The sequence below is a fragment of the Pyrgilauda ruficollis genome, unplaced genomic scaffold (assembly GCF_017590135.1).
Source record: "Pyrgilauda ruficollis isolate IOZ18807 unplaced genomic scaffold, ASM1759013v1 scaffold42, whole genome shotgun sequence".
Lineage (NCBI taxonomy): Eukaryota > Metazoa > Chordata > Aves > Passeriformes > Passeridae > Pyrgilauda > Pyrgilauda ruficollis.
The window spans coordinates 1,817,492-1,961,331 of record NW_024525712.1 but is presented as its reverse complement, the minus strand read 5'-3'; the positions used below and the strand labels follow the sequence as shown (position 1 = coordinate 1,961,331).

At 42.4% G+C, this 143,840-nt stretch overlaps 2 protein-coding genes across 3 annotated transcripts; both read left to right on the top strand.

Annotated features, from left to right (window-relative positions):
* Positions 1 to 38,450: 38,450 nt before the first annotated feature.
* Positions 38,451 to 84,479, top strand: TAF1B (TATA-box binding protein associated factor, RNA polymerase I subunit B). 2 transcript variants are annotated; one of them, XM_041477927.1, is made up of 15 exons: positions 38,451 to 38,513; positions 39,319 to 39,417; positions 39,892 to 39,979; positions 41,739 to 41,836; positions 42,141 to 42,236; positions 42,841 to 42,973; positions 46,384 to 46,540; positions 52,715 to 52,814; positions 72,535 to 72,682; positions 74,752 to 74,929; positions 75,229 to 75,275; positions 78,026 to 78,116; positions 78,562 to 78,632; positions 80,546 to 80,771; positions 83,811 to 84,479. In XM_041477927.1, exons 1-15 carry the CDS (start codon positions 38,496 to 38,498, stop codon positions 84,001 to 84,003), a joined length of 1,743 nt encoding a protein of 580 aa, XP_041333861.1. In that variant the 5' UTR covers positions 38,451 to 38,495; the 3' UTR covers positions 84,004 to 84,479. The 2 variants fall into 2 exon arrangements, with proteins under 2 accessions (XP_041333861.1, XP_041333862.1); XM_041477928.1 differs by lacking the exons at positions 46,384 to 46,540; positions 52,715 to 52,814; positions 72,535 to 72,682.
* A 7,546-nt stretch (positions 84,480 to 92,025) lies between these two features.
* On the top strand, positions 92,026 to 130,261 carry GRHL1 (grainyhead like transcription factor 1). The gene is made up of 16 exons (XM_041477902.1): positions 92,026 to 92,045; positions 95,494 to 95,680; positions 98,711 to 98,781; positions 100,276 to 100,666; positions 101,432 to 101,508; positions 102,317 to 102,473; positions 102,926 to 103,037; positions 103,992 to 104,086; positions 116,325 to 116,483; positions 121,962 to 122,013; positions 124,255 to 124,394; positions 125,282 to 125,319; positions 125,419 to 125,507; positions 127,279 to 127,364; positions 128,930 to 128,994; positions 130,147 to 130,261. The coding sequence occupies exons 1-16, from the start codon at positions 92,026 to 92,028 to the stop codon at positions 130,259 to 130,261; spliced, it is 1,854 nt and encodes a 617-aa protein (XP_041333836.1).
* Positions 130,262 to 143,840: the final 13,579 nt, after the last annotated feature.

The following is a 143,840-nucleotide window of genomic DNA, read 5'->3' as shown; positions in this document are numbered from 1 at the left end:
AAACAGTAAATAAAAGCACAGCTGGTGGGAGGAATAAAATGGCATTTCAGAATGAATGTGCATCCCTCACTGAAGTCACCCCTGCAGCGGATCTTAGCACATGAGCGGACCAAGGCTCCAGGAACTGCTGCTTGGTCTCCCACACCACCAGGAGAGGCCCACAGGAAGATACCAGCAGGGAGATGGTTGGTGGGATGGTCTCTCTCCTCTTCCCTACAGTCCAAGGCTAGGAAAACACACAATTGATTATTCAAGCTAGAGTTTTCCCTCTACCCAAAGAGGATAACTTCACATGGTGGAACTCATTAAAGGTGAATACAATGACACAGTTCATAAAGTGGAGGAGTCTTGCTTGGTGGACAGCACATATACAGGTGATATTTGGTATGTGGTGGAACAATATCTCTTTTCAAGAGGACGCTCTAGTTTTTCCCCAACCTGTCCAAACCTGAAGAGATCCTGCCTTGTCTTTGGTCTTGGCTGGGTTGAGACTAAAGAAGAGATTTTGCCAGGTCCAGACCTGTAAGACACACCTGCCCTGCAGTGTATGGAGACTCACATTTATGGATCCTCTTATTAATGTCTGTAAGGCATTGTGGCAGCTTCAGGTGTTATGGTGCCCTCATGGCACTCACACAAGGTGACAGCTCTTGCAGTTTGCAGAGGCACAGACATGGACAGGAGTGAGGAAGGAGGGCACCTCTGTGTTGGCACTGCCTGGCTGGCCATGGGCTCATGTCAGGCTGGTGAAGGGACAGAGCCAGGGGCTGCTCCTGCCAGTGCAGGACAGGGTGGAGGACAACCTGGGCACCCAAGCGGAGCAGTGGGAGCAGATCCTGAGCTCCCCCCGTGCTCCTCAGGGGTGCAGGAAGGCAGTGAGGGAGCTGTTCACTGCCCATTCCCAGGCAATGAAGCACTGGCATCCATCAGCAGTGACAATGCCAACACTAATCCAAAGCTGCCCCCATTCCACATTAATATCGTGTTGCACTCTACTGCCATTAGCACCACTGCATGAGTAACCTCAGCTCCTCCTCCCAACCCACAGGCCTGAACAGCAGGACCAAAGGTAAAGGATTATTAGCTACCATAATGGGACCAAAAGAAGTTCTTCATCCATACTGGAACATGGGATGCTGATCATTTATCTACACTAACCCATCAGTAGCAGGGCTTTAAGAAGCTGAAAATGGCTTTAAATTATAATTATATTTTGAGAACTACAACCACAAAATTTATTGTGCTCATGAGGATTTAATTAATATTCTTCCATATATTGACTAATATAATGTATTTTGCAGAGAGAATTGATAATGTTGTACTGGAGAAGTGGTTGCTTAATAGAAAAATGCAGATTTATATAGATTCTCGATTTAACAAATTTAAACTTCTTCGTAAATTTTTTTACCAGTTCCTTGTATATGCAAAGTTATGCTCTTCTTTTCTGTTGTTGAAGATAGTGAATCTCTGTAAAGCTGCTAATGTTTGTTTTTCTCCTTCAGTTACATTGTGGTGGAAGAGGATTTTTACGGTAGCAAGGCCCTCTGTTTTGACCATTTTCCTCAAAGTTTTTATGTAGCCATTGCGAATCTGCTGTGGGGTCCAGATGAACTCTCCTGCTCACTTCCAAGGCTTCCTTGCAAACCTCCCAGCCACACACTGACATCCATGCATCCTCCTCTGCTCTTCTCCTCTGCCAGGTAACAGGGTCACAGCGTGGAGTGATTGACAAAAAGCTCCTTGTTCTGGCCCAGTAACAAGTGTATACTAGTTTAGAGCATGTTTCCACATGGCTATGCTGAAGTCTTCTAAAAACTGCACGTGCAGGCAGGTCATCCTATGAATCCTGTGCAAACTGTTTGCACCATGGATGGTTGGCTGAATTCAAATGTGCAAGGCATATACATTGAGAAATGTTATATTCAAATGGAGAAAACTTTCTAGAAATATTATTATTCACCCCCTGCTATCAGATCATAGCAATCCAACAAGACCTGACTGCGTTGAATTATTATTCATGTATCATAGAATATGTATTTTTTAAGTAGCATTGTAAATTAATGTTAGCAAAACGTAATTTGTAATTTAAATGTAAATCAAAACTGACTAAGAATATAATTAAGCTTTGAATGCCTAGGTAGTATGTGCAGACTATTTTGTGGCAGGTTTTTTACTACCATTTTAAAGCATATTATTTGCCCTGAATACCTCAATGCATATTATCTGTATATGTGTGCTATAAAAGTGTAAATAATAATAAGACATTAGGTTACACACTGTTGAATTCTAGATTGATATATTTCTGTGAAACTGAAAACTGCTTCATGCAGAGTTTTAAGGGATTCTTGACTGGTGCATGGAGGCTCACTCAGGCAGGGAATGTTAGGAAGAAACAGTCCACTCATAACTGGTGCTTCTGCTGCTTGAATTTAATATTTTAATAGAAGTAAAAACCACAATGTCTTCTATTTTATCAAACAACACATTTGATGTAGCTCTAACTAGTACATATATTTATATTAATATTTGCTTCAGTGCAAGGCAATCACAAGAGCATAGAGAATATATCTATCAGTCTATCCTCTTACTGAAATCACTGTGTGGTTGCATACACATTTTGGTACTGGCCAAGCTGGTGTGCAGAGCTGGCCCACTCGCCTGGCCCACTACCCCCTCAGCACAGGTATTTCCCCACTGATGCAAACACCTCTGGGCCATGCTGTAATGTTGGACCACAGGTGTTAGTGAAATTATCTCAGCTGAAAAAAGACACAAACCCATGTAACTACACTAGCAGAGACAACTACCTGTGAGGTTGAAATGTAATTCAGATTTTAAAGTAATTAAAATATTTTCTTACAGACACAGGGGCTTTGTAGCAATAAGTAATTGCCAAGACCATCTGCTTGACAAATTCAGGGCATTATCTTTAAAATAAAGTTGAAAGTCTGATCAAAATGAAATAAAAAGTTGAAAAAGGGCAGGACATCTCTAAATTCTTTCAAACAGATGAGACTGCTTAAAAATGCCTTTCTTGATCTCTGCACCTGGGGCAGCTATCAAATTTCTGCCATTCTCTTCCAGAAGGCAATGGGACCTCTTTGTTTCCTGTTGGCACAAGCACCAGTAATTGGCATTCCTGAGGGTGTCCAGTATGGAATCTCAGCTGTGCTTCCCCACACCGCCTTGGCATTGCTGTGGAAGGGTCTGGATCCCCAAGAGGCAGTGCTTGCTCCTGAATATCAAAAACATTGATGTCTTCTTGTTTTTCAGTGGCAGCTGTGCAGATTTTGAAAGGAGAAGAGCACAAAGAGAAGGCGCACAGGAAGAGCAGGCAAAGGCTTTGAGGACCAAGTGTAGACTGCATGTGGCAGGTTGATCCCAGCTGGATGCCAGGTGCCCACCAAAGCGGCTCTGTCACTGCCCTCCTCAGCTGAGCAGGAGAGCAAAAAGAAAACAAAAGTCTCATGAGTCAAGGGCAGGGAGAAATCACTTGCTAGTGACCGTCATGGGCAAAAGAGACTCCACTTGGGGAAATTAGTTCAGTTTACTATCAATCAAATCAGAGTACAGTAACAAGAAATGAAAGCAGGTCCTAAAAAAACTTCCCCTCTGCCTCCCCTTCTTTCTGGGCTCAGCTTTCCTCCCTAACTCCCTCCCATCCTCCCCCCAGTGCTGCAGGGGGATGGGGAATGGGGGCTACAGTTAGTTCATCACTCCTTGTCTCTGCCACTCCTTGTTCCTCAGGGGGAGGACTCCTCACTCTTCCCCTGCTCCAGCGTGGGGCCCAACCCTCTTTGACAGGCAGAAGTGAAATTATTACTGACAGCTAAAATTAAGATTTTAATAATTACCTGAGCTCTTCTTTGCTTAGACCCAGCAGGAGAACATCCTACGATGTGCAGCATGTCAACCACTTATACTGAAGTAAATGAAAGCTGAGGCTTTGCAGCACTGGAAAGATGTTCAGTAACTTTCAGCATTAGGCTCAAGAGTATTTTTTTAGTATGAAGAGTTCAGCAGGAATTTCACCTTGTATGAGATGAGGACAGACAAATAGTATTCAGAGTGTAAATGATGTTTAAGACTGCCGAAATGGTAGTGGGGGCGAAGACAGAAAGGGAACAAAATATTATAGAAGATTAAGAGGTGAATTAACATGATGGCTTCTCTCTTCCCACACATAGGTAGTGATTTCACACCCTTTCAGAGTTTGTATTTGGCTGCTCACAGAGCCTTTCAGCGTTGCTTTGATTGGTCTGTTCAGTAGAGAAGTGGTCCAACCTTTGCAGGTGGACAAGCCCCAAGTATGGCTCTTGTGTTCTGTAAGGGCTCTCCAGCCACAATTTTGACTGTCTGATCCTTCATGTAAAGAAATCAGGTCCTGTTCCAAGGGAAATGCCATCTGCTTTGAAAGTTACCAAACAATTCTTTTGTTAGGAAATTCTGATGCTGCAGGGGTGACCAAAGTTTGGGTGAGGATGTAGAGCCAAGGGATGCTGGAGAGATGGTCTCCCATGTTGACTACCATTCTTCTTGCTTAAGATGTCTCTAGACCAAGACTCATCTGCCACTTCATGGCACCTGCTTGTCTTGTCAGATATGCTGGCTGAACAGCCACCTAAGGTCATCTGCTTCTGTGAGCTGACCTGGTCATTTGGGGTTATGAGCCTCAAAATTTAGTTTCTGCAGTTGCTTCAAGAAAACCTTGCTTGGACTGATGTGGGGTTTCCTAAAGACGTTCCCTAAACTCTGTGATTTTGCAGAATTAGTGTCTTGTGGAAAGGTGGATTAGTTGCAGAGAGAGAGAGAGTGTGTGTGTGTGTATGTGTGTGTCTGTGTGTGTGTGTGTCTACTCCACGATGCTGCTTAAAACAGCCAAGCAAGTCACCCATCACCTTCCCTAGCTGATCTAGAAACCTCCATGGACAGACTCCTCCCTGAGAGATGCCTGTCCCAGCTCTGTGCTACCCTCCTGGAAAAAGAGCTTTCCTCCTGTCTAGTCCAAACCTCTCCAACAGTCTGTCTAACAAGGGGGCAGCTGCCATGGCTCCAGGAAGGTTTAATGCCACTGGCCTCTCTGAGATGGATGTCTGCTGCCTGGTGTGCAATCTGCTTCAGCCATCATTGAGAAAGAGGAGTTCTTAGAATTGCAGAATGGGTTGGGTTTGAAGGGGCCTTAAAGATCATCCACTTTCAATCCCCTTGCCATAGACAGGGACACCTTCCACATGATCAGGTTGCTCAGAGCCCCATCTTGTCTGGCCTTGAACACTTCCAGGGATGAGGCATCCACAGCTTCTCTGGGGAACCTGTTGCAGTGCCTCACCATCCTCACAGGGAAGAATTTCTTCCTAATATGTAACCTAAATCTACCCTCTTTCAGTTTAAAAGCATTTCCCCCGGTCCTATCACTTCAAGCCCTGGAAAACAGTCCCTCTACAGTTTTCTGTAGCCCTCCTTTAGGTAATGGAATATCACTCTGGAGCCTTCTCTTCCCCTGGCTGGACAGCCCCAGCTCTTTGGCCTGTCTCCATATGAGACGTTCTCTGGCCCTCAGAAAATCCTTCTGGCCTCCTCTGGCCTCCCTCCAACAGGTCAATGTCCCTCTTACGCTGGGGATCCCAGAGCTGGATGCAGTATGCCAGGCGGAGTCTTACAAGAGTGGAGGAGAGGAGGAGAATCACCTCCCTTGAGCTGTGGGTTGAGCTTCCTGCAAGATACCCACCTGTGGCCCCTCATCACCTCCTCAGGTACAAGGTGTCCTCTTCAAATCTGCAGGTTATAAGTTGCTTTCCCACAGGTTTCAACTCGCTGCAGCACATCTTGTAATTTCTAAGAGGTTGTGGCTTTGTGATCTTCCCTGCTCAGAAAAAACTGGTGATTAGTTACATTTCTCCAGATAACTTAGAGTGTAGGTGGATGCTCATCCAAATAGCAGAGGGTATTGAAGAAAGGGTAGCACACTACAAGCCTGATTTTTATTTTCAGTGAAAATTTTAAAGAAACCTACATAGTACAGAGTGTCTAAATCTAGAAGTCACGTACTTGAATGCATAAAGTGTTATTGTTTATATGCAGGAATGTTTATATGCAAATTTTAAATAATTCATCACCATAACAATCTCATCAGCTTATCTTAAACCCTTAATTTAGGCCTACATGCATTCAAATAGTTTGTTTTCCTGCTGAAACTATCCTCCACACTTTGCTACTCTACCAGCCTCTACCAGCCCTGACTTTTGAGCTCTCAGCTTCCTGCAGGGAGTGGAAATGCTATTGCTGCTTTTCTGTAGCTTCAAGACACACTGACTGAGAGGCACTGCCCACACCCCTGACTCTGTCAGGGACCCCAGGCACATCCAGCTCATTGGCTGAGATCAGGAAAAAGCTGGCAAGCTTTCAGCTACAAACAAAAGCAAGAGAAAGGAGAGGAGAGAGGAGAGAACACCAGAGCACTTAGAATGCTTTTCCAACTAAAACCTCTTCTTCTTTCCCTTGGCTTGTGCTTGGTTGTTTTGTTTCCCCTTTTAAGTGTCACTGACTTGAGGAAGATGAGGGAGAGGCAGAAAGAACAAATTTTTTTTCACTTCAGTGAAAACGTGTGACGAGAACTTTGCATCTCCATTCAACACAATCACCATGGTGCAGGTCCTTCCACAGCAAAAAAGTGTAGGGGGGTACTGCAAAGGTTTCCTCATACAGCAGACAGTGTCAGAACAAAACACACCCTCAGTGTCCCTCCTGAAACTCTTCTGGAGAAAAATCCAGCCCTGGAAGGGAGAGAGGCAGCATGCTGCAAGGCAGTCTATTATATCTGTGCTTTATCACAGCCATTTATTTATTTGGAGACAACAGAAAGGATTAATCTTAACAAAACAGCTACAAAGAAGGAAGAGGGGGGGAAGTTGGGATAAGTAAAATGACACTCAGCAACGCCCACGTATCTTTTCCTCTCTGATTCTTAGGGCGTTAGACAGTGGATGCACTGAACTAGTTTGTAACTGAATGGTGTCTTGAGGGTGAAAGTGCTCTTGTGCACTGGCCCCTTCTCACAGAACATGGGCTACAGGCTGGAGATCCTGGGCATCCTCATATGTGGCACCTGTGGCTTGCAGTGCACGTAAACTGGAGTATTTCAATTTTGTTAACTGGTTGCACCTGCGAATTTTTCTGGTGAATACCAGGGAGTATTTTTCTCCCTGGCAAGGCAGCCTGTCTGACCCATCCAGTCTTTACAAGTTTGGGCACCACCTGGAACAGAAAAACAAGGAGAAGGAAAAAAAGGCTGAATGGACAGGAAAAGCTATTAGCACACAGAGTTTTGACACAGAAAAACATCTTCATTCAAGCACAGCATCTTCCCCCTCTTTATTACTGTGTCGTCTTTCACAGCCTTATTTCTAATGAAGTCATGGTTTCTGCTTTTTAGCTGGTATGGGTTAGCAGATCCTCAGTGTGGGCAGATGCCCAGCAAAATCCAGCCTTGAACCTATTGCTTTGTTGAAATGTGTTCCAGTCAGACACACCAGGGTTGAGAAGGTGGAACAGGGTAACTCTGTTATCTGTGAGAGCTTCCCCATTTGGGGCCACTCTTCTGGCAAGGGGAAACAGTCCAGAGGGAAAACCAGCCACTGTACTGCTTTATCAGTCATCTCTATCTTAGTTTTTAAATGCTAAAAGTGTTATTGATGCAGCAGAAGAACACAAACTGAGCTGTTCCACAAGTGAAAGAGAGAAAGAGAGAGGAGGAATTGCAACTAATTAAGAAATGCAATTTATCCAAGTGATGCACATAACAATCCCATGGAAGGAATGCTCTCAGTGAGGTATGAGTGAAGGCAGAGATGCCTCTGCTCTCTGAAGGACTCTGGCCCTATTGCTCTTAGTCTGCAGTGGGAGAGGATTCTTGTGGAGCATCTAGGGATGAGCTCAGTAAGAGTGGGCTGACATCAGACTGGATGCTGTACAAACAAGATCAAAGACATCACAATGTGGGGGATAGAAAATTTTCAAGTTTTGTCTCTACTAGAATGACATTAGATACAAAATTTATAATAACTTGAGACAATTTGCATTTACTCCATTTATAACAGTAATAAGTAAATTGTTAACAAATATTTATAATATTATTGTATGGCTCATAATCATAAATAATAATTCAAAAATACTGAAAACAATATTTCACAATGATCACCAATCAGTTAACCTCTTTCATACACCATGTGAAGGAAGACTGAGGTATTCCATGGAAAACAATGCACATTTTGGGAAACATTTTTTGATCTGTTCTGCTTCATCTCTAAGTGGTGTTAGAAAAATAGTGATAGGTGAAATTATTGAGGGGGAAAAGAATTTCTGCATCCAGAAAGAGACTGTAGTGCTTAGGCTCAGTTTGCCTAACAGACTGAAGCCACCAAACCCATTTTCTGAAAATTTTATCCACAGTGGTGGTACTTTGTAAGCAAATCCATTTGGTTAATGATAACTACACTTTTTTTGTTTTTGTTTTTTTTTTTTGGGGGGGGGTTTGTTTGTTTGTTTTTTGTATTTTTGTTTTGTTTTTTTAATCCCAAAGGTGCTGTGAGGCTAAGTATATTGAAATTCCAAACCCTGCACTGAGTCCTGAGCACCTCTGGGATATATCTCTATTTCATCCAGAGATTGGCACCTATGTGGGCACACAGACAGCTGGATTAAGGAACTAATACAGCTGGAAGTTAAAACTAACAGATTTTGGCTGAAAGTTACTACTGTTTTAGTAGCTGTGGACACAGTAGTTATAAAGCCATAAAGCTAACGGAAATATTTAATTCTTAATTATACCTTTTCTTAGAAGTTTGCAAATGGATATCTGATAACTTCACAGCAAATCATTAGGGCCCTGAGAAAGGTATTTAAATGGAACATTTTGAATTGAGATGGGCAAAGAGCTGTGCTTAGAAGTACACATTGCTCAGGCTCCCTGAGGATGTTCCTGGTTTCTTTTTCCTCTCCAATTGCACAATATTAAATAGTCCCTAATCCTGCTGTGCATACAGTGTGCAATAATATACCTCCCTAACAAGCAGCATTTACAGCGCTTGACATCTTCAAAGGTCTCTACAAACCTTAGCTAATTAATCTGTTTCAACACCCCTGTGGGCTAAGCGTAATTATCCTGAAGAAGCTGAAACAGAGAGGTTGAGTGACTTTCTGCAGGCCACAGAAAAAAGTGAGGGGCAGAGGAGGGCTGGGAGCGCTGCTGCTGGCACACTCTGACCCCATGCCTCTCCTCCTCATGCCCTTACATGCCACAGACACTCAAACATGTGTAAGGCTGACAAAAAAATAAGCAAAATGTATATTGTTAAGGTTTCTATATGGCATTGATTCGGAACGACCTGCCACTAATGATAGTTTTGTCTCCTGGAAGCAAGCTGACCCTAAAGTCACATAAAGTCACTCACTGCAGAAAGTCACATCCCCCTGCTCGATGCCACCATTAACAGTGCCCATGGGAGGCAGGAGATTATGCCTCAGAGTTAAAACCACACTAAAAATCCAGCATCCTGCTTTGGGTTTGGTGCATGAGTTTGCAGTATTACATAAAGTTTGAGTCTATTTCCACAGCTTGCCAGGGGAAGTTTCGCAGCATCTCTCTTTCTGGAAGCATGTCCATGCCTCCACAGATATGTATCTGTTGTGTTTATGAGAAGCTGGTGTTTGATGATTTTAGCCCAAATTTTTTTAATAATGTAGATATAAAAATTCAAGATCATATTCTGTAGCACGTGCCTTTTTGTTTTGATGAATTTCTTATTTTAGAAGAATAAGTATAAGACTTACTACCCGTATGTTTTTAACAGAATGTTTGGAATTTTCCAATCTGAATTATTTTATCCACATTTTCTCTTCATATTTATCTTCAAATAAATGCTTCAAAGAACTATTTTGCACTGAGATTTTTTCACAACCATGAAAGTCTTTAGAGGGGCATTTCTGAACTGCCTGAAGCAACCCTCCCTTTGTAGAAGGCAGATCTGCCCTGGTGACCTCAGCAATGCAGATGAGATCCACATGTCACAGCTCAAGCATGTTTTTAAGCCCGTGCTTATACATCATCCAGTACCCTGATTTTCAAGGGTGCTTCATGCTTTGCCATCAGAAAGTCAAGGGTGCTCAGCTCCTGCAGCAAATAAGCACAAAACTATACAACAAAAGTGTAATTAGTGGATGAGTCATTAATTCTCATTATTCTGCAGCAGAATCAGAGCTGTTCCATTGGGGGGAGCAGGTAGCTCTAACTGACTGTTAGCAATGTAAAACACATCCATCACAGTCACTTCACTCCCTCGGGGGAGCACCAAGGAAAGAAAGACAAGGATGCTGGAGCAGATAAGCCCTGTGAGACCCTCATTCTGCAAAGCACTGAAAACGGGCACGTGGTCATGCTGACCTCAGCAGGCAGGGAAAAAAGCATGGCCCTAGACACTCAGCACCCCCAAAAATGCCAATTTATTAAGATAACCAGGCCTAAGGGGGAAAAATCCCAAATTCCTTTAATTCCCAAATTCCTTATACATGTATAATCCCCCGCTGCCTTTTGGTTGTGACTGTGGTCCCCCACCAGGCCCAGAGTGTGATTATCCTGAGGGATTTTATGGAGCTGGTCCTCAGCCACCTTGGGAGAGGTCAGGGCTAGCCCAAGAATGGAACTCTGTGCCAACACCAGAACTTTTGCATATGGTTTCATAATCAGCTCTTTATTAATTCATTCTACAAGATGCCTAGTTTAAAATAAAATGATTTTTTACTTTCCAGCCCAGCACATTGAATATCAGAGGGACAAAAGGTGGTTTTCTGCTAATGCCTGGTACTAAGAGCTGATCCAGCCAACATGCTGGCTCTAGGCATCTTCAAAGGCTTCAAAGATTTTTAGAAAATATTGTATCAAAATCACTCCTGTTGGTTAGGATACACACTGACTGTGGGAAGTCAAATTAATCCCTGGGTTTACTTTGGCCCTGTCAGTGGATTAATTCCCGGAATTACTTTAAACTATTGCCTTTGCTTTCATTTTCTATTTGTAAAAAAAGATCAATGGGGGGGAAAATGATGCACAGATAAAGCAGACACAGAAGCAGAACTAAGAATAACCCAGTGAACTGCTCTCACTGGACAGTATAAATATTCCTTTCAGGTTAAAAATATTTCTTTGAGGATGCAGAGCCCTTAAACACCAGAATAGATTTCGGACAATGACACTTCCTCACAACCAAGGGAGTAACATGTTTTTGCCAGTAAAGGATATGTTCTGCTTTGCAAAGGAAACTCCTGTTGGCTAGTTTCACCATGGAAACTCCAGGTCTGACTATAAAAAGACCACTTTATCTCCTGATAAATATCCTTATGCTGGGAATAGCAAAAAACTAAGAGCAACTGCTGTGAACCCCAAGCACAGGGGTGGCAGCTGATGTGGAGCAACCATGGGGACATCCTGGATCAGGCTGGTCTGCCTGCAAACCAGCACTGAGCCCCCAGGCATCTCAAAGTCAGGATTAACCCCAGCCTTAGTGTCCCTCTGCCCAAATCCCTCGTCCCAAAAGCGACTGATGCGTTTCCCTTCCACTTTTGGGACAAACATGAATTGGCCAGATGTGGAAAAAAGGCCCAGAGTTTTCAGCTTCAAAGGCACCTCTGACCAAGAGGTTTCTCACGTTGCTCCCTTGGTCAGTGATTGTCTGAGGCTGCTTTGTGTGGGCTGGTGGCAGAGCAGTTGTGGGGGGGATGAGCTGTGTGCTGGAGGAGCTCTGATTCCCTTGGATCCATCTGCAGAGACTTTGAGGTTGCTGTTTGCTTCTGGCACAGCTGCCTGCTTTGATACATCTTTAACAGAGACATGTTCAATTCCCCCAAGGAGCAAATATAGAATTATATAACATAAATACTATAATATTGATTATAATATAATAATACCAATAATATATGCATACATAACATAAATGATCAAATACACTTGATGATGGTAGTTGAAGAGGACCAGTGTGGTCACCAGAATACTTACAGTGAATCCTTTTACAGATGTAATGGCATCCAGGTTTAATTATGAGCTCTGCCCTGCTGTCTCTGTCACACTGAGCACTATTGAGGCACTGTGGGTGACAGACTGATGGCTGATGGCTGAACACAGCTAAAATGAGTACAGGTTAGGGAAAGGCTGGTGCAAATAATCAGAAAGCAGACAAACTTGTGATATGAGTAACCAAAAATAATTTACTGTTTTTCCTGTATAATCACAACCACCACAGCGACTTACAGCAACCAAAGGCAGTTTTACACAGGTTTTATCTTTCTTCTCTGCTAGTATTTACATTGTAAATAACCATGATTTCACTTGCTATTGCACTAGATGCTGCCACAATGTCTTTGAATGACCTGAACATGCCAGGATGACCAGCACTACTTGGACTCCACCACCCCTCAGTGAAAGAAGAGGCAGCATTTAGGAAGAAGGAGGTCTGTAGCCCACAGTACCCTGCACTACTAAGCAGACAGATATATTGTACCTCTTCTTCTCATATTTCAGCAAATCCAGAAGAAAAGATGCATTTTTTTTCTCTAAATTAAAAATCCCAAACAATCCCAAACCCAAGAAAAAAATTATTTGCAAGTGTTCATGAGTGTTGAAAATTATTTTGGAAAGTGCTTTAGGCTAATTTTGTAAACCACAACAGAGCTATAGCGGTTAGAAACACACTTTCATCTCATTTATTTCTCTCCATCTTTAAATGCTAGGTTTGTTAGGATAAGTTTCTCTTCCAAATCTGCTCAGCATGACATACAGTTTCTTGGTTATGAAGTGTCTGGCCACACAAGCACAGACACAGACATGCTCAATGAACTTAGGAGCTTTCTGTCCCATATTAACATTGTGCCAAATTTGGCTTCACTTTTCCACCAAGCTTTTCCCTTCCAGTGGCGCAAAAATCAACAGGGCTGATTTTCCCTTCACCTGGGACTGAATTCTTTCTTTGTGCCTGTAGCAAGATGGGTGAATTCAAGTCAAAATGAGGAGGGATGTGCTGCAGTGAGCTGTATCCAGCACAGAGGCTGCCGGGCAGATGGAATGATACACCTGTGCTTGACTGGGCTGATGATCACATGGGTCATCAGCATCTTTGAAAGCAGTGAAACCCCACTTCACACGGCTGTGGGTCTAATTCAGCAACCCCCTGTGCTGCGACCACCTCCAATGTCCCCGGTGAGTCCTCCTCTGCCACACAAGTACAAGCAGGGACTTGTACACCTTTGAGGTCTCAATCATTGTGCTTTTTTGTGACAGAAAGTGGCCAACAGGTTTAGAAACCTTTTCCCTCCTCCCCTGATCATCCTCCCGGCTCAGAGAATTGCTGGGAATTTCTGTTGGCTCCTCCTGCAGCAGTGTGCCTGCCCCGGGCTGCCTCTGTGCGCTGCGCTGCAGGGATGAGCACCTCCAGAGGGAGCATTCGCCCCATCTTAAAACACCATCCGCACACGGGCAGCTGGTGGAAAACACGTGAAATGCTCTCACCAGAGCTTGTAAGTGCCAGGGCCCTGGTTGACTTCTGCATGTCACAGCGTGTAGAATTGGGGGTGAGAAATTGCTCTTTCCATGACGCCAGAAGGTAAGGCAGCCCAGGAGGGGCTGTAGACGCCTGGGTGCATTTACAGGTGGGTGACAGGAGTCCCCTCCCTGCTCACCAGTGGCAGATTTCTCACTGTGTAACACATGAGTGGAGTTTTGAGCAGCAGCCGAGTCCTGAGGCAGAGTGTGAAACACCTGATACTTGGTTCTGTTGAGTGGGTGCTGAAGCACTTACAGACTTGAGAAGATTTGCAGGTCCAAGAGGCAAAGCAATCCCTCCACAGGAGGCACAGAGCTGCTCCACATAATTTCTTGGCACTTTGGGGTGACCTGCAGCTGGATTGCAGACAACCAGAACCCTGAGAGGTACCAGCAGGAGGGCAGAGCAGTCCTGCCACGTGTGAAAGCAGCTCCTCCTCAGCTGGCAGAAGCTTGTTTGTACGTGGTGCTCACTTAGTCCCTCATACCACTGACACACTGTTATGTTTACAATGGTGCCTTACAGAGCTGTAAAACATGAACTTCAGCTTCTCACTTCAGATTGATTTATGTTCCAGGCATTTTGTACTTTAAGGCAAGCACATCAGGAAATTGTGATTCATGATTTTACTGTCTGGTCTCCGGTTGATATCATATCTGATTTTTGTACCTTTATATATAGGGGGAAAAAGGAAGACAAGACTGAGATTGAGGTCTTCTGCAGCAGGTGAGCTGGAATTCTGCAATTGTCTTTGTAGCAAATTTCTTCTTTCAGCAAATTAAATTAAACCAGTACAAGGGCAGGAGCATTCACTTCTAAAAGAGGAGAAAGTTCAATGTGATGCAGTAAATCATCCTTTGCTTTTCAATAATTGAGATCATATGTCCAGAAGAACAAAAAACACCAAAACTTTTATTGGTTTTCCCAAATTCATAAAGAAATTGTGCTATGTTTTTAAATGTGACAGGGAAAATATAAGATTTTTGGACTGGTTTTTTTTCAAAAAAAGAGGAAAGCCTTAATAAAACCTGAAGACCCACAATTTTGGTGATACACAACTAGTTCTACATCACTGAACTCCTTGATTAAACAAGACAGAAGATTCAAATAAAGTCTTTTCCCATGTGGCATTTCCCTCTGCTCAACATTCACTCTTCAGAGATATCTACAAAATGTGAGACCATGCTAACTGTCAAACAGGTATGAAACAAAAGTGTAAAACCTTCTGGAAGTACATAGGCTAAAACTGAGTCATTGCAACACCCTCTAGTCTTATCCAACGTTGTCCCTTCCCTGTTGCCATCACTTTTTGGGTAAGGCAAGAAGTTACCCTGTGGTGGTTTCTCTGTCTGCTTGCTGAAGAACAGAATGTTTCTGAATAGAAAGGCTTGCTGAGATGAAGGCCTGGGAATGGCAGATCTCTGGCTGCCTTTATTTGCAAAGTAGCTAAAAGCAATGAACAAAGTAGCCAGATTCTGATGATCCTTCTCCAACCCAGTAAGAATTTTCAGGCTGGATCCTGCAGCCCCCATCCAGGGTCCAAAACAGAGAAATCCAAACACAAGATTTCACCAATAGTTTTATTCTGGGGCAAGAAGTTGATTCCCTGCAAACTGAGGGGGATGGTGGCTGCTAAAGGTCTCATTTTGGACAGAAATTTTGGGGGAATGAGAGGCAGAGGAGCTGGGCAGGGAGTGCTCAGTGGCACCTTGATTCCTGGTAGGAAGAGAGAGCATGGAGGAGGGTGATGGGGGATACAAAGCCCAGGGGCCCCAGGGTGAGGAGGGGGAGAAGGGAGCGACCAAAGCCAAAGATGTCTCCAGGCACAGAGGAAAGAGGCAGGGCTGGGGTCTGCACAGTGAGCTCCAGCTCCCACAAGGGCAAAGGAGGAGTGGGACCTCACGGGGCATCCTTGTCACTCAAAGCTTCTGCTGCAAAGGAGCTGGGGGCAGTGGGGGCATCTGGCTTGCTTGCTTGCTTTCCTCTGGGACCCATCTCTTCCCCTGTGAAAGACAGAACCACAAGGTGGTTTACTGGGCTTAGGAATCCTCTCTTTGTCAGTCCACATTTGCTAAGAGACTTGCACATGAGAGCTGGGCACCTGCACAGGGCAGCATCACATCTCTCATAAGGGCTCTGTGAAACTTCTCGGGAGAAATGCATTAAAACATCCCTGGGGTATTGCCACAGAACTAATAGCACCCCCCCCTTCTTTTCCCCATCATCTGCCCATCCACAAACCTTCCCTGATATTATTAAAAGAAGATAGGTCCTCCTTACAGTTTCAGATTAGGTTTTATAATTTAATTGGAAGTAATATCCTTCTACTAATAGAATCTGTTATAGCAGCCTTGTTCAAAAATATCAACCCCAAAAATGTGCTGTAGGAATTTCTATAAAAGTTCTGAGGTTTCTTCAATTACTTTTTAAAGAAATCCTGAAGTTCTCGTGGAGTGGGCACTTCCAGACAATTATGGAAAAATAATCACAATCTTGTAATTGAAAGTCAAAAAGCTCAGAGATGCTCATGAAACCCTCAGTTCTGCCTCTACAAATGGTGTGATTTCAGAGAACTTGGGAAGAAGCAAGTAAGATAGTCCTTATAGCAGAGTAGGAGCAGGAAATATTTAACTTTGGAAATTTATCAATTAACTTCCATTTTTACAAAAACTGGCCCTGATCATGTTGATAGTCTTTTTTAATGCCATACTAATGTATCAGATAATATTGATTTCCCTGCAGATTTGACCACATGTCCACTACACAGACATGTAAGTAAATTATAACCTACTTTCCCATCAACTCTGCTTCTACTTAGATTACTTCCTTCTCACCCATGCTGCACACAATAATTTTCAAAACAAAGTGAATAAACTAGCATAAGCATTTAAGTGCATTTCCACTGATTCCCATACTTAAATTAAACATGCAAATGCAAACATTAGAAGGAATGACTTATTCATGTTCTTAGGCAAAGCATACATATTAAATTAATGTATGTGTATCAAAGAAGACACTAAGTGCTGACTCTTGGAAAGCCTGTGTAAGAAACTGTACTACAGACTGTTCATTTAATATTTTTTATTGCTTAATATGAAACTTAGAAAGACTGACTGTATTGATTCTATCTTAAATATTTGTCAATATTTTCTCATTTAGACCAACCTACTCATTTCCAAATACATATTTAATGAAGCATTATTGTAGTCTAAACCATTTTAAGAGTATATTTCACATTAACATCTATACAAGGGAACAACTTTGCTCTAGTATGTCAGATGGGAAGTTATCAGTAATACAAAGCAGCTAGGTAGGATTGCATGTACAAAGCCTCACCAATACAAAAACCCATATTTTTAAGAATGACAGAGGTTGGTTAATTTTTACTTTTTCTTTGAATCTTGTTTTTATTTGTTGCTCTGGGGAAAATTCCATGTACGTGCATTTTCAGATCTCTTAATGCCATAAGAGAAAACTGGGAGGGGAAATCATCCAGTGATGTTTTTTGTGAAGTTACTTCTTTTGTCTGCCAAAGAGGTGAAGGCTTAAGTGATCTGCAGTTTAAGTCTCAGAGTTCCTAGTTCCTAGCAAGAAAAGGTGAAAGCTTTTCAAGCTTATAAAACCAACAAACAGCTCAAGGACAGAGCAGGAAAGGATGGTTTTGGCACATTAAATTATTGGAAAGCTTTCACAGGAGGAAAATTGTCTTCAGTGAACTGAACTGCCTTTGTACATGGAGAATTAAAGTGCCAAGGTTAAGGCTGGAACAGACTCAAGTTATCTCACCCAGGTTAATAGGTAGGAAACACAAAATGGAATAAGTGAAGAAGAAGGAAAAAACCAACATAGCTAAGATAGGAATCTGCAGAGCAAGGAGAAAACACAATGCTGTATTCACAAGATGGGTGGCCAGGTAAGCAAAAGGCAGTGGATCAACTTCACTTGCAAGGAAATTGAGAGAGGTTGGGGTGCAAGAGCTGATTGCCTGGACACTGTGCAATGAGCCCATGCAGCGAGGTGCAGGACAGAAACCAGGAATTTACAACACAGTGGGAAGTTCCTTCTGGCTGGACTACAGTATTGAGAGCAAGGCAGAACTCAGGTAGGGGTGACAGAAAAGCACTGTACATTACTGATGTGGTAGTGTGTGCAGAAGGAAAAGCATGATATAATAAAATTAATCAAGGTCAATTGGCTTCTTGAAAAGCACTATAAATCGTCATGCGACTACAGCAGTAGCAAAAATCCACTAAACCCTCTAGACAAAATGTGACTGTGGTTATGGGACAGTGGAATGGTATTAGACAGTCAACAGAACTGTGGGAGATCTCCTGCTCCTGCAGATATATCAAAGCAGAATTATATCAATAATAAAACTGAGGCTACAGGTGATGACAGCTCCATTCTTCCCGATTCTGGGCTGCTGGCAGACATTTTTAAAAACATATTTCTTGAGTCAGTGCAAGTTCAAACAGAGCAAGGATGTTATCAAAGAGGTGGCTGTAGAAAATAGCCCAGATGAAGCAGATCACAGCCCTTTCTGAACGGAAAGACAAAAAACCTGCACTTTTCTGCCTTCTTGTGCTTGGCTTCTTTTAGTCTCAGAGGAGTGATGGAACACTGAGACTTGGCTGCAAAGGAGATCCTTGAAGTCAAAGATATATGACTGTGTCTGCCTTTTGGGAAGGAGAAAAAACTCATGAAGAACTCCAGACCCAACTGGTGACAATCCAGCCAGAAAGGGATATGAGGAGCAGGCAAAGAGCCTACAAGAAATGGAAAAAAACAGGGCTGACTAACATGGAAAATTGTATCTTACAGCTCAGAAAGTGAGGGGGGAAAGAGAGAGCTGTCAAAAGCAGGGGTGTGTTACACCTTGCAAAGGAAATTAAAAACACGTTGTAAATATCCTTAGTCATATAAACAAATAAAGCGTAAAAAGAGAAATTTGAGGCAGTTAAGCAGTAAAAATTGGGGGTTGGACTAAAAGATAACCTAAATATGGGCCAAAAAATGAAATGAAAAAAAACTTTGCTTCAGTTTTCAATCAGCACAGTGACATGTCAAGATGGTGTGACTCAGGTGAATGAGAGAGCATCTGGAGCAGAAAAAAATCCAAGGGCTTAATATTTTTGCACTAAGAAATCCCACCTCTATCCAAAACCCTGGCACAACCAACATAGGAGCCTGCCCAAACTAGTAAATCGATATGTTACCTCAGGAACAGATGTTGGGAGAAAAACAAGAGTATCTTCTATATTTTAGAAAGCATGAAAAATTTTGATCTAGCTAGACACCAACTGTTATTTTCATTTCAACAGCTGGCAGAGATAGACAAAAGAATATAGTTTAGCACAGCTTAATCCAAGGTAGGTCTCTAACCTGCTCTATCTGTAATAAGCTTAATGGATTCTTAGCAGAGAAAATTCCCAGTGTTTTTCTCATCCTAAGTAAAGTATTTCATACGGTGTCGCCTTAGAAACAACTAAATGAGGAATATATCAAAGGTAGGTGAAGAAATGGCTAATATAGAAATAGGAGCTAAAAGACTATTGGGATAGAAGACAACTATTTAGGGTGCTACTAAAAAACTGATCTTGGAATCAACCTTTTTGTTTATTACTGAGCTCAGCAAAAACATGGCAATGCTAATGACAGTTGTCACTGACAAAGAGAGAAGAATCAAAATACAGCTCAGAAAAACCTGAAGGGCTTTCAGGGTTAAAAGAATAAGTAAATGATGGAGTTTCAAGGACAGAGCCATGCACAAATTTTTTTTTTTTTTTTTTTTTTTTGTGATTCTGCTGTAAGCTTGAAATTAATCTATTGCTGGACAAGAAACTTTAATGGATTAGCTGACCACTGGTGCCTTTAAGCCAGGTAACTATGGTGAGGAAAAATGTAAACTTGGCGTTTGCGACCTTAGATTTCCCTAATAGCCAGTGACAAGAAATGAGACACTGCGACTTCCTATTATAAAATGAGAATGAACTGTGTAAGGAACTTACCTTAAACTTAGACTACAAAGTTTGAGTGTCTAAAGTTAGATTAGATGAACATCCCTGAGAAATATTTGGCATGAAAGTCCTGCTTCATGCAGTATTTCATCCTGTGTGGTATTTTTGACTTTTTCTTGAAGCGATTCATTGGAGGTAAGCAAGGCTGTAAAAGCCAGACCCCTAAAGTTTCAATTATTTTTTAAAGGATTGAGTGTCTCAACCCTGTCTTTGAAACACTTCTGCTGTCTGCCTTTTGAAACCAGTGGTGGGGGTGGTGGTGAGCTCAGCCCCAGCAAAGTGCTGCTGTGGGTGGGGACCCTCCTACAGTAACTTCCCCTGGGTGAGAGTGATGGATTCCTGCCATGAACAGCAGCTGAAAGCTCAGCAGAGACATGGAGCCACACCACCAAGGTTTGGGGTCATGCTTTTCTGCAGTTGGTGACCCCTATTGATGGCTGGATTGCAGAGATGAAGGTGCTGGACTTAGCTGAAGTCCAAGGAGGTGGGTCGGACACAAGCATAACTGGTCTCCATTTATTTTGTATCCTCTTTTTTCTAGAGAAAACTGAGGCAAAGAGGACACAAAATGGAGGTGATGCCAGCCTTCCTTATCCGATGCAATGGGCCCACTGGGTGTTGGGAGGTCATTTTGGGTTGCAGGAAAAACTGGGGTACATCATGCTCCTCTGCCATTAGCAAAGATTCTGGAGCTACAAGAGGAAAGGTCTGGGCACTACTGCAAAACAAAAAAAATTTGTTTCCAGGAGAAGGTTTATGGATGAGGAGGAAACAACCAGCATCCTCCAGTGGAAAGCAAGCATATGGGACGGCAAGTCAGCCACAGATACTAGACTGAGAAGATAGAAAAGCTGTTTGGCATATACCACAGAGACTTGGGAATAAAGTCACCCTGCACCAAATTCCCCTGGCACAGTGCAAATCCCTCCTGCAGATTGTTTTGGGAGAGCCTGGCTCTCCACTGCGGTGCTGCGGCTGCTCTTGGAGCACCTGCCCTCGTGATTAGGTGCTAAATTCTGCCTTGAGATCTCTCATCAGCCCAACTGCGACCAACGGGGGCAATTAAATGCCGGAGGAAAAGATAAGGATCACTAATCAACTTGCAAATCGTCTAATCAAACCACGCTGTTCACATCCCACTGTTCCAGTGGATTTATAACTATAATTATCCTATTTTAATTTTTTTCCCAATCAATTTTACATGAGTATTTATTTTTGTGCACTAAACATATTGTCCTCCATAGACTCAAGGAGTTTTTTATAGTCATGTTTCTTCAACAGCCACCTTGCGTGGCAACTCTTAACCTTGATGCATATATAGACAGAGACAAAAAACATTTCTAGGGTATGGCTCCTTGCTAAACTGAAGCATTTTTTGGTGTGTGTATATATATATATATATGTCTTTTATATTAATTATAATTAATATATATATATTTACTTTTACTTACCCATGTATTTACTTTTCATAAGGGATTTGGGGGAAAATATGAATATTAGTAGATAATTTAGCTGCACTATAAGATATGACAGATTCAAAGATATATTATAAAAGATTGCATGAATTTTTTTAGAATGCCTTGATTTTCAGAACAACTATAACCCTCACATACTCAGTGGTTTGGTTAAATGCTGTGCAGGTCTTCCCTTTTCACATCAGCTAGACCTAATATATTACATATTGCAAGAACAGTGTTAATGAGGAGACCATTGGCATATACTTAGGTCACCTAATATTTTATATTTTAAGGTTTTTAAAAGAACTTTTGGAAAAGCACTTTGTTTTTAATGTGGAACATCTCCAACAACATTGCAGCAGTTATGTGAGGTCTCTCTTAGACCTCTGAAAAATCTCTTTTGACCTGAAGATGCTGAAAAAAATCAAGAACCCTTTCCTTTTTTGTGTTCCCCAGGGCAGAGCCTTTTCTAGTCTCAGAGATGCCATTTCAGGTGGATGCTGTCAGGTGGGATAGTAAAAAATAGAGCTCCTTCCTTGTCACTTCCACTCTCCAGCTGTGAGAGCATCTTGGATTTGCAGAGAAAGTGAGGCAGGTATAGGCTTGGGCCTATATGTCTGCTGACTGACTCTTACAGCAGCGTGGTTTAATGACTTTTGATAGGATCTTGCAGATTACATGAGCTGTTGAATCCTGGCATGAGTTTTTTAGGTAAACACTGAAATTCTTGGCAAGAAATTAAGCAGATTCAGTCAAAAATGGGATGGAAGCCAGTGAGTTTGTGAATTATCCTTGTAGAAAAATGTAGTCCTGTCCATTGTACTGAGCCAATGTGCTAAGGACAAAAATAGAACGAGAATTATTTCTATACTTATAGCTTGTCCAAAATAATATTAATGACAGAACATTTATCAGGCTTGCATTGTGTGTAAAGGCATGGAAAATTTTAGTTGTTCTAAGCATATAGGTTTGGAGCAAAGGAAGGGAACTACTTTCCACAGCTATAAATGAGTCTTCACCTTTATGGAGCACTATTCAACCTGCTCTGACAATTCCCCCCATGAAAACCCTTGTATTGACCTAAGAGCTTCAACACCCAGCTAAGGCTTTCTTCATTGCAATAAGCAAAGCAAGGGTCATCACTACAAATATCTGACACTCAGGAAATTACAGAGCTTTAGTAAAAAGAAAATAAATCCCATTTTTTAAATCAAGAAGCTTTTGTGATCGTTTGTGTTTCCATATGTGACGATACTGTACACTGAGCCAAAAACATCTTTACATCCTCAATCTTAAAGCTGAAGAGGTAGCTGTAACACATCAAGCACAGCTCCGTGTTGCTACTGGAATAAAAGCTTCACCAAGCTGCCAAAAATAAAAATAAAATTAACCCCCACTCTAAAATATATTTCTGTATTCCAAACGGTAGTTAGAGATGACAAATAGCTGGCAAAGGCAGCAATTCATTCAATCAATAGATAAACTACACAAATTCCAGCAGAAGCCTGGAGAATGCCATTATGGAAAAATAAAGTACAGTCACTGAGGCACCTCCTGCAGTCAATCATACCACACTTTTAAGGCAATTCTGCTCTTCATAAGTTCAGGGAAAGTTGACTACAAATAAAAAAAATATGTGGAAGACATACAAAACAGCAGCCTCTGCAATCCAGATTTTAGGACTTGACCGAGGGTTAACCCAGATCAGAGCTTATGGAACAGAGTTTCATGGCTGGGCTCCTCTGCTGCAGCTTTACAAGCAGTAAATTCAGAAACACAAAATAAATGTGGAGACTGTGCAGCCCATAGCCCCCTATCTGACTCGCAGCCAGCAGAGATCCTGCTCCATGGGATTTACCATGTCTGGATTCAGCTGCCAGAGGAAGCTGAATATGTATGGAAGATGGGAGCAGGTAAACCTCCCCAGGGACCCTGGGAACCCCCAGGACTGGCTGCCAGGGTGCTGGGCACACTTGTGCTGGCAGCTAAATCACACCAAGCTCCCAGATGGATAATGGGATTTTTAAATCTTCTCAAACAGTAACAGTATGTAGCCCTGGACAGATTTAAAAGAAATATTTGTTTCTCTCTCTGCTTAGAAAGGAGTCTTCCAAGCTACCTAGTTTGGCAAAGTTTTTTTTCCCTAGGAGAATGATCATAGTCCTTCCTTCATGTTTGCCTCAAGAAAACTATGTGTAAACTGGAAACCATCAAAAATCCTTACACTTCCAAACTCACAAAGCAAATCAGTGTAATAAGTGGAAATCTCAGACTGATAAAAACACTGGGAAGCCAAATATATTAAAGAAGTGGCTGCTTACAGTCCAGCATTGAAACTGCAGATACATGCCCACAGTATTTAAAATGTGTGACAAATTATCTACGGTCAGTCACTGCAGTACAATCCAGATAAACCAATGATGTGACATTGGGACAGTGGCATGAAAGCAATATTGGAATTCAACTAAAGAAAAAATTCAAAATGACAGTAGAGGATTGCATTTCCATTGATACTTCATTCATCAGTGACTGGGATAGCTACCTGCACCCCAGCAGGCAGCTATTTATATGCCAGAAAGCTATTTTTATGCCAGAAAGCTGAACCCTTAGAAACACATGATTTGAAACCCCTGTTCCTACAGAAAGGTCTTTGTTAAGGACAAGCTATGAGATTTTCCAGAATGGGCATGTAAAGCTATACATACACCTCAAGAGAATTCTAAAATGTTTGGTCAAGTGCAAGTAACAAATTATCTGAGTACAACGAGACAAACAGGGTGTTCTGAAGACAGTGGCTTTGCATCAGGTAGGAATTCAACCCAGTTTTGTTATTTAGAAATATGGCAAATAGTTGATTACTCTAACCATTTGCTTAGGGGCTCAATTAATAAATATTTCTGCAGCTGTTTCTACTGAATGTGGTTTATCGGTAGAATGTCAGTGGGTATGAATGATTTAATTTAAAATCATTATATATTTAATGGTGTGTTCGAGGATAAATTAACCTGTATCATGCAATATATGTTACTAATGTGATTTGTTGATTTTTTACTAGGAGGCATCCAGATACATACATTTACTGGAAATGCAAGAATTTGTTTACTTGATTTAACTGTCTCAGAATAAAAAGCAGAATTATTATGAAAAGGCTTTGAAGAACACATCAGTACTTTGTGATCTATTAGGTGTACAATTTGATGTGAAAAAGTATATTTTTAAAAAGAATATGCCAAAAGCATCTTTATTTGCATTGCTTGGATGTAACACAGGGTCATTTTCTATTGAAGAGTGTGCTGGGAGGCCTCAGCTTGCATCTCTCTTGCCAGGTGCAGCTTCCATCTCCAGAAGAGGTTCACTTAGCGAATAACCCCTATGCCATAGCCCCCACAATGTCCTGGGATCTCTCTAAGGAGGTGATTCTAGCAGAAAGAAGGACATTGCCTTTGCCATTCCCATTGGCTAAGATGCAGGAAAGGATTTTGGCAAGACCTGGAAAGGAACCGGACTGTGTTTCAAGCAGTCTGGTTCCCTTGCCATCCTTACTACTTGAACCAACCAAAGGCAGCTGCGAAGGGAAGAATTGAAGCTCTCCTCCTGATTGAAATCTTGCATATTTTCTCCAAATGCTGCTTCTGCTCATCAGCCTATATTCCCCTGCTGAATGCTGTATTCTTACCTTAATGAGACAGCATGATTTTTTTCTACCTAATTCATTGTCTCACCATAATACCAAGGTGCTTGTCTGCAGACTGGATCCATGTGAGATGACACAGCTCCAACCAGCAGTAAATGCAGGAGCTGTTGCATGCACATGGCTTAGTCATTCTATCAGTATTTCAGAAGTATGTGTATTTCTCCACAGTGCTAAAATGCAAAGGTTCCAGCATTGCTAATAATCCTAGGGCTGCACCTTTTTTCCCAGCATGGAGAGTAATTTATGCATCTTATATTGCTTGTGGGAGTGAAACTAGAAGCAGGTGCCCACATACAGATACTTCCTCACTGCTTCTCATTCTCTGAATTATTTTTTATTTTTCTTATTTTTTATAAGGCAAGGTCTCTGATATCTACTAAGCTTTTGCTTCAAGAGTATCACAGCACTCCCACAGCTGCTATTTATCAAGGACACAGAAAACACTGGTTGTATTTACAGCTCTGATGGCCACCAGCCAGCCTTGCAGCTCCACTCCATGGCTGGGCACAACCGCACAAGTTCTGCAAACCAGGGCTACATTTGAAAGCCTGAAAACTCCTTTGCACTATTTGTATTTGTTTCACCATATTTATTGTTTCTAACTTGGCAACCAACCATGTAAATGTGTAGAAGTGTCAACTTTATTGGCAGGCAATCTGTGTTAAACAAGGCAACATAATGATACCAGCCTCGCTGCAATGCAGCAGCCAGACCTGACTTCTGTCACAGCATAGAGAGCTCCCCAGCTGCTTTATTCTTGAGAAACATTGAGAGGTGCTTTAAAAGTGTACAGTGTGTATCCATATTGATGCTTTATAAACTGTAATATGAGAAAAAGAACTACCAGTGTAGGGGATGGGAAAGGGGAACAGGATTTCCTTGGGACAGGTTTGACAGCAGCTACTGCAGCAAGGGAAGGTGCATCAGCAATACCCTGTGCTGTAGCAAACCTCCACAGAATCTTCTAAGGGTGCTTAGAAAAGGAAATGGGAACTGATATGAAAATCTTTTCCACTTTTTCAGACAGGGAACTGCAAACTGTAGTGGTTTTTTGAACTATCATAGGCCCTACACCATACACATGAATGCACACAATTATGGGGGTATGGGTATAGTGTTTCAGTGGCTCCTATCACTTTGGGAGTAAGGCAGATTTGTTTATCCCACTGCTCACGTCAGTGACCCAAATCAGTGGGCATGTAACCCAAATACGATCCAAATTATTGAAATTAGGAGCTTTATTACAGATGTTCCTAATAAGCTGAAATTAGAGGACTGGAATGTACTTCCTGAGTGGGTGCTATGGGCACCAAAGCCTACACTGCAGAAGCCCGAGTACAAGTGAATTTGGATAAAGCTATATCACAGAATAATAGAATGTCCTGAGCTGGAAGGCACCCCCAAGGGTCATTGAAGTCCAACTCCTGGTCCTGCACAGGACAACCCAAGAGTCTCACCACACGCCCAAGTGCATTGTCCAAATAGTTCTTGAGCTCTGCTGGGCTTGGTGCTGTGACCACTTCCTTGGGGAGCCTGTTCCAGTGCCCAACCACCCTGTAGGTGAAGAACCTTTTCCTGATATCCAACCTAAGCCTCCCCTGACACAACTTCATGCTGCTAATCATGTGAGATCCTAAATACACCTGACACCTCAACACAGCTGGACAGATGTCTCCTGCCTCAGCAGCCTCCATGCCAGAGCACCCACCAGGTCTTCCCCATCACTGGCATACTGGTGGCTGTCACCGTTGCTTCTCAGCCACCAATTGCTTTTCCATTCAGCAGTACCTGAGATTAGATAAGAGATAAGAGTAAGAAGGAAACTGCAAAGGGCTGCCAGCTGTTCTCAGAGGGTCCTGTAGTGAAAATCCTCAGTTAAGATATTGCCTCCTTCAGGTACTTCACTCTGTGTGTCTGGGGTTAAAAGGCTACTGATAAAACAGACTAGGACACAAAAGGAGTTAACACTCCTGAGAAGGGCAGGGAAGGTGAATGGAAAAGAAGACCCAGCTTGTCATATACATTCTGTAAACAACAATTTCCTGTCTGATCGTTGTGAACAGTGACCACATCTCCAATGAACCTCATGCTCTCCTGATGATAAGCATCCCAGACAGAAAGAACGTGACATACCCTGCGGTTCAGTGACAATCAAATTGTGATTGTGATTCATAAATTGAGAGTTTCAAAAAGAAGTAACAAACATGATTTTTTTCTGTAGCTTTCTGCCTCAGAAAAAGACTGAAAAACATATTCTGTCTTTTCTGGTTCTAGTGGGAATGTTCCTCATGATACTATTCTGAGCTAGGCCCAGAGAATGTTTAAACTATGTGTAAACCCATCCTCAAGGCCTGCTTCTTAATACAAGACATCACCTGAATGTGATGTTTGAGTGGAGAGCTGTGACAATTGCAGCTACATATTAAATACTGAGATATAGAAACAGTTGATTTTACTCCTTTTCACTCTCCTCACATATTACTTTACCTTCCTTAATGATGAAATCTTTGGAGCCAGGAGTGCATAGCAGCATTTATGTGGAAAGCACTGGGCAAACCCAGGGAGAAGCAATGTAGTGGCTGTGCCAGCCTGGCAGACCCCAGCAGCATCTCCCCAGACACCGGGGAGTGCTCTGCTTTAGCTGGTCAGCACCTGCGTGGGACACCCAGACCATTGATATCAGGGGGTGCTGTGAAGACCTGGATCATATTTTCCACCTTGTTTTTTTTTCCATAGCCAGAATGTGTATAAATTTTTGCTGTTCTTTCTCTTGGCGGTTACACTCTGCCCAAGGAGTGATGGAGACATAAAGATGGAGAGTCCAAACATGAGTGCAGGTCTCTGATCTGTGTGCCAGGTTGAAAGCTCTCTGCTACCCAGCAGAGAGCACTTTTTCCTTCACAAGGATAATTCTGGGCTAGACTGTTTTGTTTCCCTGTGTGCTACAGAGCCACTCCGCCATGTATGTTCTCCTGTGTGGGTGGAGATAATCTCTGTGCCATTGCCAGCACATTCCTAACTCTTTTGAAGCTAAGGGTCACAAACAAGTACTTTCTGTCATTGTCAGCCCATGCTTCAAAGTCATTTCAGATTTGCTTTGTGAATGGATTATTTTAACATACTTTACTATATAATTTTGTTGAAAGGACCTTCCTGCAAGCTTAGAAATAACAAAGCAAGCTAGTAAACCATGTGTTGTTTTTTCTCATGGGTTTGAGAATGAATAAGTGTGGAAAGTGGGCAGATTTTCACTTCAGATGTTATTTCTGCACCAGTTTCATGTATTCACCTTGCATATGCAGATCTTTTGTTTGACAGGGAAAAGGTTGCACTGGGCTGCAGTAGAGACTAAAATATAGACAATTTCTCACTACCTTGGCAAAGTCTGAGGTATCTCAAAGACCATCACCCAGAAATTTCAAAGCTCATGTTCCAGGCCCTAAGTATCAGGGAACAATCTCAAATTTTTTTTGGAGAAGATTATGTCAATTTTGAAGAAGTTTCCAAGACCTTCTTGGGTGTAGATAAGGGAAAACTGTGGTAGCCCCTCATTTGGAATGTAGCTGCTGATACAGAAGTTCTCATCCTATGTCTATTTTCCTTTTCCATTCCCCTTTCATTTCCTTACCCCAGCACTGCCCAACACACCCATCCAGCCCCATGTGTGCTCCTTGGCCTGATCAGGGAGACCACAAAACTCCAGAGAGGGGGGAAGAGAACACAGGCTCCCTTATTCCACCCTGCCAGGTCTGTGTTTGCACAGAAAGACAAGGAAGACAGTTAAAGGCAGCCTGAAACAGATGGGCTCTTCCAACTGAGCTCCTGTACCTGGGAGGTTTACCAAGCTGTGGCTCAGTGGGACTGACAGCCAGTGCAGCCTCCAGTATCCAGGCCAGCAGCACCACACAGGATGAGCCATTGCCTAATACTGAATGTTTTCACAGGAAAGTGAAAAATATTGAAATGTGTATGAGCTAGGGAAAAACATTTTGACAATTTGACATGTTTACAATTTTGAGCCAGACAACTATTTCACTGTGGATTAAAAAAAAAATTCCACAAAAGCTTTTCTTACCTTTTTTTGTCACCATTTCCGTTGTCCAGCAGAAGAAAATTTATGAAAAAGAGAAAAAACATTTCCCTCTCACATCCCCCAATTTATGTTTTTAAACCTTTAGGTATCTACTTTGGCCTCATCTCTCCTTTCCCCATTTTCCTGCCTCTTGAGACAGAAATGCTGATCAGATGGGGTTTCCCTTCCAGACTGAGCCTTGTAGGACTTCTCCCATTTCAAAGATCAGCTCTAGTCCCAGCTAAATGCTATAAGCTACAGGGAAAAAAAAACCAACCAGCTAACAAATGTTGGCGAGACCACAAAATACAGATTGTGTCTGTAGGAGGAATATATTCCCATGCTGGGGAAATACTGAATTTTCACAACACTGAAGCAGATAATCTGGAGGAGGATGGAATTTTTTTCCCTAGCACTCCCTTATACAAATAAACACCGCTGAGAAAACAAACTTGTTTAGGTGAGAGAGGGTTGAATTAAACAGCGGTATCCATTTGTGGTCACCTAAAGCTGCTTCTATGCAGATTGCTTATCTGTGTTTACTGCTCTAAATTGCCTAAATGGTGTGAGCAATTCTGGGTATGGGTGGATGTTGTTTATGCAGTTGTTTAGGTTTGTTTGCCCTTGTCTTATGGATAAGGGATAGACGAAAATAAGATTCCTGGTCTGACTTTGAGATCTCCTTTTTCTTCCTTTCGGATAATTGTGAAGGATACTTAGAGTACATTAGAATTTTGAAATCAGTAAAATTATCCCTTCCTCATCTTGTGTATACTCTTGAATTAGCATGTAGTGCCTTATGTGTGTGGCTAAAAAGTAGAAATAAAATAAAGATGGTGAAGGCACCAGTAATTTGGGCACGTGGCCTTTTTACCACACATTATATTCATGTGAGAAAGAAAATATCTCTTTAGCTACCATTAAAAAAAAATCCCTGAGTAAAATCAAGACCCAAATCCCTACTCCATGAGGCCACATGATTCCCCACGATACCTTCAGACTGTGAGCAGACCACTAAGCAAAGGTGACTTTATTACACAGAAATGTGCTGGATTTTCCTCTGGGCAAGGATGGGATTCCCAGAGCACTCCATATGTTTGGGGATTTGCATCCCACCTTCCTGTTTTCAAAGTATCTTCTGAGTAAAACTCATTTAAATAGGTGCTGTAGGTAGGCAGCAGGGATAGGGAAAGAGAATTACTATTTTTTAAAAGCTATATAGCCAAAGTAAAATGTTTTCTGTGTGTGGACTGAACCAAGAAGGGGAGGCTGTAAGGGAATTATTACTTAAAAGTTCTTCACCTACCAGGAGCAGAAAAGCAGGTATAAATAAATAAAAAATAAATAAGTAAACAAATAACAAAGACATGGCAGGGAGCAAAATCCCTGATGCAATAGTAAGCTATGGCTCCAGAATAACGTGCTCCCGGGTTATGGCTGATCTGATTAAGACAACTCGTGGTGTGCAGATCTACAGATCCATCTCCAAGTGGTGACAGTGATACCTCTGTTTCCCAAGGGTGAGCAAAGGCTAAATACAATCTTCTGTGATAATTGCTGCTGTATGCACTCACACACCTAACCTAGGTCAGTGTCCAAGCAGACATGAGCAAAACTCCACTGAAATGGGTGAGAAAATTTCCACTGTCTTTTAACAAGTTTTGTGTGGGTCTTGAAGCTTATACTTTAATGAAGAGCCAAACAGCTTTATGATTAAAAACAGAAAAACAACCACTGCAGGAATACAATCAGTACTTTTAATGGCATTAAAAGGCCACCAGATGGACAACTTTCAATCACAATTAAAGTACTGTTCTCAAGTAGAAACAACACTGTTCAAAATAATAAGTTTTAAGATGAAACATAAAAAGCTGAAAATAACATGACTCATCCCTAGCTTTCTTCTTATTGCACAAAAGCTCTTAAAATTTGGCTTCAGCACTTTTCTCCTAATTATAATGCATGATCCCTTTGTCACTGTGAAATGCACCCGCTTAAGCTAAAAATTTCCTAGAACTGTACTGATAAAACAGAGCTGAAACACAATTTGCAGTACTCTAACAGATCTCAGAGAGTCTCAGGTGCATCCTGACTTTCTGCACTTTTGATGTCCCCATCATATAATTAATAATTAAAACAAAGATGTGCAGAAATAGGTTTAGATTAGAAATTACGAAGAAATTCTTTCCTGTGAGGGTGTTGAGACACTGGAACAGGTTGCCCAGAGAACCTGTGGATGTTGCATGACTAAAAGTGTTCATGGCCAGGTTGGATGGGGCTCTGAGCAAACTGACTTGGTGAAAGGTGTCCCTGCCCATAGCAGGGGGCTGGAACTGGATGGCCTTTAAAGTCTGTTCCAACCCAAACCATTCCGTGATTCTGTAATGATTCTATGATTCATCACTGAAGGGACAAAGCTTTCCTCTGTGACCTTTCTGTGTACCTACAGAAAAAAGTTGTTTTAAGTCTATTATGTAGTGGTGAGATAAAAAAAAAAAAAAAGAACCATCACAGCTCTGTCCCTCAGTCATTAAGGTCTATTTAGTAACACCAGCATGACAAATACCCCAATGCACTGGTGAGCTCAAAACAGCACTGAGCTTGCTGAGACACAATATGTTCTAGGTCCCATAGCATGCTGTAACTTACAGACTTAATCAAGTTTTGATTAGGGATGGTGACCTTTTCTTTCTTCAGAAAGAAAGGGGTAGAAAAATAGATGGTGAGAAATAGAGGGCAAAAACCACTGGGGAAATAAGATTGTAAATCAAAGCAAAGCTATGCCTCAACTTTAGTATATTTTCATTTTTATTAATAGCACCCACTACTATGTTTTATAGCCTACACTTTAAAAATAGTTCACAAATTGCAGGGGGTCCTATAAATTTAATTGCAATTTTTTAAATATTGTAGTTAGAACAGAAAATTTATTTTTCTAAACTCTGCTCTTAAACTCCATGAACCTGCATATGTATTTACAATAAAAACGATCATAAAAGCTGTGTATTGTGGGTGGGGAATAGAAATTGAGAAACAATATTCTATTCTTTATTTTAAGGGTGTATTAAATACTATTCTTGGTTTAATTTTCTTCACAGAAAATTCACTTTGCCCATGCCTAGTTTAGAAGAGCATTTATCAAACATCCTTTGTACCCTTGAACGTGCATGTCGGTTTTGAAGAGTACAGCACCCTGGCTAGGGTGATCCTACTGGTTCTTCTGGATTCTCCTGAATGCTGTGATGTTCCCTTCTTGACAGAGACAACTTGAAAAGTGCAGGCTTGAGACGAAAGCTTGGGAACATTCTGAAAATAGGGATTGCATTCTACTTATTTCTATTTCTTCTAGATTTGGCTCCCCTTCACCTCTACTTATTATAATGTGGATTAATTTATCATAGTTTTTTTTGAACAAACATTGAAAACCTGCTCCCAGTGCTCCATGCATCCATGTACCATGGCCTCTTGGAAGCATGATGGAATGAAGTATGACAGGAAAAGTTGCAGACTTTTTTTGAGATTTCCATAGTTTTGAAACCAAAAGTTGTTGACTCCTTGCCATAGCCTTGTGGTGTCTTTTTATGAATTTTCTCCTACTACCACATGTCATCTTATAAGTGGTTACATTTAAATTACTGGGGAAAAAATTAATCCAGTCTGAAGCAACCATTAATGATACCCATAGATATCTCCTGTTTACCAAAACAACATTTGAACAAAGGGGAAAACTGAACTCTATTAAGCATAAGGGATATGTTAGCTTTGTCTGTTAAGACTTGGTCTAAAAAGAATGACCTCTCAGGTTGCTTTCACATTCTACTTGCTTTGTACCGTGCTTTGGGATATTAGTGACTGTCTGGCTAAAAGAGATTTTGAAAGCAGTATCCGTTCTGAAATTTAACTTAACTTCAAGCTCTACTAGTATGTAACTAATTTTAAAAGCTTCTGGAACCTAAAATTCACTCAGCAAAAAATGGGTAAAGCATGTAGGACAGTTGTATCATGATTCAATAACCAGAATGATTATCAGTAGACTACCAACCATTTGCCTCAGCACCGGCTTCTCTAGCACCTGGAGAATGACTTGAGCATTAGAGTCCTGTTTTGTTTTGGTTTTGGGTGGGTTTTTTTTGTTTTTGTTTGGTTGGTTGGTTTTGGCTTTGTTTTGTTTTGAGTTTCTTCAGATACTTAAGGTCTACTACTCAGAGAGACTTTGAAAAATTTGTCCTTACATAAAATACATTTTTAAGTTATCATCTAATTAATGTGCTGAGGATAAAGTTGGTACTTCATAAAGGTCTTGGAAAAGACCAAGAACATTTGAAAAAAAAGCAAATACCTTTTTCTTGGGCAAGATTATGTGCTGGTATCCACATATCAGTACTGACAAGCAGCTCAGAGTCTGTCATGAGGAGTGATGGGAAAGAAATGCTAAATGAAACATTTCATAGTCCCTGCAGCAGACTGAGAGACTGAGAAGTAAAGACAACTCTACTTCTGTGAAGAAGTAAGCCTCACATAAGTTATCCCATTTTTGCTGCTTCTCTAGTTATGGAGTATTTGAACTCTGGCAATCCTAATTCTCTATGTTAATAAATGACTGCAAAGGAAAATAAACCTGTGACAGAAATCTACACATAATTATTCCAAAAGTTATCAGCATTTTTGAGGGTTTAATTAATTATATGGTGAAAAATACCCTGTGAGCAACATCCCCCACACACCAAGGCTGTGTAGGTCATAGTGAGTACCTTACTTTGCTTCCCTGATTCTGCTGCTTTCTGCATTTTTCTGACAGTTTTACACTCCTACCTGCCACTGCCCACAAATACATTTCTTTGCCACTCAGTCTTAGTCAGCAGAGGAGTTCTGTGATGCACTGTGCACTAAATATGCACAGACATGTGCATGGTGCATGTTTCCCAGACTGACAATCTCCAGGATCACACTGGATCTGAATTTCTAACACTGAGCAGCTGTTCCCAGCCATATAATTTGGAACCCCTTTGTGAATCCCAGCTCCACAAGGTGGCTCTCGATTGCTTTAAAAATACCACTGCTTTTGTGGATTAAATGTATCCCAGGATGATCTTAAGAACAATCATCATGGCTCTATGGATGCACAATGCCACAGTGGAAGCCAAGATCCCCCTTAGTATGTGGCATGTTTTTTCTTTCAGTAAAGCTGAAAAGTAGACAAAGTCTGACACTTCTGAAGTATTACAATTTGAAGGAAGGTTTCATATCAATTGCTCAATAAAATCTGAAAAACAAGAAAATAAAGGTATTATAGATGCCTTTGTGAAATGGGACATTCAAATGCTCACTGCCTGCTGTGTTCCTGTGTGGCTTCTCTCCTACAAGTGTCCTTCCCCCACTCCATACCTCCATAGGATCAGGTTAACATGGTCACCAGGTACTCAGGGGTACAGTCTCTGAGCATGGACAGCAGGATGGCAGTGTGCTGCTCCTCAGGAAAGACACCTTGTCTTTGAAGGCCAGGACACACTATGAGGTATTTACTTGACTCCAGCCAGGACTTCAGCGTCCCCAGGCTCCCAAATCCCTCTGTGGCTGGCCACGTGCTAGCATGGCCTCCCAGAGGTTTGCCTTCTAGAGCATCTCACCTGAATGAGAGGTCCTGCCCTGAGGTGTGTGTCTCCAAAGCCCCTGGCTGGGTGACCACGCAGCTGATCACCAGCTGTCTGTGGCAGGGAGAGCCACAGCTGAAGCTGGGGTGGGTCTGCGGCACCACTGTGAGGTGGGCTGGGCTGCAGCACATGTGCAAAGCACAGGCTGATGGTGTGAACCCCAAACTTAGCGCCCAAGACTGGATCAGTTTGCCCTCCCTCTTGGGTGCAATATTGCTGCTTTTGGTAATCAAGAATTCAAATTCCTGTTGCTTACATCCTAGGAAAATGTTAAGAAAACCTGAGTAAACTTTAGGAAAAAAGATTATTTGCTTTCTGGTGATTTGTATGTTTGAGATCATATTTTCAGGTTTTCCACAACGGGGATAGAAATTTATTTAAGTAATAACATTTGAAAGCTGAAGCAGCATAACAAACACTATTGCAAGGCAATGCTGGGTGTGTCTGAGCTATAACGTTAAATTCATTCTTCTTGTCGCTTCCTTCAAAGCCGTGCTGAGCTCAGCCCCTCCCTGGTTATCCTTCCCTGCCGAGCTTGCTGTAACCCCCACGCCTTGCTGCTGTTCCCACCTTTGTCCTTGCACAACTTGCTGCACCTCCACTGCTGGCCCAGCTTCTCCCCCTGAGCCCTTCTACAGCGCGGTCTCTAAAGATCAGTTAGAGTGATCTGCTTCTCATTCTCCTGATTTCTCTCCTGTTTTTTTTCTGCCTTTAAACATGTTCTTCCATGGAGAGATGGTGCAAAGATGAAATTTTGCGTGTTAATAACTGCGTGCATTTTCTGTAAACTTGAATCTGGTAGATCTGCCCTGTGTTCATGTGCACAATCTCTGGAGCAGCTGAGGCTGCTGTTCTGCTCTCTTTGTAGTAGGTGTCTGACAATGGGTAAAGACTCTGAGGAGAATCTCTGCTACAGAAGTTTGTATCCTGGAGCCAGCACAATTTCATGAACAATAACCCAAAGGACAGGCCAAGGGACATGTCTTTCAGTTCAATATGTATTTTTTACATTTTCACATGCAGAAAGTCTGCAGTCAAGAACCAGAAATGTGATAGCAGCAATGGAACTCAGTTCATTAAAAATTCAAATCAATGGAAACAACAGGACGTGTTATTTATCTAAGCCTTGAATCAATCTGACTACTATGCATAATGATCTTAATTAGAAAAGTGAGCCGAAGCAGGAAGACAGTCTGTCTCCTGGCTTTGAAATTATCATACCCCTATCAGTATGCTTGGGTAACTTGTAATTAGGGACAAAGGTTACACATAATTTTATATGCTGAAAAACCGGTTTTATACATGTCATTTCAAAAAATATTTAAGAAATAGTTATAAGACTTGGTAACCCTGTTATACTTAGATTTTTTTCTACCAGATTAGTAGTCTGCACTAATTAATTGATGGACTTCAGAAATATCAATAGAAACTTTGCATTTATAGGGAGCCTGGACACTAATAAATAACTAGCACTATCAGCATCAGTCTTTGTAGAAGTTCCTTTCCAAAATTTGGTACATTTTCACATCTGTTTCACCTGCATGGAAAATGCAGCTTAGTGAAGCAGTGTGGGCTGTCCAGCAGTAGAGAGTAAGGGCTTTCCTGTTCAAAAACTGCCATGTTGCACCAGTATGGCTACAATTATACCTACACAGCTCCTTGTGCAGTCCCCCACATCTTTCTTCTTTTCTTGCTTATCTTCAACTACTGCTGTTAAATAAGAAGTGATCAGGTTTTGACAAACTGGCAGTCCTGTGATTACATTTCCTTTAATATTTTATGGACCAGCTGTAAATAGAAAACAGAAGACCTAAATCTGAGGTCCTGCCTCATCAAAGCAGTCAGTTCCACAATCTATTTAAACAAATTCTTCAACTTGGTTAAATCCACTGGGCAGGCCCACTGCCTGCTCACAGTGTCGAGTCACACACAAGCACTGCTCTCAGCAGGAGCAATGCCTTATCATCTGCATTGGAACACACCTCTTCCTCTCTTATCACAGGTACTGATGTGATTTTTTTTTTCAAGGTAGTATTTAATCTTAGAAATACATCAGAAAAAGATCAAACCCTCCCTGTCACACAAAATGGCCTTGCTTTCCCAGAACAGTATTTCCACAAACAAAAAATATGGAAATTAAAAACACAAGTAGGATCTGTTTCATCAAAGTATTAGCTACATTTCTGTGAGGTTGACAATCACCTTTTTAACATGGCAGGAATTACATGCGTAATTCTCTTTAATGGGTGTTACAAATGTTCAGCCCACACTGAAAAAAGATCACAGTTGGTATGAGTAATAACTTTTTTCTTAAACATAAACAGTTCCCCTCTAGCTCTCTACATATCCTCCAACATCAATGTAACCACAGCTGTCAAGGCAGCCTCACCTCTTTCTATGTATATTTTAACTTTAATTTTTTCCCATGCTTTTGCTTAGTGGACCTTTTTTTTTTTTTTTTTTTTTTTTTAAAGGCCTAAACCTGTTCTCCAATTTTGTGGGCAAATTCACTGCAATAACAGATCTTGGTGTTTAGACATCTTTAAACATTATTATTAGCATGCAAGAAATTAGAGACCTACATCAAGATCTGGAGGTTTGGGTGTTGTTTTTTAATTGAAAGTGGATTTCAGGTTGTAATTTCCCTCATTCAAGGATCTCCAAACACTTTTACATAGTTAAATGAGTTTTTGTGGCCTTCTTTACAGGCAGCAGCAGCCCCCTTCTCACAGCTTTGGCACAGCCTTGGTGGTTGCCAGCTGGGGCCAGCGAGGCGATGCGAGGATGAGGATGCAGGAGCTCTGTGGAGAGGATGGCGACGGGCTGAGGCTCAGAGGGCACACATAGTCCTAGTCTGAAGCTGCACATGTAGTCATAGTCCTAAGATGTGCCAGGGGAGGTTTAGCTTGGACATCAGGAAGAATTTATTCACAGAAGTGGTGATTAGGCTTTGGAACGGGCCCAGGGATGTGGCAGTGTCACCATCCTTGGCGGTCTCTGAGAAGGACTGGACAAACACTGAGTGCCATGGTCTAGGTGACATGGTGGTGGAATTGATGATCTCAGGAGGTCCTCTCCAACCCAACTGATTCCGTGATGGAAAGTACCCTCCAGTCCTTGGGACACCCCACACCCTCTTGAAGCTGCCGTGTCCCCTCTGTGGCTGAAGTACAGAAGCCACAGAACGATGGAATATTAAAGGGTGGGAAGGGATCCCCCGATCACCGAGCCCAGCCCCCCTGCCATGGGCAGAGACACCCCCACCAGACCAGGCTGCCCAGCGCCCCTCTGATGCCTTAAGTTCTAGCTTTCCGTTTTCCAGATTCTGTACTTCACTAGTGTGTAACTCTGAACTTCATATAAAGTGTTAGCAAGTTCTCCTCACAGCTTAGTCAGACAAAACAATCCTTTTCCAGCATGAGAACCCATTGCAGCTTCGGGCCCGAAAGTTTAAACACGAGAGAATTGAGGAGAGCAAACTGGGAGGATGGGACTGCATAACCTGAAGCTGTAACTGGACAATTAACCCCAATATGTAAATGGACCAAAACATATAAAAGTGGGATAACTTGTGACTTGGAGTCCATCTTGGGTGGAGCCATGGCCGAGCTCTTGTACTGCCCAGGGTGTATCCTTTGAAGGCCTTTTTAATAAATCCCTACTTTATTCCTTTAACACAGTCGAGCCTCTGTTCAGGGAGCCTCTCAAGGCATCAATCCAAGCCGGCCTTGAACACTTCCAAAGGTACGGCATCTACAACCTCCCTGAACAACCTGCTGCAGGGTCTCATCACCCTCGCGGGAAGGAATTTCTTCCACCTATCTAATGTCTAACACCTGGATCAGTGTCCCCTCAGTGAAGCACGCAATGACCCCTCAGAGTGCCCATGCTCCCGGCTGCCCCGCTGTGCCCCCGAGGCCCGCGGCGGCCCGGAACGCAATCGCCGGGGCCGCGGTTTCCAGGCGGGCCGCGGTGCCGCCCGGCGCGGTTGCCATGGTGCGTTCCCGGCGCGGCCGCCATGGACGAGGAGGACACGGTGGGGCCTGCGGGGCTGCCTGGGCCGGGGGCGTTTCCCCGCCGGGCGGGCAGCGGGCTGCGGGCTGCGGGGAGATAGGGGAAGGAGTCGACGGGCGCTGCCTGCCCCGGCCCGGTCCTGCCCTGCCCACACCGGGGCCCGGCAGCGGCGGGCGAGGCCGTGCCCGGCCCTCGGTCCCGGCCGGGGATGTGCCGCCGGCCGCCCCTCGGCGGCGGGCGAGGCCGTGCCCGGCCCCTCGGCGTTGGCCGGCCCTCGGTCCCGGCCGGGGATGTGCCGCCGGCCGCCCCTCAGCCGGGCCTGGCGGAGCTGCCTCTCCCCAGCACGCACGTGGGCGTTTCTGGAAACCATTCGGTTTTAATCTGTCGGTTTCCCTCTTTTCTCTCCCTCTCCGGTTTCTCCGGGAAGCACCGGCTCCTGGGGGCTCTCTCTCACCGCGTGTGTTTCGTTGCAGTTCTAGAAATTTATTTTTCTTTTCGCCTCCTACTCGAGTTTGTGTCTCCTTTTTAATTTCTGACGGGTGGCTTTATTTAAAGCCCTGCCACGTGCGTGCGAGGCGTGGATCACCATTCCTGTCGTTGTGACGCTCACACGCGGAGCTGGCGCTTTACAGCTGCAATTACGTGCTCAGAGCTACCTGCGGCTGATGGCAAGTGCGATCATCACTTGTTACCAGCCAGAGCTAACACAAAGGGTGTAAATCCTCTCCTCTGTAAATAATCTCAGAAGCTGTGCAGTAGCTTAGCAATAATGCCATTTGTTTTACTTAAGCAATTGTGAAAATCTTCTGGCTTTTCTTTTTTTTCAGAGAGATTTTAATGAGCGCTGTGCTCAGTGTTCAGAAGTGAACTGGGGTCTCACTGATGGAGGCAGATTTTATTGTAGATCTTGCCACAACGTTACTGAGGTAAAAAGATGAGTTACTGCCTTGGAAAAGGTTTATTCTGATGGTTTCTTGACTTTATATAAGACAAGTACCGATTTTTCTTGTTGGCATTGAGGGCATTTCCTTTTTCATGCTTTAGCTGACACTATTTAAAACTAATGTTCCTTGAAATCACAACATTTAGAATGAGCCATCTTGGCCTGCTGTGTTCCTGTAGCAGTGGTGTCAGTATGCTCTCTAGGTGCCTTAGAAGCATTTTCTGGGTGTTGCTGCCTTTTGTGGAGTCCAAATCTAGGCAAACCCTGATGCATGTCACCTGTGTGTCCATGATAGTAATTGTCTATTTTTGAAATTTCTGAATGAAAAGTTCAGACTGTCTCATCTCCTGTTAGTTTAGGAATTTGAGTGAATTCCTCCATTATGTTTTATGATGGGACAATCTGTGCAAGTTAGACCTGACTCTTTTTTTTGCTAAGTTGTATTCCTCTTTTGCAGAGAACTAGAGAAGTTATAAACACTGATTTTATTACTAATTCAAGAGTCCAAACAATCTCCAAAGGTTTAAAAAAGCAGGAGAAAACCGGTATGTATGAATTTCTGTCTGTATTTTGCAAAAGGGTGGCTGTTCAGCTGCTGTTCACCTAGGCCATTATGTCTTTGGTGGAGAACAAAAGCACACAGGCAAGAAAGACTGTAGGAGTGGGAACAAAATGCACCTCCCTGATGCTGTCACAGCCTTCACAGATCACATGTGGTGGCTTCCTGAGCCACAGATGACCTCTGGTGTGCCCAGAGGTGGGAGTTTTTTCATTGAACTGGAGCTATGTGCTGCTGCTGCTGCTTTGACTTCTGGAGCAAATACTCACTGAAGCTACTGGAGGCACACATGCAGTTGTGGTGATCCTTTGTTCCTTCCCTGTGATGGCTATCACAAACCAGAGAGGTTGTTTTTCTTGGCAGGTGAGATGTGATGGAAGTCCAGCTCTAGGTGTCAGTCTGGTCTGTGTTACAGGCACTTGGCCCTGCAGCTTACACACAAACTGCACAGAAGAGGTTTCATGCAGGCCCAGTAGCTGAACCAGTGCTGCATCTTTCATCCAGAGTCACTTTTTTACTTTTAATTTCATGAATATTCAGAAGAACAGTGGTCATTATGTAGGAGGATCTGGGCCATAAGGATGTAGTGGTAAAGCTGCTGCTAGGGATGTGTGTATGCTGTGTTGGCTGGATACATCTCTTATTGTTGTGGCCACTTTCAGAAAACAAAACTGCATTAAAATGCCAAATAAAGCAAGGGGTTATGTTTCTGTCTGATAAGCTCGTCTACCTTTGCTCTGCTGCAGAGGCAGTGGATTGTTACATTCCTTCGAAAAAAGCAATTGTGTGAAAGTGAAGGGAGGTGTGAAAAGGACCCTTCCACTTTTCCTTATCCTGTATTGCTTCTAAAGTCTGGACCACTCATGCTTTTCGTTTATCCTGTTGAGAAGATCATTAACCAACTCCAGGCTTCTTAAGAAAGAAATCCTTGTCTTCACAATGCAGTCATGTTACACTGTATTCCATGGATGTTTAGGAGTAAGCTGTGTCTATTAGCTCACTGTTATCAGTTAAGAGCAGCATCATTAAATCAGGGCAGAAGCTTTGGGCAGATAACGTCAAAGATGGTGAGATGCAAGAAGCGTTTCGGAACAAAAGCAGTGAAGAACAGGTGTGGAAGGAATGAAAAGGGAGTTGAGAAATGCAGAGACAATTTCTAAAACCAAATGCCTGTAGAAAAGGTTAGTAGTGAATCTAGAGAGGTAAGGATGAAAAGTAATTGTAATGCAGCATGAAGAAATAGTGAGTGGATTGAAGCAGGCCCACTCCCTGTGAAATTCATGTTGTGCTAGGATTTGTTAGAAGTTGGGATATTCTTTTATTTAAACATGTATGATTCTGTGGGAGAGAATGGTAAAGCACCAAAGTGGTATTGGTTGTTTTTTGCCTGACTCGCTACTGTAATGTTCCAGTTTTCTGTGTCGGGTGGGAAAGGAATGTTCATATTTCATTTTTAATGGCAGGTTCTTGGTTATTTTTAAACTGGTAATTTTTGCTCCACTCAATTACAAATGCCACACTAGACATTATAATGAATTATATTATTCTTGGGAAATGTGTGAAGTTCTTGCTCAGTAACTTCTTGTTTAAGGCTGTGAATAAATGGAAGTTAATGGAGTGTTCAGTGTAGCTGGTTTATGCACTAGGGTCTGAAATTATTAAATAGAAATATGAGGATAAGTGTGCATAAGGTTAAAGAAACCCAAAATAGTACAAACAAATGTAGCCCCTTTTTTCCCCCTTAGATGGAGGCTGTGAATGGTATATTTGTGAAGGCTTTCAGCTTGTACTCAAGAAACAAGTGGAAGCTCTAGAAGCATTAGGAGTATGTCCACAAATGAAGGTATGTAGATGTCAGTGTGAATTGTACACTCTGTGTGTGTGTGTGTGTGTTACAAAAAATGGCTTTTTAAAAGATTTTAATTTTTTAAGTGAATCACACAAGTCCCTGTTTAAAATCATTGAGCATATGAAATAAAAATTTGTTTCTCTGGTAATTTTAAAACATATTTGATAAATCACAGTTAATAAAATTAGAGATGGAATATTATTCAGATTCCTGTGTTAGAAATAACGCTCTGTTCTCTCAGCAATTAATGATCTTGTAAACATTGTACCATTTGCCATCCATTTTTTTTTTTTATCAGGATGAAATTCTGTGCAATTTTTGGAGGTGTTACCTTCAGAAGAGCAAACAGGCATATTGCAAGAGACCAGCTGGGGAAACTGTCAGAGCATTATCAGTAAGTGAAAGCTCAAATTCTGTGAGATGTTTGGTATCTTTTTAAAAGCAACAACAGAAGTCTTCTTTGTTTAGGCGACATATCTTGCTGGTAATAATGTCACCTCAGTATGAAGGAGATCATATAGACAGGCTTGCACATGTCCATTTTATTGGGTTTTGGAGTTTTTTTGGAGTCTGTTTCAAGAGATTAATATTTCTGTGACTATTTGAAACTGCTTATTTAAAAGTTTTGCTTTGTCTTGACATAGATAATCAGTAAATACAAATGGCAGTGCAAAATGTATCATCAGCTACCATCCTTTCCTGCCTGTTCTCTTGAAGTTACTCATTTGATCACGCTTTGATTCTGTGTTGCCAACTTTCTGGTCATTGTAGCAGATAGAAATGTAGTCACTAGAAGTTTTTTTATGCTGAGAAATCCTTGAAAAATACTTACTTTTTTTTTTTTTTCCCCACTTACTGGTGATTGGTGGAGTAAAATGTGAACAGTTTGGGTTTTAACTTCTGCTGTTAATTTTGCATCTGTCATGCTTTATGTGGTTTATTACGATCAAAACTGTAACTAAGAGTAGCTAATACAAACATTTATTTACAAACCCCAGGTATGTGAGAGCAGTACTGATGTGGACAGTGATCCGGAGAGACCCAGCCTTCTGCACTTGCTGTCTCTCTCTGAAAGTGAGGGGGATCTGCAGACTGACTGCAGTTTTGCCTCATCAGTGAGCAAGGTCTCAGGTAGGAGCAGTGAGCTGAACTATCTGAAAACCAGTTTTTCTGTAGTTTTAAAATAGAAATAGATTTAAAGTGGATTTGTTTACAATGAATTGGAGAAACTGGTTGGAAGTTGTAAAGTTTTCAGTCTTGTTTGACACTGTACTACTTTATATTCTGCCAGAAATAGAAGACTTCCTCCTCCAACCCCCACCCAAGGAGATAAAAGTTGAACAGGACCTGGAAATACAGTGGGAAATGCAGGAGGAAGTTCTGGTTTATAGCAAGTTTGCTCCATGCCTCCTGTTTGGAGTGGGAAAAAATTGCTGTTGTATCTGCCAAGCTAGATGTTCACAAACACAGCAGCTTTGAACCATATTTAACCAATTTTTTTGAGCTGTATTTAACCAATAGCAGAGCTGTCTGTCATGACTTTGATGTTAAAAAAAATGAGTTTGTTCTTTAAGGGGATGTATTTTTTTTTCTATCCCATACATATATTTAGCTTTTTATTTTTTTCTTTACATTATTTTGGTACTTCTGTATCTTTTGTTTCCACAGTCTTTTTACTGCTTTCCCAGTGACTCCTATGAAAAATCATATTTTAGCATTCCATCAGTTTCGCTTTTCTGTTCAGAATAGCAGCAGGAGAATACCTACGGACTGCTGAACTTGTTCATTAAAATGTCATAGGGAATTGGAGTGTTAGGTTCTGCTGGGCAAGTGTAATGCCAGACAATGCTGCAATGCCTGATACTGGAAATGCATTGCCAGGCACATTTGAAAGCTTTTGCTTGTGTTTTAAACTTATGATTGTTTTCTTTCTTGCTTGCTTTATTCTTTGCTTGCTTTTCTCTTCTTTATCTGTCTCTGTGTTTCTTATTCATTTAGTATCCTTACGGCATGTTTCTGTTCTCCTGTGATATTGCCTCTCTCCCCTCAGATGAATGCAATCTTGTTTTTTCAAGCTTTTCTCTTTATATTGTAAAGTCTAGAAGTGGTAATAGAGTGAGAAATTTGATCAGCAGCAATTAGAAAACTCCAGACAGGGGAGGGAGGGGAAAAGGTATAAAAATGGTGATGCAAATTTTTTAAAATATTATACTAGAACCTTTCATCTTTATATATTAAAATGGCAACATTTTGAGGTAAAGAGTCACTGTATGTTTGTGCATGTAGAATCTTGGGTGTTATACAAATATAATACAGAAAGGAAAGAATTGAGTGAAGAATTTCTAGTGAAAGTAGTCCCTTGAATTTTCTTCCCCTTTTTAATGTCTAGGGTAACTCCTTTCTTCCTCAGTACTTGTGCCTTTTATAGGTCTGCTGCTTAAAGTTTTAGAACAGTAAGGTAGTCCTAAGTAGGCCATAATTTATTGTCTTGGTTAGTTGTTTCAGAGATTGAATTCAGCTTCCAGTAGTCATCAGTTTCACTAAAATCACTTGAAATAAGTTAAGAGTTCAGTGATACTTGAAGGTTTTTTCAGTGAAATCAGATGAACATAGAAATAGTTTTGCCTATTGAAATTTAACATAAGTAAGTGTGTTCTAGTCTATTGTAAACTCTTGTGAAGATTCATAAATATTTTCTTTGGGGTCGTTTCTGCTGAGCTGTTATTGCTACGGACTAGAAACCTGAAACACCCCTCTTTCCTAAGAGGCTTGTCCAGACAGCATTTGGTTTTTTGTTGGGTTTTTTTTGTTATTTTTGTGTAGGGTTAATAGCAATTTCCACTGAGTATAGCACTGAGATATTGCTAGAGAAGCCTATAAAACTCTTAAATTATTAGCTGCGTGTAACTGTGTGCTGTCATGCCATGCATAAGCTGGAAGAAATAAAAGGAAATTGTGTGCCATCATTAAGGCCACAAATATAATGAGGATTATTTTAAATAAATTGAGTTGAATGTGAAATTAACAACGAAGCTTCAGTCACGAAGCTGCCTTTAAGCACAAGTATCCATGTGAAAGGTGAAGCAGTTGACTCCAGGGATTAAAGCGATGCTCCCGTGTTGCTGCCGTTGCTGCCTGCCGCAGCTGTGTGTGCTGGGATGCTGTGCTTTGCACCAGGCGTTCGGGCCGGCTCGGAGAGCCTGTGCCGGGGGCCGTGCCGGGGGCCGTGCCGGGGGCCGTGCCGGGGGCCGTGCCGGGGGCCGTGCCGGGGGCTGTGCCGGGGGCCGTGCCGTGCCGGGCCGTGCCGTGCTGTGCCGTGCCGTGCCGGGCCGTGCTGTGCCGTGCCGTGCCGTGCCGGGCCGGGCCGTGCCGTGCCGGGCCGTGCCCGCAGCGCCGGCTCCGGGGCCGGTAGGTGGCGGCGCAGCCCGGCTTGGAGCGCGCTGTGCCGCTGTCCCGGTCCTGCGGGCGCTGTGTCCCGCTGGCCCCGCCGCCGCGCAGGTGTGCCTGTCGCCCGCCCGCGGAGCTGCCCGGCTCTCGGAAGGTCCGGCTTGTTTCCTGCGGGCTCTTTGCCCTGGCCCTGCAGCTCCCAGCTGGGAGCTGTGGATCCGGCTCTCGCAATTCCTGTGTGAACAGTTTGTGGGGAAGTGAAGTGAGGAAAATCTCTGCAGAGTCAATGCTGGCATTTTGTGCCAGTGGGCTTTAAATACATTTTCCTTCATCCTGGCTGGGTCATGATGTAAGGAAGAGAGGCTTACAGATTTTTTTTTTTTTAATATTTTTTTATCCTCTTTTCCTGTACTCACAGGTTTCCTGCTGGAAAGGTTTCAAACTGATAAATCACTCTTACTAAACAAAATTTTCTCTTTTCTCTGTTTCTCTTAGTTTTTAGTGATTCTGAGTAAAGAAGTAGAGAGGTTTGGGTGTTAATTTAATTGGGTTTGTTTTTTCCCACCCTCTTCACCATTTCCTACATTCTTGTTCTGAAGTTATTTCTTGGACATTGGATTTATATACATTTTTTTAAAAAATACCTTTGTTTCTATAATTAGAGATTACAGGACAGATGGATTCAGGGCAGACTTTTAACATCAGTAACATTTCTGCAATGTAAATTACTTTTTCATTAAAGTCCTGTCTATGTTGAAGTTTAAAACTATGTTTTAATCCCAAACGCAGAGGCATTGATTTAAGTACATCAAATTTTCCCTTGTTTCCTCACAGTTCCTTTATCTCTCAAATGGAAAACAGTATTTCTGGCTCATAAATACTATTAGTTATATGTTATATAGGAATTAATGTCCTAGTCAAGTGGAATAGCATTTTGTGAAAAAGGTTCTCCTCTCATATTGTGGTAGATTAATAAATTTGAGTTAAACTGTTTCATAGAAAAGCACACAAGCAAAAAATTCAAGGCAATGATTTCAAATGTTACTAGTTGCTGAACAACTCTTGGATGTTCCTTTATCTTGTTTTTTGTACACATGGTTCATGTGTCTATCATATAAATTGCTTTTTTTCTTTTCTTTTAACAAAAACCCAAGAAAGCACCTCTGTGTACTCTGGATCAGTAGATGGCAGCTTGTATTTAATGAAGAACCAAAAGGAGAAACTGAGGATGACGATGCCAATGACACTTTCATTTTGTTACATGGCATTACTCTGGGTGAGAGAACCAATTACATTGTCCGAGCTCTTAAGGTATGAATAGTCTCTAGTGAAGAATTGTTACTTTTTTAAGTAATAATAATTTTTTCAACAATGGGTCTGTACTTTTGCCCTCGTATGAATTTGCTCAGTAATAGTGAGAAGTTCTTTATATTTAGTTGGCTTGTCTTTCCTTTGTCATAACCATTTGTGCAGCTGCTGTTGGAGGACATTCTCTGTTGATTGCAATGAATTTCAAAGACCTGTAAGAAAGAAGGTTTTGAAGTTAGAGAAGTTTTTATCCTTCTCCTTCAAAAATTCTTAAGCTTGCTGGAGGTGTGTATGGCTACACTTCTGTGATATTTGCTGTTGTCAGCATGTCAGAATTAAATGAGTAAACATTCTCCAGGACTTACATCAGTGTCATCATGCAAACAATACCAGCAGTATACAGTGATCTGAAATGCAGCAAAGTAACTTCATGCAGTGGAGTTGAAATTAATATAAGAAGATCGTTTTGTCTTCATATCTTTGTATCTGTAATTATCAGAGTTCAGAATAATACCTTTTAATATGGTAGAAATAAATTGTTCTAATAATAGGGTTTGATGTTAAATGGAGACTGTCAGGCTACTGCTGACAATGCAGCTCCCTTCTCTCCCCTACAACAAGGCCAAGAACACTTTCCTTATGGACTTTACTTCAGGAATGAAAAATAATTCATCAACTCTTTTGTTTGCAATAAATATTTTAAATTAGCCTGAAATAAGTTCAGAATTCCTAGATTTTCCTTGGAAAACCTTTCGTTTTCTGATACCCTTCCTTAACAACTGTTTAAATACTGGGTATTTCTAAACAGTTGATGAAAAAATATTACCTGGCCAAAATATAAGGAATAGAAATACTCAAGTAAATACATTGGCAAACCAAATTGAAAGCTCAGACAAAATAAGGGAAAAACTGATTTAAAATTCAGTGCTTTAATTTTTATTTTTCAAATATGTAACCTGTGAGTTAAAAGGCAAGGCAGTGGGTACATTGTCCCCCAGCTGTGCTGCTTACAACTGGTGTAGCTGCTGAAAGTGTGATGAATGCAAGGGGCTTTTTCCCCCAGAGTGTGATGTTCCATGGTAGCTTCTCTCCTCTGGTGTGCCTCTGCACTTTTCTAGCTTTGTACAAGCTTTCCAAGAAGGATGGATATTCAAGGATCTTTTTTGCAAGTACTTTCCAAAAGGGGAGTTTTTTGTCTTGAAGTACAGTAGTTACTACTAGATAGTCAATTGCTATGCAAAACAATTTAACAGTTTGATTTTACTTTAGGGGTGGCTGTTGCCTTCATTGATCAGAGTTGCACAATCCACTGCATATTTGCATAACTGGATGTGCTATTGCATAAAAGGTGCTTGTAAAATTTTTGTTAAAATGCTATAATATTCAGAATTCAAACTAATACCCTGCAATACAAAAAGTATTTATGAAGTAGATTAAGAAATAGTAGAACTCAAAAGTAGTGCTCAATAACAAGATTTTTACTGGCTACATTCTTCCTTAGGAAATTCTGTACGAGTCAGAACTACTATAACATACTCTGTAGTTTTGTGAGTGATTAGCAAATAAATAATGTAAAACCTGTCTGATAGTGTTTGTATATGGCAAAAATCCAGTTAATAAGTTACAATTTCTGGGACAGAGCAACTGGTTCACACTAAAGAATTATTAGTTACCCCATTCTCTTTGGAGAGAAAAATTAGTAATTAAATATATGTTCTTTGGTTATTGTATCTTGGAAACTGTCTCTGGAAGCATTGTTGGCTCATACCAGGCAAAGACATCTTCACATGTTTCTGTCTTAGTACAATGGTGTGGTTGGAAGAAAACCCAACCAAACAACAACTGTTGAAGTCAGCTGTCAAGAGGAAAGATAGATAGTTTTGTTTGCATATGAATGGTAAGTTATTGTATTTGGCACTCTAAAAATTGGAGACTGCAGAAAAGATCCTGGAAAAAGAACCTGGAGACTATCCTTTGGACTAATATCTTTAAGAGATGAGCACATTTGAATGGATTTAGAGAAAACATGAAAGCAGTAAAAAGGTTGGAAAAAGATTTAAAAAATCAAGTAGCAAATATAGCACAGAAAGGCATAATCTAAGACTAATAATTGGAAATTGAAGTAAGATTATTTGAATGAGAAGATATAATGTAATTGGATACAATTTAGGTGTGTAAGGCTGTGTAAATCACAATGATTCAGTAACTTTAAATGCACTGAACATATGAACTGGATTAAGTACAGAAAATGAAGTTTAAAAGAATGTTATTTGTATTGCAAAGTTTTACCATGATATGATAGTTATATAAGACTGTAATTACGTTATCATGCTTCCCTCCCTACCCTTAAGGTCTTGTCCTTTCAACAAGTTTGATGAAGAAGTAGAAAGAATTTTAAATGGCATGAACTACCATAAAATACTTGTTTTCTGACTTCTGAATATTTAAGTTTAAAAAATCAGACAATGTTCACATTTTTGCATGCATTAAGATACAAAATAACGACAGACTGAAGATGAAAACTATGCAGAGAAAGCATTAAGTATTCAGCATTACCTTTTAAGTCTTTGTAGGCAAATTGTTTTATTTAAACCAGCTGAATTAGAGTTCTGTTTAAAGTTCTGCCTTGTTTTTTCCTCAGTTTGGTTTTCTCTGTACCCTGAAGTCAGCTGACTACCACTCCTCCCTTGTGATACATGCTTAGGCACTACGGTCGGGCAATCTGCCAGCTTTTAAAGGATTTACAACACCAAAAATATACTCCTCCTTGCTACTTGACACACTTAGCAGAAAAACACTACAATTACCTCCTCTGACAGGAACATTTTGATTTAAAAATAACACTTTCAACAGCATTCTACTCATGTCTATGCTACACATTAAATCCTTTTCCATTGCGAATAGTCTTCAAGTATTCCATATGATGTATATTATTCATCTAAATAATAAAATAGTTGGGTTTTGGAAAAAGTTTCAAGGTGCTAGATTTTTGAGATTCTGAGAAATAATGCCTTTCAAATGAGGTTATACCTAGTTGTGCTGGCAAGACTAAACTTATAATCAGTTTGTGGCATTACTGTGGCTTTAACAAATGCATCACTTCCTTCTAGCATGCTGAGGACCTAGGATTTTTTTCATACTTGGGCCTTATTAATGTATGTTGCTGCTGTAATTAAAAGAACATGGACTGTGTACTGCATCTGCCAGTCAAGTTTTCAGGCACCTCCCTGATGGAACATAGTCCCTCAGGTGTTTTGGCCATCTGTCTGTTAAATGAAAGGTTTGGAGGAACAGCAGACAAAAGAAACTGTTCTGAAGTGCTATTCCAAATGTGGACTTCTGGATTAAGTGTTAAAACTTGCATCATCAGCACATTCTATTCACAACAGGGTATTTGTGCTGTACTTTTAGAGTGTAAAAACAACTTTTATCCTGAGAGGAAAGAGCATTCTTTTTTTTCTGCAGACAATCATTTTAAGCTAGAAAAGACGTTATTTTTAAACAGTTGCAGTGCTTTGACTTGGTACAACCAAATTAGTGAAAACTTTTTCTTTTTTTTTAATCTTGTGGTGGACACTGCTTGTCTCTTGCAGTGTAAGGATGTAGTTCCAGTATCAGTTTAAGCTGCTCCAAGTTTTTGTTGCTGTGGTCTTGCATAAACATTCCTATTTTTCTCTTGCCATGGATACTAGCATTCATGCAGGTTATGGTTTATTAGGTGAAAGAAGTAGATCTATAGAAGATAAATATTGTAAAAGAAAGGTTCGCTGGACATTTTAGTGCAGGTTGGTGTGCTTCACTGCTGTCCCTTTCTGCCTCGTGCTGGCAGCAATGTTCCTGCAGTCATCTGAGTCTGTTGGAGTGAAACCCTGAAGAGACTAATTCCCAATCTGATCCTCTGGGAAGTCACACAAGTGCTTTTGTCAGCAGGGAGGAGTGTGCAGCAGGGGACTGAAGGAGGCTGGGATTTCCCATTTCAGAGGCTCAGGCTGTGAGGGTGGTTTGGCTACATCACCACTACACCACACCCAAAACAAGGTCCTGATTCTGTCCTCTTCCAGCTGCTGCTCTGCTGGCTCAGGCGTTTGCTGCTCTCAGTGTCTTGGTTCCAGGCCTTCATATCTGACAGCTAATGGTGTGATTATGCCTCAACATGTGTCAGCCAAAGCTTATCATCAGCTGAGCCAGTAATGCATTACTGTTGCTGAAAGGGGAAGGTCTTGCTTCCTTTTTTTCTATACTCCTGCCTGTGTGATGCACCCCCTTCCCTCTGGTGACTGTTTCACTTTTAGGGCCATCTGTGAGCCTCTTCACGGTTTGTTAGATGATGAAAGAAGCCTTGCTGGCAATAGGGTAACAGGTGGTTTTCTGCTGCTGTTGTGATTTACATTTGGGGAAGAGATGAGCAACAGCAGCTCATGGCTGGTTCACAAGGAGAGAGGTCCTGCTAGCTGTGTTGAGCTTTTAGTTTGGCTCAATCAACTTTGTGAAACCATACCTGAAGCTTATGTTCCTCAGTGTAGCGGATGGCTGAAAGGAGCTAAGGAACAGATGTGCCAGCTGCTCAGCAGGTCAGGCAGGGTGGTGACAACCAGCAGTGGGGGCTGCTTTGGAGAACAGCCTCACAGGAGCCCAGTGCACATCTCCACTCAGGGTGGGGAAATGCTGTTTCTGCTGGTTGAGGAAAGCTACTGAAATTTCCTTAGCAAAATGATCATTACACAATTTGGTTAGAAAGGACTGTGCACCACCTGTTACTTCTTCACTTAAAAGGCTAATAAGCAGAGCTTTGGAACAAAGGCTGTTGGGCAATATGATTTTTCATATTGCTGTTATTTTTCAGGAACCATTATAAATTATTCTGAGAGTTTCAGTCATGAAATGCACTTTTTATTTTATCCTGGGTTTGACTCATTTTTTTCAATTAAACTGAACATTCAGGTAAGACTGCTTAAAAAAAGTAGACTGTAACTGTAAACTTTGCAATAACTAGCTTTTAAACAGAATTTTGGTCAACTTCAGTAGATACACACTACATTGACAAGGCACAGAACAGGGAGATAGCAGGTAGGCTTGTGAATTGCTGTAGGCTCAGAAGGAACATTAAATATTTGTAGACCAAGAAGTTACTAATCTATGTAGCAAGATCAGAGAGGTCCTGTGCAGATAACACTCATGAGCAGGGGAGAAAGTTGTTTTCAGTCCTGATATCAGAGTCTTCTCTGTTTGTAATGTTGATTTATTCAGGTTTAATGTACTCTTTTAACAAAATTGGTTTGGAGAAGAGGATACGGAAAGGTGTTTCTAGCTTAGTCCTATGGGAGACTACCAGCGTGCCTTAGTGTGGAATGGGTGTGTTGCCCTGTGAGGATGTGTGCTTGTTCAGTGCTTGCTTGTCCTATTGTGAGTGTCTGTTAAGATGATGGATAAGAGGAGAGGTTTGGTGTAGTGATGGCTTTTTATTGGTATCTGTTGTTAAGTCTCATCTTTTACATATATATGTGTGTGTGTGTATTCAAGAAAAATATCAAATAATACTGTCAACCACTTACCAAAAGCAATTTTTAACAACAAAGATGCATTATTTGTGTGCAAATAAGAATTAAACTATTTTTATTTATTAGTATACAAAACAATTTCTATTCATCCTTCAGTAATACTGTTTTTGAAAAGTATCATAATAGAAATGTAAGTAATGTGGCTTCAGTTCTATGTGTCCACTCATCATTCTGTGATTTTCTTCTCTGTCACGTTACCTGATTCATACTCCTCCAGCATAAAGTCTGTGTTTTAAAAAGAAAATTTACTTAAAGCTTTAGAATTTAAAAAAAAACATTCATGCCATTCAAAGAAGGCTTAAAGCAGTTCAAGAAATGCAGTACTTGAAGAATGTGCCAAACAAACTCCATGTAAGCTTGCTGATTGTATGCTTACTGCCATAATGTTATCATTTGTCAATCACATCTGAGCTTGAACTTAAAAGCTTGTTAAATGATTGAACTGGTTTTTGTTCTGTGGAGCATTTCCAGTATGTAACTTCAGGTTGAATTGCTTAGGTAGCATAATACTGATGTTATTTCAAATCAGAAGTTGATTAATATATTAATTTTATAATAAACGTATGAATTTGTTATCTTATATATTATTTTGATTTGGTCTTTATTTTTTTAAATGCAGGTTTGTTGTTGAAGGGCATATTCCATATATGAATGTTTTCCAGTATTTTCCGGAGAAAATGAAGTTGTGTGGACTTGATCTTAAGATCTTTTGTGTAGAGGTAATTTTTTTCTTAGAGAAAAAGTTAAAAAAAACCCCAACCAAAACCTAGTTATTTAGTGGTATTTTAATTATTTTGGTCAGTGTACTAATAAATTGATTAAATCTATTGTTATGTAATACGGTTCATGTTTCACAGTATTGGAGCCTGGCAGAAACTAGTGCACTCTGTGGCTTGGAGTGTTTTAATCTTTAACCAGTGTTATTAAACTGATTACCTAAGTTAGAATGAAATCAATAAATGCTTGTGGAGAAAAGGGTACTCAGAACTTCTCTCAAAACACTCAGAAATAGGGTTTAGCTTCAAGTGTAAGGGCCATATTTTATCCCTTTTGGTGCTTATTTGAAATATCTCTTGAATTTTTTTGTAATTCTGTATTCTTTTAATACAATAATTCATATTTTTAATAAAATATGGTTTAGATGCTATCCCTTGTTCTGTTCCTTGCTGTACTGATTGAAGTATATCAAACCTAAAGTCTACATAAGGGAATACAGCTCTTCTAGGAAATTAATAGTAATGGACAGTCTTGAGTGAAATTTAATTTCCCTTATTTAAGAGTCTTATGTATTGTGGTAACAATTGCCAATGACGTTTCTGTTGCAGATAAAAATGTATTACAAATTTTTGAAGTGTGCAAATAAAATCTTAGCTTTAAGAGCAGAAAGCAGCAATTCTGCCAAGCCCTCACTGATGATGTTGCAAGTAACATTACCATTCTCCAATACGTGGCTTATATTCAGCAGGTCATGAGTTGTTCAGGAGTTGTGCTTTCAAGAAGTTTTAACATTTATATTATTTTTGGTTTTATGTTACTGCTTTCCTGTCTGGATAAATGAGAATTATGACCTCAACTTCAAAAAGCAGAAGATAAATTTAATACAAAACCTCTTGATTTCTTTATCTTAGATATTTCCTTAACAGAAAAGATGTTAGGTTGAAATGTGAGTATAAACTTGGTTTTAAGTCTTTGTCCTTCTTTGCCTCCATCTTCTGGATGAGTTTTTGTTTTATGAATTGCAACTCTAAAGCTTGTGCCATACCTGAAAGTGGAAGAACTGGTTTACCGAGAGGAGATGAGTTTCCTTCGGAGGATCCTACTGTTTCCTTTTAGGATAGGGCTGCTCTCTTCACTTCCAAAGCATAAGTAGATACTCTCACTAACCAAGTAATCTCTTAACTGTGTTTTCACTGAGATATATTGGTACAGTTCTGTAAGCTTACTGTGCCATTTGTTTTCCAGCCACTCCATTATTATTGTGGCTTCCTCTTTTTAGAAATATCTGCTCCTTACTCCACCTTCAGTGTTACTTTAGTAAGGCATCCTCAGTTGTATTTAGTTTTAATGATTTTTACTACATCATGAGGCTGATAATTGCAAAATCCTTACTAGCTCTTTCCTACACCTCATGTTTCTTGCTGGAGCACTGAGATTACCAATGTCTTACTGTGCCTAGTTTTGGCATCTGAGTTTTGAGAAATTCAAGAGATGAGGTTATTGTCCTAGAGCAGGAAATGAGATTGTGTAATACTCCATTCTGAAAATACAGCTTACATTCTTTTCTGCTTTGCTCTGGATAGAATATTTTGTAGACAATCATCTTAAAAACCTTTATGATATTATGGCTGTTATAACCAGGCATGTAAGTTGCTATAATGCCATTATTTGTTGCACTTAAAGTCTGGTGAATATAAGCTGCAAACATGTTCCAAAATATTGATAACTGACAGGGCTATTCCATATGTCTCCTTTTTAATTTGGAATAGATTTTTAGTGCATTTAGTTGTGTCCAATGCAGCCCAAACTTGAATCAAGAAGTAATTTTGTTACAGTAACTTGAAGGATGTGATGTCATACTAAATATCGCTTTATCAGTTAAGTACAGATGAAGCCTAACTTGATGAGGCTCAACTTGTATGTAAATATTCTAAGTGTCTTAAAGACTTTTTAGTAACAATTTCCCACATACCCAACATATACTGAATTTGTACAAGGTTGGAATTGTTACAGGTGTTAGGAACATAAATGCAACATTATTATGAGGTGAGTCATCTACTTTCTGTGTAGTGGCATGTATACATGCACCAAGGGTTTTTTATGACTTGTCACTTAGTAGTAGTTTTCCATGTGCAAGGAATGTGACTAGTTTCAGGCTTCCCATCTGTGATAAATTTCTGTGTTGTGTAATTTAGGAATGGAGTCTGTGTCACTTAGTTTTTCCCTGTGTTGCACACTATTTAGCAGTTAGAGGTTATTGCAGTAGCTGCTGCACAAGGAGAGATGAGAGCTGGAGGTTTATCACTGAGGAGGGAAGGCTGGGGATGATGTCAGTAATGTGTACAAATGTCTGTCAGGGAGGAGTGAGGATGGCATTGGTCTTTCTTCTTGGTGTGTGCAGTAGAAGGACAGCAGACAACTGAAATACAGGGCACAAACTGAAAAACAGGAAATTCCATTTGAATATTAAACTTTTTCACTGTTTAAGGGTGATTGAGTGCTGGAACAGGCAACCCTGGGACACTGTGGAGTCCCTATCTTCAGAGGTGCACAAAACTTGATAGGACACAGTCCTGAGCAGCTTGTTGTAGTTGATCCTGCCTCAGCAGGGTGTTGGACTCCATGTATGCTCTCCGGAGGTCCCTTCCCACCTCAAGTATGCCTTGTATTTGTTTCACCTTTTCAGTATAGGTGGCAGATAGGCCCTTCATATTTTGGTAGTGGAACAGCTAACAGGGAGGGCATAATTCTTCCTTCTGCTAAGACTGAACTTTATTTAAAATACCTGCCACAAAGGTATGGTTGTATCTGAACACTTCTGTCCAGAGGTCTGGGAGTTCTGGTCATGACTGTCTCATAAAGAGAAGAGGAGCCTCCAGATCTCTGTATTATCTTTAATCATGATGTATAACTGTTAGACTGGTGTCAGGGCCTAGCTGGAGGTAAGTACTACTCAAAAGCGTTTTCAGAAGGATAAAAGTACTTTATAGAAGATCTTTAAGAAAAACAAGTTGTTTATCTTCCATATGTATTTCTTTCCATTGCTCCGAGTCAGTTTTCTAAGCTTTTACTTAATTAATCATCTTATTTATCCCTTCCTCTATTAAATCATGTGTATATTAGAAATTAGCTCTTAGAAAATAGGTTTTACCTGAAGTTACAGTGAGAGGGTTAACAGGGTGAACAGCAGCAGCAAGATGCTCCTGTTTTGTTCAGAAATTCTAACTTTCCAGTACAAGGAAGGAAGAGCAAAATTTCCTTTTTCTAAAACAAGTATTCTTATTCCATTTGATTAAAATATTTTTGTATGTATGAAGAAAGAATAAGATATATAAGTTTTTGGTTTTGTTCTGTGCAGGAGGTCAAGTGGTTTTTTTCTTGTATTTGCAGATTGTTTAACTACAGTAGTTCTCTGCTCATCCTAAGGCTTGTGCCAGTAGCCAAGACATCTTTGAAAAGTGCATCTTTTCTCCTTTAGGTGGAAGTCACCTTTGTTCCCTTTTTAATGCATATATGATATCTAGGATTTTAGGATATCTATTTCTTTTAAAACCCATTAGTGTAGGAGTTAAAATGTATTTGTAAATTATCAGTAGTATATATAAAGTTCACTGGATAATTTGTTTTCAGCTTGTATTATTTTATTGATATAATCTGTCTTCCAGCTGCACAAAAATTCCCTCTTTTATTTCTGCATGAAGTAGGGATATATCTTTAAAATACACATCCTCCACTTTGCTTTTAGGGATTTATCTCTATTCTTATACAAAATTGATTAAACCATCCCTTTTGCCTTGAACTATCAACAGCTTGTCTTTGCCTTAGGTTGGTCTTGCCATGCGTTTTTGACTTGGGACTGTATACCCAATTATCTTTCAAGTATTTTTTTCTTGGGCTTAACAGTTGATTGTGCTTTGCTGCCTCAAATTTACCTTTAGCTTTCATTACTTTTATAAAACACACTATTTTTCTATGTATTTTACCTTTAACGCGTTGTAAGTGGATTTTTTTTTTTAATGTCCAAAAGTCCAGTGTCCAATGCTTCGTTTTGATTCTCACGTTCTTCATGCACACACAAATTTAAATATATGTGTATATATAGGTAAGCAGGTCACTCCCATGGATGTTGGGCAACGTGATTTACTGAAGTACTGAAGATAACAACCGTGTCACTTTGGAGTATGTGCTCTGTGCAACAGGATAGGTGTAGTCTCATAAGCATCTTTCAGATCCTGTTGTGCTAAAGAGCTTTGGAAATTATTGTCTCTGAATGCACAAGTATCTGCACTTGGCAAGGAGCATGATGTGTGACCTCAGACAAGTTCCCTTCTCTCAATCTCTTCTCCAAATTTAAAAAAATCTTTAGGAAGAAACGAGTTAAGAATCTCTTTTTTTTCCCCCAGGGATGGGGGTGCCTGGAGAAAGTTTATTTTGGTGGGTTAGTTGATTTCTGTTCAGACCTGTCTACCAACTTGTCCCTGAAGACAGAAGGAATGGGTATTTCCTGAATTGTCCTTGCTACTTCTTCTTCTGCCCTGGGGTGTGGTCATGGAATGGCTTCTCTCTGTAAGCCTTTCTCCATTCCCCCTCCCCCTTCCCTTTCTCTTAGGTGGAAGTAGCTGCACAATTCTAAATCCATATGTTTTACAAGGCCACTGAATGTTTTAGTGTTGATGGTATCGTTGAAACACCTTGCTGCCTAGGTATCTTAAAAATATTTTCTTTTTTGTTCTGTAATTAAACTCCATCCTCTCTTTTTTCGTGGTTTTTGTTTGGTTTGTTTTTTATCATCCAGAGTATTGCTGCCTATAACAAGGAATGTACTTATTTAAAAAGATTTGACCTTGCCAGCATGATAAAATTGCCATCTATACTGCTTTTTAATTGTCTTAGTATAGCTTTTTTTTGTTTCTTTTTTACACATCCAACTTCCAAGTTACATTAACAGAAGCACTGTTTAGTTTGAATTCTGCTCTAGTTTGCCTATTTCTGTCCCTGGATGTCTTGATTCTTAAATTTCTCCTAGTGTTACTCCTCAGAAATTTTCCGTGATACAGAAACACTTTCCAAACTTCCAGCTGAGAATGATGTTAGCATTCTTCTTTACCTTTGCCTGTGGAAAATTCTTGAATGCATCCTGCTAAAGCAGCAGAAATATACTCTGCTGGTAGTAAATCACTGTGGTGGGCAAGAGAGGTGAATCGTGAAACTCAAAATCACATGTCATGATTTTTCCCTTTTATCCAGCCTAACTGGAAAGCTTGTTCTTACCTTCTTGCTGATACCTCGTTTCTTTCAGGTTTAATGGTTTATCATTCTACATCAAAATTCTGTTTCTTTCTGTGTTGGGTTAGGCCAGTAGCTCTGGGCAGCTCAGTTGTGTTCAGTTAAATAAGGACTTTTAATTAATGCTCCATTATGAACTGATGGTGGCTTTGGTGGAAAATTGAACAGTTTGAAAACAATTGTTTGCTGCTCTATAACTCATCCAAGGCTTTCCTTTCCCTAATGGTGACCTGTGATAGGTGTTGAAGTAGATGCTATAATGTATTTATAAAGTAGACTGGAAATTTTCAGCTCTTTTGAGAATATGCCAGTTGAGCCTAAAGTGTTTTATTCTGTATGATGCTTTGGCTTTATTTTATTTGTGTTGGAGGAGTACATACCTTGCTCTTATGCATTTACACACACACACCTTCCCTAGCTTGGATTATTAAATTTCTTTCTTTTTTTATTTAGGAATGAAAGGTTTCCCTGAAAAATTGAGAGATGATCATTCTTCTCTATTCCGCCTGGGAACTTCCCAACTCTTTTGTTTCTTCTTTTACAGTATTCTATAGTTTGTATTTTCTTTTTCTTCTTCTCTTCAATTGTTTTAAATGTTGCTTGGTTTTATTCTTGGCAGCACTTTGGTATCTATATTTCTCTAGCACTAATCCTTCTGTCACCCATCTTTCTGTGTCAGCTTCAATCTCACGTCTGTTGATGATATGAGAGATCTGATTTCTGAGATGAATTTGCCAGGCTGCCCCTTTGCTAGCAAATCAAGCATGCTTCTGTTTTGCTGCTTTGTTCTTCATGATGCTCTTTCCTGCAGAGCAGCTCTTGAGTTTTGGTTAAAGTATGAGTTACGTTCTTCCAGTGAGACTTAATGGTAATTTTTATTTGGTTCCCCTTTAACTTTACTGTGAAAAAGGTTTTTCAGATCAGCTTCTTATGGGAGCTGGATCTTCAGTCCACTCTCTCCTCTTCTCTCCTGACCTTACAAAGGTTACTTGACTGACAGGATATTTTTAGCTTCTGTTTTTCCCATTGCCATAGTATTAATTTGTTCAGGATCCATGCCAAGCTAATCATTCCACAGTTCCTGAATCTCCCCTTTTACATTTTTTTTTAAATACTGCATATTAAAGTGGAGAACCCTTTGATGTTTAGAATTTCTTAAGATTATTTAAAAAACAACATTTGTGTTTCAGAGAACTCCTCAGTTATTTCCTTGAAGCTTCTTGTGTGTAAATTATCTGGGCCTCTCCTTTGTGAAATACTCCATTTTATCAGATAGTGGTTTGCTTTTCTGCAGACATAATTTTTCTCTTCCTTACATGTGATTTTAATGCAATGGATTCATATTCTTTTTCCAGCTATAGCACAGTCTTGCTTTTCTTCCTATTTCATTACTTACCTATTTACCTATGGCATTGAAATTCAGGATTTTTGGGTTGTTTGGGTTTTAAGTTTCCCTGCTGCTTACAGCTCAGGCACCTTTACATTGTGTTTCATTGCAGAATATCTGTAGTTTCTTGTATTTTTTTTTCATCTAGGAGATTGTCTCTGAGTGCTGCAGTCAAATGCCCCCCCATGCTTCAAAAGGGGGATATTTTTTGGTGGTTTTCCCTTTATCCAATTATCCCACAATAAAAAGAGGAATATGGCAGATCTGTCTGGGAGTGTAGTGACTTACCAGGACTGTATTTGGAAAGGTCTACTTGTGAACAAGTTTTAAACTCGGGACTTGTATCCTTGTGCAGTACTACCCAGTGTGGGACTTGTCTTCTACATTATAAATGACAATCATTTATGTTACAATATGATTATATGTTGCAGAGTTTTACTATTGCATATGTGTTAAAGATATGGAACCTCACATTTATATCCTTTCTCTCATTCTCTTCATTACAGGCAATATTACAATCAGGATATGGTTGTTAATACTTGTACCATATAAACACTTTGTGCCTTGTGACCGTCCAACAACTCAGCAGCTCAGTAAAACTGCTTTGAATTACATGGGGATGTGCCACAAAAATGTATGTGAATCAATTCAGCTTTGTTCAAGCATAGTAAAAGCCATTTTGTTTTGTAAATTTAGCTGAAAAGTTTAAGTAATTTAAGACGCCTCCTGATTTTGATTTCCCTGTGAATGTTGGGGGCAGAAGAACTGTCAGGTAGCCTGGAGGAAAACATAAAAATGGAGGGTTTCTCATGGATTAAGGAAAGACAGTTGCTCTGTGATTTGACAGTTACCTGCCATGTACAGCCAAAAGCCGGAATTAGTTAGTCCTTAGCTTTCAAGCATAATGGCTCAATTTTAGAAAGAATTTGGCATTCAATCCCCAGTAATTTCTAATAATTTCTACCAGTTTGTTACAAAGTGTGAGGGAGTTCTTGTAAAATATGCTGCTAGGATTGGTTGACTAATTCATCTATCTTCTGACCAGAAGTAGCATCAGTATTATGGGTTTATTGAAAACTAATTCTTTGAATTTACAGTACCTAATAACACAAGGAAACTGGCACTCCTGTATCTAAGTGTATTGCTTGGCTTATTCACATTGGAAACACTTGTTTGCATTTTGGTTTAGATACCTTGAGCTGCTTTTGTTTTGTTTCCTGCAGTCAGAAGCATATCACAGATATTTTACTGTATTTGAAGTGTATAAACTTTAGATAGGATCTTCCCTGAGAAGCTTTGAAAAGTAGCTGCTCTCTCACTTACTGAGAGTGTTTTCATTAGGTCACATAAGTGTAGATAGCCAGGAAGGATAGCGATTAGCAGAGGGACTGTTATTAGAGTACTGATACTTCTCTCTTCTTGCCTACACTCAGCTTTTCTGGAGGTCTGTGCATGCTTGCAAAGCTTGCAAACAAAGCCTAAGGACTTTTTCATCATTCTTTTCAAACTGAAAGAATTAATAATCTTCTCACATAATAAAAGATCACTGGTGACCCTCATTGCACCACAGAGAAGAACGAGTTCTGTCCTTCAACCATGAAGTGCTCAGGGAAAAGCAGAGGGGGTGGTGTTACTTAGGAATGTCTGTAGAGTGTTCTGCTCATAGGTTGTGGCATAAATTCATATGAAACTGTAATATTGACCACTGAAGATTCTTGGAAATCTCACTATGACTGCTTTTAGCATCACTAAAAATATAGGTACTTGTCTTGCTCTTCAGGCCAATGTGTCCCTTCAGTTTTCTCCTGTAATTCCTTGATTTGTACCCTAAATTGGATGGAATGTGCCTGAGTGCTTTCATACAGCAAATGATAGTTCATTCTTTGTGAATGTTTTATATCAATGATGCTATTTATGGTACTGTAATTTCATCAACTTAAAAGCAAAGGATTAGAATTTGCTTCATTACTGAGTTTGAGTATGTGAATAGAAGTTCATAAACCTGAGAGTATTTCTTAAGTGCTGGTGTTTCTTTAGTTGTGGGTGTGGATTTAGTCTCCTAATTATAGTACTCTTCTAGGAGGGACAGGTGAAGTGAATCACTGTTCTAAGGCTTTATGTTTCTTGTGCCACTGTCTAAGGAGTGAAATTCATTGTATACTTTTGTATTGTGAATATTGTGTGAGGTCATTGTACTGAAATTGTTATTGTGGAAATTATTTATAATGTTTGGTGACTGTTTTAGTGTTGCTAATTTGGTAGATGATAACAATGCCATGCTAGTAACATGTTAAATAATTTTCTAGTCTGAAGATGTTTTTTAAGTAAAATGGTCTAATGACCATTTTTGATGAATAAACCGTGTAGGAAAAAGTAAAATGCATATTGCTGATACATGCAAAGATTACTTACACAGGCAGAAGGAATTTTTAAAGAAGAATTATAATTTTGAAAAAAAATCCAGTGTAAACAAATGTATACCTGCAATTTCCTTAATTTTCATCATTCTATTCAGTCTTTGTTTTTTTTTCACTTTTCCTCATTTTTTTTTCCTTAATAAAATTCTGAATTCTGTGTAAGCAGTTTGGAATAAGTCAGAGATTCCCCTTGTTGCATCTACTGAGATATATAATCTTGGACCTTCATAGAATACAGATGGAGAAATACTGCTTGAAATTTCTCAGACTTCATTCTTGTCCAACAGCTAACATGAATATCTTTATTCTAGGTGGAAAAATAGTATTAAATAAAGAAAAATTGGTTTGCAGTGTTCTCAGAAAGCTGCTGTTATCAATGCTGCTATGTTTCAGGTACCAGCCTTAGTTTAAATACCTGTGTGGTCTTAGTGATACAGTTTCTGTAATCTCTTTATGATGCAGTTTTTGAACACGCAGTTGTTTTAGACCAGCTACATTAGAGTTATTTTCTAATAACTCCTGATATCTAATGAAGAATGAAGATGAAAAAAAATTTATGTTAATGTATGAATCTATAATGTACTGTATCTTAAATACTATATGGAGTTTTGATTGGGTGTTCTTGCTTTTCTTACCCTTCCTTTTGTTGCAGAAGAGCTGAGAGGTACAGAGAGTCGCAACAAGGATTATCAAACAGGGACAATTTTCTTACAAGAAACAATATTATCTACTTATCTTTCTTTCTTCTTTCAGAGAAGAGGTGACTAAGAGGAAGATGTGGTGATAGTTTGTAGAACATGTTCAGGAGGCAGTTGTTCAATGCCTCTTCCAATTCAAGGACTGGGAGGTGTCAGCAGAGGTTGCTGGTTTACACGTTCAGAATCAAGCAGCAGGAGATGTGGCTTTATGTGTTTTGTGGGTAACTGGTGAAACTCCTTGCCTTAAATGATGCTCTGGATGTTAAAAGGGCCAGATGCTGACTGTACAAATGTCATGGAGGAATAGAGAACTGGAACAAAACAATAGTGAGATCTCACTGCTGAGTCAGCCACAAAAGGTATAAAGCTGGACAGATGTTTGGTAGTGTTGTGGCTTGCTTGGTTCTTAAATTCCTCCCTGCGCATTTTGCTTGCTTGCTTCTGGGTGCAAGGCTAAATAGATTATTTTGATTGATGTGGTACAGTCACTTTTTTTTTTGTTTGTTCTGGGGTTTCAGTTAGGCTTTCTGTTTGTGGGTTTTGTGTTCTGGGGAGACTTTTTTAAAGATCGTAAAACTTCATTTTTCATTAACTAGTTATCTTAGAACAACTCTTTTAAAGTCATAGTTCAAGCCTTTAAGTTAACTAAGTATGGTCTGATAAAGTTTCACATTTAGAGATCTCAGAGTGTTTCTTATTCAACTTGAAAAATGTTGAGGAATGATTAAATGGTAAAAGTATACAAAATAATTGCATAAAAGGGGAATGTCTTGCCTACACCAAAGAATTCTAAGCAAATTGCTTAAGCAAAACTTTGCTATTTGAAAAATAGCTTGTATTTTTCTAGTGACCTTTTGGTTTGTTTTGATGGAGGAACTGTAAAGGAATTGATTGTCTAATAACTTACAATGTAAAATTCCTTACTGTTGAGTAGTAGTGATATCCTAATGCCAGGAGAAAGCAGGAACACTTGCAAGAAGCCTGGCCTAGAAGTGTGGCAAGAAGAGAAACATGAAAAGCCATGTAAGAATAAATTAATTCTAGGTCATGGGGGAGCCATCCTGGGCTGACAGGGACCACAGCTTCAGGGGTTTTGCACTTCACCCTTAATACTTCTGAAGAGTCTTCAGTTCTGTGCAGTCCTATTTTGGCCTTGACAGCAAGTTCAGGTCTTGATCTGTGAACAGGTTAATACTCTATCTTCATTTCTTTGAATACTGATTAAAGTTTTATGATTAGGCATATGAAATTTAGGAATTACTGAAGAAAACATGCATTCAGCTGAGACTGTGTAAGTGCTCTAGGGTGTAGTCATTGCAATTTCATCTCATAGCGTTTCTGAACCGAGATAGCGTCTTAGTTCAGCATGCAGGAAGTAGAGAGCTGCTCTGAATCTTTTCCTTTTCTTCATTTGATATGGAGTTCAAGCCTGCATTAGTACAAGCCATGTGAAACCAACTCAGTTGCAGAACATTTGGTCCTTTCTCCTCCTTTGATGCTGGTTGTTCCCCCTGGTCACAAGACTGCTGCTCCTGCTGGGCTGGGCCCTCAGAGCTGGTGTTGTGCTGCTCTGTCCCAAGGTGGAAAACTGGGACAAAGACACTTGCCTGAGGGACTGGGGTGGGTTTGTGCCACAATCATGAGGCAACTTGAAGATTTTCCAAATACTGTAAAATGGTGCCTGTATTTTTATTTTTTTTCCACACTGGCTTTTTGGAAGGATTTTGTATCACTTAATAATCTGCTAATGGCTATATCACACAGCTCTTAGGAAACTGCTGACATATGAATTGTCTAACACTCAAAGGATTTTGTATCACTTAATAATCTGTTAATGGCTAAAGCACGTGTCTTCAAGTCATCACACAGCTCTTAGGAAACTGCTGACATATGAATTGTCTAACACTCTTAAGTTTTGGTGGATTGCACATGTATATTTTAGTTTGGGTCTGATTCAGACAGAGTAATTCCTGACTGAATCTGTTCATGAACTCATAAATGCAGGTCAAAATATTTGCTGTTTTCTCCTGGAGAGTTTGGACTGGGATGTTAACAGCTTTCTGCTTCCCTGGAAAGCTTATCCATCAGACTGGCTTTTAGACGTGTTCCTCTATTTGCTGAAGTCTTCCTCTTGAAATATGCCAGGTCTAATGTGTAAGAGCCTCTTTTCCTGACTAAAATTTGAATGACCTTTATTGCCATATGATTTTTTAAATTTCTGTTTTCAGTGGTAACTATTTAAAGAGCCCAAATTCAGACAGAAGCTGGTCATTCTTGCTTATTAAAAAAATCTTTTGAGAGGGATAAAATTCTATCTATACCAAGTCTTCTAATCAACTATGCTGCACTTGCTTTCCCAAACAAGGAGGGATTCCTGCTTTGGTCTGCTGGTGTTTTGAGGTACCTTGTAATCTTAAGGTTTTTGGGGGTGGGTGTGTATCTATTGGAGGAGCTTTTTTTCTCTGCCTAACTGTATTTTTTTGTGCATTTTAGCAGGTGCATGCAGTACTTTTCAGGATAGAAAGTAGTGCAGAATGAAAAGAAGCAAGGGTGAGGCTTTTATTTGAAAGAAAAAAAGCTGAGGAGGAAGTTCACTGCTGAAAGGGTTATTGTAATCAAGTTTATCATGAGAGCTTGCTGTTGTGTAACAGAAACTCTAGCTTGTCCATACCTGTCTTTAAGCATTACTTAATGAAGAAAGAAAACAAACCTACCAAAGTATTTGAAATTCAATAAAATTTGTTTCCCAACTCTTAGATTTCAATACATTATGACAATTCAATTCCTTACTAGAATCCTCTATTTTTAGAAAGACTGCATTTTTTAGAAAAGTGATATTTGACAGAGTTTGCTTGTGAGCATGAGCAAGGTAACACTCAAACGTGTCTCTCGTGGTTTAATAATATTGAAACTCATTTATTCAAAAACCACTTTAACCAGGAATCATGTAATGAAAAATATGTCTTCCTCTGAAAGTAGCCCATTAAAAAGCCTGTTAGGCAGCCAATTTTTTTTTTTTTCCTAGTAAAGGAGTACCTCTGTATTGGACGTTCAGTTAGCTTTTTTTCTTTGCATGTAGGTTGCTGGCTCATCCTCATGCTATCTTGAATTCTTCAGTAAAGACTGCCTGGATCAGTTTAATGCAGTCTAATACCCTAGCACCTATTTTTTTTTTCCTCTCAAAAAGGCATAAGCTTTGTTTATTGAGTCATTTTCTAAAAGTAATATTTTTGCTATATAAAGGCCCTTCTCACTTGCTTCACAGCAATGACCAGGAGTAATTTGGGATTTTAGGATGTAGTAGTTGTTGCAGCTGAAACAGTTATTAAAAGGAGAGGTGAAGTGAGAGCCTGCCAGTGTGACTTCTATGATTTTCAAATGGTATCTTCTTTTTTCTTCCCTTCTGCCCATTTCTTACCTGACAGATAACTTGGACAACCTGTCTGCCTGTCTTTCAGGTGGACAAATTAATTTCCTTTTATTTCTTCCTTCTGCTTGATAGCAGGCTTGTAAAGGGGCAGCTTTGCTTGTGTGCTTAGTCTCTTTGTTTTTTCTAATGGAAGAAGTTCCACAAGATGCATATTTCTTTGCAGTTACCTAAATGGAGTTATAGCAGTTTCACCTGTCTTCTTCTTGTCATTTGGTTCCCTTTTAATAATTCCAGGCACACCCTCTCGCTGTTACATCAGCATCTGTATGTGATTCATGGATATCAGGGTTTGGAGAAATCTATCAACTCATTTAAATGCTATCCACTCATTTTAAATACTAATTTGGGTGTAAATGTCACAGTTAATGCAGTCCATGTAAAAATGAGTGTACTGAGTCAGACGTGGGGCTCTTGGAGTCTGTTCTCCTGTTTCAGATGTGACTGAGGAAAGGCAGCAGGGTGCAGGGGTTCCTCCCTGTCCACTTTCACACTCATCAGCAAATTACAAGCCTGGGGTGTTTCTATACAGCAGTGGTGACAGTGCTGACAATGCCATGGAATCTCAACATGGTTTGGGTTTGGGTTGAAAGAGACCCTTAAAGAGTCTCTTGAAACATTGCCTGTGTCTTTTCTGTATACCTTTTGCTCTGGCAAAGAAGGCTTTCCTGAAAAGACTGCACAGAATCTAACCATGTTACAAAGTTGACCACATTAGTTCTTTTCCAGATAGGTTAAATGGCAAAAAAAGTTTCAGTATTTCCTATTTTTTCAAAGTTTGTATTCACCATAATACACAGTGTTAAAGTACCTTTAATTTGTGTTTGATGGCTATTACATTAGTTTGTGGCTGTTCCAGGTGTGATGGTGGTTGTGCCTGAGAGGTAGATAGAAGTCAGGCAAGGGGGAAAACCAATGTTATTTAAAACTAAATTGGCAGTATTTGTTGGTGTGGGTTTATATGGGAGGTAGCTAGATTAGTAGTACTGTAAAAATAAACAAAAAACACGAAAAAAAAATTAGTGACCATGTTAATGATCTAGTATGTAATGATTGGTCCACAAGGTAATTTCATTCAGTTTTAAACACTAATTTGGGTGTAAATTTCACAGTTAATACAGTTATTGTCTCTACTGTCAAGTGTTTTATGCAATCTGCATGCACTGTGGCTGCTGTCATCCCACATCAACTCACGCTGCAGATGACCAGATATATCTGAACCAGTTGAGCAGCAGAAGCAAAGTAAGGTGAGCCAGGTGCCATAGAGAACTTGACTGCTCTGCTCATTGTTGGTACCTGATTTTACCTCATGTAAATGTAAAGCCAGCTTACGTTCCTGGGAATGTGTGTTTCAATCCAGGCAGCATTCAAAGATCTTTACACACACTAGGGCAGCCATTTGGTTTATTATTTTTACAATAAATATCTTTTATTTTATGGGCATACCCTGTTTTACACAATGTTTGAACCAAAATTCTGGATTGTGTTGCAAAAAAATCCTCCAGCCCTCATAACTTGTTGTTTTCCAGACCTACAAGTTAAATGGCTTTATTAATCCATTTCCTGGTAAGATTAGTACACTCTTTTTCAAACTCAGTCTAAGTTGAATTTGTGATCTTTAAAAGAATGAAGCCTTGCATATCCAACTCTAAAAATTAGAAGATTCCCTGAGATTTACAAAAAGCTGATAATGAAAAAATGAGTCAGACCTTATTAGGTTCCAGTATTAAAGGGTCATTAAAGAAATCCCTTAGGAAAAATGTTCTTTGTGGAATATAAGCAGCACAGAGTAGGTAGAACTTCAGAGCATGTGCAGGCATGGGGAAAAAAGGGTCCCAGGATGGAAATGCACAGGTAGAAGGATGATAAGGAAGGGAATTGTGCTGCAAAAAAAAGTACTCAACAGGAAAGAAGGATGGAAGGGAAAAATACAAAATGAAGAATTTAGAATAAGTGTATAATTACTTATTTTCAGAAATAATAGAACATTATCATTATAACATAAGCTGAGTTGTGAATATGTAAGTAATGGGATATTGTTGTGGCACGGGTGAAGGAAATGGAAATGGCTTACACAGTTATCCAAGGAGAGAGTCAGTCAGACCACACTGAAAACAAGAAACTATGGAGCCTGCACATTGTTCTAGAAAGCCAGCCAGTGCATACTGTTTTCTGCTTGTTGATCAGCAATATTCTGATATTGTCCAAACAAGTAGGAGAGGCTGCAATCTTGGCTTACTCAAAACAATTACCTGTTACTGTGATCTGATTATCATGCTAATAGTTTGGCTCCTCTGCTCCTGAAAACCAGTTTGTTGTTTTCTAATACAGGTGAAAAATGCCATGTAACTTCGAAAGATAAAGACAACTGATTTAAATAGTTTAATGAATATTTATCATTATGAAAATCTTGTTATAGACACTTTTTCACTGACTCAACAATGTATATTTTGTTCTCCTGTGCTCAGGGGGCAGGGGAAAGTACTCTCAAGTAGTACTAATCTTCTATACTGCTTTCAGGAGTGGCCTTATTTGTCACATGTGGGAATAAGAGGCAAAGATTTTAAAAACAAAGCTTAAGAAAAGGTCTTGGCAACCTCTGTAGCTCATCTGGACAAGTTATAGACTCTGGCAGTGTTGTTGATCAGACTTGAAGGAATCCCAGCTTGCGAAACACCTGAAAAGGCTAGCAGGTGGAATAGCTTTAAAAGGGTTTTTTGTCAGTCTTCCTGGAATTATTAGGTGCCCTTAAGGGTTTGTAACTTGAGTTTTATATGTGGTTTTTATTGTGTTTCCCAGGTTCCCAAAACAAGGTGAGAGCTTAGTAACTTCATGTGGTGATAGACAGGGGAGTTGTCCTAATATACAGCACAGAAATACATCTTGAATTTTTTAATTTATGATTGGATAAGTGAAAGTTATACTTGGAGGGTGTGTGGCGTATGATATAACACTGTCCTCTATTGTCCAAGTACTCCTCCCTTGGGGTTTAATCATGGGTTGCTGGAGGCAGAGTTTTTTAACTGAAGGAGGGAGGCCCTGGCTGTGGGTCTTGCTTTCCTAGTGGATGTGCTGGTTGGCTTCCAGGGCAACTTGTTTTATCAGGTTCTTTTTCTTTGTTCTTTTTTTATTTTCTTTTTTTTTTTTTTTTTTTACAGGGATACATAGCTGGGTAGAAGTGGTAACTTATTAATTTTGAGGCTGCTTGTTTACTGCATCTTTCTTTCTCTTAATACTGTCTCAACATTTGCTGTGTTGGTTGTGTGGAATTTGGGAGTTCTTTCTCTTTTAAGCCTCCTAGTATGTTTGAAATTTTGCAGAAGAAAAGATTTTCTGTGTGAACTCACAGCTATTTCAGAGTTAAACAGAGTGTGAACAGGGCATAGAGTGACTGGTGAAAACAGCCAGTGCTTGGTTGCTGCAGAAACCCTTCAGTGCCCTTAGCCCTGACCTTTCCGCCTTCAGCCCTGTGCTGTATCCCAGGCAGGTGTGACCTTGTGCTGGATGCAGCTTTCCAGTTCCAGAGGTGACTGTGCTGTGGAAGCAGGGGTTCAGTTCAGCCTCAGCATCGTGGCACAGTGCTGGGACTACTACAGGGAATGTTTTTGAACTTAGGGTTTAAACCCTGGGAAACAGCAGCTGATTTGGTTGATCTTTATCTTCTATTAGGATGCACATTCCAAGTATGTTCAGATCTCTTATGAACACACATCGACAAAGAACAGTTTTTGTCTGCTAACACTGTTTTTAAAATAAGCCAAGTGGTAGCTCTCAGTCTTAATTTTTATTTGTAGTTTCTATACCACTTGTTTGCCTTCAGTAAAGGGAAAGCATTGTTGTCATTGCGAAACAGAGCATTCTCTAGCCATTTTGAAAAAGAACCGAATTTCTGTAAATTGCAAACAAAAGCTTTGAACCAAAAGCAGATATTGGGCAGAGGGAAAAAGTTTATTCACCAATACATAGGATAGGAAAGCTGTCTCCTTGCCCTGGTACAGGGAGAGAAGCTCAGGTAACAGGTGATAAAGGTGTCTATTGGAGTCCTCCAGTTAAGATCTATATTCCTTAAAGTAGCTGGGTGTCAGATGAGACTTTGGAGAGCTCCACTGGTGATAGTTTAATGTTTGAGAACGGGAATGCTTCAAATTACTAAATTCCCAGCATCTTAATTTATTTTCACTCTGTGATGTATTATTAAGAAGCTACTAATTCAACTGCTTTTCATTAGGATAAAGCACATTTCCTTGCTATCTAATTATGAATAGTACTTATCTAATGTTCTTATTTGAATTATGTGGGACTTGAATTTTTCTCCCAGTACACTCAAGAGAGGTTACATATGATTCAGGTTTTGTTCCAAGATTGGTCTGGTGTTCAATTTAGCACTGCTTTTTAGAAGGAATGGGAAGTGCTGTGAGCCTGGTCTTCTGCAGAGCTCTGGTAGTGCAAGTTTTTCTTGTTTCTCAAGATAGTCCTGGAGCAGTCTAAGCCAATTTTAACACTGTTTAGAAACTATAATGAACATGATACAACTTCCTAACTGTTACAAAAAGTTACATGTGTAATAGTAGGTGACAGCAGAATTATTCATTTGCCTAAGCATGTGTTCTTGCAAGTCTGAACTGCAGTCTGAGGGGAGATAATTTTAAAAAAGACAGTGTAATGTTGGTAATCACTCAAAACAAAAATTGAGCATTAGCTACAGAGCTTATATTAAAATAGATGAAGGCAAATTATTGAATAAAACTACATTAGGTCACATCATGTCTTGTTGTAAACATAGTTACTCTCTTTGTAATGTGAACCAAAAAAAGAGCAGAAACCTGCATTCACTCTCATTCAGGAAAGTTTTGAAGCTGTGCACAAAGTGTAAAGCCCTGCTAAGTTTCTTTTAAAGGAAGGTTCCATATGTAAAAATTGACTTCATAAAATATGAATACATGATACAGTGCTCTTCTGAATTAGAAAAATCCCTGGCTAAGTCAGAAAAATCGTTCCTTTTTATACATTTAAAATGGTAAAGTAGTCTGGACAACTGAAATTGCTGCTTTTAGAGGTAAATTCAAGTAATCATTTTAACTACAGAAAATTAAGAATATTTAATGAAACAGCTCAGGAATTGTGAAATGAGGGTCAAACCTTAGATCCATATTTACGCAAACTTCAGGTCCTGCTGAGTTCATTATGAATAAACATGTCAAAATCTTTCTGCAAGTTAACATTCTCCTGTAGCAGCAAACCTCAGTACAAATTGTGAGAACTTTCTCATGCAGCCAGTGGTTTCAAAAACAGAATTTCAGATTTATAGTCACTAATAAATATGCAAATATGGATTTATTTTTTTTAAACTAAATAACATGAAAGATTCTGTGAAAGGGTTGTAGAGAATGTGGGCCTGGTGCTGAATGGGAATATGGTCACGAAGACCAAGGGGAAGGCTAAAGTGATGGTTGGGGTTTTTTTGCCTCAGTTTTTGAGAAGCAGTTTAGGGAATATGTGAAGGAAGTGGATGTATGAAGGTTCGTGGGCTGTGATGAGATGCTGCACAAGTGTTAAGGCAGCTGGCTGGTGTCACTGCAAGATCACTGTCACTAAGTTTTGAGCAGTTCTGGGGACTGCACAAGTCCTCAAGGGAGGCGAGATACATCGGGAGTGCTGGGTGCTGCTCTGGGCTGCCCAGTACAGGGGAGACATGGATGCAGGGGAGTGAGTCCTGTAAAGGGCCATGGAGATGGGGCAGTGGGGCCTGACAAGTGAGGGGAGCTGAGAGCACTGTGACTGTTCATCCTGGAGCTGGAGGGTGTTCAGGGCAGGTATGATGTGGTACCTGCAGGAGGCTGCAAAGGAGGAAAACCAGATGCTCCTTAGTGGTATTCAGTGACTGGATGAGAAGAAATGGACACAAATTGAAATACAAGAAGTTCCATTTAAGCGTAAGGGAAAACAAAACCTTTTTTCCTTTGTACATTGGAGTTGGTGAAACATTGGAGCAGATTTCCCACAACCCTTGGAAGCTGCCATTTGTGGTGATGTTCAGTATCTGGCTGGATGTGGTCCTGGGCAGCCTGATTGAGCTGACCTAGCTTGGACCCAGTGTCTCAAGCAGTCCCTGCCAGCCTCCACCTTCTGTGTTCTCTGACCTCTTAATTCTTCAGACAGTTCACCCTCAATTGCATCTCTATTGTTTTCTTCCCAAAGCTCTCAGTTTTAGAGCACCTGGACACATAATGAGCATTTCACAATAAAGGTGGGGAGGTGGTGGGAGTGATCTGAAGCAACTTCTTGTTTGTTTCTTATGTATTTCATGGGATTTAATAGTAGCAGTTTCTCTCTGCAGTACTGTAATCTGGCTCCATTCTTGCATGTGTGTTTAATCATAGTGTGTTAAAAGCATCTGTATAAATAATCTTGTATTAAACAATTCAGAGTTTAACATCAATAATTTTAATATAGTTAACAAATATGGTAATAGAGCAAATGTATAACCCCTCTAATCCTGTCTTTCAGTCGTGGCCTGTATATGAAGAAGTATTCAACAAAATGCATGAGCTTGCAGCATTTTTAGACCTGCCTCGTTTTCCAGAAATAACAGAAAGCTGCTTTCTTCATCCAGACATGCTGTGCATGAAGTACTTGATGGAAGCTAATTTACCTGGTAAATATTTTCCCTAGCCTGAACTGATAAAATTTTTTGTGGTTTATTAAACTCTAGCAAAAAGGCTTAAATTACTACTTCAAAGTGCCTGCTCTTTTCCTTCTAATTTATTCCCATTTTAGTTTGAACTAAAAGATATTCTTTCTATAGAAAGCACCTTCCTCAAACATTTAGAGTACATGTAATGGGCCCAGATATGCAGGGGCACTCTGATGTTGGTTCTGTAAGGCTGTGGAGTGGATACTTAATTTTAAATCTTTCAGTATCCATGTGAACTAAGAGGCAGCTGTTGAATTCATGTGATATATTAACTTTAGCTAAATGATGTAGTTGGGACCTGATTGCTTAGCTCTGAAATTCTCACATGTAATAATGGCTGTATATTCTTTAACAAAGAATATATTTTGTGTATTATATAATATTGTATATTACTATTTATTTTAATATTAATTGATGGTGTGTGACAGATCAGCTACTGTCTCACTTGATTTATATTTTAGTTCTGAAATCATACATAGCATAAGTACTGATTTTTTTTGTCTATCCTAAAATGTAGTCTTGAATATTGACTTGTCAAAGAAAGACCAGTATGTCCTAGTATGTGAACTCTCTGTTAGGTTACCATATCTTCTGTTAAATACCATTGTGACTGAAGATGAGTTACACAGACAAGTGGCCTGTAAATTTTTTTTCTCAAAACATTCCAACAGTTCATAGTAGGGGAGGGAGTTATTGTGTTATTTTGCAATTAGTTACAATGAATAAAAGTGTTTGGTTTTTTTCTGTTTATTCACAGTTGAATGAAGAGAAGATAACCAACAGGTTTAGGGTTAAAATTCTGGAGTAGAAATTCTGGTGTTGTAGTTTTATGCCAGTGTTGTGATCTCACAGAGGATTACATTATTTTACAGATTGTGAAGTATCAATTGAATCAAAAAAAAGGCTGAAAATTTGTCGTTTTCATATCTTTTACAGAGAAATGTAAAGCTAAGTACTCTTTGAAAATTACTGCAGAAGAGGAATATATTGTCCTTTTCTGGGCAACTAAGATTTTTATCATGTATAAGCACTTTTTAAAAAATAGAAAAGGGCTGCTCCTGTTGTCTGACAGCTCCTCAAAAAAGGCAGTGAATTGGGAATGTTAAAGGACACTAAATGCCAACGAAGAAACTATTCTATGTATCTGAAATAAAACTAGATATGCTTCTAGTACTTAAAGAAAATTTAGTTTCCACTTTTTTTTTTTGACTTTTACTGTTATGTGCGAGAGGATTAAAAACAAGTTCCTACGGAACTCTTTGTAGGCAGCAGGAGGATATAAGTACAGCTGGATTAAGGTTGTACTTAGTCATACATTGCTAACCTTTGTGGAATCTGATGGTGATGTAATCAACTCCTGTATTTCTTGCTGAACAGGAAAGGTGAGAAATTTGGGGGATTTGTATCTGTGAAAAATAAGCAGAATAATAAGAGCCTGTATAGATAGGCTGCTGTGGATCTTGGAGCTGCAGCTGGATCTCTCCGGCACAGCCCGCGCGTGGAGAGCTCGGCCGCCTCTGCCGGGGGAGCAGCCCGTGCTGCCCTGCCACCAGCAAGCTGCTCTCCATGCCCAGCCAGCTTCTTTACAGCCAGCCCTGCTCCTCCTCTGGGCAGGGCTGATTCCTGCCACTGGTGTTCAGTCACCATGCAGGAAAAAAGTTTGTGACAAGTTTTTTGCTTTTGGGGATTTTTTTAAAAATATGTTTATGTGGATTTGCAGTAGGCTTTCCCACAAGAATGTTCAGGATGATCTCACTATGTTATTCAAGTAACATCAAAGCATTATAAAATACGTGACTTTTTTATTCTCCACGTGAATATATAAGTCACAAGTGTTTTCCATGTAAGCACGGTGAAGGTTGCCTAGTATTTTTTAAAGTATCCAAAAATACTCTTCAGCCTGAAAAATATGGCTGTCAAATGGTCCTAAAAGACCTAAGCAGTGTTTTCCTCAAATGGCCAACATATTTGCACTGTAAAAATATTTCTAGCTTGTCTTAACATTTTATATTTTTATTTTTGTTAATCAGATGAATTGCATAATTGGACTTGTCGAGTGGTGAAAAAGATTGGTATTGGAGAAGTGGATTTCCTGACTCTAGTGCCTGGAAATAAGTCAACAAGAAAAGTGAAATATGATGTTCTTGCTGCAGCAGTTATTGTAGTTGTGCTCAAATTATTGTTTTTATTAGATGATCACTATGAATGGTAAGTGTACAGACAAATCTGTAGCAACTCTCAAATTTCAAATAGTGCAAATGCTTGTTTCCAATCGTTCTTTGAGTTAAATTTATACTACTGGAATTTCACTTAAGTTCAGTAGCTTAAACCATATACTTGATGGCATTTTAGACATGAAATATTAGTTACTTTTAAAATTGGTTGGGTTTTATCTGGTACTTGGAATAAAATTAGGATGTCATTTTTGTCCATTGTATTTGAACTTCATGTGAAAAGTGCAGTATTTGGATCTACGAAACAGCCTGACTTTTAAAATTTTTTTACAGGATACTTTCAGAGTTTGCTGAAGAAAGAAATAAAAATAACACAGAAGGTATATAAATATTCTAGTAAAAGTAGTGTTATGATTTTGCAAATGAAACAGTTTTGCAATCAGGGTTAGAAAGACTTTTCTTATTGATCATAAAAATGTGTTTTTGTCATTCATAAAGTTCAAATTTTATTCAGAGAAAAGAGTAGATCCTGCTCATGTAAAATGGCCTCAGTGTACATGCACAATTCTTACTGTTTGGGAGGGGGAGTTTGGTAGACATTTTGCTGGGTGCCTCTCTGCTTCTGCTTGTGCATGTTTGCCTCTTGGTTTGGAGTTTTATGTGTGGTAGGTGGAGATGAATGGATATGCCGTGAAAAGGGAGCACACTTTGATCGTAAATAGCAGATACTTACTAGGGGCATCAAACCACATTTATGATAAAATCCAAACTTGTTTAGTCTTGTTAAATAAAATGTCTTAGTGTGTAACATATTTCAGATGTAATCTAGTTTCTTAGTTCAAATAATCCTGAGAGAGTGTGGAAAAGCTAGCAGCAATTAAGATGGAGAAGATAATGGTGTGAACATGGTTCTTTGAGGGCAGAAAGACCAAATCAAAGATTAGAAATCTTCAGGAAGATGTTCCATGGCCCGATCCAAATCACAGCTGAAGATAAGATCCAAGATGTGTTGCAGTGGTTTATCTGTTAGGCCTTTTATCCAGTTTTGGGTCATTTTGACCCTTCTGATGCTTTGTTTAAAATTTTGGTCCATAATAAAATTAAGGTGTTAGTCATGTGTGAGCTCAGTTACTGCTGTAACTAGAGACAGTCATCACTGTTAACTAAAACTGGTAATTTTCACATTCAGGTGGATACACAAACTTATGGTGGATTTTTTATTTTCCTTTTTACTTCCCTTGAAAACTTGAAGTACATGATAGTGACAGGAGTGGGGAGTTGTGCAACTGCTTTACAAGCTGAGGCTCATTAATGTCTTAATGGGGTTTCTCCCTTATTAACAAGTCTCATTGCCCTTGGGAATTAACAGCTCATTCTTTGCCCACTTTTTTACTTTAAAATCTGCTGGTGCAAATGATCCATGTGCTCTGTTTTGTTGTCCCTATGCTTAAGATGTCAGGGTGATGGTGAGCAGCTGCACAGAGGAGCTGATGTGAGAATTTCTGTTAGAGGACTGATCAGTGCCAGAGCTCAAAACTGCCTCTGGCATTTTCCCAAAGTTAGAGTGCTTAAATGAATAATGGTTAATAGCAAGTTTTAAAGATTCAATTTATGTTGACTCCATTCTCAACTATCCATTCTCTAGTCCATTTTTTTTAAATTAAAAAATAGTATTTCAGCTCCTACATTTCTTCAAGTCAGACGGGAAGCAGTACAATAGATAGTTATATTTACCTGCTGTGTGTGTTCTGTGAACTGCACACATCCACAGTATGGGTTTTGTTCAAATAAAAGGTGATTGAGGTCTATATAGATGTATGTGTGTATACAGAGCTGTGTATTTTCAAGTCAGCTCATCTACATGAATGTCAGACCAGCAGTACTGGCCAGGTAAAGGGTTATTACAGTGTAGCATCATGTCTCTGACAGTGGGTTTGCATGTGATAGATGCTTAATAATTCATATAAAGTTTAATACAAATTTCTGTCACCTCCCACACTGCTCTCCCAGCAATTTAGGAGTATTTACTTAAACCTGGGGGTTTAAGGAGCTGATAAAAGAAGTTGTATCCAGACCTTTGAATTTCAAGGACTGCTGAGGGGTCTTTGTTCCTTTCATGTGTCTCTTGCTTTTTGAGACCATCTATGTTTTTAGAATCTAGACATTCTGAGGCAGGATAATACAAACAGCAGAAATGCAAATAATACAAAAGGTATATAAGTTTGATTGTAAGAACAGTGCATTCACCTTCAGGAGAGTTTGAACAGCTGGCTGGCAAAGCTGAGCATGACGCAAGCATCGCATGCAGTGCAGCTCGGGCCATGGGGAAATGCAAAGTCTGGTTAATTCACAATGCAGATATTCCACCCACAGGGAATAAGAGTTGATTATTTTTAAATATATAAATCTACACCATGTTTCTGTTTGGAATTCTTATCCTTACTGTACCCAGATGGTCTGCTTCAGTCTTGTGCCTCTTTAGAGGATCATTGATAAAGGTGCTACTGAATGTCCTATGTCTTTATGTTTTAGCATGTGCTGGTAAATACTTGTTCACATATCAACAAGTGAAGTTCCTGTGCTCCAAACCATGAGGGGCTGATATGAAGTGAAGACCATTGTCTAGTTTATCTTCCCAACCCTGTAAGATTTCATGGGTAGTGGGATATACAGTGGGGAGCTGGTGAAACTATGTGCAATTTTGCATGTGATCTTCTGTAGGCTTTATTTGTTTAAACTTAAGCTTGATGCATAGTTTCATTAATCCCTTGAATTCAACTTTGAAACAGTCGAAGGCCACTCCACACAGTGAAAAACTAGTTGGTTTGGTAGAGAGGAGGTAGTTTCTAGGTTTACCTTTCCAGAAAAGAGGGAAAAGGTTTGACTTGTGCTAAATCAATGAAATCTAAGATACGGGGCTTCTTTGCACTTCCTATGACATGCTGTTCTTTCACTCCAATTCTGCATTTCTCTTTCTTACAAAATTATTAGGTCAACTGTGTTTTCTTTAAGCACATTGCATTCAGGGTAGTTTGTGTACAGGTGCAAGATGCATGGTCTAACTGCTTGGCAACCTTCTCTGTCATTTCTTTCATTTCTTCCCAAACTAAAGTGTATATGTTTTATTCAGGGGGCCCATATTTTGAGTTCAAGAAGTGGTATGAGGTGGTAAAACATTCCTTGGATGTGGAGCAAAAGAAACTGGATGAAGAAAAAGCCAAGTAAGAGATTTTTAAGTACTTCTTTTTTAAGGTAGACAGTTCTGCGTGAACTCCTGATCCCTACAGAAATTAAAAAAAGTTAGAAATTTGTTCCACATATCCATTCACCAAGCTTGAGTGAATAGAATGACTGAATCGCTGTCTTAATTTTCTATTTATACTCATAAGCTTTATCCAGGTTATTTATTAAATGCTCACTTACTGTGAAAACTAGCTTATACAATTAACTGATTACAGCAGATCTAGGCTAACATGCCTTGGTTTGCCTGCTCAGAAAAATATTTCCTTTATATGTTGGAGGGGCAGTGGCTTTTAATAGCACTAAACATTAGATTATTTTGATTTTAATTTAAAACTTTGGCAGTATTTATAATAAGTTATTCTTCATTTATTCATTTGGTCCAGCTTTCTTTTTGTTAACAATTCTTACGTCTCTTACTGGTAGGTATCTGTGGAGATGTGAAAAGCCATTGTTTTATTCAGTCAAGAATAAATCTAAAGCTCTAAAGAGAAGACGTGAGTAAACTTTGCTTCTTCCCAGTAACAGAAATCTGCTCCAACTTTTCCCATCATAGATCTTCAGCTGTGACTGATAACATTTGCATCTTAAAATATTTTGTCTCCTCTCTTTCATCTCTGGGTACAATTAATGTAGTACTGTTTTACAACTTGTGGCTGGAATTTTTCAAACATGCACAGCTGAAACTGCCTTTGCCAGTCTTCCCAACAACCTACTGAACCATGTCTCAGAATGAGTGCTCTTATCCTCATCTTCTCTAGTTTGCCTTTTTATCACTGTTCCTCCTGAGTTGTCAGTCTTCCATAGCTTTCCTGTCTGTTGCCTCCTTTAGTTTCTTGAATGCTTTGGTATGAATATCCCAGTGTGTCCTTCAATAGGTCTTGCATGTCCCTCTTCTCTCCCACTCCTTCTTGCAATCCTCTACAGAAAGCAAGGAGGGCTTTACTTGCATAGCCAGCTGCATGTGGTCAGAATGCAGGTACAGCTGCTGAATTTTAGTAGCTCTGGAAGTACTTGTGAGCAGTTTCTGGGGTTTGTGTTGACATAAAAGCAAAGAAACAAAACAACAAAACCCTAATTGTCTGCAGAAATAAGGAAAACCAGAATTTTATTCAGCCAAATTAGATCTGGAGTTCTTCATTCTACTTTTTATGTTATCCAGAAAGCAGCAGGTATTTGGAGAGAGATATTAAGTATGGCAAATGGTATTTTTCCTTTTATATGTTCTTTCAGTTTTTGGAAGTGACTGGTTCAGGGACTTCTAAACAAGTTGTATAATCCTATTTGGTTTGAATTACACATGTTGGATTTCTCCTTCAAGAATGCGGTGTGGGTTTAAGTACTTACTCTTCAAAATCCTGTTGGGGTGATCCTGCAGTCAAGTCATGTTCCATGGAAAACCATGTTAAGATGTATTTATTTCAAGCTGATTATTTACTCAGATGCCCTTTAATTCCTGCATTTATAGGAAAAGAGATTCCTCTTCTGGCTCTGCTTCTCTTGGAGCTAGAAGAGGACCACTTAGATTACAGAGCTTAATCATAATGTTGTGAGCAGGAATACCACATAATTGCAGCTGGGCAGGATCCATCTTAAAACAAAGGTACCATGTCGAGAGAGTGCTCTAGAACACTTACATACCAGGTACAGATTTTCAGAAAGCTTCCTAAACCTTTGATTTTGGTGGTAGACTTTAGTGTCATCTTGAAAGATAAACTTCCCAGTCCTTGGATTAGTCCTTGGATTTTAGGAGGTTTTTTCCTGTGGCTTTTTTTTTCTTCAATCCATTAATGAGTTTATTTAAATACAGCTCATAAAAAGAAGTTAAAGCTCCAACAAAGTTTTTTGACCTGCTTTTTCTCTTAGAGAAGCGAGGCATAGGCAGTCATACAATGTGTGCTGATCTATCATGATACCTTCTCTGCCTTCTGAGCCTCAGTAACTTAGCAAAGTTTGTTGTACATTCACTAGCAGCAGACAAACATGGAATGGGTTTTTTTTTGTTGTTGGGGTTTTTTACCAGTTGAAATTTGCACCATGAAATGCTTAACCTTCAATCCATGTGTGTATGAATGTGCTTTCTATGAGCATAAAAATCCCGGGAGTATCAAATGGATTTTACAGGTTTTACTTGCAGGAATGTTTTAGAGTGCCCCACTATTAATATCATTAGGTATAAAAGACATGGCATTTTGAATTATGTTTCAAAATGTTTCACTAAAGCCTGTAAAGAGAGTGGTAGAGATAGAGACTTCCAGGATTTCTCAGTCTTTCAAGCAGAGGTTAAAAAGAAAAAAAAAGAAATTTAAAAAGCACAAATGCCCCAATTTCTTCTTGTATTAATCACTTCTAAACAGTATTCTGATGCTTAATACTTTTGCATTTGTTTCTTTTGTTTCTCTTTGCACAGAAATGGTTGTGAACTTACAAAATCAGTTTGGCAAGCTAGCTGGTTCAGTGCAACGTGCTGAAAAGCCAAATCCTTCAAGTTTTCAGTTAAGTTGGTCTGAAGAAAACACAGATGGGAGTTGTTTTCACGGGCATAGCCTGAAGGGAATTTTGCAAGAAAAATGTGGTTTACTGACAGCCATGAACCCTGACTATTGGCTGTGTACAGTTAAACTATGTAATGAGAAGTAAGTATTCACATTTTGCTAAATACATTTTGGAAAGTTCTCCTGAAAGTAAAGTCCTATACATATATTTTTGCAAATGACAAATGCAGGGTGTGTGCACAGCTATGTGCTCACATACGGTTACAGTCATTTCTAAAAGGGTGTGTGAGGAATGGATAGTCTTGGACTGTGAGTAGACAAACTGTAACATGAAGAGTGATCAAAGTGAGCTTATGAGAAGAGAGGAGATGAGACAAAATCAACAACTAGAGTCACATGGCGAGAGTAGCAGCTAGGTGCAAATGCTCACTTCATTTCTTTTCAGTGTTTTATAAAGTATTTGTGATGCAGCTCTCCCGAGAATGGAAAAACAGTCTCATTCCTCTCCTCCCTGGCCTCTAAAAAGGCATAGGACATTAATTTTCTAAATCACTATACTGATTTTTTGATGGCCTTAATCACAATGACTTCTGGGTCATATACCAGACTTTGGTTCTGCGATTGGTTGTATTATGAAACCCTAATCCAGAAGAGGAATGTACTGGTGAATATCAGTGAAGATCAACTCTGTAGCTGGCTTGGAGTCTCCTGAATTTCTCATGTATGCTATTGGAAAGTGGGGTTTTTGTGAAAGAATGTTTGGTTGCATTCATGTGAAATGAGATTTCATTTGTCTGTTGAGTAACATGTGAAATCTTTGTCTGGTATGTAATTTGAAATGGTATTCAGAGATCAATAGCCCCTGTGCAGTCTTAGCAATATGGTCCTGATTTGAAAGCATTACATTCCCTTTGAAAATAGCTGGGTTTTACCAGCATGCAATCTTCTCTGTCCTTCGGTGGATTTATTTGCTTATCTTTATTTTCCTTTTCACATTACTTTTCACATACCCACAGTGACATAAATGGGTTGGAATAATGTAAGCACAGTGTTACATTACAAGAGGTTTGGTTATATGGATTCATTCTTTGTATGAATAAGAACCTTTTTTTTTTTAAAACGGAGTAGAGGTAATAATCCTTTTACCACAGATTTGCGTAAATCTTATGTACACATTGAATGAGTGGATATTTCGGTGTATGTTTGTGTGAATAATCTTCCATGCAAAGCCTGTTTTTAAACCTACATTTTCATATGTAATGTATTAAAATGTTAATGGCAAACTGTCATAGCCTTCATGAAACAAGATTTGAATTTAAATTCTTACCGGTTAAATTTCCCATTATATCATTTGCAATGCAAGTAGTTACGTATACATATGACACTCACTTAACATTGGAAAACAACATCTACTCTCTCAGATATGAGGGTTTATCCTCTGTGTATGTAGAATAGAACTAAAAAAAATCTTACAAATTCTCTTTATCTAAAAATCAGTAGGCCTAACAGGACTGCTATAATGCTTTATTCCTGGGACTAAAGTATGATTACAGTGTCAGCAAAGCTGAGATCAGTCAAATGATTGGTGAAATGCTTTTACGTTTTATTTTAAAACTTTGTTTTAAACTGGATTCTAAACTGATTCGCTGTTCTATTTACTATTTTCTATAATTCTATTATTCTATTTATTATATTCTATCTAAACTATTTGCTATTACACCTAAGTCTTTAGGTGACAGGAGTTGTACTCAATGTTCATAAAGGTCTTTTCCAAGCTAAAGGACTATATAATTCTATGCATGATGAGGTACTACAGTGTGTGAAAAATGTTGTAATGCTTTTGTGGGGTGTGAGGTAGGGCACAGGATGGGATGTATGGCATGAGAGACCTCGTTCCAGGTTTCCAATGTGCCAGACTTGGGGAGGCTTTGAACAGACTGCGCTCCCTGGAGTGCGGCTTGCCTGGCACTCAGGATGGGCCTGGCTGTTCCTCCAGTTTGAGGGAAAATGTAAATGTTTGCTGGGCCAGAGGGAGTGAGCAAATGACTTTATAGGCTAGTAATTAGCACACTTACCTGTAAATTGGGACAGACAGATCCCAGTCGTTGTTCTGGTGAATATTTAAGACAGCTGCTCTGAATCAGACACAAGGAACATTTTAAACTGCTTCTCCACATCCCAAGGCAATACCTAGGAAGTTAGAAGATGTATAGGGTTTATAGGTGAATATAGCACCTGAACCCCCATATCAGTGTACAGTGTTTTTATTTAAAAATTGAAACTTTGTAGTATTTTAAACTAAATCTGAGCCTTATCCAGTTTGGTGTTTTTCCAGCGTAAGTTGGTGAACTTAATGTTTACAGAGCTATCTCTGCAGCTCGTCCTCTGTGTCATCTTTTGTTCGGTCTGACACTTGTTACCAGCAAGTCTAGTTTGCTATTTTTATTATATACTTCATCAATAAAATCACCTCATCATTTTCATTAACATTTTGACCACAAAAGCTACCAAATAATGAAGCAGAAGGCTGCTACAGCACTAATTACTTTCTGTTGACCTCATCAGTGTTTGCTCCAATGTTTCCTATGTTACTCCATTGACTTAATTTAGCTTTTCTCTCTTGTTTCTAGACATGTAATTTGTATTTAGCACACAAAGGCAATGGACAATAAATGAATGGGTTATTAACCCATGACACAGTGTCAGGAAGATGAGAGGGGAACCCTATGGAGAGAAAAGAACAGAGTAAAGAGCCTAAAGTATCAGAATTGGATAGTCTTAGAAATTTAAAACATAGAGTGAGGTAGTCATTTTAATACTTTGCTTCATTTGCTGAAAGCTGGAAGAACAAACAGTGATTCCATTTAGTCCTGAAAGGCAAAAAATGTATTCTTTGCCTGGCTGAGTAAGATCCTGATTCATAGTGCAAGAAGCTATAGTGGATTTTTCTTCTTAGTGTGTTTGCACCAGCTCTGAAGATATCTTGGTTCAGTCCTGTACTTCATGGTTTTGCAGGAGTGGATCACTTCACAGGAATCAACACTATAAACCAGAATTGTCATTTATGCTGTTGGTAAAGTGTAAAGTTTGTCTCTAATTACAGTTTAATATATAAATGCTAGCTAAATACTAAATGCACTTGTAATTTAGGGCTTTTGTTTTCTCCCCATTTCTTTTCAGATTGTGTGGTCATCTGGCTCATTACAAAGAAGTGGAGTTTCCCCAGAGTTACCATTTTGTATTAGGGTTGTTCTCTTTTCTTCTGAGGATTCAACCCTCTTATATCCATGATGAGGTGTGTATGATAGAACACAAACTTTTTAATAAAAAACTCTATAAAAAACTAAAATACAACACAGTGCTAAGGAAGTAAAAAAGGCCTAAAACCTCCAGTATTAAAACCATGTAAATGATTTGGTTGGATCCCAAACCATGGTATTCCATCTAAACTTAAACTTATACATTCTTTTGTCTCATGAACATTTTTTGTAATGATAGGAGTGCTGAGATCTACTATTGTACTTTAGTTTTAGTGTCATTTTATCTGTAATTTAAGTCACTGATACCGGGAAAGGAAACTGCCAAGGAAACTGTTCATGACCATTTATTTCATTAATTTGCATCAGAGCCAACACGAAGCTGTGAAATTACCATTTTTTTGTGCGCTGTTGTACATATTTTGAGTGTACCGGACATGACGTTAGCATGACATTGTGAGATTTTGCAATTAAAATACCTATTTTTTTACCTACCATTGTATGACAGTAAATATATTTCTAGAAAATAATGTTTGTTTTGTTTTTAAATACAATGTTAACAAATAAAAGAAGCAGTTGGTTAGTGTTGTCATTGCAGTGAGTTTTTTCTTTATTATTTCTAAACAGCATTCCAGTTCTTCTGGAACAACTCTGGCACTGTTTTCTGCATTTCCTTGCATACTCTATATTTCCCAGTCTCTTGTTGTGCCTGAGACTCTCATTTAGGTTAACACCTTTCAGGTCCAAGTTCCACTTCAGGCTTCACATATTTTGCAGATACTTTTGTACCTAGTATAAAATCTGATCCTATTTCTTGTGCAGCGGTAACTGCCAGGTCCTCCTGTCATTCTTCTTTTGCAAGGCTACTGTTAAAGCCTTGAATTTCTTCTGACCACTTTATAATGCAGCATCTTCAGCAGCTGGCCATTCCACCAATTCCTCATGCTCAATCTTATTTATGCACCATGTTTGTATACTGTCCCAGACGACATGTAAATGAAGTTGGGTGCTGCCACTACATGAAAGACACCATAACAATATGCATACATGTGTTGAACCTAGATGCTGTGTAGATACCCAGATGAATAATGCTGCTTTCAGCTGCATGAAATTAAATTCATCATTTCCAACCATCAGTACAGAGCACAGAACTTACCAAATCTGTTTGATCAAAACCAACAGCTATTTCTGAGCATTATTATAACTAAGAAAAATGGTGCCTACAGACTTGACAAAGAGTAATGACTTCCTCCCTGAGCAAGGGCTTCAGTGAGATGTAATCTGGGAGGGTAATCAGTTCAGTGAGAAGATTGCGAAGGGTTTAGACCATGAAGTTGTTTAAAAATTGAGAAGAGGTGATGTGGAGAGGTGATGTGCCCTACCTGTCTGGAGCAAAAGTAAGTTTTAATAGTTACATGGAAATGCCGGCAAACCGGGAGGCTTCGCTGGCTCAGTAGAGGCAGGAGGTGACATGGGGTCCTGATTTGGGGTGACACAAAAGACACAGTTTGAGTGAAAGTTTTTGCTTTTTCAGATATTTTAATTAGTTCTTGCAGCACAGGGATTTAAAGCAGTGGTCCTATAAAGTGACTAACAGGCAGCTGAGAAGGCATAGTTTCAGCCATACAGCACTAAACTGTGCTTGCTGTGGGAAGAGGAAAGAGACTGAATTATTACTGGGTTATATGTGTTAAGAGATTTCGTAAGTGGGCACAGGGTAGTATGTCTAAATCTGTTGCCATGCTGTGCTAGATACCTCAGACTTCTGGCAAGGTGTGTCTGAACTGATGTTTACATTAGTGGACTTGGAACATACCAGTTTAAATCTCTTCTTATGTCTGGTGTTTGTGTTTTAAAATTAGCCATTACCTATTATGTTTGACCTCACCTGAGTGAATTACTAATATTTGTACGTATTTGGTAAAGTTTGTATTTGTACTTTTCTAGATGAGTATTTGTATCAGTTAAAAATCTACAGAAGTGTAATAGACATTGTCACTCTTTTCAAGAGTGCTGGCTCAAATGACTGAAAGCATCTCATTCTTTTTACTGTAATACCTGTTAAAGTTTTGAATTAACTGTCTAAAAGACACCTCAGTACACCTAAAGGATTAACTTAATTCAGAAGCCTTTATTTGAAGGACTTACGTACTTAATTATAGGTAGAGCTTTCTTTTAAAACTACTGTAGCAGTAAAATCTGAGCTTCACAAATTAAAAATAGTGTGCTCATTGTTACAAACACAAGAAAGCTCCCTTAGATGTTAGACTAAATTAAGGCTGTACTTTAATAAACTGGCATAAAGCTTGCAGTTAATCATCAAGGGCCATGTGCCTTCTGGACACATAGGCTAAGAGTCAGATTTAAAACAAAGGGTGTGCCCCAAAAACGCTTTTTGTTCGTTCTATGGAGTTTAATCAATCAACTTATGTTGGAGTGATGGTGTTTAAGAAGCTGAGGAGCCCCAGGAGTGCCTTATCTTGGGTGACGAGTGGTGGAGCACTCCCGGGCAGCTGCTCCCAGCGCGGTTAGCAGCAGCCGGAGGCGGGGCTGCCGGCCGGACAGACAGACAGACAGCTGCGGGCACAGCCCAAGGGCAGGGTGTCTGCGCCGCCCCGCACTGCCCGTCACCGCCTCTCTCGCCTGGAAATTACTGCTCCTTTCTCTAACTAGTTGCTGAAAGTGTCCAGGTAAAACTCAGCTACTTTTTTTGTATTTAATCCCGTGTTAATTTTGAGTAAAAGAGGCTCCCCTTGTTTAGTTTCTTACTCTAAAATTTGAACGATAGTTCTTAAGTGTATAGATAAAGGCAAGTGGGGGTTTTAGAATAAACTTTTTAAGCAGTATATACTGAGAAGAGTTAATTAATTATTAACTTAGACAATAGCAAATCAGTTGTTCTAAGATCTTTATGTGCCTTCTAAAGTAAATTTTCACTTTTTATTACTTTATGTGTTAGAAAAAATAAGTGTTTAAATGGGCAATAGTAACCTGGCTTTACGAATTCTCCTAAATGCAAGCTTTCTGCTGTTTTGCTGGAGAAATACAACAGATAATTCATTTTCTTTTGAAAGGCACAGCCTTCAGCAGAATTGGTATTTTGCCCTTACTAGTTTTTCACTACATCAGTGTGTCTGTGTTCTCAGTATGAACTTAATCTCCATCAAATACATTTTCCTTTTCAGAGTCTTGCTGTTGTCCAGACATGAAGGGGAGGTGTTTGACTTACACAGAGTGAAGGGCCTGAACCTGATTTAACCAGAGAATTAGAATCAGCAAAGCCCAATGCCTGTAAGCAATGCTAGTCTAATTTATTTGCCATAGTGTATTGCATGGGCTTCACTGCAATTTCGTCTTTTCTAACCCATTTTTAGCACAACCCCTGAAACAATCATGTGTAGAAGATTTAAGAAAATTTCATGCAGGCAAGGCAATGAGTATCTTGCTTTCTCATAACATCTTGGAAATCTCAAAAGTCCCTTCCTCAAATGGCTTTTCTCCTCTTTTGGACAAATAAGTCTTCTGCTTGTTCTGAATAAAAAATTCAGAATATTGTAATAAGTTGTCAAGACGATAGTCTTGCAGGGCTGGGAGCAAAAGAGCCAGGACTCACAGGGCTTTTGGGACAGGAAAAGTCTGGATATGTTAAATCCCCAAATAAATCCCTAAATGTGTCTGCCCCCTAGATCATCTGTCCTTTCCCCATGTCATGTTGAGTAAGTTTTATTCTTCACAGGTGGAGAAAAGTCAGGATGACTCTGTGTAATGAATCCTCTATTTTGATCCAAAATGGAATGGGCTTCTCAGTACATATGGTTGTAGGTATTTCCTGGCTGAGCAGGTTTGTGTGTGGGCTGGTTACAGCAGTGTCTCTCGCTGCATTTGTCCTTGTGCTAAATGCAGGATGCTTGCTTTCCAGCATCTCCTCCACAGTTACTGCTCCTGTTGCTCCTCATGTGTGAAGCTCTTTGTTCCCGGCCAGACTAGATGAGGGAGAGCATACAGGGGATGCCAAGATGTGGAAACAGGCATATGTGAAAGATCTTTCACTGCTCCTTTTGCTAGGGTGCTGCTGAGATGGTGAACAAGAGTCAGGATTACCAGAACAGGAGATGGAAGCTGGTGTCCTCACGTGAGGTTACTGCTGCCCTTGTACAGCTGCTAATGGCAGCATTTCCAGAGCCAGAACACGCCTCCCCCGCCCTCAGCATCTGCATTCTGCCTCCAGCAGTACATCAGGTGGTTTTAGAAGAAAATGCAAGCACTTTGCTCTGGTAATCTCATACGGCTGCTCTCTGTTGTAGCAGTGCTCTGTGTCAGCTCATAGACCACCCCACTGTCCCAGCAGTGGCTTTGCTCAGCAGCTGCAGACCCTGCCATAGCTTGTGACAATGCCACCAAGCGTGTTCAGCGCCTGTGCTGCGATCCTGGGGTGCTTCTGTCGTGCTGTGCTGATATAAAATTGTGGCAAACCGTTGTTTCCTGAACTGAGAGCCGGGGCATTCCTAACTCCTGGGCAGCTGCGTGGCTCCCGTGCTGCGGAGCAGAGTGGGCTGGGCAGGGAGCAGCGGGCAGCAGAGGAGCTGCTCGCACACGCTGTCCTCTCACAACACCAGCGTGGGCCCGTGCGGCAGGACCCACGGACACCCCAGTCAGTCCCAGAGGAAGCACAGTATCGACCAAAGGTGATAAGTGCTCAGTGAAACCCAATGACGTGCTAAAGATTTTATCATCAACACACTTTTAGGTTTTAGGCTGACTTTTTGTAATATATGGGCTGCTGCAAAATTGGTGCATTTATATTGTAATAAATTCAGAGTATCCTCAGTCTGGCTGATGGAACTGCATCTCTTGACCCTGAATAGTTTGTAACTACTTGACCCTAGTAGTTTGTAACTAATTTTAACAATATTTCCATTATCTTTAGGGATAAATACAGAATCAAAAGGGCAATCTTTAAGGAATGTTTGCAAGATTGGATATAGGGATATGACTTAAGTGGAAAGCAAGCTATTTCTTTGTTTGATATTTCAAACATTGTGCTTTCATTTATTCTACACCTTTTTTCCATCTCTTTCTTACAAGGCATTTCCAGCTTCCTGTTCCACTGTCACTCATCTGTTTCTTTCCCTTCTGCTTTCTTTCGTCTCAGCTTCCACTGAGTTTGTGGAAACTCTGTTTGGGCTTTTCTTTGGTTTTGTTTTGGGGTTTGGTTTTTTTTTTTTTTTTTTTTTTTTTTTTTTTTTTTTTTTGTTTGTTTGTTTGTTTTTAATCTCGTTGATGTCTTCAGGCTTATTCTGCAAGGGTCAGTGAGCAGCTTTGGGCTCCCTTTTCCAGGTCTGTCCTTAGCAACCACAGGCCTGTTGGCAGAGAAGGAAAGCTTGCCTGGTGTGCTATGGAATGGAAAGCATAGGAGCTTCCCTGCTCTTACATCCAGCTCTGCAGCCCAGCTGTCCTATCTTAGGGTTTCAGATTAAGCAAAAAGTATCTTGTTTTGACTCCCTGCCGTGTTTTATGAAATCAAAAGTACTGCCACAAACCTGATGCAACTTGTTTGTTTATTACACAGGTGTGAATGACCAGAGCATGTAGATGATAATTATCAGGTATGAGATTTTAAACCCATATTTGTTAGGTAAATCATAACAGTAGCTAATTCTTTTCCAGAATAAATCCCAGTTTCTCTACACAGCAATGTCAAAAGACAGATTGGGAAGAGGGGCAAGCAGGATGGGACAGTGCTCAGCCTGATGGGTGCCAATGATGTGTGAGTGTGGTGAGGCTCCTTGTGTGTTTTGAGTGGGATTCATTTAAAAGGAAACAAATGTGTGAAGAGGGGAAGGAGAATGCTGAAGGAAGGACTGAAGCCGAGGGAAAGGTTAAGGGAAGGGCATGAGAGATGGAGGAGAGCAGTGAATTTGAGGTGGAAGGGCTGAGAGAAGGAAGAAGTTGGAGGGAAGGCCAGTCAGCACAGGGCAAGGGAAGTCCTGCCAGAGCACTGCCCCACCAGGCTGGCATGGCTTCGTGCCCCAGCCAAAGCTCTGCTAAATCCCTTTGTGCTTCTTCCCTGATTTTACTTGGTGGTGATGCAACCCAGTTAGTGACATCACATAAATACACCTACAAGTGGTGTTGCAGAGTCTAGATTGTGACCGGCAGATTAGTCAGCGGTGTCACAATCCGGTGTTTATATCATTGTCTCCTGAATGTGGAAGCGATTGCTATGGTGATAACCAAGTTTTCATCAGTGGATCAGGCTGTTAAGAAAAGGCATCCCTTTTGTAGAGACAAACAGCTTTGAGTTATTTGGAATAAAATCATGGTAAACTCCAGTTAAGTAGAAACATCAAGTGTGGCACATCACTAAGGTTTTAGCAGTTGGGATGCAATATAAACATGTGACTGAACTCCAGCACGTTCTGCATCTGGGTCACCTATGGCTACAGGGCAGTGTGATATTTTATTGTTAATGAAAAGTGTGCCCCTGTGCCAAAAAGCAGCCATTGCGTCTGCACATCCCAGAATTCTATGAACAGAAGCAGGAAGCATGAGGAGTGAATGGCACCCGAGAAAGTCAGCAGTCCTTCCCAGTACTTGCCATTTTGAACTGGTTTTGTAATTTGTATCGGAAACAAAGCAAGTTATACTTGTTTGGAAAAATGTAACTTTCCAACCTCTTAATCAGATGACAGTATTTTTTTCATATGTGAGATCAGATAAGAAATTTCTTCTATGTAATCTTGAATTAGATTTTAAAGATGGGTTCAAAATATAGAACACTTTTTATTGCATGTCATAAAGAACAATTTACATCAGTTCATTTCACTTTGTAGAGCAAGATCCTACTTCAGTATTGGTATTTATCTTTTGCTATCCTAATGGCAGTGTTTGCAGATCCAAACAAAGCATTTTGTTTTTAGAACACTAACTGTAATCCAGTCAGAGGATATTAAGCAACTTCCAGGATTAGACCCTTAGTTAAAGTTTGTCTTCAGTTTCATATTTCCTTTGATTGGCTGGTTGAATTGTTCTTCTATAATTTTGCATTGGAGTATATCCTGTACAAATAGGGAAGAGATTTTGACCTAGAAGGAGAGACCTCTTATTAGTGAGCATACTTTTAAATTACAGTAGCTATCTGAAGCATCTTGACATATGATAGATAGCGCTGTTGCTATATGGGTTTGATTGAACTTGTTACTTAGACAAGCAACCTCCCACCCCTATTTCTCAAGGAGAAACTCAAGATCTTTCTGATTTAACTTCATGCATGCCAGTTTGGATAAATCTGCTGTTTGATGCTGCTGTTGGTGTTACACTGGAGCATTTTGATGCAGTTTCAGCACTGACCACATTGCAAGTGTCCCTTGCTCCCCAAACCCGGCTTCATCTGAGCGGCAATGAATAACACATGGATCTGCTGCCCTTTAGCAGCTGGTGCAGTGCTTGTGCAAATTCACAGCATCAATTAGGTTGGAAAAGATATCTGAGATCATCGAGTGCAAGCTATGAGCAAACACCATCCTGTCAGCTAGGCCAGAGCACTGAGTGCCACATCCTGTCTTGCCTTAAAAACCGCCAGGACAAGGAGGCCACCACCTCCCGGGGCAGCCCATTTCAATGTCTAATCGCTCTTTCTGCAAAGAAATTCCTCCTAATATCCAACGTAAACCTTTCGTGGCACAGCTTAAGACTATAGTAAAGACAATTCATATGATTGTGGCGAGTTTAAATTTTCCTAAAAGTGGGTGTAGTACATGAGAAAGAAATAAAGTTACATGGGAGAGGAGAGAGGGAGAAGGAAATCCCATTTTTAGCGCGGGAAGGATTCCAGGGTGCTCCCGGCCTCTCCTGTCCCCTCACTCGCTCACGGCCCTGTCCCGCCGCCGCCCCGGCCCGCGGAGCCCTCACACCGCCGGCCCCGCCCCCGAGCGCACCCGACCAATGGGGGCGCGGCGGCCCCGCCCCTCGAGCCGCGGCAGCCAATGGGAGACGCGGCGCGGCGCGCGTCCACCTGCGGCTGCGGGAGCACCTGAGCGGGCGAGAGGAGCCGACAAAACCCGTCGGAGCGGCGGGTGCGCGGCGCTGCTCCTCCCGACCCGCCCGGCCAGTCCTGCCGCCCGCTGCCTCCGCCAGACATGACACAGGACTACGACAAGTGAGTGAGCCGGGCGGGGGAAGAAGTACCGCGTCCGGTCCGACCGGTGCTGCCGCCCCGCCGGGGGGCTGCGGCGAGAGGGGCTCGCCGCCCGGGGGCCGGGCCGGAGAAGCCGCTCTCGCGGGGTCCGCCCCCCTCGCTCCTCTCTCTCGGAGGAGCACCCGGAGGTGCGGCGGGGCGGTGCGAACGGCGGGGGGAGCGGGGGCTGAGCCCTGAGGGGGAGCCGGCGGCGCAGCGGGGCGACCCCGGGGGCCACTCCGCCTCACGGGGCGAGCGCCGGGGCTGGGCCGGCTTTGAAACCCGACACCCGCAGCGAGGCGTGGGGCCGCCCCCCGCCCCGCCGGGCCGCGCCTTAAATGCGGGCGGCGGCGGCCGCGCCGTCGGGAGGAGCTGCCGGGCCGAGGGAGCCGGGCTGAGCCCCCGCGCCGCTGCCCGGCGGCCGCAGCGGCTCCCATGGATTTCTACGAGGCGCATCCCTCGGGCAAGGTGGACTTCGGCAGGTAAGGGCGGCTCCCGGAGAGCTCGGCTGCGACGACCCCGGAGTAGCCGACGTTGGGTCGTGAAAGAGTTAAACTGAGCTCGAGGTGTGTGTATTCTGTAACTTCGTGGTGTTGAATACGAGACGTCGCCTTCAAGCGGATCCCAGGCTGTGTTGAAGGACTCGGGTCTCTTGTCACCGTGGCCATCTGCTGACAGTGGCCGTGGACACCCAAGTGCCAGAAAATGGGGTAGCTCTGAAGTGATTTGCTTTCAAGAACCGATTTTAAAATTTCTGTACTTTGAATGGTTGGTGACTCAAATGCACTTCTTTCCTAGGGAATGTGTAAGATTTTAAACTCAACTTTTTGTTTCAACATGCTACTTTCTAGGAAAAGGACTCCAGTGCGGCAGCTCACTAACTCATGTCTCTGACTCGGATTTTTCATAGGTGTTTTTATTTCCAGTGACACTTAGTAGATGAGCTCGTAGCGATTTGGGTAGATGCACTTTGCTTTTGTGGCACGCAGATGCCGGTGACAGGAATGCTCGGTGCTGCCTCAGCGTTAGAGGTGTGCTCTGTGCAGAGCAGGCACAGCGTGGCTCTGGGCAGTGTCACAGGGTGAGGGACGGGACGGCTGCTCCTGGATCAGAGAAGGGAGGAGGAATAGTTTCTGTGGTCTGAACACAGAACATCGTAGGCTGGGGAAGCCTTGCAGGCAGAGTCTCTGCTTTTTGTAGTATTTCTCTGCTTCCACTGTGGTCAAGTGGAAAGTAAAATTGGGGAATTATTAGAATTGTGCTATGAAGCTCAATTTTCTGCCTCTGCTGGACTTCTACTACTGTATGAGTAGATCAGCATGCCAGTTATCTTCTAAAACTTAGGAAAAAAAGATGTGTTTGCCTTCTCTTATCAACGTGTTCTCATTTTCCTGAAAGAAGCTGTGGTTCTCCTGAAGTAGGGAGTTCCTGCCAAATGCTGTACTTTTCTTGATAATTCTGCAGATAACTTTTTCTGTGCCTTTTTTAGGTGGGTGGTTACCTTTAGGGCCGTGTTCATTGAATTTCAGTGTTTCAATGACAAATGACACAAAGATATGTAGGTCTTGCATTCGCTAGGCTTTTAGTTAGTTGAGGCTTTTGTTCTCAGTATTTTTGGTTTTCTGATGGTTTTCCCTTCCATGTGTTGCTGGAGGGAATCAGCGTAGTGGTCTTGTGAGTTCAGCAAGGCTGACTTAGCCCTTCTGCTTGGGGATGGATCAAGGGAACTGCACCCAGCTTACTTCAGTTGCCTTTTCCTCTGTGAGTTTTCCCATTTGCTATGGATATTTGAGGATTCCTTTATCATATTGTAAGAACAGGAGTTTGTACCATATCCCTAAAGAAAATTCTGCTTTGTCTCCTGTGGGTCGTCTCAGTTTGATGGAAGGTAGCTGTCCTCTGCGTTCGGGTGTCTGTGTCAGTGCGTACACAAGTACCTATGGAGACCTGAAGAAAGGGCTTGGTGCAAGAACTTGTCTCTTTTGTCATTTTTGTTTGCTCTTCTTTCAACTACATAATACTGATTTATAGCCACAAAGTGCTCTTACAAGTCCTGGGAACTCCCACTTGCTTTCAGTGCCTTCAGCTCAGCCAAGCTGTCCGAGGGCAGCTCGGCAGGGTGACTTGTGTAACTGATAAAGCGTCGAATGCTTAATTTGCTTTGCAATCTTTTTGGTAGAAGGTGGTGATAAATGTAGGATACTGCTAAGCTGATTATAGTGATTAGAGTATTTCACAACTTTCTATTTCACAACTTTTTGTATTTGTAGTATATTTCAGTCTCTGAATGTATCTGGGGAAATAGATGAAAAGAAGGATTCCCTGCTAGGAAAAGGATGTGAAGGTGTTGGGGTTTTGGGGTTTTTTTTTTTTTTTGTGGAGTTAGTTGTTTTTAAAGAATTACTTTTCTATTTTAACTATGGCCAATTCACTAAAAATGTTAAGTTTGGGATTATTGAGGAAAGTAAAAAAGCCTCCCCTTCTCCCCCAGCCCATCTGCAGTAAACTAATGTTAAACTTGCGCTGTAAAGAGAACTGAACTGGTTTAAAAGTCAGATTTAAAAATTAGCTTGAGCTGACTTAAAAGAGGAAGCATATGTTTTACCAATAGAACCAAAAAAATATTGTCTAGGCTGGCAGGACAACATTTGCTACACATCTTGCTTTTGTCTGTGGACAGAATGTCCAAGTCATTTTGGAGTTTGTTGGTTCCCAGCAATCTCCAAATGTTCAGAGTAAATGTGTATATATATAGTGTAGTACAAAGGGAGTACTCATCTTTTTCTTTTTTTCTTCACTCGTCTGAGTGTGTTTCAAACTAGTGTGCTGGATTATTTCAATAGTAACCAGGCAGTAAGTTGGTTTTTTTTCTTCCCTTGTCAGAAAAAAACACTGCCAAATTGATTTGAACTCCCCTTTACCAATTTCCTATGTCATCTGTAACTTACCAGTAGCTTCTGCGTGGTGTTTTTAGATCTATTCTGAGAGCGAAGACACTTGAAAGCACTGGAGAAAAGAGATGTTTCGTTAATGCACATTTTCCACATGGGAACTGGATCAGGCTGTAGCCTGGCAGTTTTACATGAGATGTGCTGGAGGCTTTGTAGGTGGTTGGCCAGAAAGTGTGTAGCTCTTTCTGGGTTGGATTCAGAGCATGAGCAGGTCAGTTGTGCTCTTACATGGCTTTGTCTTTTTGTAGAGGCTGGTGTAATCCATCTGAGTTTGGTCAAATTAATCCTGATTTACATTGAGCGTGAGTGAGATCAGAATTAAGTTTCTGGGCTTTTTGTGTTGACTAATCCTTGCAGTACACTGAATCAGCATATGAACCTCATGAAACTGGGGCAGCTAATTTTGAAGAACTTTTGGAATGTTTCTCATGTGTTCTAACAGGTGGCTTTTTTTTATTTCTTCTTTTTTATGATTCAAGTAAAAGACCCGTGTTGGTTCTTCAGAATGACTCTCTCTACTCTCAGAGACGTCCTTACACCAATGAAGATGAGGCCTGGAAAACTTTTCTTGAAAATCCCCTCACAGCAGCTACCAAAGCTATGATGAGCATCAATGGGGATGAAGACAGTGCAGCTGCCCTCGGACTGCTCTATGATTACTACAAGGTAGATTGGCCTGGGTTGGCTCTGGTAGCCAGCAGAGCTCGTGTTCCACCTGTGGAAAAGGTGTCATTTGCTAGAGGATTTTACAGAAGCTGTGAACAGATCACAAGGACTTTAAACAGTGTTGGTTTTAAATTGAAAGCACTCTATATCTCTCTTTCTGAAAATTTGTTTTCTTTTTAGCTCTGTAAAATAAGATCTCCTAGAACTTGATGTAAAAGTTAGGTAGCACTTTGCTAGTTTTCCACTTGAGTAGCACTTTTTCTGTTGACCCCAGGTTCTGCAAGGGGCAATGTGTTATAGAAATAGTCATAAAGAGTGATGCTTTAGGACCATATCCCTGTCCGAATATAAATATACATGGAGAAAGAAACTCCTTTTGCTCACATGATCCCTATTCTGCTGGATCTCTGACTTTTGCTGGGGCTTTGTTGTGTTACTTTAGGCTCAGCTGATACTAAGATACAATTACAGGTTTTTGGTGGTATGTGGGGCTGAAGTGTGCACCTGAAAGAGTTGCTGCCTGCATCCCTCTAACCCTCAGTGATCATCAGCTGCTGTAATCTGTTAATCCTTTGATAGCAGTGATTGTCTTCCCCAGTGTTCGTGGTCTCGGAGACCTGTGCCTTCCTAGGTGCTTGGAGCTGAACTGAGCAGTCAGAGAACATTCTGGTCTGCATGGGGTGCATTTTGCTGAGCTTTGTTTCCCGAATACAGCAAGTATAAGCTAGGGTAGTTATCTCCAGCCAGGTCAGTGGAGAGCAGCAGGCGTTTCCAGGCAGGGAGGGGTCCTGCTTGTGTTGAGACGCCTGTGTTACGGTGGCCTGGCTCACCGGGTGGAGGTGCCTGTTTTTTCTTTGCTGAGCATGCAGGAAGGCCAGGAGGCTGACTTGGCTTTCCTGCCTGGCACTTTGGCTTGTGTCTTTTAACAATAGTGAGTGCAGTTGCCAGCCTCAGTTATGTACTTCAAGCAGTAGGAGTGATTGCCTGGTGCAGACAAAATCCTTGCCTGCTCTTTTAAGTGTTGAATACGTCTTACATACTGAAATATTCTTGTAATGCTTAATATGGAGATTAACACTCCACACACACATGACAAAATGCCACAGACTCACTGATGTGGATGTTATTCAACTAGTTTTGTGAGAAAACTGCCTTTCTGCTTTGTGTTTGTGCTTAGTATGCTTTTGGGAAAAAAAACCAAAAACTAAACAACAACATGCTTTCACCAGAACAATTTTAATCCACAAGATCAATTTTGATTTCTAAACCTGTAGATTACAAAAAGAATGTTGATGTTGATCCTTCATGCTCGGCAAAGCAGAAGGGATTTGCTGTACATTAATGCCTAATTCAGGGTTTCCTCTTATGTTTGGGTATCAGTGGGTGTACAGAAAAAATTGGTGGAAGAGCAGGTATGCTGCACACTTAGGTAAAGCAGAATGGCTGGAGGTTGAAAGATTTATTGGGGGCTGTTATGGAGTAATGTTATAGAGGGATGACGTTGAGGCATTTCTAACACGCCCCCTCTGCATATTAAAGGCAGCTGATGAGATCACCTTCCTATAAAAAAAACAAAATAGTAAAACCAAAAAACTTTTGTTTCCTTCCATTTAACTACTGAGCTTGCTCAACTGTGGTTAATAAGGCCTTATAGGAAACAAATTTTGCATAAAAATTCTTTTGGGAGTGTTGGCCAAATGCAGCTTGGAAAACTCTTCTTTTTTGGTGACTAGTTAGTGTTGGCCTCCCAGCAGCCTCCGTCTAGAGGTTCTCCAGATTTTGCTGGTTACTGTGGAAAATCAAACAGTTGTGGTGTTTCTGGGTATTCCAGGTTATGTGTAAGAATGAGGACATAGTTTTCAGTGGGGGCTGTGTAGGAAGAATGCTGTCTCTGCCGGTGTGCCCTCAGCCTTCGTGCTGAAGTGGTTCCCCACCTCGGACCCAGGCTGGCAAATGGAGGCAGGATCTGAACAGGCTTTGGTGAAGGAGAGTGGTGGGAGTTCACTCCTCCATACATGCACCAGAAGATGTTTGCTTTGCTCGTTCAGGAGGCGTGATGGGGGTGACAAAAGTCCCAGGCCTTACGTGTGGGTTGGCAGGAGAGCTTGTGTGGACTTGCAGTGTGGCTGAGGGGATGTGAGCACCACAGGCTTGTGCCAGCAGCTGCAAGAGGTGTTTGGGTTGCTGGAGTGCTGGTTATGTGCTCCATGCAAGGAACTGAGCCAGCACAGCTCCAAGAGTTCACTTTCTCCTGTGTGCCTTGGCCTTGCAGTGCAGCCAGGAAAATGGCACGTGTGGGCAAGGTGACTTGTTTGATTGATGTTGTGTTTTCAGGGCAAATCCTGTCCGTGGCATAAAATACAAGAAGCAATATTGAACTGTCTTAAATCCAGAATGCTGGTTACATTTTGTTTATAAAACATTTGATATAGTTTGGGCCAGTGTGTTTTGTGTGGCCATACACAAATATGAGCTGTAGTGTCTCAATGTATTTGTTGGACATGGTGTTCCCCAAATTCCCTGATCACTGAGGAGAAAGGAGAGCCTCAAGTGGTCTTAGAGTGGTCTGGAATGGCCTAGAGATCACATGTCCTTGGGGAAGTGGCTGCAGAGCAGCATCCTTTCACAAGTTTTGTGCTCAACCAGCAAGCTGAACTCTGCCAGCCTGCAGAGGAGAGAACCTGCACTGCCAGCAAACCTTGGGAAATCTCTTGGTCCTGCTCACCCCAGTACTGGTGCTCCAACCGTGGATGGATTGTTTTCTGCACTGGTGTTGTCACCACCTGGTGCTGGCAAGAGCTCAGGGCTGACTCAGGTGACTGAGTTGGCTACATAGGGATCCATGGGGCATCTCCTGGGGTTGGCCTGGCAGCCCAAAGCCATGTGAACATGGGTTAAGCTGTAATGCAAATAACAACTGGCATCCAAAGCAAGGCTTCCTTAATTTGACCAAATTTTAAGGAGCTTTTTTTTTTTTTTTTTTTTGTATGGAAGGAAGAATTGAATTATAATATGTCTTAAATTTCTCAGGTTCCAAGGGAGAGGAGATCTTCAACAGCTAAGCCTGAGGTAGAACATCCTGAACAAGACCACAGCAAAAGGTATTAATTTTTATTATTGTTTCTCTGTTTCCTCCCTTCTTTCCTCGACCATTAAAGCTGCTGAAGGAAAGTAACTTACTACACTGTGCTGATGTGCTGGAAGAGAGAAACTGTCAGCTTTTGCTCTGTACCTCAGATTCTTGTTGTGCCCCAGGAACAGGCTGGGGATTGAGCCATGGTGTGGAGAGCTGAGGCTCAAACTGCTGCTCAGTGCCATCTATCTGCTTTTGGTGTGCTGATGTCATATACTCAGCCTAGCAGAAGCTGCTCTCTAACATTAGGCACCCTGGTAGCGCAGGCACCCCCAGGCTGCAGTCACTGGTGACACTTTCCATTTTTCATGCAGTTACTTCAGTTGCTCTCTGCTGAATTTTGTTCTCAGGTACCAGCAGCATTGCTGTGTCATGCATGGGCGAGTTGGGAAGCTCTTCAAATTGCTTGTGATTTGGTTTTGTACTGTCTGGGGACTTCCTTTGTATCCTTTAGAATTTCTATCTTGCTTCCCCTACCTGCCTTCCCTCTCTTGTGCTTCCCAAGCAGATTATACTGATTAGGTGAATATAACCAATGGCAAGTTCACTAAACCAGGCTTCCACTCCTTCCATCCTCTTCCTCTGGACAGACTAGAATGCTTTAAGGACCTGAGGTGAGGTTTTGTTGTCAGGCTGAGCTGATTGAGTGACTTGTTGTGAAGAAGAGCAGGCTGGGTTCCCAGCCATGTGTTCCCACTGCTCCTCTTGAACCAGACTGGGTCTCACACTGGTCTATCACCAAACAGGGAAAGAAACGGTGGCTAGTTTTCTGCCAGCCAGGCAAGCAGAACTGGCTTACCAAGGAGGCAGGGGAATGTCTGAATTGGTGTAAAGGAGAGGGCAGGACCACTTGGTGGGGAGGGAGAAAGAGAGGGCAAGCTGACTTAGTGGTTACTAGCTGAGGTCAGCTCAGCCACAGGTCTCAATGTTGTCCTGGCAGAAATGGGTGTGGTGGAGTGGAGAGTGGCAAGTTATGCAAATTCCTCCCAGGAGTCTTGGTGCGGATTTCTTGGGGGGTTGTGAATGAAACGAGGGCTGTAATTTCCCTGTCAGTGCTTCCCGGGTGGTGCACAATCCTGGGGCAGAGGAGCAGCAGCCTTGCTGTCAGTCCTTCTCCCTCTGTCAGAGAGCAGCTTCGTGGAGCCTGTGTGTGCCAGTGCGTGGTGGGAAGTGCTTAGTTTTGGACTGCTGTTTTCCAGGCAGTGAAGATCTGGGCTGTGAACCCTCACCCTCTGCTCCAGGGTAATTACTCTCCAAGGTGGGATGATTACCAGTGTGAGAGGAGTTATGGGGTTTTTTTAAATGAGTTTCTCAGCTTTTCAGGTTAGGATTGAGCTGTTCTGCATAAGCAGGAGTTTGTGTCAGCGGTCCTTGTCCAAAAGGTTGAAAAGCTTTTCTAGCTCTTGCTTAATGAGAATATAAGCTGTATAATTTATGCCTGATTTCTTTTTGCCATTTTAAGGAACAGCATCCCAAACGTGACAGAACAGTCGCTCATTTCTGCTGGAGAAAACAGGGTCCAGGTTCTGAAAAATGTGCCTTTCAATATCGTACTTCCACATACGCCCCAGATGGGCATGGACAAGCGAGGCCACCTCACGACCCCTGACACGACGGTCACGGTTTCGATTGCCACGATGCCCACGCATTCCATCAAAACGGAGACGCAGCCCCACGGCTTTGCCGTGGGCATCCCGCCGAGCGTGTACCACCCCGAGCCGCCCGAGCGCGTGGTGGTCTTCGACAGGAACCTCAATCCCGACCAGTTCAGTTCCAGCACCCAGCCTCAGAACTCCCAGAGGAGAACGCCAGACTCCACCTTCTCGGAGACTTTCAAGGAGGGTGTGCAAGAGGTACCAGGAGAGGCAGCTGCTCTGTGTGTGTGTGTGTGTGTGTCTTGATTTGGATGGAGAGATCCAGTTCTGTCTTTAACTGTTCTTGTTACATGAGCCAGAAATCTGTTCAGTGGCTTAGAAATAGAAGACTTTCCCAGAAAGGTGCATAATTAAAACTTAGTAAATAAAACCTTCACAGCATGAAATAATTATCAAAAGCAAATGACTAATCTGAGTAGTGACAGAGGCTTTGGCTTGCAGAGTGTGGAAATAGTTATCTCTATCCATAGAGCCAGGTTTTGCAAGAGTTCAGCACTCTGTGGTGCCTTTGCAGGTACCAAAGTGAAGTGACTGTATGTAAGCTTCCTTACTGCCAGTTTCTAGGTGTGGTGTGTGTCCATAGAAAATAGTTGGATTACGTAGGGCCCTTTAGTGAGAAAATCTGTGGTTTTTGTTTTATGATACCAACTGAAAATAGCAGTGTAACCATGTTTTGATTTTTAAGCCAAACCTCAAGGAGCTGTGTAGCTATGCCCTTTGAGATTTGGGAAAGCATTAAAATTTTGCCTTAAGCTGACTTGGAATGCTTACGAGATTTTGTGCTTAGCTGACACCCAAAAGTTTTGAATTAAAACACTATTCAAGTGTCCTGTTTGTTGAAACCAAAAATCAGTTGTTATCTGGTGAACAATTTGCCTGACAGAAGTTCCGTGGTAAGGAGTATCTATTTAATATCGACTTTTCTTTTTGCTGCAGTGTTAACTGTTGTTTTGTCTACTCCAGGTTTTCTTTCCTACTGAACTGAATCTCCGAATGGCCAACATGAATTCAGAAGATTATGTTTTTGACAGCATTTCTGGGTAATGATTTAAGGCTCCCATTTGCCTGTATCCTCCTATTCTTAGCTGTCCATGAGCAAGCAGTATAACTCATGCCAATTTGCACCCAGTCACAGCTGGATTTTGAGGGGGCCTGTGGATCTCAAACCCACAGTTAGGTCTGCTTTTTTGAATTTCACCGTTGAAAATTGTAGCTGTAAAGATACAATCGTATCTTTAAAGAAAACAAATACTTCAAGGAAAACTACTAGACTAGAAATACCACCGATCCTCAGTTATGGTCCTTGCACCGAATCTGTGTCCCATGGGAAGGGGCAGTGCTGTCTGGGATTGGTCTGGGAGTTTGCTTCCAGCTGTGCCCCCCTCCCTGGTGTGCTTGTCTTGCTCTGTCTGCTGGAAATCTCCAGCAAAAACAGGAGAAATAAAACTCACCTGAACTCCAGAGGAGGGGAGCAACTTGCTTTATAGTTGCAGTTGACCAAGAGGGCAATGGCCACTGAGTAGCTTATTAGCTTGTGAATTTAATGAACTTGCTAATAGATACTTTCCTGTTGGTTGAGGGCAGCTTACTGCTGTCAGCCTGAATAGGGACCTTCCAGTCCTGCCTGCTTATGTGTCTTAGGATTTAGCTTGCCAAGAACTTCTCTTAAATGTTCATTCATGAAGGAAATGGTTGAAAAAGGGGCTCATCCTGTTTTCCAACTTCTTTGCCTGTTGATGGCTTAATGAGTCAGCTAACAACTTTGGAATTTCTCCAAATTAAATGTGGAACGTTTAATCAGCTTTCCAGGAAAATGCCTTAGCAATCACTACCCTCTTCACTCTATAGGAATAACTTCGAATACACTCTGGAAGCCTCCAAGTCCCTCCGACAGAAGCCTGGGGACAGCACAATGACTTACCTGAATAAAGGTCAATTTTACCCAATCACGCTGAAAGAAGTCAGCAGCACTGAAGGAATCCATCACCCCATCAGTAAAGTCCGAGTGAGTGGCAGAACTTGTGGTTTCTTGGGAAGGAGGGTGTGCACGATGGCAACCTTAAAGTGCAGCAATCTAGAGCAGAGCATCAGCACAAAGGCCAGCTTAGCTGTGCTCTTACGTCAGTGTGGCTTCCTTTGCTGTCCACCTTCTGCCAGGCCAGCCCATCCTGGCTCAGACTGTTAAGAAGTGGTGTCAGCACTTGTGTAAAGGTGATGCAACAGCTGGAATGAGATCCTTGGATTCTAGTTAGGAGAGCAGTTCTGCTCATCTCTGTTTATGACCCAGAAAGTGCTGTTGTCTGCCTTCCTGTTTGGCAGTGGTGTGCCAGGTATACTGTAGTGCCTCAAGTGGAAAACCCTAAAGCTCCAAACCAAATGTACTCTCTGGCCTTTTCTCTATTTCTCTTTCATGTTTTTGTTTGTTTTTTTTTTTAATCTTTTCCTCTCTCCTTTCAGAGTGTCATTATGGTTGTGTTTGCTGAAGACAAAACAAGGGAAGATCAGCTCAGGCACTGGAAATACTGGCATTCAAGACAGCACACAGCCAAACAAAGATGCATTGACATAGGTAAGGAACACTGTCGTTGCTGATGTCAAACTTAAGACCTAATTCCTTGGCAAGGTTCCTTTTTCTGCTAAAGCTTTGTTATTTTAAGGAACTTCTGGATCCCTCTCTCTGCCCTCCATAGCTTTGCTGGAAGACCAGAGAGGGTTTGTGGTTGGAGCTAATGCTGCAGTTTTTAGAACTTACTAAAGAGGCTGGTTTTTTTTGAGGTTTTTGATTGGTGGGGTTTAGGGTTTTGTATTGGGAAATCCAACAGTCCCCTGCAGACATTAGGTTTTCTTAGAATATCCTGGTGCTTGTAGCTAAGTCACAGCTTGTAGTCCCAGTGGCTGTCCTAAATATTGTGTTTCTTCAAAGGACAAGATCCTTGTAGAAATACCTCAAGACTAATGATCCTCCCTCCCACAGCTTTGCTCACAACTCGTCTTTGGTACATGTAAAAAAAGAAAACACTGCAAATTTCCACTTGCCTCCAGACAAGGCTGGGGCTGGCTGTGTTCCAGCCTTCTCTGGCTGAAGACTGGGCTGTACTCCTCGTCCCTTCCTTCTGTGAATCAAAGCAGGGATTAATCACTTGGCACTTAAAGCAGACGCGCATGCAAATCTTTGTTTGTTATTGAAGGAGTTTTATTGAGAGCTTATGTCCTTGCCATACAGGGTAGAGTTTCCCGCATATAGCACAGAACACCTCATATTTGGGATCTGCCTTTGTTCCTGGAGTTTCTAGTTTAGAATTTTTGCAAGTCCCATTTTACTCCTTCCTCCTGTTTGTTGAGGGTTTTTTTGTGTGTGAGAACCATTTCCAGCCTCTTTCAAGATCCATTCCTAAGGTACAGTTCAGCTTCTTTTTGCCCCCAAGGGGCTGCTGAAGAGTTACAGTTTCTGGCTGCTTCATGTGATTAAGGACCCAGGTAATATCTCCTCTTCCTCTCTCTCCTGAATCCTTCTGTCTAACAGCTGACTACAAGGAGAGCTTCAACACCATCAGCAACATTGAGGAGATCGCATACAATGCCATATCCTTCACCTGGGACATCAACGAGGAAGCAAAGGTATGTGACCACGATTGTATTTCCTGTCCTTTTAGCAGATTCAGGGGCTGGGGGAAGGGAAGGGTGTGTGGCCTACCTGGTGATTAGCGTGTAACAAGTTTGTTTACGTTCTTACATTAGGCAAAACCTTTTGGCTATTTCTTAAGAGGGTTTGCATGTGCAACTGGGAGGGCTTTGCAACTGCTTTAGGGTTCTTGGCAGAAGTGCCTGCCTGAGAGACAAGTACTGACAGAAGGAAGCACGGAGCGTTTGCCGAGCAGATGAGGTGGCGCGGGAGGTGCGATGGAGCGTAGCTGGGCTTGGCACCGAGCACAGCCGCCCTGGGGGAGGCAGGGGGCAGCTGCTGGGGAGCTCAGGCTCCAGCCACGGGCTTGCCTTCCACCAAAGAGGGAGCAGCTGTGGCCTCTGAGCTCCCAAAGCATGCGTTGCTTAAACCGCAGATCCCAACACCCAGTGACCTATTTCAAACTAGAACAGCCTCCTGGTGAACTCTGGTTTGATCTTTCCTCAGAACTGTGGGTGCTTTTGTAGGTGTGTAGGTACAGGAAGCTTCCCTAGCTAGTAGCTAACTGCAGCTGTTTGTGCCACTCTGGCTTCTGGAAAAGGCTTGTGTATCTTCTAGGTTCAAGGAAGCAGGTCAAAGCTGGTGGAGCCAGCTCAGTTCTAAAGGCATTTCTCACTGGTTAGTTGCTGGAGTCAAAGTGAAGGAGTTTTCTTTTGAGAATTTCATTACTGCCTGGGTTTTCTTTAAAAGTTTGGAATGGTTTCCATTCATTTTTGGAGACTGGCTGTTTCCTTGGCAGTACTAGTAACTGGTACCAGCAATTGGTACCAGTAGTCACCAGCATCATGGGGAAAAATACTGATGGCTGCAGAGTGCCCTGTCTAGGGAGAGCCTGGCCTGGGGGGATGTGGGAACTCTCCGCAAAGAACACAGCTCCTTCTCTGGAGTTCTCTGTGCTCCTGCTCTGCAGGAGGAGCAAGGGCTGGTGTCACTGCACAGGGCTTGCTGTCACCACAAACTGTGTTCTGTCCTGCACAAGGCCTGTGGAGAAGATGTTGTATGGGGGACTGCTGTTAGGTTTCAGCTCTGTGGGAGAAGTTTGGGATGCTTAGCAGACAGTAGTGAGGAGCTGTGTGTGTGCTGCTGCTGAAAGTGCTGCTTTGCAATGTGTGGGACATTACTTTTGAAGCTGGTGTTGGGTGCCAGGATTCCTTTTTTACCGGATTTGGCTTCAGTTGGGTTGAGGGGGCTGGCAGGGAGGGCCTTATCTGCTGGAGGATGCTAAAAGGCTGACGTGATTTCTAAAACATGAAGCACTTCACTTTGTGAACAAACAGAAGAGCTGTCAAAAGGAGTCAGTAAGTATTATCCTGCTGCCATAGCCAGTCAGACATTTAACTAACCAAGGTAGTCGGTGTCTACGAGGTATGCAAAGGCTTAGGATTTGCACACAGGGGTGGATCATGCAGACAGAACAATGCAAGTCCTCAAGGAGCTGGAAGCACTTTCTGCAGCTGCCTCTCTGCTGGCTGAGCCACTCTGCAGCAGTAGGGATGGGCCATTAACTCAGGAGCAGGGCTCACAGCTGGTGCTGAGAGCTTTGTGGCTGCCCCAAGGAAAGTCATCCCTTCCTACCAGGTAGCTATTGCTGAGTTACTGTACAGACCCCTGAATGAATCGTTTCAGTCTTTAATGAAATTGCCAATAGTGTCTTGAAAAGATCTAAGGACCCTCATGGTGATATTTCACCTGGGGACTGAACTTCATGGGTTGAAGTGGTGAGGGGAGCTGTGAGACAGACTGGTTTTTAGCTACAGAGGCAAATTTGCCTCCATGTTCACAGTCTTAGTGTGTGAGATCCATATACTGTGAGTCCTGGTTTATATGAACTTCCAGAATGTGCAAGCCTTGACTCTTGGGATCAGAATCATATTAAGACAAAAATACCCTTGACTTCAGTATTTAAAGAATTGACATTTTTAGCAAGGGCTCCATGTTCTTAAGTGTCTGTTTAACTTCATTTTTTCCTCTGAGTGGATGTGTTTTATCAGTGACTGAATTTCTCACCAGAAGAGCTGCAGTTCTTTCTCTACTTCTGTGATCTTATCAGGAGATGTCTGAGCCAATTTCAACAATTTTTATTGCATGGTTCATTTACCTTGTATGCTCTTGCTCTCTCTTTTCCTTTCCGTCCCTGCCCCACAACCCCTGACAGCAGTCTTAAAGTATATGAAGAAAGCAGGGAATAGATAGAGCTGAGTTTCTGATGTTACAGAAATTCCTTCACAGTAATAAATACAGTGTTTATATTTAATAACAGCAGAAGTGCTGCATAGACAGTATGTTTAACCAGCCAGCAAGCCTTGATCATTAGAAATTTGCTTCCTGAGCCCTGGAGTTACCTGGACCAGAGCCAGGTGATTCTTCTGGGCTTGCTGCTTCTCCCGTTTCCCTCTTGCTTTTGCTTCCAGTTTGCTGTGGAAATGATTTGATCCTGTGCAGCCGTGTCAAATGGGAGGTCACGAGGCTCTGTGTCTGGGCTTTCTGATGTAGTTACTCATTTGGACACACAGGGTGTGTGTCAGATTTAAGGCAGAAATAGCAAATTATCACAAGGAGTTGCCCATAGCAGCTCTGGGACCATGTACTTACCTTCTTGTGGGGGTGTACAGGAATATTGCACCTCTGCCACTGTGTCTGTTCAGGAGGGTGTCGCCTGCCTGAGAGTGCTTTGCCAGTGCCCTTGGGGCACTAAGGGGGTTTGGTAAACTGCACCCTTCTGGTGAAGAAATGCTCTTTTCATACAGTACAAGTCGTGTGCTCCTTCATAGCAAGGAAAATTCTGTGGATTTGTGGGATGGAAAAAGGATGTTTGGGATGCCCTCAGTAACAAGTATTTCCCAGTTGCGTTGTGCTGGGAAAGCTGAGAGCAAGGCCCAGGCTCTGGTCACTGAACACATTGGACAGGCCTGGCTCAGCACAGCTGGAGTTGTCCCACAGCTGCTGCATTGCTGTGCTGTTCGTGAGCCCTTGGGTGTGGAAGCCAGGGGTATTTCATGCATGACAGACACTTCCCACTCTGGGACCATACCGTGTCCATGGATTTCAGAGCAAATGTGCTTCTCTCTGGCAGCTCCTCTCTGCCCTCTTCTGTTGTTTTGGGACATCACAGGAGCTGCTGGAAGCAGCCACTTCACAGCAGAGGCTGGTTTAAGTATTCTCTGACCTTTGCTAGAGTGTGTTCAAGCTGGAAAAGGGCCCAGGATCCAAAGCCTCCTTGCTCTGAGGCAGTGAAGGGAACAAGGGGTGGGGAGGAAGGCCAGACTTTGAAAGAGGCAACCTGCCCTGAAGTGGTACTGTTGAGATTTGAAGGAGAGTGAGATGAGGATTAGAAAGATTGTCAGGAGACACTGTAGAGTGGGGAAGCACTGATTCAGGTGGGCTTTCAGATGTCTGTATTAGATATGAGGTCTGATCCCATCACCTGACAGAACAGGAAAGGGAATAGTTGAATGGGGAGACAATCATGCTTTGTGAGCAGAAAAGGGAAGAGGGTGGACTAGAAAATTAGTTGAAGTGGTGGGTTGTTGAATGGGGCATTTAAGAAAGCCAGTGTAGCTACTCAATCAGGAGCCATCCTGCTTGAGTTGGAAGCGTGATCCGATGAGTCTGGTGAGATGTGTAGCTGATACTCACTTGCATGCAGCAGGTAATGCTGGAGTTACCCTGAGGCTTGTGGAGACTTCAAACAGTTTCCCACCCCATGATGGATGTCTGCCGTGGGCAGACAGTCAAGGTGGGGTTCTTCTCCTGCAAAGAAGCTTTCAGATGTCTGAACACAAGCTCGTCATCTTTTGTGTCTATGACTTCATTAGGGACAGGGTGTCTAGAGCTGGGATGCAGCTTTCTCCAGAGGTATCTGCCCCTTCTTGTTGACTGAGCAGGCTTGGCTATATTTGAAATGTGGGGATGTTAGAAGTAGGGAATAGGAATCCTTGCATCCCTTTTTGTGTCTTTGTCCCCCATGTCAGTCAGAAAAAATGGTTGTAGTTTCAGGTCATGAGTTTTTGAGGCTGGGATCCATCTCTTTCCAAGTTCATGCCAGGCTCTCTTTTCCTTGGTTGGAAGCCAATAAAGGTCTTTTAATGAAGATTGCCACTATGTGTGCAGTTAAATGCACATTTCATACTGCTCTTCCTAATGTTGGCTGTTGTCCTGTTATCTCTGCTATGTTACCCGTTAGGCTGCGAAGCAAATTCTGTCCCTTAACTCTGGCCTGGGGACATTGCCTGCTCTCAGGTCAGTGGCAGTTGAACAATCTGGACAGATTGGTTTCACCAGGGTTAACTGGCTTTGCTGGATCCTGCTTTGCTCAAATCCTGTCTGAGCTCTTGCCCTGTGGAGCAGGAGGGTTGGGGCCTCTTGTCTGAACAGGGTGAGTTGTTGTCTGCGCAGTGACTGCAAGAGCTTCCCTGGCTGTTTCTGTAGCTCTGACAGGGCAGGATCCAGCCCTTGTGCTGGGCCACCCCTTCTGGCTTCCCAAGGGGCCCCTTCTGAAAAGCAGCATTGCTTCCAGTAGCTCCCAGAGAAGGGCCCCTGTGGAGGTCTTTGGTCTGGCTTGCTATAGGCTGGGTAATGGGACTGTAGCCAAAAATGATGTCACTGCACATTAAGGGTTCTATTGTCCTCCTATTCTTTCCCTCCCAAAAAAATAAAAAGGCATTATAAGCCAGATGCTGTGTTGAAAAGACTCTTTCTACTAAAAGGGAATACATGGAGAGAGTGTAACAGGCATTTTGAGCTCAAGAATATCATGACAGAGCTTTTTGCTGCCTTTTCACCAAAGAGAAGATGCTGTAGTGTCTCTTAATTGATGCCCTGAATGACAGAGCAACTAAACAGTACTTTTTTATTACTTTTTTTTTTTGTCCAAGAAGAGTAGAATGGTCCTAATATTATGGTAATTTGCATCTAATTTGGGATAGCCTTTTGAAATAGAAAATTAGGCAATAAGGGTGGTCTTCTTGGCAGATCCTCCCATGTGTTGGCGAGATTATTTTGTTTAGAGGAGTTCAGTTTTTGGAGAGGGTGGATCTCTTGCTACATCTTGAAGTGAGGCTGGGTGGTACACTACTGATTTATTTTAAGAGCTTATTCTAGCATAATCCTCCCTTGGTGTTCACTGTAGGAAGAATTTAAACTTTTTTGATTGATGAATATTGCATACATTTATATGGATGCCATTGTAATGAAGCAGCAGTCATATGCCTCATTAAAAAAGGTGTTGCCACCTTCAGCAGCATTGAGGAGGTACAGGTTTGACTAGTTGGAAATGAAACTATGAAATGTGATGAGTCAAACATACTTAAAGGAAAGAGATTGGTGTGAAGCCAAGGCTGCAGACCACAAATGCTTTGAGGCAGGTACACACAGCCTTTGGAGCAGTGACACAGGAAAGTCATAGCAAGTATTGCTTAGCTGCCTCTGAACGCTGACCTCTCCCTCCTCTGTCCTGGCTTTTCTGGAAAACAAGCGTATGCTGCCCTTGATTTTAAGCATTGCCAACTAGAAGCAAGTTTTCAACCCAGTATTTTATCTGAGCTTCATGTCCCAAGCCTCTGCCATTGTCTTCCAAGTAGGAGCTCACAGAATGTTTCCCAAAGCTGAAAGGAAAATCTCCTGACGTTAGGTTTTCTGTAGGGAAAACTAGGAGGAGACTTTTTGTTTTTCTTTTCCCGTTTCTCTATTTCTTTTCTGTCTGATGGCAACTTTTTCTTTTCAGCCATTTTTGTGCCTTTATAGTCTTAATTCTGTTTTGTGTTTTGCTGTGTTTCAGCTTTTGTCATTGTTTTTGTCATTCTGTTGTTGTTGTTGTTGATGTGGGGGGGTGCATTAAGTTTTTTTGGTGGGGTTTTTTGTTGTTTATTTGTTGTTTGAGTTTTTTCAACACGTTGTCACAGTTTTTGCCAAACTGCTGGTTTTACTTTCTTTCCAACCAACGTAACAAAACCTGGCCCAGCAGCTTTATCTTATCAAAGCCTGGGGTGGGAGGAAGCATCAGTAGGACTGGGAACCATTATCCCCATCTTTCCCAGGAGTTGTGAGCAGAGACATTCCTGTATTTCCTTGCCTCAGAACAGGTTGGAATAACAATCAGCACTGCTCTTTGTGAGCAGGAATATGTATTATCCTTTCATTACAATTGCTTTTTGTTTTGTTGGTGGAGTAAACTTGCTAGGAGGATGTTCTTTATTTGGAGGTGGATCGTATTTCCCACTTGTCATTCCTTGACATGGTGTGGGACCCATGATGACCTCTGTGTAGGTCACCCAAATTGGGATTGGTACGTTTGAATGCAAACTACCTCACCTGGGCTGCAGGCAGGATGGTGCTGGGTCTGCCTGAGCGGAGCTGGAGCTGATGCAGCCCCATCACCCATCTGCCAGACAAGCCTTTTTTGGAGCATCCGATCCCAAAGGCAGGAGGAGCCCACAGGTGCATGAATTGCCCAATTTTATCTCTTTCCTGGCTCACCTCCTGCTGATGCAAAACCTGTGGTGCGTGTGGGAGGTGAAGAAACGAATGTGGGAGCAGTAAGATTAGCCACCTCTCAGGTGATCTTACCAAAGTGTGGGTTTGGGGTTTTTTTTCTTTAAAATACAGAAGAGTCTTCCCAGGGCTGCTTTCTTAGGACATGCCTTCGTGGATGTGTGCAGGCAGACCTGTGCTTGCCCTGCCTGCACTCGGAGCTGCTTGGCTCTCACCCAGAGCCCATCTTGGAAGCCACGTAGCTACATTGGCACAAGGTAGTGCCCAGATTGACAGCTCTGCCTCTCAGAAGGGCTTGGAACTCTGCTGGTGTACTTCACAAGGCTTTTGGACAGAAGATGTTTTCCATCCAACTAGCTTCCAGTATAGAGGAAACATATGGGGACCAATCTTTAGAAAATACTCTGGGTTTTTTTTCCTCTTTGCTGTTTCTATTTGTCCAAGCCTTTAGAGAAACCATATGATTTCAGCTATCCACATTGAAATTACAAACTTTGAGCTTCTGGTTAATTTTTCTTTATGGGAGAGGGAGACACTGCCTTTGTGTCAGGAAAATGGTCTCTAGATCCACTGGAATCCCTTTGCCTACTGTATTTTGGGCATAACATTGAAACTATTAAGTCAAGGCCAAGAAAAGCAGCTGCATTCCCTGGAAAGAAGCTCATTGCAGTTTAACCTGTCTCTGGTGGTTGTGTTGTAGGCTCTAAACTCTGTATTCTGTACAAACACAGTCATCCAAGATCAAAAACATCCTGACAATTTTAAGTTGAATATAACATAGGCTGAATATAACATAGCCTGGAATATCTCCTATGAAGACAGGCTGAAGAGTTGGGGTTGTACAGCCTGAAGTAGAGATGGCTCTGGAGAGACCTTAGAACACCTTCCAGTACCACAAGGAGGCCTAAAAGAATGCTGGAGGGGGACTTTTTACAGGGGCTTACAGTGATACAGAGCAAGGGTGAATGGTTTCAAACTGACAGATTCAGATTACATATTAGGAGGAAATTCTTCACTGTGAGGGGTGCTAAGGCACTGTAACAGGCTGCCCAGAGAAGCTGTGGATGCCTTGTTCCTGGAAGTGTTTAAGGCCAGGTTGGATAGGATTTTGAGCCTTCTGGTCTGGTGAAATGTGTCCCTGCCCATAACATGGGGGGCTGGACTAGATGATCTTTGAGGTCCCTTCCAACCCAAACTGTTCTGTGGTTAAAATAAGAGGCTTTTGTGTACTAGTGTGAGAAAAGAGTTAAGGTTTTTACCTGAATTCTCAATAGAGAAAGAAATATTCAGTGGACTTGGGTTGTTGAGTAATGTCTTAATCCTTTAGACACAGAAATATAAAGGATCACAAATAGGAGGAGATAATACCATTTACCTGCCTTCTCTTGAAACTAAATAAATGTGAGCAAGGTGATGAGCTAGAAAAGTCCCAAGTCTGCCTGTCCTTATCCAGAAGGATGTACAGGACTTTGCCTGTGTTTGCTCTGACTAGTCAGAGTTCATGGTGTGCTAGCACAAGTTGCTCCCCATTGCCTGTGGCAGCCCCGGCTGCCATGGGTGAGAGCCTATACTGCTCCTTTCCAGCTGGGCAGATGAGCCTGCACAAGGTGACATTTCATCTAGAGCTGCTGCATATGTAGCCTTTGGACTCATCAGAATTCTAGTGCTTTTTGCGTGGCAGAAGAGTACGGCGTCCAAGATAAACCGAGGAGAAGAGATCTGGGTATGCAAGCCTTCATTTAAAAAAGGCATCTTTCATCTCGCTGACAGAGAGGTTCCTGCAGCACTTTGATTGCCCTTTAATTATGTCTGTTTTTCCTGGTTTGTTTGAAAGGCAGATCTTGTTAAAAAAGGTGCTGTGTGGAAAGAACTTGGCTGTCTCTGCTGCCCTTCCTTGAGGGCACACGGCAGAGCTGTCGGATTAATTTTTTTCTGCATTATTAAAATGGAAGATTGTTTCTCGTGGATTTGAATGTAGGCACGGTGTGTTCCTCCCACCTTAGGTGAGGAGGGGCATGAGGGGTCGCATGGTTAAAGCAGACAGAGGAGTCATGAGGTCTGACTTCTTCCCACGCTAACTTCCAGCATGATCCCGGAGGAGGTGCTTTAATCCTTCTGCCTTCAGTCTTTTGTTGTGTGCAGCTGGGCTGCCCCAAAGGCTGCAGGAAACCCAGCATGGTGTTGGGGAAAGGAGGCTCTAGAGTGTTGGGGTGAATGCCAGGTGTGGGAGGTTAGCAGTTTGTAGCAGCTCACAGTTTTCATGCTGTTTGATTTTATCTGATATTCCACCATTGTGAAGTCATTTGCCTCAATGAGTATCTCAGCTTTTTTTTTTTGAAAGGAGTTAGAAAAAGCATGGAAAAAATCAACAGGAAAAAAAAAGGGAATAAAGCCTGCCTTGGGTTAGAGAGAAAAGCCTGGCTATATGATAGCCTAGATATATGTAGTCAAATATAGACTAGAGGCTCAACTGCCGAGCAAGCAAAATAACTCGAGAACAGGTTTCTAATCCCTTTACAAATCTCAGTTTTAAAGAAAATCTGCGTAACTTTTGAGGGCTTGACTCGTGTGTAAGTGCCCAGGCTTGACAGTGCTCTATTTTTAAGTGCTGTCTTTATGTTGAATCTTGGGAGGTGAGATGAAAATGTTTTTTTTAAAAGTAACAACAAATCTTAATATAGCTGAGAATGCGGAACTGCCCTTAGAAAAATAGGTTGGACACATGGAAAGGAATCTTGCTCAGCAGGCTGAAGACGCAGAGCAACTTCTGCGGTTACGTTTTTCTTTCTTCTGGCACTTTTGGGGTGGGGATGTAGCTGATGCAGTCACTTGGCCTTACATTTCATTTCTAATGTAAGTCAAATATTCCTGTACATTAAGAACCTGGCTGAAACTGTCTTAGCCCAAACTGGAAAAGCTGTTTGCTAAAATTCTGTTTTGTGAAACTTGAGGCAACCTGAAGTTGCACAAAAATAGGAGTTGCAGGGTGGGTAGGGAGAAATAAATGCTCCTTTTGAGCTGAAATGGTTTAGTACAAACAGGAGAAGACAGGCTGGCGCTCTGTTGCTTCAGAGATGTGATTAGGTTGTAGTTGTCATCTCCTGCCTAGAGTCCTGAAGATTTAAATGGCATGAAAATGAAGTCAGCTGCTTAAAGCCAAAGCTAATCAAATGAGGAGACTCTAAAGTAGGAGGATAATCTTTGACATCTGACAGGGAGTCCTAAATTCCCATGAGATACCTGTGCAGCTCTGCTGTACTAACATGGGTCTGTTTGCTGAGACCAGCTCTTCTACCTTCAGCCCAGTGGGGTTTGTGTGGCTGGTAAGCCATAAAAACTGAAAACATGAAGTCTCAGGAGAGAAGTGACACCATGTGCTAGAGAACTACTGACTGATGCTGCACACTGAATCTTCTGGTGTCCAGTGGTGTGAAACTCATTTGAGGGATTTCACAGAAATTTCAAGACAGTGGTGGACCTGCTGATGTGGCTGCTTGGGCATGTTTTTCTTAAAGATTGTAGTCATTTTTTCATATAGAAATTAGTTGAATGAATATTCAGTATAGGTAAATTTAAAATTAAAATTTAAAATGTAAAAATATGCAAACACCAGAGTTGAGGGTCTTTTAAAAAACAAAACCCCTGCTCAGGGAACTCAATTATTCAGGGTGTGCATACATCTGATTACCAAGCTCCCAAGCTGGTGAGAGCAGCTCTTCAAACTCCTTGAAGCTTTCCCCCGGGGTGTACCAGCACTGCAGGCAAAATGCCCTTGTAAAGCCAAAGGTAGCAAGAAGGGAAGTGGGGTGGATAAAAGCAGGCAAAGCCATCCTTTGGGTTAGTCTGGGGAAGACTGCAAAGAGCTTATTTTAAAATAATTTTCCTGACTGCAATTTGCCATGTGTTTAATGCTTTCACAAAAAGGTGTCTTGGAACAGCGTGGGTTTGGGATGCTGGGGCACAGGCTGGATGGTGAGCAGGCACTGAGCACCAGCTCCCCTGGCATCCTGCACATCTTCCTGGCTTCAGTCCCCACAGAGGCAGCAGTGTGGGTCAGGGGCTCTGCTGATGTGCTGTGCTGGCTGGGTTGGGTGGTGTTTCACTCATTCCATGTCCCTTGGCACAGCAAGCCTTGCTGGGGACATGGGAATTGGAATCTCTGGGATGGTGTGTGCACAGGAGGGAATAGAGGGGCTGTTTGCTGAGCAGCTGCACTGCCCTCTCAGGGCACAGGGGCTGCAGCATGTGAATCCCCAATATTCAGACAGCTTATTACGAGAGAAGTCCCTCACCTGCACTATTTTTCTGACCTGCCCCAGCTTTTTATACAGCTATATTATACATGACTGGGAAAAATCAATGGTTGTAAATTATCACCAGATCGGGGTTTTACATTTCCACCTCCCGTCGTTGTTAAAGCTGGTAAGGGATGTTGCAGAACCCGTGTGAGGAGGACGTGGATAAATAAGCAGCCCTTAGCAAAGGCGCAGCCTGTGAGCGCCCCTGCAGCTCCGGGAGGTGGCACCAGCTCGCTGCTCCAGTGCTGCTGGTGGAGGCACCACCGAGGGAGCGATCGGGTGCTGGATGGTGCTCCTGCAAAACCTCTGGGAAGGTGCTTCTGGCTCCCAAGGCTTTGATTGTTTTTTAAAGCAGTGAGTTCCCAGCCTTTATTCTTCAGGCAGAGGAGAGAAGCCGTTGCAGGTCTTGGTGGCTCGCAGATTCCTGGTAATTAATCCTTACAGCTTCGGAGATGTGCCACTAATAGGCATTGTGTCTGTAGAAAAGCCTGGCACACTGCAAGCCCATTATCTAGATACAAAGTACTCTGGTCTATTTGCTCATATCCACTTAAGGATATTTCTTTACTCTCTTAAGCAGCATTGGGCTTGTTCTCTGGTTGTGTGTGATTTGTGTTTTTGAGAGGGTTTTTTTGTGTGTGTTTTTTTTTCAAGCAGTTATGAAAATTAAATTAGATATGTTCCAACATGCAATTATTTTTCCCTGTAATTAATTTTTTGTAAGAATAATGGAAATGTTTCTCTTGCCCTTTCCAGCTGAATGTTTACAGGGTATTGAAGGTCTTACTAAGGAATATTCAAAGTAGTGTTCAATTTAGTGCAAAGCCTGGAAACCTTCACTGGAATAATGGTGTGATTTAAAGATTATATATTGCCTAATATTTTTTTTAAAGCTTTTAATAGCCTTTAGAAAAAAACTTCAGCCAAGTACTTTCAAGCATAAGCTGTGCTCATGTCAAACTCATGGAAAGATTTAACTTACCCAGAGTAACATGAATTTTTTGGAACATGGTTGTGTTCTTACCAAGATGCTAATAAATGCTGAGTAGTGAGGATTAATTGTAGGAGCATCCCTTGGTTTTGTAAAAGTTTGATAGTGACATTTGAGTTGGGTGGAAAGATGGGTGAAGTCTTTCTAAAGTTTGGAGGGTCTGTTGAAATCTGTTTCGGATGAAGTGGCTTTGTCCCCTCCAGTGGCTCATGTAAAGATTTAAGAATGTTATATTGCTTCTTGGGGATTTCACCTGGTGTTTCAGAAGAGAGAAGGTGCTGCTCATAGTGGCAAGGACCAGCATTTGGGCCTTGGAGTCCACGAGTATCCCTCGCTCAGTGGTCAGCCAGGAGTCCGTGTGTCACTACTGACAGCTTCTGCTTTCCTCTTCTGCAGGTTTTCATTTCTGTGAACTGCCTCAGCACAGATTTTTCCTCTCAGAAGGGAGTTAAAGGCCTGCCCCTGAATCTTCAGATTGACACTTACAGCTACAATAACAGGAGTAACAAACCTGTCCACAGAGCCTACTGCCAAATTAAAGTCTTCTGTGACAAGGTAAGGTTGAATCAATGTGCCAGTGACTGTTTTGGAAAGGCTGCTCCACAGCTTAGCAGCCTTTTTTTTTTTTTTTTTCCCCTAATTGTGTCACTTGCTATTTTGACTCACTGAAAAGTCCTGTCTGTGTTTAAAAAATTTCAACCCCTTCTACTTGGCTCATATATGTTATGATGACCTCAATTAAATTTGCTGCTGCCAAATGCTGGAGTGCTAAGTGCTCCTGAGCATTGACTTTAGAGAAAGGTCAGTCAGTGGCATACTGACACTGGGAACAGCCTTCAGCAGGAGAAATCATTGCCATTGACTGGAGCAAGTGCAGGCTTGCCTTTTTCTGTTGTGTTGGTCCTTTTAAATTTCTTCACATTTTCATACAGCATTTGTTACAAAAAACCCCAAACCAATAACTTGCAGAGCTTGTGAACAAAAGATGTACCACTGTGAGATACAGCAGGATAAAAAACCCATTTACAAGCTGGATGGGTGCTGTAACTTGACTGCTCTGCCTAATGAATTTAGCAGACAGAATTAATGCCTATCCCAAAGCCAGTATTCAACAGAAGCTGTGAAAGAAACAGCAGAAGCTGAACTGAAAGCAGCTGTAAAAGCTTAACTGAGTTTGCAAATAAAGGCAAATTCCCCATTTTCATAACCTGTTCCTGCCTGAGCAGTCTTTTGAAGGTCCAGGGCAAGTAATGTGTAATGTTACTATTTCCAGAGTGACCAAGATTGTTCTAAGCCATGATAAATGCTTCCTGGACTTCCCCAGTCCTTTTGATTGCTGTGAACCATGTTGACTTCCTATTTTGCTGATATCCTGCTTGATTTGGGCCTCTTATTCTTGGCATCCAGACTCCATCTTCACAGGGCAGACTCTTTCAGGTGATAGCTCCAGTGCCTCTCCGTGCGGCTGCAGGGCTGAGGCAGGTCTGTAACCCCCCTCTCTGGTCCTGTGCTGGCTTTGCCAGACCTCTTGTGGTCTTGCCTGGTGTTCCCTAGGACAGTGACACAACATTTATCTCATGCACCATTGTTCTGTCTCCGCTTACCTCCCAAAATACACGGTGCCTCTGCACTGTGCCCCTGCTGTAGCATCCCGTTAACTCACCCTGCCACATTCTGTTGTCCATCTCTGGGCTTTTAATTGGGTCCCTCTGCATTCCTGCACAGCTGGGAGAGCTGCCTGTAGCTGCTCCTGTTGTGATACTTTCTGCAGAGAATTTACAGAGACTTAGCAAAGGCTCTCCAGAGCCATCTTAAAGACTTGCCAGTAAGCCTAAGAGGCTTGGGTCTCATGAGATTTCTTCAGGCCTTTATTTTTCCTTCTTTTTCTGTTTTCTTTTTCATTTTTCAAGATGAGACTGGAGCAACTGTGTAATCTAATGCTATTTCACCAAAGTAATCTGGGAGTCCTGTGTGCTATCAACCTTTTTTCCCTACAATACAGAGAGGACAGGCTTGATACAGGGTAGGGGGGGATCTTTTTCTCCTAAACTGTCTGATCAATTACTGACACAATGCTGAAATGACTGATAGGCTTGTGCCACTGCTAATAAGACAAATTTGTTAATAAAAAGGCAGATGTGTAGCCAGCATATAGACTCCAATGGCTTCCTTCAAGCTATGGCAGAAATTTCAGCAAATCTAGTAATATAGTAATGCCAGTGCATCTTTTATTTCCGTTTGGGACTTCGACTTACTCTTCGGATTTACTCCTCCAGATACTTTGCACATTGTACCTGAATTAAAAGAGGAGTGAAGAAGGGAAGGAGAAATGTAAATCATAATCAGAACAGGATAATAAAATACAAAACTGAATCTTAAAGTACCTTCCTTTCACCCTTCCCTTCTTTTCAGGCTCAGCTTCACTCCCTAATTCTCTCCCTTGTCCCTTGCAATAGTGCAGGGGAATGGGGGCTGTGGTCAGTTTTTCACACATCTCCGATGCTCCTTCCTCCTCACGGGGAGGACTCCTCACACTCTTCCCTGGCTTCAGCATGGGGTGCCTTCCATGGGAGACAGTTTCCACAAACTTCTCTACCATGAGCCCTTCCCACTGGCTACAGTTCTTCACAAAGAGCTTCAGCAGGGGTCCCTTCCATGGGGTGCAGTTCTTCAGGAACAGGCTTCTCCATGTTGGTGCCCCACAGGGCAGGACAGCAAACCTGCTCCAGCATGGGCTCCTTTCTCCATGGGGCCAAGATCCTGCCAGAGCCCTGCTCCAGCACAGACTTCCCACAGAATCACAGCCTCCTTTGGCTGTCCACCTGCTCTGGTGTGGGGTCCTGCCGAGGCTGCAGGTGGATCTCTGCTCCCCCATGGACCTCCATGGGCTGCAGGGGCACAGCTGCCCCACCATGGGCTGCACCAGGGGCTGCAGGGGAATCTCTGCTCCAGTGCCTGGCTTCCCCCTTCTGCACTGACCTTGGGATCTGCAGAGCTGTTTCTTTTGTATATTCTCACTTTGCTCCTGGCTGTTGCTGCAGAACACTTTTTCTCTTTCTTAAATACATAAGCCCAGAGGCACTACCACTATTGCTGATGGGCCTTGGCCATCTTAAGCTGACTGGCATTGACTCTGTTGGGCATGAGGGAAGCTTCTTTTTGGAATAAACATCCCCTCAGAGAATCCATGCCTGTAGCCCCTGCATGCTATCATATCATACACAACCCCCACGTACTCATGGACCCCAATGCTGGCTGCTTGCTTCAGGCTCCTGAAAGAGCATTGGCATTTCAGAAGGAGCGCCTGTTTTCTGCCCAATTCTGTATTGAATTGTATGTAATCAAGGAGCTGCTTTTGAATGTTTATAAGACCATTGTTACTATAATATCCACACCTGTTACAGCTCTGAATGTGTTTGTCCTCATGTGACCACTCTTACCTGTAGAAGTTCTGTTACCCATGTTTTCTTTGTGGAGGGCCAAGTCTGTAGTGTGGAGGTCTCCTGGAAAAAAACTGCAAACCAGCAGAAAATGATGATGTTGTGGCCACCAACACAGATGTCTCCTCTATTCCTTTGTCAAGGCTGTGCTTGCAGTGCCTGGGTTGTTTGATTTTCATCTACTCCTGTGTGGTTTCAGGACCTGAGTAAAGCAGTATGGGTATAATGGTGTCATCCTTATGGCACAAGCTTCCTTCAGGCTTGGCCCAGCAATATTTGGGCTGAGCAGGGATGGGGCTGACCTGTCCTAGAGGAAGACGACCTCCTAAATTCTGAATGGTACCTCAGCTATGGACCCACATGAGGAGAATGAAATACAGGGTTGCACTGACTAGAGCTCGTGTTGCCCTCTGGGCTCTGCTGTTCCTCTGGTAGCGATGGGCAGGGCTGTGGGAAGGCTTTCATGGGATGGTAGGAACAAATGAAGGAAAGAGTGGGTGCAAGGCTGCTGGAGCATTGTTGGGAAGGGGCAGCAGCATGGAGACTGTTCTTTCAGTTGCACGATCACAGAATGGTTTGGGTTGCAAAGCACCTTTAAAGGTCATCTAGTCTAGATCTCTGCCATGGTCAGGGATACATTCCATTAGGCCAGCTTACTCAAAGCCCCATCCAACCTGGCTTTGAACACTCCCAGGGATGGGGCATTCACAGCTTCTCTGGCCAGCCTGTTCCACTGCCTCACCACCCTCATCAGAAAAAATTTTTCTCCTTATGTCCAGTATAAAACTGTCCTCTTTCCATTTGAAACCACTGCTCCCTGAGCTCTGCTGGCAGGGCAGAAAAGGCTGTTACCAAGACATAATTTTTTTTTTTTTTTATGTGGGTTTTGAGACATATTTACCTGGGCCTCAGTAGCCTGCATCAAGTTGACTTTCAGGTGGGGAATGGGAGGGCAGAGGTTTTCTCAAAATGTGTGCTCTTACTGAATCAGCACGTTCTCCATGAGGAAGCAGATGCTGTTCTGTAGCAGAGTGTTTGAGTAGCACAACTTGATTATTTCCACATGAAAGGTAAAAATCAGATGTGGAAGCTAATCTAATCTTCCTGCTGTCAGGCTGATATGTAGTGACTGCACTGGACACAGAGGAGTTCAGGTCCAGCTGTGCTGAGGTTTAGGTGGGATGTCTTCACTGTAGTGGGCTATATCAGCTTTATTGGGTCAAGCAGAGCTGGCGATGCCTGTGTCTTCATGTGTAATTTTTTCTCTTTTCACTGCAGCTGCCTGAAGCTGTTTTTTTTCCCGCTCATTGGGTGGAAGAAAAGATGATACATGTTAATGTGTATCAAATATCTTGGCTAATTTTCGTTTTTATTGCTGGTGCAGATAAGCCCAGTGCTACCAGCAGGCATAGGCAGCCTGGCATCTATAGAGCATTGATTTACTGGAAAGTGAGGAGGGCTGTTCCCCTTCTCCCATGCACCATTAGGCACTGAGTCCCACCCCATGGCCACAGGAGTTTTGGCACCTCGTTTGCTGTAGCTAATCAAGTCTTCCTCCAGTACCATGCAAGGACGTGGGTGTGTTCTGGCAGCTCTGAAGGACAGGGAATGAGAAATCATGGCTGGTGTGTCCAGGTAACTGTAACCTTTTGCCCTGCTTTGCAGGAGGGCACTGGGAGACAGGTAGAACTTGTGTATACCAGTTTTGGTGACCTGGTGGTAGCACCAGGATTGAGTGTTGGTGATCTCCTGTGGGCTCATCACTTCGTGCAGCTGGCAACGTGACATCCCTGGCTTAACCCACAGTCACGGGTGAGGCCTGGGCAGAGCTGGAGGAATGAACACTATTCCAAAGCTTCTTTCTTCCTTTTCTTTCTCCATCCTAGCTGTCTGCACCTTGCAGAAAAAATGGCAATATGGCACTGTCCTCTCTGCTGCTTGGTTTGGAAGGCCAGGAACAGTGCAGGCATGAACCCAGTTAGGGAATCTGTGGATTCCACCATGGCCTGGCCCTGATCAAAAGAGAAGAAATAATCCCTGCTTTAAAGCAGTGCATGTCTGCAGCTTGAGCTCAGTGAAGGCTGGTGCAACTGCTGCAGGCTCTGTGTGAAATGTGCAGGAGGTATCTTGCACTTGGTGATCCAAGTGTGGTGTGACTTCTGTGGTGTGACTTTAATGACAATCAAGCTATCTCCTAAACTGGGAGAATCTTCAATTCTTTATTGTTTTAAACACTTCAATGATACTTTTATCTAATGTTTTATGCAATTGTTATAGACATGGGTATCTTTTGTCACCATATCTCCATCTGACTTGAAAGAAAAGCAAGCGTTTGCATCTTGGATATGGTAGTTGGATTTCATTAGATGATAGGACTCAAAAGTAAGCAGATCTCAAAGTTGACACACTCTGGCACACCTGCAGCTCGGGTACTGTGGAACTGACCTCCACAAACATAGCTTTGGAAGAATTGCTGTTCCTGCCTCCGCAGCTGAAAAAAACCTAAAAAATTAAAAATACCTTCTCTTTCTCTTTTTCCCCCTCCCTTCTTCTTCACTCTCCCATTGCTTTCCCTTCATCTCTTGTCTGACAGGGAGCAGAGAGGAAGATCAGGGATGAAGAGCGAAAGCAAAGCAAAAGAAAAGGCAAGTGCACTGATCCCAGCTCTCAGTTGAATGCCTGTAAGTAGAACTTATTCCATTAGTATTATAAATATTGGATTTTATTTTGGCTACAAATAGCTTGTGTAGTAGAACTCTCAAGTTAATTTTTATCCTCTATGGACCAATGCTTGTTTTAAGCAGTTCTTTATGGAACAGTCATTGTGTTTTGCAACACACTGGGTCATTTAGGTCTTAAGTCTGTATAGTTCTTTCTGTCCAAGACAGGGTCCTGCTGTGTATTCAGTCAGGATGGGTTGTAGCAGTTGAAGTGGTGAGGTGAGGGTGGCATTTTTGGGCTAGAGACCCTCCCAATCCAGGTGGTAGTGAGAATGATCAGTTCCAAATATTTTCAGCTTGATCCTAAACTTAGCTTTTAACTTAAATCAAAAACGTGTTTGCAACTCGTCAGCAAGGCTGTGGCAGCCTTGAGGCTGAGCCTCCAGGCTCTCAGCCCTATGCTCACTCTTCTAGAGCAAAGTCATCCTTAGCAAGTAATTTCAAAGTTTCTGCATATGTGAAGTATGTGGAGACCTCAGCACTGTAGTACACAAAGGATGAAGAGTTTCTTCCTGCTGAGCATCTTCCTCTCGCTGCTGCAGATGACAGATCCTCTGTTTGGATGACTGGTTATTCAGCAGCAGAGCTGCCTAGAGGAAGATCTGTCTCCCTGCTCTTCGTGGGCACGGGGCAGGCGTGTGCTCTCGCTTGCTCTGCTGTTAACAGCCCGACTGGTTCAGCCAGCACGCACCTCTCAGCTCGCCAGGCAGGATTTTCCTGACACAGCAGGTACAGGCTGCTGGAGCAGCTTCAGAAGATAATGCTGAAGGAACCCATTTTGCTCAAGGGAAGTTGTGGAAAGGGCTGGGTCTTTGGTTTCTTTCAAAGGACGTCACAAGAGGCAGGTTTAGTGCGCTGTTAGCGTTTCACAAACCAGCAGCCCCAGCGGCTCCCAGAAGATTGCTGCGTGCAGCCTTTGCATCGTGGCTGGAAAGGGAAGGCAGGGTCACTACACATTTCCCAGGATCTTATGATTTGACAAAAGCTGATTTCCAATGTTAGTTTTCCAGGCTTGGGCTTAGCCCGATGTGATCTTTATTTTCCTGGAAAGTACGATCTTTGGCTTTTTAGTTCTTATCTGGGAAGTTTTTGATTCCTCAAAGCCATAAGCTGTTATACTCACCTCCAGGATCACAAATACCACGTGTACGTGAACTCTAACAACAGAAACAGTTGGTGGCTTTTGGGCAAAGTTATTTTTACAGAAATTGAGCAATCTTTAAAAAAATCTGTTTTGCAAAGAGAAAATAGTGTATTTTCTACTGAGGACATGAGAAATGGTTTTGTTTGAAAAACATTTATTCTGTTTGCAGTTGGTTTGACCTCAGATGGATATGTTTCCACTAGGTAAAATAAACTCTTCAACTGTGATATTTTGACATGAATGTGTCTGAAATGTGGTTTAAGGCACCTTCTGCCTCACTTTCTCCTCAGAGAGTCTTTGTGGATGAAGTTTGTCCTCTTGGTGGGTTGTGTCACATCAGCTGGTACATCGTGAGAGCCAGAGGGCTCTTTGGGAAATGGATCCTGGTGATCCTGGGGGAATGGACTAGGGGCTGGCACCCTGAGGTGACCAGGATGAACAATGGGAGGAACTAGAATGTAAAACTTGGAAGTGTGGAATTAAAATGTAGCTTTAAATATAACAATTTGCACAAACCAGCATTTGTACTACCTCTGTAGTATAGTGCTGCTGTCTCTTTAAGATGCTCCCAATTGAGAACACTCAAGTTGTCCCTTTGTCTTCTTTGTATCCTCCTGGCACAGGAACACCAGCAAGCTTGTGAGGGAATGGAGAGGGAGAAGGTGGGGCAGGGACTGATTTTTGTCCTCTGTTTGGATGGCTGACTTGGTACATGGAAGACTTCGGTTCCTCTCTTGAGCTGAGTGCCACATTATTGTCCATCCTAATTAATATCTGAACAAAGCTGAGTTGCTCAGCTGGAGAGGTGGAGAAAGCTTTGACTACTCTGTGAAACAAGCCCTCAGGGCCCAGGCCCTCAGCTGAGAGGGACACAACCAAAGTTCAAACTCTTTTACCACAGGAGCTTTTTGCTTTGACCCTGACTGCAGAATACCCTTGTTCAGCAGTGTATGTATCTTCTAAATGATGTAGGGGCCCATGAGGACCTTCAGCATCCTCTATCCTGATCTTTGTCTCCACAGTTTCTGATGTCAAAGTGCCCATGCTTCCCTCGCACAAACGTACTGACATCACCATCTTCAAGCCCTTCATGGACCTAGACACTCAGCCTGTCCTGTTCATCCCTGATGTTCACTTTGCCAACCTGCAGCGTGGGGCTCACGTGAGTAAAGCTCATGGGTGTGGGGATGAAGAGGCTCTCAGATGTTTTTGCAAAAGGCCTGGGATGCTGTGTGTGTGTATGTACATATGAAATGTCAGGCTGCATCAGTGCTGGAATCAAATACAGACTGAGTCTCATGTGGGCAAGAAATGTTCCTCCAAGGTGCATTGCCTGAAGTTAGCTGGGGGTGTTTCACCATCAAATTATTTTCCTATCAAGTCCAGTTTCTGTGAACCTGAAAGGATTTTTCCATTGCATGAACTGCAGGGTGTTTTTTTCTTGTAACATCCCTTGCGATCCTGGTGTGCTGTTGTACAGCACAGACTCCTCCAGATGCCTGCTGCAGGGTGAAAATCCATCCTGTGGAACTGGCATGTGTGTCAGCTCTGTGATCCACTGCCAGAGCACCCTGCCTCAGTGTTCCTGGAAAGTTCCAGCTTACAAGAAACACGAAAGGAAAAAATTAGCGTGCAGCCAGCTTTCAAAATCTTGAACTTTGCTGTGCCAGGAGTTCTGCCATTCTCTAACATAATCTAAACCTTACTTTTTAAGAGCAATGCCTGAACTCCTAGAAAAGGATGGAGAATAAACTTGCATCCATAAGGCTGACATTCCTGCATGTTTTTCTGCAAAGGCCCTAGTGCTAGTTTTGTTGCTAGTTTTGTCAGAATATTCTACACCAGTCCAGGAAGAATGCTGGTTAGCTTCTTTTTGTTCCCATCTCTCATTTGAGATCCTTTATTACTTTTTATGAAAAAAAGGTAAAGAAGATGTTTACTGGCTTTTGGAGCCAAAGTGTCATTTGATATAGCGTTGAAAGATTATAAGAGAAAATTATTTCTAGTTTCAGATGAAATATTCACAAAATCTCCCCTTTGTTTTTAAAGGTCCTTCCTGTTGCTTCAGAAGAACTAGAGGGTGAAAGGTAAGAGGTGCCCTTCAACCTCCTGACACCTTGCTCTCAGACAGAGGGATAAGTCCCTGTAGTTGTACCACTGCTGACTTTTTGTCCTGTCAATGACAGCTCCAACCTGAAGAGAGGAGCTTATATTGGTGAAGAGGACTTCATTGCTACTCCAAATAAGATGGCCAGAATAGAAGAGCCAAAAAGAGGTATTTTCTTCTTTCAGAGACTGAATTTTTGGAGTATTTATCCATCATGATAGAGAGATGCATCTGAGGTTAAAGAATTTTTTAATTCATACTGATGTATACTTCAGGCTGATTTTTCTGGCTTTGAGTAGTGACAGTTCATGTATCAAGTTATGGTTCAGCTGTGCAAATATTTTATATTGTGAGAATTTCTGGGGGTTTCTGCCAACTTGGACAGTAATGGGCTCTGAACCTATGAGGAAAGAGTCAAGATGAGGTGAGCAGCTTACTAGTATCCCTAATGAACTGGGGCAGAGAATTCATCATGTAATCTGCTGCAAAATACTCAGGAAATCTCCTCCAGGACTTCAAGCAATGAACGCCAAGAACTGGTTCTGGGTATAAAACTGTTGCCTCTTTCATGGTGCCAGGAAATGGGATGTTCACCTCTGAAAGCCAAGCTAAGAGAATATTCAGCTGATTTTTAACTTGAGTTTCAGTCTCTGCAATTTCATGTTGCTGTGGTGTTGTGGAAGGAGATGAGAGGTCCCTTTGGGGTGTTGGAGGTGGTGTACCTGATTGATGATAGTTGTGTTTGGCAGGACCACAACAAAGCTTGTAGTATTAAACCTATGAAGAAGCAAATGCTAAATCTAGCAAGTCTGACCATAATGGGGCTGCTCTTCTGCAGTCTGGATAAAGTAATAAGGAAGGATGAATTTTATAGAAGGAAATCAGACTTCTTTTTTTTTTTTTTTTTTTTTCATATTGCTTTATGCCATAAAACAAGCCCCATGAGATTCTCTCTCCTTTGGCTGGCTCTCATCTGATATGTGCTGTAACTGAGAGTATGTGTCCTGTCTTCCTTTTTCAAATCTACAGTCCTCCCTTTTTTAAAACTGCCTTTAACAGGCAAATTGGGAAATGCATCAAGGTGCTGTGCTGTCCTGAGTTCACCTTGTTCCATTAGAAATGCCAGTAATTGTTGCATGTTGCAGGTGTGTCAAAGCTGTGGCTGATGAACCCTTACAAACAATCCAGGCTGCAATACCTAGTCATTAGAAGATGGATTAAAGACAGCAAAGCTGTTAAAGTCCAAGCTTTCTTGCTCTCCTGGCTAATTCCTCAGCCTTAATGCAGTTTTTAATGATGCTGATGTTACATGCAATGAGTCTGTGCTAGCTTGAGAACGCTAGGGATGCTCACCTAATTGGGGTTCTTGCTCTTTCATTCCCCTCCTGGAGGAGACCAAGCCTGCACTGTATGTCAGCTCTGGTGGTAAGAGCTGAAACACAGCAAGGGGCAGGAAGAAAGATAAGACAGCATAGGAAGAGCACAGAACTGTACAAATAAATAATTTAAAAATTAGAAAGTGGCCAGGATGGCTTCACCTGCTGTGATAGCATCTGTGAAATCATTTGATTGTGGAAAGTCTTATGGCAAATGACTGTAAGATATGGAGGAATCCAAGAGTCTCAAAGATTTGTGTTTTGTGTTCCTCCTTTATTTGTTTCAAATATGACCTTTTTTTCTTATAATAGAGAAAATAAAATACAGAGATATTTTGACAGTAAAGATGCTTGAGCATACAGTGGCTTTATGTGCAAGAAGTAAGTTGTGAGCTAACCTGGCAGTGTGTGTTTGTGCTACAGCCTTAAATGTATATTGAATGTATGCATGTGTTTCTTCATAAGGTCCTCAGTGGATGTCCCCGTGTGCTTAGCCACTGTGGGATACAGATTTTTCCTGAGGAGCAATTGCACAGTTAATTCCTCTCCAAATTGCTTTCCAGTGTTGCTGTATGTCCGAAAAGAGTCAGAGGAAGTGTTTGATGCACTAATGTTGAAGACACCATCTCTGAAAGGCCTGATGGAAGCGGTAAGTGACGAGGTTGGTTTGTAGTCCTTGAGAAGCAGCCCTGGCTACCCAGTCCTTACACACCAGAGTCAGACTTGCAGTCACAGCTTGTGTTCACACATTTCTGCTCTTCTGGGTAAGAAGAATAAGGAAGACTTCCTTTCAATAACATGGAAATGAATGCAAATAATGCTTGAATTTATTGTTAGGGGAATTCAGGAAGCTTGCCTTTCAAGTACCTTACCCCACATCTGTGGAGTCTGGTTGTAAGAAGCCTTCCTGAAGATTCAGGTCTGTCAAACTCGATGATTGGATGTTCCTCTTGCCGGAGAGGGTACTTTTGTTAGGACATGGATTTTCAGAATGTGTCCGGTGGCTTGGGTTTGTTTCAGCCTTTCAAAATCATGTTAGGGCCCCTCCACTGTCCTTTCACAAGCTGGTAATGCAGAGCTGCAAGTCCCAGCTTCTGTGTGTTGCTGAACACTTTTATCTATCTGTGCACACATGTGTGAAATTGCTCTCTGCTGCTTGACTTCCAAAATAGCCTTCCACTGTCCCTGCTGCTGCAGAGCAAGGGAAGTACTAAGATTAAGTCCAAGGAATGGTGTAATATTTGGCATGAGCTCAGAACTGACATTTGTCTGTCTCTTTATGTGACTAATGCCTCTGCTCAGGGAACAGGGGCTTTGGGGATGTGCAGACAGGTCTGGCCATTAACTTTTGGTGGTAGAGATAGTTGTGTAACCAGAATCTTTATCTCTTCCTGGCTGTGAGGCTTTGCCAGCTGGAGGGTGGGGGCTAATGGAAAGGGATTGAAAGCTGTGAAATCTTCCATTATCCCATGGTCCTGAAGTGAAGCTGCACCTCTGTTGTTTCACTCGGATTTCTTAGAACAAGGAACCAAGTGCTCACAGCTGTAGCTTGGGGGAAGCTCCCTGTACATTTGCATGTCAAAGCAGTGTATTGGTTTGGTATTTACTGTCGGTGTGATAGAGCAGTTTGCCAGAGTAAACCAGGCTTAGGTTACTGACATCACGACTTTGTGGAGGTTGTGCAGTGAAGTGCCATGGTCAGTGGCTGTGGCTCCACACTGATGTCACCCTGCTGGGGAAGGAGAATGTTTCTGATCACCTCATGCCCTTAGCAGCACAGGTCCTCTCTCTATTTTCTTCTTTCAGCCACTGTCATGACTAGTTTTCACTTGATCCCTCTGGCACTAAATTAAAAAATGGTTTTCAGTATGCTGAGAGAACAGAGAGCCAAGAGAGAATAAGAGTCAGGGTGTGGCGTGGGCTTTAAGTGGGTGGGCTTTCGAGAGTAGGGGTGGGAGGTTGCTGTATGAGAAGTGAGTATCCAGATTCAAACATTATTAATTTTTTTGCACAGAGGTTAGCTAAATGCAGAGAAGGGGTTCTGATCTGTAGATTTACAGATTTATAGTTTGGGATTTAGTGTTGCCTTTGTAGGGCAGAGTTGTCCTCATTTGCAAGCTTTTTGTTGTGGTTGTTCCTTTCTGTAAAATAGGAAGCAAAAGACAATGACAGCAGTCTCCTTGCTTCACCAATCCTTGCTTTCTTTTGTTCTAGATATCTGACAAGTATGATGTTCCTTTTGATAAAATAGGAAAAATCTTCAAAAAGTGTAAAAAAGGGTGAGTATGTACCTGCGCAGTAACTGCCTAAGAATATGAACACCTTTTTCAAACCTGTAGGCAGATCTGCTGTATAATTCCTCCAAGCACTGCAGATATGTGAATGCCATTTGCTGTTATGTTTATGTGCACACAAGTACACACATTTCAACATCATCCACAGAGCTGAAGACTATAGGAAGGGTCCTGTAGAAATATGTAGTCTGGCTTCCTGGGTAAAATACGAGTCACTGAACCTCTCTGAGCTAATTGTTATTTGAACCAGAGTTGATCATGTCAGAGGAAGAAGAGTTCAGTTTGTTAAAAGACTCCCAGTGATGAAGAACCTCCTCCAGCCAATGTTAAATTGTTCCAGTGGTGACTGGACTTACTATATCTGCATTTGGCTATAATTACTGAACCCTGGTTGTATTTTTGTGGGCTAAATTGAAGAGAACTTAGTTGTGAAGTGTCTATTTCTCCCAGAGACCCTACTTAATCTTTTTATTTAGTAGCTTAAGTAATTGAGTTTCTGAACATTGTCTGCTTTTGTTTCATCTTTTAATTTCTCAGTAATTTTCTTGTTGTCTGTAAATGGTTGTTAGTTTGGTGTCTCAGCCCCTTCTCCTTCTAGCCAGAAAATTACACCCTTCCAGGGTTGTGCTTTCATAGCAGAATTACCCCACCAGAACAGCTGCAAAAAGCTTAAAATCTGTGATATCTAAACCACTGCTAAGCACAGCTTTGTGTGCGTGTGTGCACACAAACACATGGGTATTGACCTTTCTGGCAAATGAAAGAAGTGGCCAAGCATGGGTGATTTCTTCCCTGCAAGCTCTGAAGGGTTTTGTGCTGATAGTTCATAACTGACTAGCAAACCCATTCAGAGCCCCAGGTGCCTGCAGCTTCAGAAGGACTCTGCTGGTTCCAAGATCTCTCTCCCTCCCTGGTCCAGGAGCCAGATTTAATCCTTCCATTCAGACCCTGAGAAGTGTGGCTACCAGCCTTGATGGCAGGGTTGGGTCAGAGCAGCCAGATCTGCTATGGGAAGCAATGAGTCAGAGAGGGATGAGCAGGATCTTGTGTTACCCTTGGATAGTCCAGGCTTTTTAGGTTTGAGAGTGCCTTTTACATTCAGAACTGTAAAATACCTGTTCTGTTTTGTTTTTCCAGAATTCTGGTCAACATGGATGATAACATTGTGAAACACTATTCTAATGAAGATACCTTCCAGCTGCAGATTGAAGAGGTTGGAGGATCTTACAAGCTGACTTTGACTGAGATCTAAGATCACAGATCACTGTGGATTTTAAACAAAGGTCTCAAGTGAACATTTTCCCATAATTCAGTATGTTGGGCAAAACACTAATCACCTCCAGAAGAAAGCCAGATGTTTGACTTGTTCTGGGGAGCAGAGCAGTGGTTTTGCTTAATACATTTTTGTTTGTGTTCTTGCTCATGATCTTATTTGCACTTGAAATGGGCAAGCAAAGATTGGCAATTAAGTGGAGAGCATGTATATATTTTTACTAGTGTATAAACCACTAGTAGGTATGGGATGGGAAATCTCCTGTAAGGTGGCCTTTTACACTGGTGATGTCTTATTTATCTATTTAGTAACCATGTTTGAGCCTGTTATCAGCTAATACCATTTTACTGGACTGTTTTCTGCTAGGGAGAGCTGCAAAACTACTAATTGATGTTAGTAGGAGTTGCATGCAGGTTGGAGAAAAGTCTATAATGTTTACTTGTGACCAGGGCAGACTGTTGAAATCACTTGTGTCATTTGGGGGGAATGTAAAACTGCCTTGCTTATGAAGAACTCGCCTTAGTAACTGTGTGAACTCTCATCAGATGAAGCTATATTGTATATAAGTGCAATATATTTTTGAAGGTTTGTAAATGTGTACATATAAGCAATATATAATATATATAAAATATGGTGTTCTGTATATACCGTGAATATATGCAATGAAGCCCATCTAAAAGGATGCCATATACAGAAAAAACATATTTAACATAGATATTTAAAAATGGACAAACCATTATCATGCACCAAAGGTGAGCACACGTTTGTACATTCATAGAAGGCACAAGAGACCTGCTTGTTAAACATGGATCTTCCTATGTAGAAGGAAGAAGATACCAGCTCTTTCCTAAATCCTCATGCACAGGCAGGCAATGGAAGTCCTGGTTTCTCTCATGAACTGCCACTAAGTCCTGAACAGCTGGGTGATGCTGTCCTGGGAGGTGATTTGGGCCAAGTCTGAGAACTGGTTCACAGGAGGAGCTGGACAGATGCAGTTCTCTTGAAGTCTCCTGTTTGGGGGTCAGGAAGAAGGTCTCCTCAAAGGTGGGTTTTTTTCTGTAGCAGTGTACTTGAGGCTCAGCTGGATGCTGCCCACACCAGCAGCTCAGGCTGGATGAACCCATGGGCTAGAGGAACCAGCTTGCAAGGCCTAGGATGCCAACAACTGGAAATGCACAGGCAAGGCTTTGGAGAGAGGAAGGTGCCAAAATGGCTCAGCAGGCCAAGTGTTAGCGGGGAGTAGGGACTCCAAGTATGTTTTGCATTCTTGGTGTCTGTACATACTGTGGACCTGCTGCTGAGCTGGAGAGACCCAGTGGGCACAGCAGGCATCCTGAGCCCCAGCTAGGAGTGCCAGACACCTCCAGAGAGTATTGCCCTGTGCCATTTACTCATCGTGTGCATGTGCTTATGAAGGAAAGGCACTCTTTGGTTATTAGCAAGTGAAAGAGGAGCACTTAGAGGGCAGCATTAAGGCAAAAACCTCAGTTACACAGTGAGCAGATGAACGTGAGTACCAGGTCTGGTGTCAGAGCTTTAATTAAGGATCTGGGTATCGAAAGAGGTTTGTAACATTTTCAGACAGTGCAAAGCTGCACATACCTCACCTAGGACCTGAAGGTCAACCTGGAAAGACTGGAGAAATAATCTGGAAAAGTAGCATATGATTTTATTTAATAATTAATAAGTCTGCTTAATGGTTAACAAATTGTAACCTACTATTGTTTAGCTCTGTCATGGTGTTGTTTGGAAGAGGAAGGCAAATGCCACATTGAGTTGATCAACAGAAGAATGACCTGAAAGAAATAGGAGACCTCCCCACTTTGGCTCTGCTTGGCACCACCAAGGCCTCCACTGGAGCACAGACCCCGTGGTCCTTCAGCCAAAGCTCCTGGCTTCTGAGGAGGAAGGCCTGCATGGTCTGGCTGGTGAGGGGTCATGTTCAGATGGGATGACTGATGGGAGCAGCCTCCCGACCCACGGACATGTCCTCCCTATCCATGGCAAGCACGGGAGTAGTGGGTGTAAATCACAGACTTTCAGGCTGGGTGTTGAGGCAGTTTTCTCTAATGAGAAGAGCAGGTTGCCCATAGAGGCAGTGGTTTGGCATCAAAGGTCTTCAGAGCCAGGCTGAGCAAAGGTATCCTTGGACTGTCACAGGTGTAATTGATTCTCCCTTGGTGACCACTTGAAGTCCCTCCCCCCGTTCTTTTTTAATGATTTATTAAAATACAGTATTTTTGAATTTGTATTTCGATCAGTCCTGAGCTGGTTCATTCCATTCCCCCCTCTATTCCCCCCTCCTTCCTTCTCCTTGAGCAAACTCACACAGTGGCTGTGGGCATGTGGCCAGGACACGTGGGCTCGGGGCCGAAGGGAGAGGCTGATGTGCAGCACGGTGCTGAAGAGACTTGGCCAACCCCTGCCCCTGTGCAGGAATGCACCCAGCAGAGCAGCCAGGGGCTCGTACCCAGCCAGCACCAGCCTCCTGCTTGGGCTCCCCTTCGGCCGTCACGGGAATACTTCTGCTGTGGCAAGGGAATTTTTTAAAAAAACTGATATATAGAATACGTATATATATTTACACATTTTTATTGAGAGTGGAAGTTTTATTACGGAAACTTGGTCTAGGGTCAGGGAAGTAGATTTAGAATCTCCATAGAGGTAAGATTGACATGAATGTTACTTCTTTTTACTGCTTAATGAAGTATGTGAACTAAATCTGACGATTGTTTTCCACTATAAGATATTCTGGGACACGGGTCTTATAACAGTAGCAGCAATGTCATGTATGTTTTATGAAACTGATTTTTTTTGTTTTGCCTGCTGTTTTTTAATTGAAAATGTATTTTAAACCAAGCTATTAAATTTTATATGTTCATTTCTAATGATGAGTCTTCTATATAACAAATGCATCTGCTCTTACCCCTTCAATTTTCCTCTGACACGGAATCTATAAACCCCTGGTGATTGTTTCCTAGTTTCTCCTTGCAAAAGAAAACCCCAGTGCCAGCCTTTCTGTTATTCCCACATAAGAAATGGCAGCTCTATTTTCATTCCCTGCTTTATTCCAGCTGACCTTGTTCAGTTCAGTGTGTGGGGAAGCTGCAGCATTTGCTTCCATAGGACCTTTTCCTTTGGCAGGAGAGCAGAACATCCATGGGTAAGATCAGGTGTGTAGGGGGACCACTAGCGAAGCTGTGGGCATTGACTTGCCCAAGCTGAAAACAAAATTCACGCCAACATCTCCAGGATAATCCTAGAGCCATGGTATCTGGAGTGGTGTTCACCTCCTCTTTTTCTCTCTCAGAAAATGTCTCAACAAGCTTTTGCTGTAGCTGGCTCCCAGCCCCTGCAGCAGTTGCTGTCCTGGAGCAGCTCCTGTGCCAGCATCTTCCCAATCACCGGGCTTGTGTCAACATGCTGGGGCTGGGTGGGGAGCAGCGTGGGTGGCAGAAGATTTCTGGGATAGGAAAAGGCCAGGAAAACTTCTACTTATTTCCTTATTTATTTGTAGTTCTTGTGCAGGCTCTGCTCACAGGGTCTGTCCCAGATGCAGGAAGATGCTGCAGTGTCATGACTGGGGGATGCACCAGCGCTGGGGGGTGCCCTGTGTCAGCTCCACCTGAGGCTGTGCTTGCTGGAACACTGGGCAGGGTTCTGCCCCACGCCACACAGCCGGTGTGTGGCCATCTCACAGCAAACCTCAGCAGGACACGGAATCTGCGGCAGCACTGGCTGAGGAACAGCTGCTTCCCCTCTTCTCTGGCCATGTGGTACCACCATTTTCCTCAGCCTTCACATGGTGTGTGTGTGTGTGTGTGTGTATGTCTGTGCCAGCACTCCCTTCCTCCTCCTGACACCCCTCAGCCCTTTTCTATCCAAGTGAGTTTAGAGGAAGTGAAGGTGAACCTCCAAAGATGCAGCTCTGAGCTCCCAAGGTAGGGAGCCTTACTTGGAACTCAGTGCTTCTTCCTGGGGCATGACTCAGGGCTCTAATAGTGAAAACATTTAGTTAGGCTTTTAAGATCTGACCTCTTTTTGTATGGGAAAGCTGAATTCTGCATCAGCCTCCAGCTTCTTGATGGAACTTTGTCAAACAAGGGTTTGCAAGAACACAGAGCTTCGATGCTCCTCTATTTGGTTTGTATTTTAGATCACTGGAACCATTATTGCAATTAAATTACTAAATATTAGACAATATTTAGATGACATCTCAACTAGATAAATGATATGAGTTCTCAGAACTTGTTCAGCTGCTTGTCCTTGGACTATCCTGCCATACCACTGGAAATGTTTCATAGTTCACAATGCTGCAGAAGGAATATTTGGCTTTTTCCCCCCTTGGCTAGTGTCAGTAACTGCTGTGGTTGAGGTGGTTGTGGGGTTTTTTGGCACATCCCACAGGTTCTTATTCCCACAGGGCAGTGCTGCCCTGCCCCATTGTCTTGGTTGGGAAAGACAGGTGCCTACTAAGGAAGGCAGGAGCCTCCCCTGAAATGGAGAATATAACCTCCCCCCCCACCCCCGAATTGCTATAAATTTTAAATTAAGGGGCTCTCAGGCAAAATATATGGGAGCAGGAAGTAACAGGTCTTTAATAGGGAAGAAAATAAAAAGATAAAATAAACAATGCAGTAAACTAAAACAACACTGACAGAGTCAGAACACAACCTGACACCCTGTTGGTCAGGGTGCTGGTAGCAGTCCAGTTGGAATTGTGGCTGCAGTCCTCCTGGAGTGTCAGGTGTGGTTCTGCTGGAGCTGGGATCCTGTAGAAAATGGTGTCATCTTCCTCTGAAGATCCAGTGGAAGAAGAGGCAGCTGCTGTTCCCCTGGGAAATCCAGTGGAGAAGCTGTGCTGGTATTCCAGAATCTCCAGATTCTGTCCAGGTAGGAATGCTTGGCTTCCCTCTGGGCGGAGCATCTCACAGTGGGATGCTGTAGTTCTTATCAGTCATGCAGTGACATTCAACAGCCTGTTATCAGCAGATATCCCCCCTGGAGGGAGGAGCGGGTGTGGAAGAGATAAGGAAAACTGCCCACCTAACAGAAGACAACTGCCACAGAGATGGCAAATGGAACACATCTTGCCTTGCAGTCTGGGACACCCATCCATCCGTGTGCCTGTGCACGCAGCTCTGGATGGCTGCTGTGCCCTCTGGCTCAAGCAGGATTTATTTTGTCATGCCTCCAGCACGGCCTCCCTGCAGGCTGCAGACGCGTGTGCCGATGGCAGCTGGTGACCAGTGTCAACAGCGCTGAGTTTGTGTGTCCCTGCTGCAGAGCCCAGAGCTGGCCTGCAGCCACACCACCACTGCAGTTTGGGAAGCATGCAGCAGGCAGAGGAAAGCCTGGCAGCAGCTCTGATGAGGGGGAAGGCAGTGGAAAAGTGTTTGGGCGTCTTGGGAATTTGATAGCTGAAGGAGGGACAGCCCTGGGCTCAGGGATTATGGCAGTGAGGGATGGTGGAGCATGCTGTGCAGGTGACTGCTGCCACCAGGCTGAAAAAGTTAGTGGAAATTGGAGTGAAATTTGGAGAGGGTGAAGTGACATGGGGAAAAGTGAATGGAGTCCTGTGGTTGCTCAGCACCAGGGAAATTCCTCAGTGTCCAGCAGGAGAGGAGAGCTGGATGGAGCCCCAGCCAGGCAGTGCTGGCCCTGCCAACCTGTTGGATCTGCTCTTCCAACTTCTGAGCTTGCTGGTTTGGGTTGAGCAGGGCGCTGTCCTGCTGCCACTGCTCAGGAGTGTGGATTGAACCAACGTGCCTGCTCCAGCCACCAGAACGTTGTCCAGAGCCCAGTCCTGGCCTGGGGTGACAGGGCTGGAGCAGCTGCTGTCTGCAGGGACCACTGGGAGCAATGCTGGGCCCTGCTCAGGGGGTGGCAGCTGTCTGGGATAAGGGCACAGGAGTGCAGGGATTGGCACTGGCTCTGCCAGGCAGCAGTGCCAGTGGCATAGGGAGGGGTTGTTGCCAGTGCTTGGTTTGATGATGCTTCTAATCTTGTCATGATAAGGCTTGCTTGATTTTTTTTTTTCCTAAATAATTACACAGGCTATTAATAAGCAAATAAAGGAAAAGCAATCACACAGTGGTCAGCTTTGCAGGTGGTGTTCCCACAGCTTCTTCTCACTTGAAATGCTTTGAGCCTGTCAGCCAGTGCTGACCAAGCATTTTTGGGGAGCAGCAGTGCTGGATCCCCCATCTTGTGGATATCCTAAAGGGCCCTAAACCAGCCCTTGCCCTCCCACTTGTCTCTGCTTTGCGTGCTTAAAAAAGAGCCCAGGCTGCAGGCAAAGAGGCTGGTTGAGACTTGCTGTCTACACAGCCTCAGGTCAGGGTAATGCCTGAGACAAAAGGAGACAGTTATAAAATCAGAGATGGCAAGCTAAAAAAAAATCCATTGCTGCCTGAATCACCCCCTGCCGTGCTACGTGGCTGTTCCCAAATGAGCTGGCTCCTCATGGCAGTCCTGTCCAGAGCTTTGCCTGCCAGTGACCCCAGCCCAGCCCTGGGGCCAGCTGAGCTCTGCCTGTGGGGCTGCTGCCATGCCTTGGGCTGCCCAGCCTCAGCAGGGGCGAGGGTTCTGGCGAGAGAAGGGCCCAAATCCACCTCGTCTCTGCAGAGGCACAGCTTGTCCCTGCTCCTCTGAGCATGCTGCAGGGCAAGAGACCACAACAATGGCCAGCAGCACCCCCAAGGCCCCACTCTGACTTCCAGTGTTTTTTTCAAAAGAAAATTTTGAGCCCTCCTCCAGGACTGAAAAGAAAATTTCAAAGATACTGCAAGAGAAAGAAAAATGAAGATGATGATTTTGACCCTAAATCACTCTCCTTCATGCTTTTTCTTTTTCTTTAGGTCCATTTTTCAGCTCCTAAGTGCTGGGCGTTAATGATGCTCTTCAACACCATCAAATTGTGCAATATTTAATTTCTTGGAGGAATTTCCCCCCATCACCCTGCTTTGAAAACCCTCTCTCTCTGATCCTCAAGGTTTTTTTCACACTGCATTACATCTACCCATTACCCTGCTGTTACTTTGCTCTAAAGGTGCATCTTGAGGCTTTTATGAACCATATTTGAGCTCCCTGACGACAGCACTCAGGCAGATGTAATCCAGCGTGACAGAGCGTGTGAATGCCATAAAGTGCAGGGATAGCAGGTGGAAATCTGGCCAGCAGGGACCAGCAGCACTGGGATTTCATGCCCTGATGAAGGGAGGAGGACTTGACCTGAGCTGGGGCACAAAATAAGCTGCCAGGCGGGCAGATGTGTGTTTGGCACTGAATGGAAGCCCAAACCATCGGGTTAAGGTTTTCAGGCAGAGTGTTCACAGCTCAGCTTACTTGGTCAGTCGCTCAGGAGAAAAGGAAGGGGTGGTGCTTGTGGAGCACAAGGAGCTGTGGCCAGGGCTCAGCTTGACTGTGAGGCTGGAAGTTACTGGGTGTGTAGGGAAGGTTTTGGGGTAAAAGCAATGTTTTTCCCCAATCCAGGGCCTTTCCCATCCAGCAGAACTGTGAGGTGTGAATGCTCAGCCTCAGACTGCTCTTCACAGCTCTCTGCATGGTTGGGGTTGAAAGGGATGTCTGGGGGCACCTGGTCCTACAGAAGCAGGGCCACCCCCAGTCAGCTGCCAGCACCCTGTCCAGAGGGCTTCTCAATATCCCCAGGGACAGGGGGCCACAGCCTTTCTGGTCAGCCCTTTACTGGGTCACTCTCACAGTGAAGTATCTCCTGATTTTCTGAAACTCCTCCTGTGTTTGGGATTGTGCCTTTTGTCTTGTGAAGGTATGTGCTGGCTCTCCTAGAGGAAATAATACCGGGAGATCAGAGATGAAGTGGTGATTTGGGACTGCTTCAGGCGAGCTGCAGCCACGGGGAAGAGAAGTGCAGCAGCCCAGAGTGGGGTGTGCAGCTGGGGTCATCCCTGGACAACACCCAGCCCTTGGAAAAGCACTGCAAGATGTGGTGCTGGCTCAATGCTCTGCTGGCACTGTGGAAGGATGCCCAAGGGGAAACCAACTGAGTGCAAACAGTACTGCCTGCACTCAGGAAGGGAAAATAGCACAGCTATGCACCAGAAGAACTGCAGCACAGAATTGGAGCCTGAATTTATTTCACATTAGTCATCTTGTACCTCTTAACATCCTGAAGCAGTGCAGTAGTGAAGGGGAAGTGCACACCCAAAGCTGATGTAAGGATTTACCCATGCTGGGGAAAAAATTGGGAGTCCTTGTCCTTTTTAAGTAAATAGTGTAAAACTAAGTGGGAAAGTGCTTTTGAAGGGAGGTATCAGGATCTCCTCTGCGCAAGGGGAGTTGCAGCGAGTAAGTCCAGGCAAGCACTAGTTATGAGAAAAAGCATCAAGCTGCCTGGATACTTGATCCAAACAACAGGCAGGGTCTGTTCTGCAGCTGAGAGAGTGGATGGAGCTGACTGAGTCATGTATGACTAGCAGTGCTGCCAAGGAAGTATCACAACAACAGGAATTGCAGTTTTCCAACTCCTCAGCTGGGGCAGGGATGGGATGTGACCATTGGGTTGGGACGAGATACCTCACTTCAGACATTAGAACAGGGATTTAAACTATTAAACAACTCAATTGCCACTGATGTTTTCCCCCAAAACAGCTTGGAAGGTGGTTTTTTAATTTATTTAACTATTAATGACAAATGTGTTTTTCGGCAGTAAAACCTATACTTGACTGTGTCCTTCAATATACAGTTAATTCAGCATTTTATGTAGGAGGTTGCTTAGGGTATAAAATCATTGATAGCATAGTTTGAGTGCAAGTACTGGTAGGGGGGAATTACCCTTACAAGCAATCTCCTCAGCTCATGCCCTCCTTTGCTTTGGCTGTCATTTCCAGGGACGTGTCCTTGTCCCTGGATTTGGTGTCTGTCCTGCCAGCTGCAGCTTTTCTCTGGCCCCCAGCATTTGGCACTGCGACACCCAGTGAGACAAATGTGGCATTGGAGAGGGAAACAGAAACCCCGTCACCCATGAGGGAGCAGGGGCTGGCTCAGCTGGAGACAGCGTGTCTGTAAGAGCGCAGCTGTTCTGCGCACTGGCAGTGTTTGGGGAGGCAAAGGAAGGTGTCAGGCGAGCAGGATGCAGAGCCTGCAACCAGGAGCAGAGATGGGAGTGGGCACAGGGCAGTCCATGGAAACTGGAAGAAGGTGATGGTGTAGCCAGAGTGGCTGGTGAGGAGTTTATTCATGAACCTGCTGACGGGTTAGCAACCACATCCCCAGCAGCACCAGAGCCCTCCCTGGGGCTTGGCTCCGTTCTGTACGTGGTGCTGCACAACACTTGGGTGCCCGTGGACAATGAGCCAGGGCAGATGCCAGTGCTGGTACTGGGGAGCCACGGCCAATGCCAGGCCACTGTGGTGCCAATCCCTACCCCTAGGAACAATCTGCAGTGGTCCTGAAGTCAGTCTCTGGTCACACAGGATGTCTTCCAGCACCCGAGTGCTGCTGGAAAACACTGCAGGGCTGTTAAGACAACTCAGGATGAAACACATGTTTGCATATAGGCTTGATACCTGCCCCAGCAAGTCCTGAGATGACCAAAAGAGGGGAACATCCATCAGCACTGCTAATGCTTTAATATTCTGTGCGTCAGAAAATATGTGTAGGCTTAGCTAACAGTAATGCTGAGGTCAAGGGAACAGCGAAAACAATGAAGACATCCTTTTAAGCAATAAGAACAATTAAATAAATAAATAGCATGTAAGTTTAATTTTTGCTGGTTTTTGAATCCATCTCCTGGTGCCACTAAAATAAGATCAGGGCACAAATAGCAGCAGCAGTAGAAAAACCAGATGGTGCACTCAAGCAAGCAGATGGTGCACTAGAATGTCACACTTATCACTGTCACTTACTTTTTTATTTCTATTACAGCGGACCTGTGGACAGTCCACACCTGTAATCAACATTTGTGGACTGGATTCTTTTAGTTCAGTAAACACTGTGTTTCACATACTCAAAACAAATCTGTGTGAGAGGTGATGTCTCCCTGTAGTGCTGCCAGGGCTCATGAAGTCTTTGATACAGTTAATGTTTTTTTTTTTGTGTAGAAACATATTTTTGGGAGTGATGAAAAAAAAATGGCAGCGTGTGTTTACTCTATCAGCACACTGGGTCTAAAATACAGCGGGAAACAGTTTTTGTGGCTCTTCTCTTAAAGCCTTTCCTTTTGTTGTACCCTGGCCACGTTTCCTTACGCTGTGCTGGCTGCTTCCCCACTCCTTGGGTGCTTACCCAGGCGCCAGAAGCTCAGTCTGCTTTGAAAGCCAGTACGGGAGATGCAGGCCAGGGAGAATTTGACTTTTGCCTGAAAGCAGTGGGGGCCAGCGGTGAGGGCGGTGCTTGTGTCCCCTTGGGCAGGGCTGCTGTCCCTGCGGGCAGGCACGTCGGCCTGGGTGCCGTCCGACCCCCGGCACAGCCCAGCTGAACCCTCGGCAGCGGCCGCCCGCAGCGCTGGGGACAGCCCGGCCCGGCTCGGCCCGGCTCGGCTCGGCTCGGCTCGCTGCCCTGGCTCCGCGGGCTCCGTGTCCCTGTCCGGGCTCCGTGTCCCTGCCCTGGCTCCGCGGGCTCCGTGTCCCTTCCTGGGCTCCATGTCCCTGTCCCGCAGCCCGGCGGGACCCGCTGGCCCCGCAGCTCCCAAAGGCCCGGCACGCACTCCATGTCAGCTGGGCCAGGCTTTGTAAAAGCCCGTGGATTTATCATCACTTCTACATGCGGAAATTATTCTACCCAGAAATATTCCTTGTTGGTCTGCCTGCTATCTTTTATTCTCTTTTTCTTGCCATCTCTGTTCTTCATAGTTATCCCTCAAACCCCTTTCCCCCCACTGTTTCTCAGAGATACGCTGTATATAACTCTGACTATAAATACCTTCTGTATCTCTGCTGCTCCCCTGGGTGAATCCCTCTGCTCCTTGTCCTGCTCCTGCCCTTGGCCAGGGCTGCTGCAGCGTTTCCATCGCTGGTGACAGACACCACCCGGCAGAGCTCCTGAGCTCCCCCCGGCTGGGGCATTTCTCCTCTGCCTGCTGCTGTCTGCCCAGCAAGCGTGCCTTGGGACAATCCGGGGTTGTGACAGCTCCGACTGCTCTGTCCTTCACAAGAGGGGAGGGAGAGGGGACAGAGATGCATCCTTGCACGTCTCACCACATGCATCCTATTGCAGTGTTTCACTTCTTCCCATGGATCTTCTCACGGCCCCTGCACGGGAGCTCTGATTGTAGTTATCTATATTTATTTAGACAGAGATCTATATTTATTTAGCCATTTTCTAGGCGCTGTGTGCTTGCTACAGTAGCCTACTGCTGTATGCAGCCAGACCAGATGCTGCTGCCAAAATGCAGTAACAGTAGAGCTGCACCCCAGACAACTGCTTTGGTCTATTTTTAACTGCTGGTAAATATTAGGAAAACTGTCTGAGCCCATAATATTCTCCATTCAGTCTCTTTTGAATGGTTTATGGCATAATTAGCTACAAAAAGGGAATGGGGGAGAGCTGCCTGCATGACCTTTTGTTGTTTTCAGCCTCCAGTATTAATTATTTTTCCTGCTACTCACACAGGATGTTTGATTCTTTCTTGTCATCCCAGCCAAAAGGATAAGATAACCAGAGCAGAGCCTTCTCAACCCTCCACTGCAGCCACTTACATCTGCTCCTTCCTATCTCGGAACAAAGGCATTGTGTATCTGCCACAAAGAAAGCTTTTCTCTGAAGTGTTTGCCAGTTAAATCTGAGTTAAACAGGCCTTTATAAAACCACACGGTCCTCGGAGAGCCCGATCCAGAGAATACTGGAGCAGCAGCAGCGCTGGAGGGAGGGGGCTGGTGCAGGATGGCTCTGCTGGGAGGAGACCACCTTGCCACAGCCGGGCAGGGACACCGGCATCCCACTGTCACCGGCAGGGCTAGGCTGCTCTGAGCTCTTTGGAATGGAGTACTGAGGATACCTGGCCTTTGTTCCAGGCTGGTACCTCCAAGGAGGGAAACTGCAGCCAGCATGGATGATCCCAAGGATCTCGCTTGTGCGCTGCTCGGGAAGCTGTGCTGCTGGGCGAAACCCATGGGGAAATCAGTGGGTGTAGGCACAAGTACAAAGAAGCAGGATAATGTTAACTGCTTTATTATTCACCTTGATGCAGCCTTGGGAAGGGAAAGAAAGCAGGGAGAAGTAGGAATCGGGAGAAAGGGAGAAGCTCTAAGGCTGCCAGGGCTGGGGGCTCAGGCTCTGTGGGGTTCAGACCCTGATATTCGACGTGAGGATGAAGGTGCTCCTTCCTCATCTAACGCTGCCTCAGCTGGCAGCAGCAGAGAAAGGCAAACTAGGTGACTTTGGTGAGAGTTCCACGGATTTATTTTAAAAACTTTAGTTGCCATTTTTAGCTCAGCAAGGCAAACATAATCAAACGCGTTTTCCCTGTGGCACAAGTCGGAGTACAGACCTGTAACATCACTTCTTTTAACTGGTCTTGCATCCACGAGCTGTAGCGGGGACTCCTGGGGAACTTGGAACATGTAGGCAGAGTCTGTGGTGTGTGACATGGGAAACACCCTGTTGGGAGTCAGGAGAAATGATTCCACTCTACTTCCCTGTGACTGCTTGTTCCCTGGCGAGGCTCTGTGCTGCCTTCAGATGCTATTACTCAGCTAAAAGTCTCTGCTGTCAGTGGCTAAGGCTGTGCTTTGAGCAGGAACTGCATGTGTTACAACAGGCAGCAAGGAGAAAAACACAAGTCACTTCCCAGCTACAGCAGAACTGGAAAACATGCAAAACAGAACAGTATTTTCCTAGTTTTACAATTCCCTAAAGGTTTTTCTTGAAAAGGATCCATGCAATTGAGAGGCACTGGCCCCATGTCCCTACTGTGCCGCCTCAACTGTGCTTATAGTCACCCATGGCATTTTCACAAACTTTTTTCATTCTCTGTCACACAACTGATTCCCTTCTGCGAACAAAACTCTTTAATGTTAGAACTGGATTTGCAGTTTGAATTATCAGCATTTTCCTTACCATCCCAGGGCAGAGGCCAGGGCTCCAGCACAGCAAGTCTCATGCAAATACGGAGAGAAAGCTGCTGGTGACCTACACACTGCACAAAGAGACCCTTTTAGCTTGCTGTGTGATGGGCTGGGATGGGCTGGTGCTGGGAAAGCTGAAAGGTGCAGTAATGGAGAGCAGGGATGAGCACATGCGCTGAAGCTTTAGAAACTGCGTGGACAGCAGGGAGGGACGGGGATTTGGAACAGCTGGAATGGAAAAAATAAACCCCAGCGGCGAAATGAAGCTGAGAGCAAAAGGTGCCCAGAGATTCAAGATGATTCTCTGGGGGGACACTTGAGGATGTAATGTCTTGAGAAACCAGAGAAGGTACAAATAGAGATAATTCAGCAGCATAAAATGCTTTTTGCTGCCCTCGTTCTGTGTCAAGGAGGCATAAGAGAAGGGGCAGGGTGCATTGGGATTGTGCTGGCAAAGCACAATCCATTGGAGGCCTGCAGGACCCACGTCTGTCCTGTCCCTGGGGACACAG

Bases quoted from the DNA above. Each gene is read 5' to 3' on its own strand.
- TAF1B (XM_041477927.1), top strand. The intron at 42,237-42,840 runs GTAAGTGAAAGC...TACAAACCCCAG, and splicing joins AAACTGTCAGAGCATTATCA to GTATGTGAGAGCAGTACTGA. The intron at 72,683-74,751 runs GTAAATATTTTC...TTTGTTAATCAG, and splicing joins GATGGAAGCTAATTTACCTG to ATGAATTGCATAATTGGACT.
- GRHL1 (XM_041477902.1), top strand. From the start codon at position 92,026: ATGACACAGGACTACGACAA. The intron at 98,782-100,275 runs GTATTAATTTTT...TGCCATTTTAAG, and splicing joins GAACAAGACCACAGCAAAAG to GAACAGCATCCCAAACGTGA. The intron at 127,365-128,929 runs GTAAGTGACGAG...CTTTTGTTCTAG, and splicing joins TGAAAGGCCTGATGGAAGCG to ATATCTGACAAGTATGATGT.